The sequence below is a fragment of the Eleutherodactylus coqui genome, chromosome 13 (assembly GCF_035609145.1).
Source record: "Eleutherodactylus coqui strain aEleCoq1 chromosome 13, aEleCoq1.hap1, whole genome shotgun sequence".
In the NCBI taxonomy this organism is placed as follows: Eukaryota; Metazoa; Chordata; class Amphibia; order Anura; family Eleutherodactylidae; genus Eleutherodactylus; species Eleutherodactylus coqui.
Window position 1 is genome coordinate 73148839 of NC_089849.1, and position 132621 is coordinate 73281459.

At 46.6% G+C, this 132621-nt stretch overlaps 1 protein-coding gene across 1 annotated transcript; it reads right to left on the reverse strand.

Moving 5' to 3' along the window:
- Positions 1–37817: 37817 nt before the first annotated feature.
- On the reverse strand, positions 37818–96123 carry TIMP2 (TIMP metallopeptidase inhibitor 2). The gene is made up of 5 exons (XM_066587654.1): positions 95888–96123; positions 67232–67332; positions 59294–59402; positions 52371–52495; positions 37818–40945 (listed from the first exon to the last, which is right to left on the reverse strand). Exons 1-5 carry the CDS (start codon positions 96021–96023, stop codon positions 40748–40750), a joined length of 669 nt encoding a protein of 222 aa, XP_066443751.1. The 5' UTR covers positions 96024–96123; the 3' UTR covers positions 37818–40747.
- Between the last annotated feature and the right edge of the window lie 36498 nt (positions 96124–132621).

The window sequence follows — 132621 nt, forward strand, 5'->3', positions numbered from 1 at the left end:
TTAAATACTGGGGTGTCATCTGATCTCCCAGCCACTCACTGCAGGGGGTGGGATAGGGCTGGAACGTCACAGGAGGAAGTTGTAATGCCTTCCCTGTGTTTCTATTGGCCAGAAAAGCGCGCAAATTTGTCAGGGAAGGAAATGCTCATCTCGAGTAACGAGCATCTCGAACACCCTAATACTCGAACGAGCATCAAGCTCGGACGAGTACGCTCGCTCATCTCTATTATTAACCCTTTCCAATCTACTGTCTGACATCTTCCTACATTCTGATTGAAGCTTGTACAGCTTCAATGTCAGAAGACATCTAACAGGGTATTCTTACCGTCTATTGCCAGGCACTCTGCTGTCGGAGCCTCTCTGGCGCACACACACTGGCTTTAGCCAGCAGATGGCACTGTTGTATAACAGCAAAAAGAGAAGGCCTTTTAGGAAACCCTGAATCCAAAATTGGATTGGAAAGGGTTAATATTACATCCTCAGACTGGTACACAATCACCAGTGGGATACTACAGGAGTGAGTATTAGGCCTTTTTTTAAATATATATAATTCGGCATGCAGTTACATCTCAGACAGATATACAAATCATTAGAGTTGTGGTGTAATTAGATGAACAGTCTTGCCAGCTGGGGCCCTAAAAGTGGTTCCACCCTTGGCCTATAAAAAGGCTCTCAGAGGCTCCTTGTGTGTAGTGGAGCACTTTTTCCACTTGTAAAGAGTATGCGAGAAGCTGGATGGTTGTATCCACAAATTGCCCGCCACCTGCATCCTTTTGACCAGACTCTTAGGTGTTCCGACCACCGTAAGAGGCAGAAGTGACCTATTATTGAATAGCCATTTCACTGACTGGCCACCTAAGTTGTCCTGAGCTCGATTGCCCCATGTGTGTGCCTTCACATATCCACTGGTCGGAACACCTAAACGCCTAAAATAATGAATTTAGTTTGATGCAGACTAAAAAGATGGGAATAGTGGAGAAATTACCCATGCATGGACGAACAAACATATAAAGCAACCAAAAAAAAGACTGATGTTATGAACTGTGGTCCCTATTAGAGATGAGCGAGCGTACTCATCCGAGCTTGATGCTCGTTCGAGTATTAGGGTGTTCGAGATGCTCGTTACTCGAGACGAGCACCACGCGATGTTCGAGTTACTTTCACTTTCATCTCTGAGACATTTGCGCGCTTTTCTGGCCAATAGAAAAACATGGAAGGCATTACAACTTCCCCCTGCGACGTTCAAGCCCTATACCACCCCCCTGCAGTGAGTGGCTGGGGAGATCAGGTGACACCCGAGTATTAAAATCTGCCTCTCCCGCGGCTCGCCACAGATGCGTTCTGACATAGATCAGGGAAAGTGCTGCTGATGCTGCTGCTGCTACAGGGAGAGCGTTAGGAGTTATTTTAGTCTTCAAGAACCCCAACGCTCCTTCTTAGGGCCACATCTGACTGTGTGCAGTACTGTTGAGGCTGCTTTTAGCAGTGTTGCACAATTTATTTTTTTTGTATATCGGGCGTGCAGACCATTGCGTCCTCAGTCTGCAGTCATTGTACAGAGTATAGGGGCAGTACTGGTGAGGCAGGGACAGTGGGAAAGGTGAAAGAGATATACTGTCTATATAGGCAGTGGGCTTTTTCAAAAAAATTGGGGAAAAATACTATCTTTGGGCTGCCTGTGACCGTCTTCAGTGTACTGCGTGTCTGCTGGGGGTAGTAGTCCTAATTAATACGCAGCAAAGCGTTACAGCAGGCTTGCGCAAAATTGTTTCCTGGCTCTGCTGTGCCCGTTACATCACCGCCATCATAGCGCCAGAGGGAAACAGTATACATAATATACGCTGCATACAGTATCTGTCTGGTGTTTCAGCTCACCATTTAAACAAATTGAAGCAAAATACTTAAGGCCTACCACTGCCCTTTGGCCACTTGACTGCTTCTGCGCTGTGAATTCCACTAGCTCAGTCATACGCACCTACGTCTCACTACAGGCGTGCGCAAAATTGTTTCCTGGCTCTGCTGTGCCCGTTACATCACCGCCGTCATAGCTCCAGAGGGAAACAGTATACATAATATACGCTGCATACAGTATCTGTCTGGTGTTTCAGCTCACCATTTAAACAAATTGAAGCAAATTGTGGCCTGTCTTGACTGCTACTACTACTGAAATGGAACTAATACTGTGCTCCCCCTATAATGCTGCTAGTGATATGTTACTGGGGCCTGTCCCTAATGCTACCGCTGAAATGTTACTAATTCTGGGCTCTGCCTATACCGCTGCTAATGCTATGTCACTGGGGTGTGGAAACGGAGGCTTCCCAAAGACATGATGGTGGCGAGGCCATTTCCCACCAACGCGGTTACTGTTAAGGTGCATATAACCACGGACACGTGGAGAGGACACGTAGTGCCTCAAAAACATCCCCCTTCTCCTCCAACAATGAAAACATTCTTGCCAAATACCTTTGCATTGGTCCGTCTGGTGGCAGTCCAAGAATTTCACCTTTACCGACACTACAAGAGAGCCCCCCCACCATCCCCCGCCACGGCCCACTTAATCCTGGCCACATTCCGAAAACCAACTAAATAAAACTGCGCTACTAGGTCCGCAATCGCCACCACATTCCCACCAACGCGGTTACTGTTAAGGTACATATTACCACTCTGACTGGGGCATGCACTGTGGGCCGAAGCACACCTGTATTTAATCTGACGTTACATCAGCTGTGCTGGGCACTGCAATGGGATACGTTTATGTACCGCCGATGGGTTCCAGGGAGCCACCCATGCTGTGGGTCCACAGGGACTTCACATTCGGGATTTGTAGCTGCCAGTGTCTATGTATTAAAAACCTCGGTCAGACTGGGGCATGCAGTGTGGTCCGAAGCCCACCTGCATTTAATCGGACGTTACCTCAGCTGTGATGGGCACTGCAATGGGATATATTTATGTACAGCCGGTGGGTTACAGGGAGCCACCCATGCTGTGGGTGCACACGGAATTCCCATTGCAGAGTTGTACCTGCCTGTGACTATTTATAAAAAACCCCGGTCTGACTGGGGCATGCAGACCCCTTGACAGAATGAATAGTGTGTGGTACATGTATTCCCCATTGCTATGCCCACGTTTGCAGCTCCTGATGGAGGTGGCACAGGATTGGAGTTCTCATTGCTTCTGTACAGCATTGTGGGCTATCGCCCCGCCCCTTTTAAAGAGGGTCGCTGCCTGGCCCTGCCAACCCTCTGCAGTGTGTGCCTGCGGTTCCTCCTCATGGCAGACACACTTATAAATAGACATGAGGGTGGTGTGGATATGAGGCCAGCGTGTGGCATGAGTGCAGCTGAAGGCTGCGCAGGGACACTTTGGTGTGTGCTGTGGACACTGGGTCATGCAGGGGGGTTGGACAGCATGTAACCCAGGAGAAGTGGCAGCGGAGTGTCATGCAGGCAGTGATTGTGCTTTGTTGGAGGTAGTGTGGTGCTTAGCTAAGGTATGCCTTGCTAATGAGGGTTTTTTCAGAAGTAAAAATTGTTGGGGGGGGGCCCACTCTTGCCGCTATTGTGGCTTAATAGTGGGATCTGGGAACCTGAAATGCAGCCCAACATGTAGCCCCTCGCCTGCCCTATCCGTTTCTGTGTCGTTTCCAGCACTTTCTTGGGTTTTGCAGATTTTCACAAATGAAAACCTTAGCGAGCATCGGCGATATACAAAAATGCTCGGGTCGCCCATTTACTTCAATGGGGTTCGTTACTCGAAACGAACCCTCGAGCATCGCGGAAAGTTCGTCTCGAGTAACGAGCACCCGAGCATTTTGGTGCTCGCTCATCTCTAGTCCCTATGCATAATTCAGCAATAGAGCCAATATGCCTAAGAAAAAAGAGGAAATAGATTCTCTTTCAGTTAAAGCGGTTGTACCAGCCAACAATGTATTGGGCTACAGAATCCAGGCACTACGTTTTCCTGTACAAATTAGGTCCACTATTCATGCCCACTATATTTTGCGCTGAAGTGGTCCCAACAGTCCGTTAGTGTTAGTAGCCAAGTTGGGACCGCTTCAGCCTAAAATATAGTGGGCATAAATAGTGGACCTAATTTGTGCAGGATTACAGGAAAACTAAAGGCCCATCTAGACACAAAGATTATCGCTCAAAAGATGTCTTTTAAATGACTTTTGAGCGATAATCGTTGTGTCATTTACAGTGCAAGATAATGGCTCAAACGTTGAGCGATCACCTTGCGCTCCAAGCAGAGTTGTTCCCTGCTCGGAGCGCCCAGCTGTTATTAAGCTGAGCGGTCCGAGCGGAGGATGCAGAAGACAAGCAGGTTGGCCCCACTTATCTTGTGCATCCAGCTGTTCTCTGCTCGGAGCGCCCGACTGTTATACAGGTGAGCGCTCCGAGCAGGGTATGAAGAACGCAGCTGGACCACTCTGTTTTTAGGCACTTGGTTAAAGGACATTTGGTCTCACGGCGCCCATTATGTAAACGTCCATTGACAACCACCCACCCTCGCCTGCGTTCGCAGTGTGTCGTGAACAAGGAAACTGCATCGCTAATCTGATTGGCTTGTAGAGGGGTTTTTAACCACACTATGGTGGGATTCTGAGTGGCATGGTGTATAACTAAGTGAAATTATACTTAATTATGTATTACATTTCGGAAGTTTAGATAGAGGTTACATATGTGTCTTGCCGGTGTGAGCCTGAATGGCAGTATGCTAGGCATTAGCTATAGTATCTGTATGGATATCTGACTCTAATCTAGATATGGAGTGATATGTTTACATGCCTTAGGCCGAATGCCCATGGACAGATTATGGCTGCAGAATTTGAGGCCAGACGGCCGCCATGAATTCCGCAGCAATGTCCGTCCATAGATATGCAATGGTAAATGATTCTCCCTTGCCCAAAAGTGGAAATCAACTGCAATTTTCCGCTCGCAGGGGAGAATCGCTGCATGTTCTAATCTGTGCATAAAATCGCACAGACCGCTTCCACCGCAGTCAATGGAAGCCATCGTCCCGCGATACTTCCGCTGTAAGCACTGCAGAAGTATTGTGGGAAATCACGTCACAGCGCAGCGCCGGCACGTTCTAGGCTGTGCATGCACGCCAGTTTGCCGGCCGAGACGCTCGTGGCAGATCCAGAGAAGTGAGTACGGGGTCTTTGGGGGGGCGCCGGGTCTCATTCTGCTGTAAGAGTTCACAGTTGGAATCTGACCCGGCTGTGGGCAGGAGGCCTTAGACATATGTGTATCTTTCGAGCATCACCAAATATATATTTGCATGTATATATATATACGCTCTCAGTTATTTCCCACCTTTGTGTAATATTTTAATTGCTTTTATATTGCAGGTATGTTATTCGTTTTTTGTTATGATTGTAATTCTAAGGCCGGCTGCACACGTCCGGGTCGCAGGCCGCAGTAGAATCCAACCCTGTATGAGTACCTGTGATTTCCTTTTTTTTCCTATCCTGTGGATGGTCCGCAAGGCGAGCCGTTGGACATGTGCAGTACGCTTTTTTTTTCAAATCCCTGCTTTTCTCGCAACATCGCTAGGCGATGATGCGGAACCCGTGACCTTTCTGCAATGTGATTGTGGAAGGGTCGCAGGTCAGACGGCTTCCACTGACTTCAATGAAAGCCGTCTGTGCGGAATCCACCCAGAAATAAAGCATGCGCTGATTTTTTTTCCTCCGCAATCGGAAAATCTCAATTAGTTTCCGCTCATGTAGAAGAAAAAGTGTTTTTTCATAGCATGCTATGGGCGGTATTTCCTGTGGAATCCACAGGTAGACGCCCTCTCTGGATTCCACAATGCAAATCCGCCCGTGTGCAGCCGGCCTTAGTAAGTCCTGTACTCCATTCCTTTTTTGTTTTTGAAAGTATATATCTAAGGCTGCCCGTCCACGGGCGAGGATCTGCTTAGGATAAATCACCCACAGATCACGCTATAAAAAGCTTTCCATAGGCTAACTATGAAAAGTGCACCCCAACGTCCGCTTGCGGGATTGAAATCGTGGCATGCTGAGATTTGCTGCGATTCTGCATGGTGAGCCTATCTATCAGATAGGCTCGTTGCGGAGACCTGTCAGTGTTTCCCCCCCTCCTTTCCCCGCAGTGGAATATCACTAGTAATACTCTATCACGGCTGTGGACAGGGGGCCTAAGGAGGAACTGTTTGTGATTATTGGATGTAGGTTATAGGTAATAGATAATATCGACGGTAACATGGTTTATTAGGATGTCCTGTCATTTTATTGACTTGCATAGGAGACCGCGCACAGGACTATGAAAACAGTCAAATTTGCAGTGCCATCGCAGTGTTCAGATAGGGACACCACTAGATCCAATGAACAGGTGAGTACAAAAAAATATATCACCCGACTCCCTGTCACATTCATTGACAGGACCATATATTTGTTTATGGTGCTGTGGGGACGTGACAGGTTCCCTTTAACCCCTTAGCGCTATAGGACGTACAGTTACTTCCTGGGAGCTTCGGGGTATGTATGAAAAGAGATCATGCGGCGATCTCTCTTCATACAACGCGGCTGCCGGCTTCGGCACCCATGGCAACAGCTCCGATCAGCCATGCAGCTCATCGGATCGGTTAACCTTTTAAATACCACTGTCAGTTCTGACAGTCGCCCGTGGGGTGGCTTGATAGAACGCCTGCCCGAACGCAGTAAGATGCAATTATATCATATTGCAGGAGTAATCAAAGCTTTGTAAGTTGTTGTCTAACTTGCCTAAGAAAAAAAGTTAAAATTAGATTAATAAAGCTTTAATACCGTAATTATTTAAAAAAAAAAAAAGTTTCAAGAAAAACCCTTTTTCCATATTTATAATAAAAGAATCTAAATAACAAAAGAAAAATACATACTTGGTATTGCTGCGTCCATGAAAGTCCAATCTATCAAAGTAACGTTTTATTTACCCCACATGGTGAATGTTGTCCGAAAAAAATAAAGAAATAATAAAGAAAGGCCAGAAATGCACTTTTTTGGTCACCCAGTCTCCAAGAAAAAAAATGCAATAAAAAGCAATTTAAAAAGTCGCATGTATTCCAAAATGTTAAAAACGCAAACTACAGGATGTCCCGCAAAAGATGAGCCCTCGCACAACTATGTCGACGGAAAAATAAGCAAGTTATTGCGGTCAGAAGATGGCGGCAGGAAATAAAGGGAAATAAAGGGAAAAAAAGGAATATCTTTGAAAAAAAAAATAAAAGCAGTACAGCAAGAAAAAAACTATATGCGTTTGGTATCGTAGTAATCGTACTGACCCATAGAATAAAGTTATCTTGTCATTTTTTGTTGCAGTTTGTGCGCCGTAGAAACCCATAAATGGCGGAATTTCGTTTTGGTTTTTTTTTCATTTTACTCCACTTAGAATTCATTAAAGCTTTTCGGTACATTATATGGTACATTAAATAGTATCATTAAAAAATGCAACTCGTCCCACAAAAACAAGCCCTCAGACATCTATGTCGATGGATAAATAAAAGAGTTATGCAGAACTTCTGTACGGATGGTCTCTCTGCTCCATGTCCGGGCCAGAAGCTGGCTGACACACTGTATTCTCCTCTCCAGGCTCTGCCTTAAAGATCTGTAATGTATAATAACATAAGTGCCATAACGAGCACAAGTGTGAATGATGCAGAACTCTCCAGCAGTCACTCTCCTCCTCGCCCCCCCTGCCACCTCACTTTTCTTGTCCATGCTGGAAGTTGCTGGCACCTCCTCTGCCCTCATGTATGATTCAGTGTTTGTATGCCAGTCCCCTCCCTTACACTCCATATACGGAGAGCACATGGAAGTGTCAGGAAGACACCAGAACACACAGCAATGAGTATATAAGAAGCTGAGCTGGGACGGCCTGCAGAACTGAGCAGCAAGAAAGCAGACGCTGACACATTGTCTCCAACTCAACCAAGACAAGAAGCTTCAGCAACATCAACTCAAGATGTTTCCTGTGAGACTCCTGCAGCCATCATACAGCCCTCTGTGTGTCTGCAGGGAGGCCGCCCTCAGTCCCCGGTCAGGTACACGACTCATGGCTGACCTGCTGGAAGATGACATGATGCACATGATGAAGAGCATGGAGAGGAGAATGCAGTGTGTCAGCCAGCTTCTGGCCCGGGACATGGAGCAGAGAGACCATCTGAACAGGAGTTCTGTGGACTCTGACCGAAACACTTCCACCACAGACAAAGAGGGGAAGGAGAACTTTGATCTCACCCTGGACGCCAGAGGCTTTACTCCTGAGGAGCTGACAGTGAAGACAGAAGGCAGGAGACTCCTCCTAATGTTATGTGGACGATTATCCTGCTTAGTTAATTTTCATGGAAAATTAGAATGAATTCTTTTGCAATTAATTTTTTCTCATTTTTCCAATAAACAGTTAAACATTTTATTTTTGTTGTTATTGTGTTTATTGATAAAAAAAAATAATGGTATTAGTTTTGTAAGCATCAGAATTAAAAGATGTCATTAGAGGTTATTAGAGCTAACTTTTCAAATGTTTGGTTTGGCAACTTTATCAAATTTCAAAAAGGTTTGGTTCTGTTCAAATTAGTTCAAACTACAGCGGAACTTCACCAATATTTCTAAATAAAAGTGTCTAATACTACAGTGGTGGTGGTCCAAGGTGGCTCAGTGGTTAGCACTGTTGCCATGTAGTCCTGGGGTCCCAGGTCCAAATCTGCTAGAGTTTGTATTGCATGCACTATATAAGATGATTATTATTGTGAAGAAACCTACACAAACACAGGGAGAACATACAAACTCCATGCAGATGTTGTTCTTGGTCAGATTTGACCCTAGGACCTCAGCACTGCAAAGCAACAGTGCTAACCACTGAACAACTGTGATTCTTCTTTCTTCAGAGGAGGAGGAGAAGAAAAAACATAGGGAGAACATGCAAACTCCATGCACAATGGCATAGCATTAGGGGTCACAATTGCAACCAAGCCCCTAAGCTAGGGGAGCATAAAGGCCCCCCTTGCCACTAGCAGAGGTTTTTTAAAATCTCTTTTTACGATTTAAAGCTTGGAGTGAATGTAATAAATAATATTAATGACATGTATGCTTTCCATAGACTTCACGTCTCTATGTGGAATACTCACATGAACTTACAAGTGACAGACAACCTGTTGCCTTCTTCTTGTCACTGCAGCAAGGCCCTAAGCTGTCGTCTGTTGGAAATCCCTCAGTGGGCTCAGTGTGTAATACGTCCTTCTGGGATATGTTATATACCTTATACATGTGTCTCAGGTGTTGGGGTCCTACACAAGTTACAGGGTACAAGGTGGAAACAATATAAGAAACAGTTCAAGTACAAATAAGTAGTTTCAGCATCATAAATAATTCCTAACTAGTATTTAGCTAAGTCTAGCAACAGTAGTCATATGTATGTACAAACAATATCGATGTGCTGCATTTGGTATTACAGAATTATATAGTTAACCTACCCTTGTAGAACAGATCAATTTAACTTTATCAAAGTTTATGAATACAGAAAATTAGAGCATGCCACTCACAGTCCATAGAAAATAAAACATGCTCTTTAATGGGCAAAATCCACTATTTCATTAGCCTGATACTTAAAGGAGATGTCCCGAGGCAGCAAGTGGGTCTATACACTTCTGTATGGCCATAATAATGCACTTTGTAATGTACATTGTGCATTAATTATGAGCCATACAGAAGTTATAAAAAGTTTTATACTTACCTGCTCTGTTGCTGGCGTCCTCGTCTCCATGGTGCCGACTAATTTTCGCCCTCCGATGGCCAAATTAGCCGCGCTTGCGCAGTCCGGGTCTTCTCCTCTTCTCTATGGGGCTCCGTGTAGCTCCGTGTAGCTCCGCCCCGTCACGTGCCGATTCCAGCCAATCAGGAGGCTGGAATCGGCAATGGACCGCACAGAAGCCCTGCGGTCCATGAAGACAGAGGATCCCGGCGGCCATCTTCAGCAGGTGAGTATGAAGACGCCGGACCGCCGGGATTCAGGTAAGCGCTGTGCGGGTGGGTTTTTTAACCCCTGCATCGGGGTTGTCTCGCGCCGAACGGGGGGGGGGGGTTTAAAAAAAAAAAAACCCGTTTCGGCGCGGGACATCTCCTTTAAGGCTGATGAAATAGTGTTGGTTATGCATCCCTAACCTGCTAAGTCTATATAGATTTGATTTAAGTGTGCACACTATCTGGTATTTTATGAGGCTGCCCTCACTTATTGTCCTGATGCAAGAGTACTACTGGTCCCGACCAGACTGTCCTGCAACACAATCCAATGCTTTCTCAGTTCTCCTTCAGTCCTCAGGCTTTTTCTCTTGTCTCCAGCAGCAATTTCTCTCTCTTCCTGTAGTCTCTGAGCACCCTGCAGATCATTGCACCTAATGTCCACTCACTGTTCTTGCTGTTGTTAGTGATAGCTTAAAGATTGCTTTCCAAAGTATGTCTTTGGGTTTCAAATTAATTAGAAGCATGATTGGGCCCAGATATAAGTCATCAAACCACACACAATTGGATGTGATCAAAGGTTATCTATTTATTAATTGGCAGGCATCAGTTTTTATAGAGGCACATGCTTCAATTGCAATAATTCAACTAAAACACAAATATGAAAATGCAAGATAAATGCTAAACAAACACACGCCAGCGCAGTGGGATCATATATGATTAGCTTCTCGGAACATGCAAACAGGAATGTATAGCAATAAAATGTTTAGTATAAATATTTAGAAATAGCAAGGAACAAGTCATCTTTACACACCGTCAGTCAGGATGCTTCATACCTAACAGCTGCAACTCTAGCCTCGGCTGTTCACTCAAGGCTTTTTGAGCAACTATTTAATATCAGTAGTTAGTCTCATTTTAAAGGAAAAATAAATGTAAATGAGAGAGGCATATAAGATGGCGGTATTGTTGTATCTTATCTCCACCAGAATGATGGGTGGAGACATGAGCGTACACATGGGTTGTCCGCTATGAGGCAAAAGAAACGGCCGAAGTTTCTAATTGGCCGCTGGAGACTCACTCTTTACACACCCTCACTGATGTTCCAATAGCCACTGCTCTGACCACCAAGACCCAGAAGCACAGAAGGGAAGGTTGTGAGAGCGGGGACACCGGGAACTGTGACATCGAGGGCCAGGAACTGAGATCGGAGGCCCCCTGGAACCAAAGATAATGAAAGTGAAGCAGGCAGTGCACCACCGACCACACTTATAGCACCCACGGCAGCACAGCCAGTGCTGAGGACAAGGATAGGGGCCACAGCAACTCCGCAGTCAACGATAGTGAGAGTGCAGCAGTGAGTGCGGTGGCAGCCAGCGCTGAAAGCAGAGATAGCGGCCACACTGACTCTGTAGTCGGGAGTGCTGGCAGGGCATGTGGGAAGCACAACACTACCAGCAGCGGGGTCGCCAGGGCACAAGCAGCAGGTTCACCGGCGCATCAGCAGCAGCGCTGACAATCACTAGCTGTGGGCATTACCTAGCCATCCCCTCTATCTGACAGCGGACAACTCATGTCTCCACCCCTAGTTCCAGTGGAGACAAGATACAACAATACCTAAGATGGCTACCTGATACATGGCTATGCATAAGCTAGAACACGGAGTCATATGCATTTCACTAACACTGTCCTCTTCAGCAGGTTAAACACCCAAATCTCAGCTAGTTTGTGCAGCAGGATTATCTTCTCTTTACTGAATGCACGTTCATTCTGTGCCTTTTGCTGTCGCTGCACTGCCATTTCTCTCTTAGTTCTCTCTCTTTCACCGGCTGCAATTCCCTCACTCACTCTGTAGTCCCAGCTCCTTCTGTCTGCAGCGCAGCAACTAATTCCCTTTTATTGGCCGGGAAATAGCCAATCACTGGAAGTTTTTCTGAGCATGCCTGGTTTAAATTGTTGCACAATTGTTGCATTTCTGGCCGTCACCATGGCAACCCACTTTCCTTTCAGGGGAAGCCCCTTACACATGCTGCAGGACTACTGGAATGCTTACACTGAATAACCAACCCTTAAACTCCTCCCTGCATCATCTCTGTGTGAGGAGCATGCCACTTTTCCACAAGTGAAAGGGTTACAGCATGTAACTCGCATGAGCCCTTTTCCAGCTCTCAGAGGGAGCTGACTCATCTTACTGGCCCCATAACCTGAAAGGCAGTGCTGCTCTTTGCTGAATCAGGAGGGCTGTGTATTCTTACTGTTTCAGGTTACCTTTTCTTTGAAGGGAGAAGGTCTCAGTGGGGTCTCTATTATGCTGAAGGGGGTGCAGAGGGGTTTCTATTTCTTTAAATGGGTTGTTCAAGTTAAATTATAAAGTCTTTGCTTGTCATGTATAAAAATAAACAATCATATACTCCCTTCTTCTGGATCCACCATAGCTGCAGGGCAACATCCTCAGGTCCCTATGCTATGGCTGCTGCAGCCAATCACAGACCTCAGCAATCAAACGCTGACGTTTGTGATTGGTTGCAGCAGCCTGTGACATCCCATAAACAGGCTGCTGCAGCTTGTCAACACAGACCCTGCACAGAATAATGGAACAGTGGGGAGTCAGGAGAGATGATTACGTATGATTGTATACAAGACATTCCCTTTCCATAGAGTAACTGTCTGGATTATATATAAAACATGGGTATGAAGACAAGGCTCTTGAAAAATGGGGCTTGGATATACCAGACCTGGACTTGGATGATCGGAGAGGCCTTTTGGCAGGCTCTGGGCCTCCATTAGTAAGTACTAGAGACAGGCTAATACAAATCAAGTTCCTTCAAAGAGTCTTTTATACTCCTATCCGTCTAAAGACTATGGGCTTATTTCCTAGTTCAGACTGCCCAAGGTGCTTGATGGATACAGGCACAACTATACATATGTTCTGGGAGTGTCATGTTTTACAAGCTTATTGGAGGGATGTTCTTGAGTTCATGGAGACGCATCTGGGTGCACTGTGTATCCTACACCCTAAGGTCTGTCTCTTTGGCCTTGTTAAACAGTGTTGCTCCGCTATATAAATTGACATATATGGTTAGGTAATCCCCTGCCAAGTTCACCAAGATATGGAGTCGGTGGGTCGACTGCCCCAATACTGCGCTGGGCGTATCTGACTAACTCCTCTTTCCTGGGCAAACTGAAGGTGTTTTCTCTATTGGTTGTTGTGACTTGCATAGACTATAGCTATACACAATATTGGTACTGGAGCTGGGGGTTTAGTTTATAGTTGTTTTTCTATTTGCTACGATTCCCCAAGTTGAAAGTCTTGAACTATTTTGTTATAACAGCTAAAGTTGTTTAAAATTGAAAAAAAAGGGGGGGGGGGGGTTAGTATAAACTCTGAAGGGAGAAAACTGTAATGTTCTGATTTTGTGAAGTATTCTTGATGACTCTCCCTTGTTGTTTTGTATTGTGATGTATGACATGCCCAATAAATGTTCCTTTAAAAAAAAAACCATGGGTATGAAACCCATAACTTGCCCTAAACACAATATTGCACATCCAACCTAACAAGCTTTGGTTTTCTGTTACTAAGAAAGCACTTCCATTAGACATAAAGGATGGTAGATGTCATCACATGCCAGACATTGGGTTTCTTGGCATGAAAAATGTTGCTTGTGGACTTCAATGTTTTACACATTTTTTCACCTCTCTTGCAGGGTCAAGTCGCACCAACACAGTCGCCCCTTCAAATGCTCCGACTCCCTAGTCGAACAAAGCCCCTGCTATCTGCTGCAGCTGCAAGGGAACCATTTACAGATGCCCTGGTGGACAATCAAGCTCGAGACGCCATGAACCTGACAGGAGGGTGGACAGGTAAGTAGTAGAGATGAGCAAACGTGTTCTTCCGAGCTTGATATTCGTGCGAATATTAGGGTGTTCGGGATGTTCGTTATTCGTAACGAACACCATGCGGTGTTCTGGTTATTTTCACTTCCTTCCCTGAGACGTTAGCGCGCTTTTCTGGCCAATTGAAAGACAGGGAAGGCATTACAACTTCCCCCTGTGACGTTCAAGCCCTATACCACCCCCCTGCTGTGAGTGGCTGGGAAGATCAGGTGTCACCCGAACATAAAAGTCGGCCCCTCCCGCGGTTCGCCTCAGATGCCGTGTGAGTTAGATGAGGGACAGTGCTGTTTGTACCGGAGCTGCTGTAGGGAAAGAATTGGTAGTTAGTGTAGGCTTCAAGACCCCCCAAAGGTCCTTATTAGGGCCACTGATAGCTGTGTGTTGGCTGCTGTTAGCAGTGGCAAATTTTTTTTTCTCAAAATCGCCTCTGCAGACCGTTGCACCTGGCATTAGGGACAGAAGTGCTGCATAGGCAGGGAGAGTGTTAGGAGTGAGTGTAGCCTTCAAGAACCTCAACGGTCCTTTCTAGGGCCATATTTATCCGTGTGCAGTACTGTCCAGGCTGCTGTTAGCTGTGCTGCATTTTTTTTTGCTTCTCAAAATCGCCTCTGCAGACCATTGCACCCTCCATTGATACTGCAGGGAAAGAATTGTGTAGGCAGGGCCACAACACAGTTATTATTCATAGAATATACGCAGTGCTGCCTTTTGGTGCCAAAAAACTGAAAACAAATCTATTTGTCCAGCCTCTGTCCGTCCTAAGGGCGGTGGACACGTGTGAGCTGCGTGAACAACATTGCTAAATCAGACGCACCCAGCTACGCTTTACTGCTGGCTTCGCCATTTGCTTTCCTTAATTGGGAAAAAAATACCTGCTCTCCAAGAGTTATAATAACTCTGCTACCCTCACGTTCTGTGACACATAAGCAGGGACACAGCACAGTTATTAAACTTCTCATGTTCATTGAATATACTCAGTGCTGCCTTTTGGTGGAAAAAAACTGAAAACAAATCTATTTGTCCAGCCTCTGTCCGTCCTAAGGGCGGTGGACACGTGTGAGCTGCGTGAACAACATTGCTAAATCAGACGCACCCAGCTACGCTTTACTGCTGGCTTCGCCATTTGCTTTCCTTAATTGGGAAAAAAATACCTGCTCTCCAAGAGTTATAATAACTCTGCTACCCTCACGTTCTGTGACACATAAGCAGGGACACAGCACAGTTATTAAACTTCTCATGTTCATTGAATATACGCAGTGCTGCCTTTTGGTGGAAAAAAACTGAAAACAAATCTATTTGTCCAGCCTCTGTCCGTCCTAAGGGCGGTGGAGACGTGTGAGCTGCGTGAACAACATTGCTAAATCAGACGCACCCAGCTACGCTTTACTGCTGGCTTCGCCATTTGCTTTCCTTAATTGGGAAAAAAATACCTGCTCTCCAAGAGTTATAATAACTCTGCTACCCTCACGTTCTGTGACACATAAGCAGGGACACAGCACAGTTATTAAACTTCTCATGTTCATTGAATATACGCAGTGCTGCCTTTTGGTGGAAAAAAACTGAAAACAAATCTATTTGTCCAGCCTCTGTCCGTCCTAAGGGCGGTGGAGACGTGTGAGCTGCGTGAACAACATTGCTAAATCAGACGCACCCAGCTACGCTTTACTGCTGGCTTCGCCATTTGCTTTCCTTAATTGGGAAAAAAATACCTGCTCTCCAAGAGTTATAATAACTCTGCTACCCTCACGTTCTGTGACACATTAGCAGGGACACAGCACAGTTATTAAACTTAGATAATTCATTCACTAGAGGCAGTGGGGCCTTTCGTTTTCCAAAAAGGGCAAAAATTATATTTGGCCTGCAGTCTTGCGCCAATTTATTTCCTGCCTGTGAAATCAAATCACTGGTAATACAGCATGCTGAGGGGTAGGGGTAGGCCTAGAGGACGTGGACGCGGCCGAGGACGCGGAGGGCCAAGTCAGGGTGTGGGCACAGCCCGAGCTCCTGATCCTGGTGTGTCGCAGCCGACTGCTGCGCGATTAGGAGAGAGGCACGTTTCTGGCGTCCCCACATTCATCGCCCAATTAATGGGTCCACGCGGGAGACGGTTATTAGAAAATGAGCAGTGTGAGCAGGTCCTGTCCTGGATGGCAGAAAGTGCTTTGAGCAACCTATCGTCTACCCGCAGTTCTGCGCCGTCCACTGCTGCCAATCCGAATCCTCTGTCTGCTGCTCCTCCTTCCTCCCAGCCTCCTCACTCCACTACAATAACACCTGCTCAGGAGCGGGAACACTCCCAGGAACTGTTCTCGGGCCCCTGCTTAGATTGGGCAGCAGCGGTTCCTCTCCCACCAGAGGAGTTTATCGTCACTGATGCCCAACCATTCGAAAGTTCCCGGGGTCCGGGGGAAGAGGCTGGGGACTTCCGCCAACTGTCTCAACAACTTTCTGTGGGTGAGGAGGACGATGACGATCAGACACAGTTGTCTTGCAGTGAGGTAGTAGTAAGGGCAGTAAGTCCGAGGGAGCAGCGCACAGAGGATTCGGAGGAAGAGCAGCAGGACGATGAGGTGACTGACCCCACCTGGTGTGCAACACTTACTCAGGAGGACAGGTCTTCAGAGGGGGAGTCAAGGGCATCAGCAGGGCAGGTTGCAAGAGGCAGTGCGGTGGCCAGGGGTAGAGGCAGGGCCAGACCGAATAATCCACCAAGTGTTTCCCAAAGCGCCCCCTCGCGCCATGCCACCCTGCAGAGGCCGAGGTGCTCTAAGGTCTGGCAGTTTTTCACAGAGACGCCTGACGACCGACGAACAGTGGTGTGCAACCTTTGTTGCGCAAAGCTCAGCCGGGGAGCCAACACCAACAGCCTCACCACCACCACCATGCGCAGACATATGATGGCCAAGCACCCCACAAGGTGGGACGAAGGCCGTTCACCGCCTCCGGTTTGCACCCCTGCCTCTCCCCCTGTGCCCCAACCTGCCACTGAGATGCAACCCCCCTCTCAGGACACAGGCACTACCGCCTCATGGCCTGCACCCACACCCTCATCTCCGCTGTCCTCGGCCCCATCCAGCAGTGTAGTTCAGCGCACCGTTCAGCCGTCGCTTGCGCAAGTGTTCGAGCGCAAGCGCAAGTACGCCGCCACGCACCCGCACGCTCAAACGTTAACCGTCCGCATAGCAAAATTCATCAGCCTTGAGATGCTGCCGTATAGGGTTGTGGAAACTGAGTCCTTCAAAAGTATCATGGAGGCGGCGGCCCCGCGCTACTCAGTTCCCAGTCGCCACTACTTTTCCCGATGTGCCGTCCCAGCCCTGCACGACCACGTCTCCCGCAACATTGTGCGCGCCCTCACCAACGCGGTTACTGCCACGGTCCACTTAACTACGGACACGTGGACAAGCACAGGCGGGCAGGGCCACTACATCTCCCTGACGGCACATTGGGTGAATTTAGTGGAGGCTGGGACAGAGTCAGAGCCTGGGACCGCTCACGTCCTACCCACCCCCAGAATTGCGGGCCCCAGCTCGGTGCTGGTATCTGCGGAGGTGTATGCTTCCTCCACTAAAGCACCCTCCTCCTCCTCCTCCTCCTCTGTCTCGCAATCAAGATGTGTTAGCAGCAGCATGTCGCCAGCAGTCGGTGTCGCGCGGTGTGGCAGCACAGCGGTGGGCAAGCGTCAGCAGGCCGTGCTGAAACTACTCAGCTTAGGCGATAAGAGGCACACGGCCCACGAACTGCTGCAGGGTCTGACAGAGCAGACCGACCGCTGGCTTGCGCCGCTGAGCCTCCAACCGAGCATGGTCGTGTGTGACAACGGCCGTAACCTGGTGGCGGCTCTGCAGCTCGGCAGCCTCACGCACGTGCCATGCCTGGCCCACGTCTTTAATTTGGTGGTTCAGCGGTTTCTGAAAAGCTACCCACGCTTGTCAGACCTGCTCGTAAAGGCGCGCCGGCTCTGCGCACATTTCCGCAAGTCCCACACGGACGCTGCCACCCTGCGCACCCTGCAACATCACTTTAAGCTGCCAGTGCACCGACTGCTGTGCGACGTGCCCACACGGTGGAACTCTACGCTCCACATGTTGGCCAGGCTCTATGAACAACGTAGAGCTATAGTCAAATACCAACTCCAACATGGGCGGCGCAGTGGGAGTCAGCCTCCTCAATTCCTTTCAGAAGAGTGGGCCTGGTTGGCAGACATCTGCCATGTCCTTGGTAATTTTGAGGAGTCTACCCAGGTGGTGAGCGGCGATGCTACAATCATTAGCGTCACCATTCCTCTGATATGCATCTTGAGAAATTCCCTGCAAACCATAAAGGCAGCTGCTTTGCGCTCGGAAACGGGGGCGGGGGAAGACAGTATGCCGCTGGATAGTCAGGGCACCCTCCTGTCTATTTCTCAGCGCGTACAGGAGGAGGAGGAGGAGCATGAGGAGGATGAGGAGGAGGGGGAAGAGACAGCTTGGCCCGCTGCTGACGGTACACCGGCTGATTGCCTGTCATCCTTTCAGCGTGTATGGCCTGAGGAGGAGGAGGAGGATCCTGATAGTGATCTTCCTAGTGAAGACAGCCATGTGTTGCGTACAGGTACCCTGGCACACATGGCTGACTTCATGTTAGGATGCCTTTCTCGTGACCCTCGCGTTGCACGCATTCTGGCCACGACGGATTACTGGGTGTACACACTGCTCGATCCACGGTATAAGGAGAACCTGCCCACTCTGATTCCCGAAGAGGAAAGGGGTTCGAGAGTGTTGCTATACCACAGGACCCTTGCGGACAAGCTGATGGTAAAATTCCCAGCCGACAGCGCTAGTGGCAGAAGGCGCAGTACCGAGGGCAAGGTAGCAGGGGATGTGCGTAGATCGAGCAGCATGTACATCCCAGGCAGTGCAACAGTCTTTAAGGGCCTGGCCAGCTTTATGGCTCCCCACCAAGACTGTGTCACCGCTCCCCAGTCACGGCTGAGTCGGCGGGAGCACTGTAAAAGGATGGTGAGGGAGTACGTAGCGGATCGCACGACCATCCTTGGTGACGCCTCTGCCCCCTACAACTACTGGGTGTCGAAGCTGGACATGTGGCCTGAACTAGCGCTGTATGCCCTGGAGGTGCTTGCTTGTCCTGCGGCTAGCGTCTTGTCGGAGAGGGTGTTTAGTGCGGCTGGGGGAATCATCACAGATAAGCGTAGCCGCTTGTCAACCGACAGTGCCGACAGGCTAACACTCATCAAGATGAACAAAGGCTGGATTTCCCCAGACTTCTGTTCTCCACCAGCGGACAGCAGCGATACGTAAGCAATACGTAGGCTGCACCCGCGGATGGAAGCTACGTTCTCTCTCACCATCCAAAACGGGGACATTTCTGCTTCATCAATCTGTGTCTAATATTCCTCCTCCTCCTCCTCCTGCTCCTCCTCCTGAAACCTCACGTAATCACGCTGAACGGGCAATTTTTCTTAGGGCCACAAGGCTCACTCAAATAATTTTTCAGAACAATTTTTATAAGTTTCAATGCGCTTAAAAGCATTGGAACTTTAACTTGAACCAATTTTTCGTTACACTGGGCTGCCTCCAGGCCTAGTTACCACTTAAGCCACATTAACCAAAGCGATTAATGGGTTTCACCTGCCCTCTTGGCTGGCCATGGCCAATTTTTGGGATGTACATTAGTACTGTTGATACAGTAATTTTTGTGGGCCCTCGCCTACAGTGTAATCAAATTAATTTTTAGCCCACCTGCATTACAGCTGACGTTACCTCAGCTGTGTTGGGCAATGCAATGGGATATTTTTATGTACCGCCGGTGGGTTCCAGGGAGCCACCCATGCTGTAGGTGCACACTGAGTTTTTAATACATCTGTACACTTCTAAAGAACCCGTCTGACTGGGGCATGCAGTGTGGGCCGAAGCCCACCTGTATTACGCACGACATTACTACCTCAGCTGTGTTGGGCAATGCAATGGGATATTTCTATGTACCGCCGGTGGCTTCCTGGCACCCACCCAGGCAGTGGGTCCACAGGGAGTTTAACCTACATGTGTCCACTTGTAAAGAACCCCAGTCTGACTGGGGCATGCAGTGTGGGCCGAAGCCCACCTGCATTAAGCACGACATTACTACCTCAGCTGTGTTGGGCAATGCAATGGGATATTTTTATGTACCGCCGGTGGGTTCCAGGGAGCCACCCATGCTGTAGGTGCACACTGAGTTTTTAATACATCTGTACACTTCTAAAGAACCCGTCTGACTGGGCCATGCAGTGTGGGCCGAAGCCCACCTGTATTACGCACGACATTACTACCTCAGCTGTGTTGGGCAATGCAATGGGATATTTCTATGTACCGCCGGTGGCTTCCTGGCACCCACCCAGGCAGTGGGTCCACAGGGAGTTTAACCTACATGTGTCCACTTGTAAAGAACCCCAGTCTGACTGGGGCATGCAGTGTGGGCCGAAACCCACCTGCATTAACCCTTTCCAGTCCACTGTGTGACCTGTGAAGACATTAGGGTTTAAGGCTGTACAGCTCCGTTGTTGGTAGACGTCCGTCGGGGTTCTCTTACTGTATATTGCCAGCATCTCTGCTGTCGGAGCCTATCCTACGTGTCAGCTCATGCAGTACTGGCTTTAGCCAGCATATAGCGCCGTTGTATAACAGCAGAAAAAGAGTAAGCCCCCTAGGAAAACCATATACAAATTGGATTGGAAAGGGTTAAGCACAACATTACTACCTCAGCTGTGTTGGGCAATGCAATGGGATATTTCTATGTACCGCCGGTGGCTTCCTGGCACCCACCCATGCTGTAGGTGCACACGGAGTTTTTACTACATCTGTACACTTATAAAGAACCCCAGTCAGACTGGGGCATGCAGTGTGGGCCGAAGCCCACCTGCATTAAGCACGACATTACTACCTCAGCTGTGTTGGGCAATGCAATGGGATATTTCTGTGTACCGCCGGTGGGTTCCAGGGAGCCACCCATGCTGTGGGTCGACAGGGACTTCACAATAGGGAGTTGTACCTGCCTGTGTCTATGAATTAAAAAGCCCGGTCTGACTGGGGCATGCAGACACCTTGACAGAATGAATAGTGTGTGGCACATAGGTTCCCCATTGCTATGCCCACGTGTGCAGCTCCTGATGGCGGTGGCACAGGATTCTATTTCTCATTGCTTCTGTACAGCATTGTGGGCTATCGCTCCGCCACTTTTAAAGAGGGTCGCTGCCTAGCCGTGCCAACCTCTGCAGTGTGTGCCTGCGGTCCCTCGTCATGGCAGACGCAATTCTAAATAGACATGAGCGTGGTGTGGCATGAGGGCAGCTGAAGGCTGCCCAGGGACACTTTGGTGTGCGCTGTGGGGGGGAGGGGGGCGGTTGGGCAGCATGTAACCCAGGAGAAGTGTCAGTGGAGTGTCATGCAGGCAGTGATTGTGCTTTGTTGGAGGTAGTGTGGTGCTTAGCAAAGGTATGCCATGCTAATGAGGGCTTTTCAGAAGTAAAAGTTGTTGGGAGGGGGGGGGCCCACTCTTGCCGGTATTGTGGCTTAATAGTGGGACCTGTGAACTTGAGATGCAGCCCAACATGTAGCCCCTCGCCTGCCCTATCCGTTGCTGTGTCGTTCCCATCACTTTGTTGAATTGCCCAGATTTTCACACATGAAAACCTTAGCGAGCATCGGCGAAATACAAAAATGCTCTGGTCGCCCATTGACTTCAATGGGGTTCGTTGTTCGAAACGAACCCTTGAGCATCGCGGGAAGTTCGTTCCGAATAACGAACACCCGAACATTTTGGTGTTCGCTCATCTCTAGTAAGTAGCAAATATTGTAAAATGACAAATTCCTTGACAGCTGAAGTTCAGGAGGTCTACTGCCTCTGCTTGTGGAGGGCACCAAGTAGACGTAAAGAGGCTTATAGGCCATGCGATGTTCCTCTGGGAAATTTGCTATACAAATGGGAGCTGGTATAATGCCTCTGCAGCAGCACCCGCTACCATTGACCACTGTAGGTATGCGGAGAGTTGCAGACCACTGTGGTTGGAGATCTTTGATTTCTCAGGTGGATATTTGTCATTTATGAGGTGATGATGTGGGATGTTCGCAGGGCTGGAGTAGTGGCTGATGGAGGTACCCTCACTGTGTAAGTTCTGCTGTGCTGTCAAGGGTTTTGAACTGGAGCTTGACAAACGTAGTCAAGGATGTTGGACACTAGATGGAGCTGTTCTCCTGCAAATGGCTTTTCACATTCACTTATATCTGCTGAGGTATTTCCTCTACTGGGAAGGTGCCTTCATGAAAGATAACGGCAGAGGGGTGATTGTCCTGATGCCTACACAGGATAGTCTGACCCCATCCATTTCAGAATCTATGGTAGAATCTTATATTTGAAACTTCTTGTTCGTTTTCTGCATTTTAAGACTAATTGCACACAAGCAAGCGTGATATCGGCCTGATATTGCGCCCATGCACATGTGATGTTTCTGCGGATGCGAGGCATTTTTTGTCAAAAACACTTCCCATCACTTTGGTGAGGTTGCCATCCTGCGATGCAGCTGAAAGCCACGCCAGAGGATCGGCTAGTGTTTCCTGTTGTTCTCAATGGGACACCTCGCATTGCACTTGCGTGCACCTCACACTCCGTGCAATGTGTTTTCCAGTTCCATTGAAAACAATGGGCGAGGCACTCTGAGGGAACACCCAAAGATAGGACATGCCATGATAGGACAAAAGAATGGGGTTCATATTCATGCAAGATTTGTACGTCTCGCAACGCACAAATCTCAGGTAATTTTCTCGGATGCGTGAAAGTGGCCTAGGGCTTTATTCCCACGAGCGTATATCGTCCGGCACTTTCATGGCCAGCCTATATACGCTATCATCTGGGTGTAGAAGATCATGAACGGGCGCACAAATCTAACCTTCGTGCGCCCGTTCACACGGCATGGGCCCCAGCACATATGCGCCGAGGTCACCATGCTGTTGCCCCTTTCCCCTCTCTTCCCATTGCAGGCTCACCTCTCCTTTTCTCCCCGCTCGTTCTTTGCAATGGGAGGGATGGGGCGGGGCTAAGTGCCAGCCCGTTCCGCCTCCTCCCATTGATGGCCATGGACAAGGGGTGGGAGCTTGGCTCTGCCCCATCCAGCTCCTTCTCTGCAGCCACTAATGGGAGGAGGCAGGACGGGCCAGCACTTAGCTCTGCCCCGCCCCCTCACATTGCAAAGAACAAGCGGGAAGGAGAGCAGAGGTGAGCCTGCACGGGGGAGGAGAGCAGAGGGAGGGAAACTCTCTCCCACCTTCGGCCACTGCCATGGCCTCCCATAGGACTATCTTTTGGCCTCACTTAAAAACGCCCGGTGCTATATTGGCCGCCCAGGCACTTTAACGTCTCAGGAATACGGTCACGTGATCTGATGCATCGGAATCCAATGCATCAGATCACAGAGTATATCAGCCGGCCGTGAAAACAGCATCCGATATACACTCATGGGAAAGAGCCCCCAGAAGGAGATATAATCTACAGGCAGTATTAATTCTGTCGAGTTGCACAGTTCATTTTGGAGTTTATATCAGGCTGATGAAGTGTGTGTGTGTGCATTGGTAGACCCAACTTTCCATGTTTGTGTATCTGCCATTGAAGTGAATGGGAGCTACTGAAACAGCATTGCACAGCGAGCTACACAGTTTCCATAACTCGAGTCACTTCACTGCAAGTGACTCTGCTACTTATAGTGAATGTATCATCTTATAAGGAAAAGGGCTTATTGTAGTCATCATGGCATGTATCTAGTCAATATGGCACTGGTTATCTGTAGCTTCCCGTTCCTGTACATAGCAGATCCTTCATTCCATTGTAGAGGTGAAAGTCTGATAAGAGCGTATTAAGCAACAGATTGATATTTATTTAATACTAGGTGATATACCCGTGCGTTACACGGCGCTATAAGCGTAGGGATTGGTTATTGTAAATTGGGCTTTCAAAGTTATTTCCTCCTTCTACATAATAACTGATGTTACTACGCCATTTTGCAGTGGTCCAAAATCATTTGTTCGTCAAAAATGTAACGATGAGATGCGGCACGATTGGCACATCACCCTTGGGCCGCATGCACATGGCAGAGACGGATCCCGCATACAGAATCCTGCAGCGGAGTCCGGCCCTGACCGCAGCCGGCGACCCTGCGTACCTGTTGTTGTCTTCTTTTTCTGTCCTGCAGCTGGTCTGGATGGCTCGCCCTCGGAAATGCACAGTACAGAGTTTCCTGCGTTGGCGCTAGGCGATGATGGAGATGCCCGCAGCCAATCCAGAACTGACATTCCGGATAGGCTGCGAGTCGGACGGCTTTCATTGACTTCAATGGCAGCCGTCATGCAAAGCTGCACTAAAATGGAGCATGCTGCGGCTTTTCATCTTTTCATGGACAGTATTTGCTGTGGAATCTAGGGACAGACACCCGCCGAGGATTCCGCAATTCCAATCTGCCCGTGTGCGTGAGGCCTGCTGCGCAATCATCTTCAGTAATATGTCTTTTAGCTGAAATATTAATTAATGTCATTAGTTGCTACAGAAGTGCCGCCGGCGGACACTGTTGGCGAAGTCGCCGACCTGAGAAAGGTTTGTTTTGGTGGTATATGGTAGACGGCAGCCGGCGCCGCCAGACCTGATATACGATTTGTGAACGTTTTCATGTTGATGTTACAAAAATGCAAACCCAAAAAGAGGGCGCTCAATTGAGCAAGGTGTTTTATATATATGATTTTATGACTCGCAGTCCTGGAATACACAAAGGGGCCACAAAAATGAGCCCAGCGCCGCACTGTTATGAAAGCTGTCCACAAGAAAAGCTGTGTTGCCAGTAGCAAGCAATCACAGTGCAGCTTTTATTTTACCTCAGCTGTGTAATATATAGCAACCAATCACAGTGCAGCTTTTATTTTACCTCAGCTGTGTAATATATAGCAACCAATCACAGCACAGCTTTCATTTTACCTCAGCAGTGTAAGAAAAAGCAACCAATCACAGCACAGCTTTTATTTTGTCTCAGCAGTGTAAGAAAAAGCAACCAATCACAACGCAGCTTTCATTTTACCTCAGCAGCATAAGAAATAGCAACCAATCACAGCGCAGCTTTCATTTTACCTCAGCAGTATAAGAAATAGCAGCCAATCACAGCGCAGCTTTCATTTTACCTCAGCAGTATAAGAAATAGCAGCCAATCACAGTGCGGCTTTCATTTTACCTCAGCAGTATAAGAAATGAAAGCTGAGCTCTAGCAACCAATCACAGCGTAGCTTTTATTTTACCTCAGCGGTATAAGAAATATCAACCAATCCCAGCGCAGCTTTCATTTTACCTCAGCAGTAGAAGAAACGAAAGCTGCGCTGTGATTGGTTGCTATTGGCAACAAGAATTACAGGGGAAGTCGGTGAGTTTTTAATCTTTAATTCCTGCAGTATTCGTCGCCCGGTGTTGAGGAACGCTCATGCAACATTTCACTCAAATCGGAGAAGCAGTGTGGATGTGTACACGACACAAACAAACAGATTTCGCGTTTTCTATATAAGATTTTGCATCTTTCCCCTTCAGTTTTCGGTCGGAGGTCCATTAGGCTGCAGTCGCCCGGCCCGATACTTGCTAATATGCGATTTTCACATTGATGCAAACTGTTTTTGATTAAAAATGGCGTCGCTTCTGTGAAATTGTGATCCTCATGCGTGTTTTATGCGTGCGATAGGATCGCAAGTGTTTTCCACTGACTTCAATTGGAAACACCGTATGGCACGCACATCGCTCGCCATGCCATGTCTTTTAAGGTCTCATCCCGAGGGATCGGCCAAAGATAGACATGCCGAGCGAACCTATTCAAAACAAGGGATTCCACATTCATTAGCATCGCATCCAACAAAGCTCGCACGACAATATCTTCCGTGTGAATGAGGCCTAAGGGCTCCTGCACACTTGTGTTTTTCTTGCTCGTTTTTTTTCACGCGATATCGCTGCATTTTTTTAACGCAATTGTCAATGGGACTTTCTAATGTTAAAAACGCATCACAAGTTTGTGCTTTGCTATTTTTGTGTGATGCGTTTTAACATTAGAAAGTCCCATTGACAATCGCGTTTAAAAAAAACGCAGCAATATCGCGTGAAAAACACGTGCAAGAAAAACGCAAGTATGCCGGAGCCCTTAGGCAGTTCTGGTATCCTCACTTTCAGAAAATCTCCACTTTTTCATTTTCCCGGTGACATGTCTACATCAGGATTAGTTTTTTGCAGGACCGCCATCACATAATGTATTGGAAGACTTGAAATGGGGAAGAAACCCACAATTGAACCATTTGGGGTAATTTTTTTTATTTTTAGGCATCATGGTGCAGTAGATGTGACACATTGTCTTTATTCCGGGGGTCAGTATACAGTAATGCCAAATTTATATACCTTTTTGTATAATGCTTAAAAAATATATTACATTTTTTCTTAAATAATAGAATTGCTTTCTGCCTCTGTCTTTTGACCCCCGTAACATTTTTATTTTTCTGTCGGCAGGACTGTGCAAGGGTTTTGTTTTTTTTGGGCAGGACAATCTGTATTTTGTATTTATACAATTTTTGGGAACTTATTACTTTCTTCATAGCTTTTCATTAAATTTTTTTTTTGGGGGGGGGGGGGTGGAATGACCAAAAAAGTGTAATTCTGTCAATGCGTTTTGTTCTTTGACACAAGTATTCATGCCGGATAATGTGATATTTAAAAAAATGGACCTTTACAGATGCAGCAATACCAATTTTTAGATTTTTTTTTATTACTTAGATGTAATAATTAGTTTTTATTTAAACTTTTAATATTTTTCATTTTTATAATTAAACAATCTGTATTTTACCTTTATTTAACTTTTTTTTTCTTTTAGTCCTCCTAAGGGACTTGAACCTCTAATTGATTGTCAGTCTGTCATTGATGTTTTTCCTTGGCTTCTTTACTGCCCCTCTTGACACCAGGTCAGCCTTCAAAAGCCTTTGCCTCACTGTGAGTGCAGATGCACTGACACCTACCTGCCGCTATTCCCGAGCAAGCTCTGCACTAGTATTGAGCCAATCCCGTAGCTAAATCCTCTTTAAGGGATGGTCCTGACCAGGGGTGTGGCTAAAGGCTCATGGGCCCGGGTGCAAAAGTTTATCTTGGGGCCCCCCAACGTCTCTTAACCCCTTAATGCAGAGGCGTAACTTGAAGCTCCTGGACCCCAATGCAAAACCCATAACAGGACGCAATCTATAATGCTTTATTCATAGTGCTGGGCTCCCTATATGGAGAAGAGAGGCCTTATGGACCCCCTAAGGCTCCTGGGCCCGGGTGCAACCACATCCCCTATAGTTACGCCAGTGGACCTGACGTTGCTGGACTTTCTTAGGCACTTTTAAGCCTTCTTCACAGCAATTGAACCTCTCTCCTTGAAGTTCTTGATGACCTGATAAATGGTTAATTTAGCGGCAATCTGACATACAGCAATGTCTGATCACTCTTCATAACAATCTAGAGTAAAAAGGAGTTTTCCAGGAAATAAGTCATCCATAGTTGATTGATTGGGTCCGCCCCTCAAGACCCCAGATGATAGGGACGCCCGCTAATAGCACCGCAAATACGCAGAGGTTGGAGTGGCTCTAACCCATTGTAGAGGAAGCGCGGCTCCCATTGGTTTCAGTTACCCTGGTTGTAACCGTACGGGCTTTTATCTTCAAAATGATGAGAAAAAATTAAACAACCACGTATTTATTTAATAATGGCGCAATTGGAAGCAATCCGCCTGTGATTATGGTGGAGGCTTACACTGTGTACCGGCACCCTATTATCCATATGTACTACAAATAATTATCTGCATTATTAGGGTTCTGTGTTCGTAGGACTTTATTATCCTGATACATATCAGTGGGCTGCCTGTAATGTACCACATTTCAATTGCGCTCCTCTCAATTGATCACAAGAAGGAAAGAAAAACGCACCACGTGAATCTGGACTAAAGGCCCATTTACTCTAGCCGATGATCGCTAAAAAATCGCGATCATTTTAGCGATAATCGGTGCGTGTATATGTGCGCCCATCGTCTGCTTTTCGGACACTACTGGCTGATTGTTAAATTCAGTTCAACCTAAAAATCGTACCTCATTTTTATCAGCAGTTCTCCACAGGGAGTGCTGATAGCATTGTTTCCCATGGAGAACAAAGGATCTGAGCGCAGATAATAGCCTCAGGCTATTAGCTGCATTCAGGGAAGGCTTCATTTGCATACCTAATTGGTATTTAAGTAGCTGAGTAGCTACTTAATACTTTATGCAAAATGATCGCTCAAAGATGTCACTCAAACTGTCGTTTGAGCGATCTTTGTGCGATCATCGGCCCGAGTAAATCAGCCTTAAGTCTATCTAGACTCACTGGCTTAACATTTATTTAGTAAAGGTGTGATTTGGCCCCTTTAAAATGCTTGAAAAAGACCCGTGAGTGGGTTGAAACGCGTTGCAATAAAACCTACACCTTTCAAGGTGTAGAATAATATACTTCATCCCGTGAAGCGCTATTTTGGATACTTTTTTCTTTTAACTTCTGTGCACACTGGGCTCCCTGTTCCTGGGGACCCCAGACATCCAAGCGGCTCTCCGGACAGGATAGGGAAGGAAGTTTTACTACAGGCTATCCCGGATGTGGAGGCACTAGTGAGTTAACCCTTTACAGGGTTGCTCACACAGTGCCGGGTAAGTCCTTTGTTCTTTATATCTTCATACATTTATATGTTGATAAAGTCATTTGGTACTGTTGGAGCGCTTCCACTGATCCCGATACTATTGTCATTCTTCTCCCCTTTAAATTGTACCATACATGTCATGAAGTTCTAATTAGTGCAGAGCCCAAAGTGGGCGGGGTCTCAAGTAGGTGAAGTCATAAGTTGTAGTACTTGAAAAAGAAAGTGACAGCTGGACAGTCTGACTCCATTGTAAAGTGAGTAATGACCCAACTATATGATGATGATGACCGCCATCTACACAAAAAGTAAGTATACCTGTCTACATATGTGTAATCTGTGTAGTTGTGTGTTTGTATGTAAGTGTAATGTGTGTAGTAATGTGTATTGCTTGTATATATGTAACATACTGTCATGTGTATAAGGTTTTTATGTATGTAGGATGAAGCATGCTAAAATTGTATTTCATTTGTACAGTAAAGGTTAGTTAGCACTCTTTACGCCCCTTTTTGTAAGGGGGTTCCGCTCAAATTTAGTTTGGGATTCCTTTTATGCAGCAGAAATGGCCATTTTTGCAATGGACTTCCACTTGAATTCTATTTGGGCTTCCTGTCACAAGGCCGGACCAGCCCTATTTGCGACTAGCCTTCGCACAAAATTTTGTTTCCTGTTGCTCTTAAGCGACAGGAACAACCTTTTTTGTGACTGGCCTAAACTCAAACTCCAATCGCTCTTCCTCTTAAGTGGCAAAATTGACACTTTTTGCAATGGGCCTCCACTCAAATTCCATGTGCGCTTTGTCTTTAGCAGCAGGACTGGCCTTTTTGGAATGAACCTGCACTTGAATTCTGTTCACTTTTCCTCTTAACAGCCCTTTTTGTGACGGACCTCTGCTCAAATTCTGTATAAATTTCCTCTTACGCTGCAAGATTGGCCCATTTTGTGACTGGTCTCCACTCAAACTCTGTTCATCTATCCTCTTAAAAGAGCGGGACTGGCCCTTTTTGCTATGGGCTTCCGCTAGAATTCTGTTCACATTTCCTCTTATGTGGCAGCATCGGCTCTATTTGTGATGGGCCTTTGCTCAAATTCCGTTTCTGGTTCCTCTTATGCGGCGAGGCCAACCCTTTTTTCAACAGTTCTCTGCAAGAATTCTGTTCACATTTCCTCTTATGTGGCAGCACGGCCCTATTTGTGACGGGCATTCACTCAAATTACGTTTCCGGTTCCTCTTATGCGTCAGGACCAGCCCTTTTTGCAATTCCACTTGCGTTTCCTCTTATGTGGCAATGCCAAACCTTTGTGTGACAGGCCTCTGCTCGATTTCTGTTTGCATTTCCCCTTTCATGGCAGGGCTTCTCCTTTTTGCAACAGGTCTCCACTCAGATTCTGTTTGCACTTTCTCTTGCGCAGCAGGTCAGGCTCTATTTGTGACGGCCTGCACTCAAAATCCATGGATGCTACATAATAGCAAGAAGAGGATGCAGTCGGCTGGAAGTGAGGTGACCCGGGGGACTGGAGGAGCCAGGAGAAGATGCGGTAAGAAGAATGCCGGAAGAGGAATAGGTAAGTATTGATTTTTTTTTTTATGACAGAACCCCTTTAAGCAGTAGGACCGTCCCTTGTTGCTATGGGCATTTCATTTGCGCTTCCTGTTTTGCGACAGGACTGGCCCTTTTTGCTACAGACTTTGGTTCCGAGTCCTTTTCCCGTTCCCCTTAAGTGGCAGGACCGCCCCTTTTTGTGGAGGGCCTCCTCTCAAATTCTATTCACATTTCCTCTTATGTGGTAGAACCGTCCCTCTCTGCGACCAGGGGCAGGAAGTTATATGTTGGGGATGTGGGGTCACATGTTGATGCCTTGTGCCCTGTTTCTCTACTGTGTTTTTGTCTCTGCCTCCAGCCTCGTTTGCAGTGATACACTTTCACTTCTGTACCAATACATAGCAAGGAAGTTTTTTAACCCTCTCCAATCCACTGTCTGACGTCTGAAGACATTATGATTTAAAGCTGTACAGCTCCGATGTTGGAAGACGTCCGTCGGGGTTCTCTTACTGTATATTGCCAGCCTCTCTGCTGTCGGAGCCTATCCAACGTGTCACCTCATGCAGTACTGGCCTTAGCCAGCATATAGCGCTGTTGTATAACAGCAGAAAATGAGTAAGCCCCCTAGGAAAACCAGAATACAAATTGGATTGGAAAGGGTTAAGGACAATCAGGACAATTCATTTAATACTTTTTTTACTCCTCTAGGGTGTTTTTTTCTGTTCGCTTGGAAACTGCTGTTTTAAGAGGACCGTAAAGCCTCATAGCAACAACTTCACAAAATCTAGGATAATGAACAGATGGATAGTGAAATTTGGTTCCAAGAGCAGCACAGTGCAAAGCAGAAGAATGAGGAAAACAAATGTATTTTTAGTTCCATATTTTCATTAAAGTTTCATATTTTCTAAAGCATTTTGGAACAGTTAAACAATACCGTCTCCGAGGCACGCCAATCACAAAATATGCCAGGCATTTTGTTTTACAGAGCAAATAATGCTGGAATTAGGAAATTAATGTATCTCTAGAGCTAATTCAGATTGGAACAATATACGGTATTAAAACAATGCTCCAGTCAGAGGATTAGTTTTTATAAAATGTCATATGCTGAAGACAGATCCATCCGGATCAACCTCTTTTCTTGCAAAGTTGTTCCAAAAGAAGGCAAAACTCTGTGGTGGAAGCCAATTTTCCTCTCTTCAGGGAAAAACCTCTTCTGACTCCAAATCAGAATGAATTCCTGGATCAACAAGCAATCCCCTCCTAATCTAGTACATAGAATCTGTAAGAGTACTTTCAAGAATGACATCCAGACCCATTTTAAATGCTTTAAAGGAGATGTCCCGCGCCGAAACGGGTTTTTTTTTTTTTTAAACCCCCCCCCCGTTCGGCGCGAGACAACCCCGATGCAGGGGTTAAAAAAACCACCCGCACAGCGCTTACCTGAATCCCGGCGGTCCGGCGTCTTCATACTCACCTGCTGAAGATGGCCGCCGGGATCCTCTGTCTTCATGGACCGCAGGGCTTCTGTGCGGTCCATTGCCGATTCCAGCCTCCTGATTGGCTGGAATCAGCACGTGACGGGGCGGAGCTACACGGAGCTACACGGAGCCCCATAGAGAAGAGGAGAAGACCCGGACTGCGCAAGCGCGGCTAATTTGGCCATCGGAGGGCGAAAATTAGTCGGCACCATGGAGACGAGGACGCCAGCAACGGAGCAGGTAAGTATAAAACTTTTTATAACTTCTGTATGGCTCATAATTAATGCACAATGTACATTACAAAGTGCATTATTATGGCCATACAGAAGTGTATAGACCCACTTGCTGCCTCGGGACATCTCCTTTAAATGAGTTATTCATGACATCCTCCTCCGGCAGAGAGTCACATAGTCTTACTTCTCTCACAGATGTATCTGTGCCCTTTAGATCTCTGGATTGGAACTTTGATCAGTGTTGCATCTAAGCCTTTAGAGCTGCTGAGTGAAGTGGTTAAACATCTAGGAAATGTTCTTTCCAAGATGGCCGAGAACCTAACATAAGAACATTGGTACATGGGAGTGTGTCATGGCCGATGACGGACATCAGGAGTAACTCTCTTGCAGCTGACTGCAGTCAATGGTATTCTGTGTCGACTCTGTGGCAGATGCTACACTATCACTTCATCCATCAGTGCCACCCAAAAGGTACACTGTTGCAGCTTGTCCGCCTCTTATAGGGACAGGACACACTCAGTATTCCTGCTACCAGCCAATCTGAGTCTCTTCCAGCTTATTTAAGGCACCCTCCCCTACTGAGGGTTTCTGAACAATAGGTTCTGCAAAGGTGATGTGGTTTCGTGATTGACTTTTGGTTTTGGCCCATGCCTGTTCACCCAGCTTTGCCATCTTCTCCTGCTCTGACCTTGGCTAGTACCTTGAACAGTGTTTCTTGTCCCGTGGGTAACCATCACAATGTGAGGGGAGAAGCTGTCTGCAGCACAGAACGGCTTCTCCTTACAAAGTGCTAGGAAACACAGCAGAGGAGAGAGGAGAGGAATAAAAGCAGGGCTGGGAGAGAGATCAATGGGAGTACAGGCAAGTATGTTTGAAGATCACTAAAAAATACTGTAAAAAAACAGTCTTTATAAACTGTTATATGGAACAGATGTGCCTGCACTAGAAAGAACAGTGCAGCTGAGGCCCTAGTACTCCCGAGGTCTATCATTAACAATGGCGAGGCCCCCCCGCCCCCTTAAATGGACGACCACAAGCAGTAACCTGACCAAAATCTCCCTATTACACCTAGCTGGACACCTAATATTCAGGGAGAAGATCCAAAAGGCTTCTCTGCATAATATATGCTTCCTGAGGTCTCCACCTCAACTATATTTGTTAACCCTCTCAATGCCCACAAAGCAAAAGACTGAAAGATCCCCTTTATAGCGCTGAAAGAAAGGCTTGAACACTGCTTGGATTCTTTTTATACTTCCTTATCTGCCATATGCAAATCTTTTTGTGCTTATTCATTTCACTTTATGTATTTATGTTTTCATTATAAATATTTCATTCTATTGCGATTGGTCAGCCAATTAAAGGGGTTGTCCCTTTAAGAAGAAGACCCGGACTGTGCAAGCGCGGCTAATTTGGCCATTAGACGCCGAAAATTAGTCGGCTCCATGGAAACGAGGACGCTAGCAACGGAGCAGGTAAGTGAAAAACTTTCGATAACTTCTGTATGGCTCATAATTAATGCACAATGTACATTACAAAGTGCATTAATATGGCCATACAGAAGTGTATAGACCCACTTGCTGCCGCGGGACAACCCCTTTAACACAATAGGTATAGGAATATTCTCTGTTCGTCAGTGTTTTACTGCTATAATAAGAATGTTCCAAATGTGTAAGTGATTCTTAGTCCTGGTGATTTTTAATTCCTTGAATTAATAAAGCTGTGTTCCACATTGAGTCCTGGAATTTCCTCGTCTTCTATTTATGAATTCAGTGCCCTTTGGCTGTTGTGCACCTGACAAGGGTAAAAAAACTAAGCAATCGCAGTGAGCTGGTTGTACGTGTGCTATTTAGGCCCAATATCAACGGCCCGCACAGATTCTGAGTGCGTCATTCTGCATAGAATTTGTGCATATCCGCAGCCATGGACATAAAAAAGACAATTTCTCACCTCTCTGTGTGGGTCTCCTCCTTTGCGGCCAGATCTTCTTTCTTCAGCACAGCGGATGTGTCCAGGCGTTCCGGCAGACGCGACCGGCGCAAGTGCAGTGCTTTTTTTTAATAAAATATCCTGCTTTCCCGTGACTCCTCTGCAGTGACAGCTGTGGACAGGCCGCGGATCGGACAGCTTCCATTGACTTCAATGGAAGCTATCCGCAGGAAAATGGAGCATGCTGTTATTTCCTCCCGCTTGTGAAAAAAATTACGTCCGCATGCTTTTTACTGCTTTGCAGGTACCCATGCATCCCTATGGGCGGCTTGATTTACGGATATCCCAAGTGGGTTCCGCAAATCAAATCCGCCTACCTTAGGGTTTGTAATAATAGCTATGAAATTGGGATTAGCTATTAATGTCCTCCTTCCATATAATGATAGTGTATGTCATCTATATAACAGCCTGTTACAAGGCTTGTATAAAAAGGTCTGACTTTGGCTTGAAGGAATGCTGCCTTCCAATAGGTGGCACTGTAGAGGTTTTATTCCATCGCCCTTATTTGCATATTACCCAGAGGAGCGTGCATGGCCATTTGAGTCTCCTCACTCACCGTCTAGGTGCTCTCCCTAAGGAGAAAAGATAGCGTTTCTGACGTATATAACATCTACATGCTACTATCTGGGAGTTGTAAGGATTATTCCTCGAAAGCGCACTGCATTTTCAGTATGACAGTATCCCTTTAAATACGATTTGCTGGAATGACATGTTTTTGCAAATAATCATCTATATATTCTGCGAGTCAATAAATCAAATCCAGCTACTATAGGATGTCCTGGCAGGTTTTACTTCTCTTTCTGAATTTTAGGAAAGAAATATATGACTAGAGTCTTAGGAAACACTACGTTCAGATATCTACATTATTACTCATCCAAAATGCCCTTTTTCAAATATCCTCAAGTAGGAGACTTGAACCTGCAATCTCAAGATTGCTCAGCTAATACACTGCTATACTTCTTTACTACAGTGTATTACCATTATTCCTGTATATGACAAACCATGACAAAACCCGACACCATTGACTGGTGTCTGGTTGCCAAGGCATCTCATCAGTCTTCCATGATGACATCACAGAGGAAGTACCCTCCCTTTCTTAACCTCATACATGCTGCAATCAACACTGAGTGAACAACAGGGATCGGTGTTCTTACCGACCCCTGCTGTTGTAGTGGGAAGCTAGCTGTCATTCACAGTTGGCTCCTGCTATGGATGGTGCAGGCTCAGCTTCTGAGCTTGTGCCATCCATATGATGTAACTATATGTCATTTCACTGTAACCTCTTCCCAGGTCAGATAGATAGATAGATAGATAGATAGATTAGATAGATTAGATAGATTAGATAGATAGATAGATAGATAGATAGATAGATAGATAGATAGATAGATAGATAACCCCCTTTAGGAGCCTGAATGATGTACTTTGGTGTTTCTGTTTATTTTAATGGCTAGGAAGTAATACGTTTCCCTTTTGTTAAAGGGTATGTTTGGTAAAGGTCATAAGGCCTGATACGACCAAAATTATTTGCTGCTTGCGATCCCTTACGATCACCTGATTAAGGGGATCATGGCCCTTGTGTGAACACTGCAGCCTTTTCAATGTTTACATCTCGGCACAATCCGGTCAATGTACAGAGCACTGTATTATTTATAGTGGCTGGTCTGAGTATTACAGGCTTGTCCCATTCACTTCAATGAAACAGGCCCGTAGTATTAACGGCTGCTATAAATAATACCGCATTCTGAGTACATACAGGATTGTGCCCAGATATAAAGAGTGAACAAGCTGCAGAGCTCGCACAAGCGGTGTAGCCCCTTCAATCAGCTGATTGGCAGGGATGCCGAAACCAGCCTTATACGGGAGAAAAACCTGCTTCAGTATGTAGGGCTGCGACTTTGGATTTATTTTCTTAGATTAAGCCATTCCACAAATATCTTCTATCTATGGCTAGCTTATCTCCATGCATTAATAATAGTAATACTCATTAAATAGCTGTAAGGCAACTGTGCTTGGCACACCACTACTTCTGTTATCCAGAGTTCATATTCATTAGTACATAACGCTTATACTACATGACTCCTAGGAGAGATTCAAATTCTTTTTAAATAGGACAGAGGAAAAAAAGTTTACCGCTCTGTCAACACACTTGGAAGGAATCACATTATCGTGAGAAAAGTAAGAGCAGGATTACTTCTATGTACGCCTGGGGGGAGTCACTCGCTCATTTTAAATGAAGCTTACCTACTGCATGCACAGAGCTAAAATAGGCATGCTGTAGCTGTGAGAATAAAACATGCAGTGGGGTAAAACATTCACAAAAACAAAATAGTTTTGGTCTTAAAATACCAACACTGAATAGAATATGGCAATTCTGATATTTCACGTAGACCAATGATAGTGTCATTCATTCAATCATTGCACCATGTAAACAGGGCGGTGATAAGCCAGCAAATGAGCAATAACTTGTTTTCCGGATGATAGGATCTTTTGTGCTGCTGCAAAAATCCTCATTAGCGGCAGCAGATCTCTCCATGTAAATGCTGGCAGCCATATCATTTATGGGGTAAGAACAATCATCTGTCCAAACAGTCTGAATCAGCCTGCGTGAAGGCAATTTAAATTAGTATTCATTTAAATTCTAACACAACTAGTATGGCTGTGATTGGTCCACCGAGTGCTGGCTCCGATTGGCTAAGCGCTGTGGTGCTTAGCCAACCAGAGACAGCGCTTCTTGGAGGCGGGGATTTACAAATTCCTGACCAGGGAGAAATGCCTGAAGACAGCGCTCAGGGACCACGGAGAAGACGCGCCGGAGCTGACAGTGCTTCTTAGGGTGATGATGCAGCTAGGACTTATTTTTGGGGTGGGGCTTATATTTCAAGCCACCCCCCCTCTCCCGAAAATCCTTGCACGTGGTACTACGATGTGCGACTTTGTAGCGGCGCAAAGTCACGTTATTGCCGTGGCAAAATGCAGCAATATCGCACGTTCCACCGATGTGATATTGCTGTGATTTTCTCGCATCCATATCGTGTCGCCTGTATGGAAGTGGTCTAATGTATTGAATAACTTTTATTAACTTTTTTTGCTTGGAGGCAAGCATGGCATTCCAGGACCAGTGCATTGACCTTTTTATTGGTTCCATTTTGAGGTATGTTATGGGTAAAGGAGATGATTAAAAAATGGCTATTTTGGCTTTTTAAATTTTTTCTACAGAAATTTATTGTACTGGATAGATGTAATACTTTATAGTACATGTTGTTACAGTGGTGGCGATACCAATAGTTTGGAGGTTTTTTGTCCTTTTAATGTTTCTCGATAAAAGCCTTATGTAAGAGGAAAAAAAAGTTTACTTTTTTTTTTTGTATAAATGTTCAGATTGGGCCGTCAGCAATAACTGCAGCATCTGTGGGGTTAAACAGTGTACAGGAGTTATTAGATAGCAAGTTCTCATCATTTCACTCTTTTTCTAGGAAAGAAGACCCCATATGTGACAATCAAGGAGTAAATAACTGGTGGGGGTTGATAGCATTAAGGAAATTGTATGTTACCACTTCCCTGGGACATGGGAGACACAGGAGAATCACAAATCTCTGCTGCAGGTTCATTCCACCTCCCGCTCTGTACACACTGACTGAAAAGTGACAGCTGTAAATTCAGTACTACCAACCCCACTTCAAACGGCTATAGCTTCAGTTCTGTAGCAGCTAACCTCATGCTTCGGGTGTCATTTTACAACCAGAAATGACAGCTTTAAAACAGCAACAACATATCAGTAGCACTAAAAGAACTGGAGCCACAGCTGTTTAAAATAAAACGAATCCCTATTTGTGCAAAACTAATGTCCTTTTCCTGCAGAACAAACAGAGGTCCTCCCAAACTGTAGGCAAGTTAATCCAGCAGTGCAAGTCTTCTAGCTCCCATGAAAGTGTAATATCTAGGCTGAACAGAAAACAGTCTGACAGGTTGACACACAGTAATAATGGGCCAAAATCTCTCCAATTGTCAGATAATACTTTTTTAATGGCACCGATGAAACTTTCACATACAGAATTTGTCATCGAGCATCGGAATGAGTGCAAAGCACGGAACATGCAACTTTCCCCTTCTCTCTCCACAAGTCTCAGACTTTATTTTCAGCAATAAAATAATAATAAAAACACAAAAAGATAACAAAAGCTTTAAATTAATACTTGCAGCAGAAAAAAAAAATACACATTCCGTTTTTTTTATACTTACCAAGCAAGAACTCTACAAATAGCATTACTGTGATTTACAGTATACTTGTTTGTACAAAGGGGATTGGCTTGACACAAGGACCATAAAGCCATGTCAGGAATAAAAAGGGAAATACCAAATAGTATGATATAAATATGATAAAAAGTTTTCTAGTAATGAGGGATTAAATATTCCCAAAAAAGCTATACAGTACATCAGGCACGTTTAACATTCTCTCCTGTGCATCGTAAAAGGGTTTGGTGCTATGTCTGTGTATACGCAACGTATGCCCTGTTGGGCGCAAGAAGGTGTGCGAGTTAACCTGTGCACATTGGACCAAGGTAACTGTTGACGGTGTGTTAATAAAGAGGGTACAGTGTATAGAGAGTGGGGTGCGCTATGTGTCCTGTGTACTCTGAGATATGATATGGTGTGCGTAATGTACGTTCTTCTAGTTTACCGTTAAGCATGTCTGGTATCTACAGTTCTTCCACACGGTTTAGTCCTATATTATGATAACTAAGAATACTGCTGAGCTAGGATGCAGAGTGCACATGGCTTATATGGCTGCCGTCACAATGCGACACATTTACACCGCAATCGACTTAAAAGAATACTAATGCTAAATGTTCAGTCCGAACTGCTTACAGATAGCATGCTGTAGCATGCACAAATATATACGTAAAGGTGAAACGTAGAAGAATAGCTTTACTGGAGTTCAACAGGAAAACATTTCAATCCATTTTTAAAGGGCTTGGCTCATCGAAGGCTATTTGAGGCATAGCACTACCGTATGCCACCAATGCTTAACCGGCAGGGATCCTACTAACCACCTCTAAAATATAGTATCAGTGCTCCTAGGTATCATGGACACTGGTATCATCTCCGTGAGGACAGGGTGGGCGGCCATGGGCAATCATGGCTTCCCATTGAGTTGCCATGTGATGTGAGATAAAGTGACAAAAGTGCTTACCCAGTGTCACCGCCACTTTGGACATTGTTGCCCAAACATTGGTGGCCTATCCTAATGGCGTCAGTCATGTCTTTGATAAGTCAACCGCTTTAAGAAAGAAAAAGTGACATATTTAGGGTCCATGGAGGGAAGACATTAGGCATCAGTAAGAAAACTGCCTTACAGGATACTTAAATTCACACTTTTTACAATCCACTTAGATGATAATATGGTGTACGCTAGAAAAAGAGGGCAGTTTTCATTGGTTTTCTCGCAAGCTGATTACAAAAAGTTCTTAATGAAATCCACATGTTTATGTGAAACCTTTTTTTTCTCTCCAAAACATTATTTTATTTCAAGTGTAACTGCCCCTTTTAAAAACTTTTGACATGTTAAAAGTTTTGATCAAGTTTTGAGACTCCCTTTGATCGTGCAAATAAAGGGGCTGCAGTGCTCATTCAAACACGGTCAACCTTCGGCTGACTTCGCCGTTTATCGGCTCCTCTTGGCAGCTGAAGACGGACCCATAGATGTCCACAGTCCATCTTTTGCTGCCGAAAGGAGCCAACAAGCAGCAAATACAGCTGAAGGGGCAGTGTTCGAAAAAGCCCTTTCATTTGAGTTATCAGCAGGGGTCTCAGCACCTGGTCCCCCACTGATCCAAACTTTTGACATATCGCTCGCTCTAAGATGTCAAGTTTTTAAAAAGTGCAGTTACACTTTGAATCATATTTGATGATGTGTCTACTCTTCTGACATGTCTGTTTTTAGCAAACTATTGAATTCCTAACAAAACAAAATATCTGGAATTTTCTTCTCGCTGTTCCGCTGTTATTATAACTGGGAGTGTAAAAATAAATTGACAACTGGATGTCGCCATTCCCCTTGTCAAGGGGGTGTGTCCCTATGCAGTCTGACACTGTCAAATCAATGCTCACAGTGACAATACACCTTTTTGTTAAGCTAGATAACACCCAGTTGTCAATATATTTGGACATTTCCCGAAGTAATAGTAGAGGAACAGCACTACCCAAATTTGTAATAAAACCCAGCGTTGTTTATTCATGGAAATTACAAAAATTAACTAAAAAAAAGACATGTCAAGAGAGCAAATCTATGCAAACCCTTTCTTGTACTACTGAAGTCAGTGCAATATACAGCATCATTCTTGCAACCTTTAGTTTAGCATTAGCGTTCCTTTAAGAACACTCCCAGACAGTCTCTAAAAGAAAAATCACCAGGTACTGAAAACTTGAAGAAATTGGTGAAAATTTGTAAAATGAAAGAATTCTTAGAATTGCACAGTAAGCCGACCCTGCTTAGATTGCATGAGAACACTAATACTAGAGGGTAAGGATGGGCAAACAGAACTCAGAACTTGGACCTCGCTTTGCAGGTTATCCTTTTTGGAAAGGGAATCGGGCACTTGGGGAAAGTCAAGGAAAGGACTGTAGACCAGCTACACTGAATAAAGGGATTCTCTATGCGGCCTTGTGCGCTCCGACAAACTGTATGATAGGGAAAGTGGTGAAAGGAAGTCTAAGAACTAGGGTGGAAGCAGAATCCATCCTCATCCTGATCCATTTAATCCTTTCAGTGCTGCAATGTTCAGCAATGAAGGGGTTAAACCCCTGTCCCATGACAGCTTGCAGTCCAGCTTCTTCTGTTCAGCCATGTGACTTGCAGGAACTGATCTTTACCTGGACCAAAAAAAAAATTTTTTTTTTCAGAACTGGTGAGTGGGACTTGCACAAAATGAGATTTAGGGGTCCTCTATGTCGAGGAACTCCTGTTTTGGAGGGGCAGTTCCCCGGTACCAGGAACAGGATCCATCACTACGCTTAATGCAGGCATAATGTTTTGCCTGCCGTCCATTTATGCTCTTCTCTGTCATCCAATCTGTCCAGAGACACTCATCTTGGGAAGAGACATAACAGGGGATCGAAGGGCAGCGTGAGATCTGCGGAGACAAAGTAGACGGATCAGGATTACTATGTACAATTCTTACTACATAACCAGTCTTTGCAGCAAAAGCATGTGGTAAGGCTCTGCATTGCCATTTCTGTTCCTCGGTTCCATCATAAGAGCAAAAAAAAAAACGGAATTGACAAAGTACCTGTTCTGTCACATAACCGGAACCACAGACTTATAATGACGTCCACTGAGTTCTATGATGGTGTCCATTATTGTATCTGAAAAAACAGCTGCATATTGTGCTATTATTTCTGGCAACATATACAGGATGTAGTCATGAAGACCGATCGAGCATTATATCTCAGTACTGGTGGCCTTTATTGAAATAACAATAGTGTACTTGAATAAAAAGACATGGACGCCCTACACGATGGTATTGGCCACCGGAGCATGGATTTAGGTTTAGTGTTGTGGACCCTGCAAGAGAAAGAGAGTAAAACCCAACCACAAAGTTGAAGAGATAAAGAATAAAACCCAATTGCAGAGTTGAAGAGTAACACATGAGAAGCAGAAATTCACTTTCCACGTCTCTCTTAAGTCCCGTGGAACCAGTGCTAGGAAAGTGTATTTGAAGTGGCCTTATTCTTCTACGATAGAGGCACATCATCCAGGAAGGCCTCCACCGTCATCTGCAGGAGATTTGGATGCTGCTCTGCGTTGAGAGTTGCTGAAATGAACACAGGTCCAACAAGAAGATCGCGCCAAATTCCAACCCGCACCTTCACGCTGACGTTTGCACTGCCTTCGGATTAAGTTATAATTATACTAGTAATCTGCATAGCATCTGCACTGAATTGGTACTTTGCCGTTCACTGACACGGTCCTGCAATGACAGTGTCAGCCCTGGACTGCAATGTCGAATGACTCTAAGCATGTATCGTAGCAGAAGGAGGTCACTTTGAGTATGCTTTCCTTACTTCAGTAATAGCAGAGGTCCCAAGGGACTTGGAGAGACCTAGAATGCAGATTTCTGCTTCTCACATACTAGTTTTCAACTTTACAGTTGGGTTTTAGGCTCTATCTGTTGCGGCTTGTAGGTTGCAACTGTGTCGTGGCATGGTGGCCTCGACGCAGGCCAAGACCTGTTGCCTTGTTATGCAGGACAAGGATTAATGCACTATATGCAGAGACTGCTGGGGGCTGTCTCTTTTTGCTGCATGGATGCATGCTGGATTAGTCATGCCTGGGAGAAGGTTTGAGGCGCGGTTCTCTAATTGCTCTGCCAGTCCTCAGGTGTGGAGTAGCTTTATATTCTCACCCCTCCCTTTGCTCAATGCTGCTTATTCCGTTTCATAGAGGAGTAGTTGGAGTGTGGAGCTCCTCTGTGCTTGGTGTATTGCTAATTCAAGTAAAGTGCTGCAGTTTCCTTTTCCGTTGTATTTCTGTTTTCATTTCTGTATTGCTTTGCTGAGTCGGTTCACCTATCCAGGGGCTCTCATAGGGACAATCAGGACCCAGGAAGAAGATCGTCGGGCCGCCTTTATAGAGGCGATGACTCCGTTTCTAGGCAGGAACTCTTCACTCCCCTGCTTGGTTAGGGCCAGGCTTCCTTCTCCCAGGGGTGGTGTTACTGTTCAGCATAGCGTGGTATGCTTCTGTTTCCAGCAGTGGGTACGTTATCTTACGCCGTGCTGAGCGTAGTACTCTTGTGTCGCACGAGCTTTACATTTTGCTTTACGTACTCCTGTTGTGGTGCACACTGTTCTACATCAATCAATATTATTTTCAACTGCAGTAGTTGTGGGCGTCATCCTGCATCCATGCTAAGTGTGGTGCTCGTGTGCCGCACTGACTATCTCTAAGGGCCACAACACAAAATTAAAATCTGTGTTCGGGGGGGCCCCCATGCGCCATACTATTCAGTGCATCCATGCCTGCCTATTCGACTACACCATTGCTATTTCTGTATTGGACACCAGTACTGAGATATAGCGCTGGATCAGGCTTTTTGATTACACTGTATATTACTGCAAGAAAAAAAATCAATATGCTCAAGATAGACTGTTTTCCCCTGTGAGAGTTCCTTAGTGTCCCCATTTTTATGGCTATATTGTCATTAGAAAAACTAAGTAAAACTCTTTGAATTTTATAGTTTTACATACCAGAACAGAATTTTAAAAAGCTGGTCCTCGGACGGCCTTAAAATGAGGTAAATACAACCTCAGCTAAACAAAAACTAAGCCAAAATGCAGAAGCAGTGTGTGAAAAATAAAGTAACCCCATGAATCAATAGCTTGCAGAACTAGCATTAGCAGCAATAACTAAAAGTAATCATTTTCTATATAACTTTATTAGTTTCTTACATCATTCTGGAATTTTGTCCACCTCTTCTTTATAGAGTTGCTTCAGTTGATTGGGGTGTACAGGCAATTTACGCACAGCTCTCTTAAGGTCCCACCACAGCATTTCAATTAGGCTGAGATTTGGACTTTCTGGGAGATTGTAACACCTTAAAGGGGTTGTCCCGCGAAAGCAAGTTAATTTAAACACTTCTGTATGGCCATATAAATGCACTTTGTAATATACATCGTGCATTAAATATCGGCCATACAGAAGTTATATACTTACCCCTCCCCCCCCCCGGTGTTAGCGTCCCCGTCTCCATGGCGCCGACCGAAGCCTTCTTCTGCCTCGATTAGGCGCTTAGATTAGACAGCTGGTCTGCGCATGCGCAGAAGACCTGTGCGGCGCCATGGAGACGGGGACGCCAACACCGGGGGGTGGTAAGTATATAACTTCTGTATGGCCAATATTTAATGCACGATGTACATTACAAAGTGCATTTATATGGCCATACAGAAGTGTATAACCCCACTTGCTTTCGCGGGACAACAACTTTAATTCTTTTATTGTTTAGCCATTCTGTAGATGTGAATTTGCTGGTGTGCTTGCGATCACTGTCGTGTCCCAATTCTAGCAAAGCTTTAGGCTTTTGTTTACATGGCCTCACATTTGACTCTAGAATATTTTGCTATATAGAGGAATTCATGGTCAACTCCATGACTGCAAGGTGCCCAGGTGCTGTGGCTGCAAAGCGAACTCAAACCATCACCCCTCCACAACAGTGCTTGACAATTGGTATGTGGTGTTTGTGCCGATATGCTGTGTTAGGATTTTGCCAATGGCTGAACACTACAGACTAGCAAATTGGAAAACTATCTGCTTTTATATAGGTAGCCCCACTTGCTGATGATCAAGTATTAAGGGCATTTGATTAGTAGCACCTGGTACTTAAAGGAGATGTCCCGAGGCAGCAAGTGGGTCTATACACTTCTGTATGGCCATAATAATGCACTTTGTAATGTACATTGTGCATTAATTATGAGCCATACAGAAGTTATAAAAAGTTTTATACTTACCTGCTCCGTTGCTAGCGTCCTCGTCTCCATGGTGCCGACTAATTTTCGCCCTCCGATGGCCAAATTAGCCGCGCTTGCGCAGTCCGGGTCTTCTGCTTTCTTCTATGGAGCCGCTCGTGCCAGAGAGCGGCTCCGTGTAGCTCCGCCCCGTCACGTGCCGATTCCAGCCAATCAGGAGGCTGGAATCGGCAGTGGACCGCACAGAAGAGCTGCGGTCCACGAAGACAGAGGATCCCGGCGGCCATCTTCAGCGGTAAGTATTGAAGTCACCGGACCGCCGGGATTCAGGTAAGCGCTGTGCGGGTGGTTTTTTTAACCCCTGCATCGGGGTTGTCTCGCGCCGAACGGGGGGGGGGGGTTAAAAAAAAAAAAAAACCGTTTCGGCGCGGGACATCTCCTTTAATTTTTCACACACTGATCTGCATTTTGGCCTAGTTTTTGTTACATAAAAAATGACACAGTGTAATTTGTCATGTTTTGCTTTTCATCTGAGGTTGTATTTACCTAATTTTAGACATTCTAAGGATCTGATTTTTTTTAATGTCCTGATACATAAATCATAAAAATCAAAAAGGGTTTTTCTCATGACCCTGTCTATACAAATCAAATCCTAATTAAATCAGGACAGGACCTGCAAGAAGTCCTTTTTAATATAGCTAGACCCCTACTTATCAGGTAGTTATCCCCTATCCTGTAATTAGGGGATAACTTGTTTTCATGGGGCAACCCAAACTATTTTTTCAAATAGCCTACTAAAGAATTCTGAGCTCATAGAAAAGAAGTCCTCTATTCGGGACATCCATGAAATAGCCAGAGAGAAGATTGGCTACCAAGAGTCGTCTCCTCCTCTGGAAGACCCAGGACATCCATGCATTCCATACATTCACCCTGCAGGGAGAACTGAACACTTGCTGCTACATTCTGCCATTGATTACAGCTGATCATTTAGGGCTGCAGTAGGGGAACACCCTGAGATCACCATAAAAGTAGTATACGTATTTGGTCGTATCATATCTGTAGGTCGATTTACACGGAATGATGATTGCTCGAGATTCGCTCAAATGACAGTTTGATTGACAGTTTTGAGCGATCATCTTTGCATAACTCAAAGTCCCTAATTAGCTACTTAAGAGTTAAGTAGGCGGAGCGGAATGCCGCCGCGATAGCTCCGAGAACAAAGAAGCTGTTTTGAATATGCAAACAGCTGCATTGTTCTCGGAGCTTTCAGCTGGAGTCCCGCTGAGAACTGCCAGAGGGATACCAGCTGAAAGAACACTATCAGCATCGTCCGCTGAGAAAATCAGCGTGCGGCGCTGATAAGAGTCATCGGTGATTTCTAGCGTGCATGGACGGTGCACAATGACCACGCATTTAGACGCCATGATTATGGCTCAAAAGACGGCTTTTGAGTGAATTTTAAGCGATAATCGTTGTGTCTCAATGGGCCTTAAGACGACTTTTAGATAATGTCACACAGAATTCTTATCTCCTTGCATCATTTACGGCATATACCAGAGAAACAAGGATTTGATGTAGAATTTGTAGCACTTTGTTCTCATACAGTGTTGCAGAGATTTTGCCAGATGTAGCACTTTGAACTAAGAACAAAATGTTCCAATTTTGTTTCGCCCGACCACAAAACCTTTTGTCACATGCTTTTAATAACGGCTAAATGGCTTGTTGCAAACTTTGTGTGTAATGTGAGATTCTGCCCTCCCAGTAATGGCTTCCTTTTTGCGATGTGACATTATAAAGCAGCACTGTGAGTTTGTCGGCTAATGTTGACTCATCAACATAAAAATTCTACCCAAGAAATCGAAATTGAGAGGTTTAAAAGGGATTCCTAACCTATGTGCTCTTCCTAACACAACACAGGAAGACACACGTGGGCTCATCTATTAGACTGTGTAAAATTAACTTTTTCTGGACTCTGGCCACAACCGCAGTCTTAAAATATCAGCAAAGAGTGTTACGGTCAAAGGCATTCTGACTAATATCGCTACAAGAGGATGACGGCCTGCTCTGCCAAGGGCAACTAGTCTCCACCTTTCACCAACAGAATATTTTTCGAAGAACATCAAAGTGAAGTCTGAATGAATTTTGCCATCTTGGCCGGTACGCAGAACAGCTGCATTTCTTCTTGTTGCTTTTATAAGTTTTGTATGAAGTTAATCAAAAGCTTTTTAAGGCCGGCTGCACATGAGCGTGAATATTCCGCGGCGAAGCCCGTCACGACGCCCCCCAGAGACCCCATACTTACCAGCGGATCCGGCGTCTTCGCTCCCGCATGACGCTTCCCCGCCCACCGCCGCCGCGTCACATGACACGCCCACCGCGTCACATGACGCGGCCGGCCATGTCATGTGACGCGCCGGCCGCGTCATGTGACGCGGCGGCGGTAGGCGGGACAGCGTTTTCACGCTATCTTCCGCTGTGTTACAGCGGGAGATAGCGTGAACGGACGGCTTCCATTGACTGCAATGGAAGTCGTCAGCGCGTACACCTGCGGCAAATAGAGCATGCCGCGGGTGAGGACGGGAGACTTCATGGTGCGGAATTCCACGGTGGAATTCCGCACAGTGTGCCCTGAGCTATTAGGTTCAATAGAACCTAATAGCTGCGGGCAACGCAGCGGATTTTCGCCGCGAATTACGCGGCGGAAATACGTTCGTGGGAAGGAGGCCTAATGGAATGCAAATACTTTGACTCCTCAGTTACTGCGCGATTGTTCCAAAATAAGACAGAAGTACTAGAGATTTTTCAAAGTCTTCAGTTTCTCATGAATAAAGTTTAGAAGCTTCTAGAGTCAATCCATGTTTTTTTTCCATATGGACCCTACAAGTTGCAAATGAAGAGAGTCTTCTTGTTCTCTGGTGCCAAGTAAATAAACTTTATCTACCGGAGCAGACGATTTGCTCAAACTTTGCAAAAGTAGACCCATTCTAGGGTAGGGTGGTTAAGATAAGTATTTCCTATTTTGCAAACACCCCCCACCGTCTTCGAAGGAAAAAAGAAAAGTGACACCCTGACCTTTTCATGCTTTTACAAGAAGCCATCCCGTTCTTGTCTACACTCACTTGAGTGGCAGTACCAGACACTGGCCTTCAACAAGAGTGGCACGGTGTCGGAAAAAGTGGGCGGATTGGCTTACATCTTCCTGATTAGGGAGCTCCCCAATTATTAGACCCTCATTTAATCACACATCCTAGACATATGGCTCATAAAGTACCTTGAACACTTTGACTTCCAAGAACGTATATAATACGTCATGACTTCAAACATTTAGCACTTCTAAGGGCTAGAATCATACTAAAGCTCAAATGATGCCAGGCTCATTAATTTAGGTGCCATATTCAGGGCTCAGCAATTGTCTGAAGTCAGGAAGTAAATGGTAAGTTTTACTTCTTGGTGTGTGTAAATTAAGGTTGGAGAGTAGGGTAGGGGTGCAAGTGCCATCAGGAAAGAAGGGCACAGCCTGTAAAGGTGGCCATACACATAAGACAGAAGCAGGTGGGTGGTTGGACAACCGCTGAACGAATGATTGTCTGCTCCACGATCAACTTGCAGATGTAGCCACATACATTCTAGTACGTATCGGCTGATGCAGCTATTCAAACTGGCCATTCATATTCAAAGATACCGGGCAATGGGCAAATAGTGTTTCTAAGGATATTGTTTAACCCTTTCCAATCCACTGTCTGACATCTTGAGACATTCTGATTGAGGGCTGTACAGCTTCCGATGTTGAAAGACGTCCGGCAGGGAATTCTTACTGTATATTACTGGCCGCTCTGTTGTCGGGGACTTCTCCAGCATGTCCAATACCGCATGTGCTGACTCTAGCCAGTAGGTGGCGCCATTGTATAATGGCAGAAAGAGAAAAAACCCCTAGGAAACCCTGAATCCGAAATTGGATTGCAAAGGGTTAATGGGAAAATCATTCATGGATGGAAGATCTTTTATAAGCTCTTCTGTCTATTGGCTGAAATTTTCCACCACAGCCCAATTCTTTCCAGATGCTGACGGTGTCATTCGTCATCTAAAATGATTGTTTGTTGTTAAATTTCATGCGACGGGCATTCATTAAGGTTGAAATCGTCCATTTTCATCAACTCAACTGTAATGTGTATGGGGACCTTTACTTTCCGCTCTCCCATTGTACAGTATTTGGTGACCTGGGGGAGCAGGAAATATAGGAACCGTTTTTCATGTTACCCCTCTTATCAATCAGAGAGAATATCAGCCCTCTGGTCACTTTTAGGCTGGGCAGCCCTACGTACCTTACTTTCTCTGCATTGCAGATGACCGCGGCGGGTCGCCATTGATTATGCGCAGTACATTTTTTTTTTACTGTTTGTATTTCCCACACTGATGCGGGTATCGGTGGCCTATATGCAATAATAATAGTGTATAGGCTGCGGGTCGGGCGGCCTCCATTGACATCAATGGAGGCTGTCCGTGCGGAATCCACGGTAAATAAGAGTATGCTGTCATTTTTTTTCCCTCCGCTCACAAAATACGCAATTCGTATCCAAGAGTGTGAGCGAAAAGGCGATTTCACATACTTTGCATTTTGCAGTGGATCCTCCGTACAGACGCCGATTACGGATTCCGCAATAGGAATCCGCCCGTGTGAGCCCAGCCTTAGGGGTTCTTTATTTTTGCACTAAAGGAAGGAACAGATGAGCAATTTCATACCTAGGAGAACAAAGGCAAAAAGGCTGGCACTACTTCATAAGCAAAGTACTGGCTGCACATCAAGCACCATTACACAGAAAGACTAACAAACAAGAGATGTGCCATAGCTGCCAATATTAGGAATAACAATCATCTTTATTAGCACAACTACACGCAGGTTAAAAACATTTAAAAGGTCAGCAGACGAGTCCAATGCAAATATATCAGGGCATTCATGAGTGAGCAGACATATTAAATAGTGGTATAAGAGAATACAGAATAGTAAACAGCTTATAGGTAAGGAGAGCTATCAGGGCGACAGGCGTGGAGTATCTCACTCGCAGGCTCCGTATGGAGACATTGTCATTCCTTAGTTAATCCTAGGATTGACTGACGATAGAACTTTTTTGGAGAGATCCTTCATGTCCGTTTGATATTCCTCCTGTCTTATAAGCGGTTTATAAATGCATTTGCACTTCTTTGCTCCATGGGACAACTTTAATGGGATTTTCACCCCTCCATTTGTTCACTAGGAACTGTTTTGTAACTACCGTATATACTGGAGTATAAGCCGAGTTTTTCAGCACAAAAAAATGTGCTGAAAAAGCCCCCTCAGCTACCGAGCGAGGTAAAAGACAAACAAACAAAAAAAACCCTCAATAGTCACCTCTCAGCCGACATCTGTGTCCCCGGCGCGATGCTCTCCCCGGCGGTGTGGCAAGCTGCTTCAGTCTTCTCCCCGCTGTCATCTCCCTGGCTTGGTTTTGAAATCCCCGCCGTCAGCCCTGTGATTGGATTACTGAATGGCTGTGATGTCATTCTGAATGGCTGTGATTGGTTGATCGTGCACCTAATTGGCCGGCGCGCGATCCAATCACAGCGCTTACTCACACAGCGGGGATTTCAAAACCAAGCCGGGGAGATGACAGCGGGAAGACTGAAGCAGCTTGCCGCACCGCTGGGGACAGCATCTCGCCCGGGACACAGACGCCGGCTGAGAGGGGAGTATTGTTTTTTTTTTACCTAGTATATACCCGAGTATAGCTCGGCTTATACTCGAGTCAATAAGTTTTACCAGTTTTTTGGGGTAAAACTTATTGACTCGGCTTACACTCGGGTCGGCTAATACTCCAGTATATACAGTACATTATAGGGTGTGTGCTGAATGAAACTTGTTTCTTTGAGGGATCCTTCTTGCTCATCTGTTACCTATCCTCTGCCGATCATCAATTTATATGTATTTCTTTGCTCCATGGGATAACTCTGTCTAAACAGACATGTGGTTTTCTATTGATTGAGGGGGTTGGAGGGATGCTATCATGTCTTATGACTCGTTGATGAATGCTCTGATATATTTGAATGGGCCTCTTCTGTTGGCCTTTTAAATGTTTTTAACCTGTGTGTATATGTACTAACACAATTATTGTTATGGCGCACCGCTTGTTTATTAAGGCTCTTTTATACGGAACGCTTACAGTTCAAACGAGCGAAAATGAAGGATAATCGTCCAGCGTAAACGCAGCCAACGATCAAACGACAAATCGGTAGTTTTTCCTTCATCGTTCCTATTATGCAGCATAAGAATCATCACGGGCTCGTTCAGTTGTTCTCATTCACAAATACAGCAAATGTAAATGAATGAACGATTTCTCGTTTGAACGAACCAACAATGTATCTGCCTGCATAAACGGGCTGCCCAAGTGAACGATGACATCAGTCGCTCGTTCAAACAAGAAATCAGAAGCTCTAATCGGACCCATAAGGCCCATTTACCCGCAACGATTATCGCTCAAAATCAGTTCAAACAATGGCATATGAGCGATAATCGCTGTGTGTAAATGCTGCCATCGTTGATGATGATTTTAGGCCCAATGCCGACAGACGGATTTTCGCTGCGGAATTCGTGTCCACAGTAATGTCCGTTCATAGACATACTAGGTTAAAAGGTTGTCTCCTGCCCACAAATGGAAATTAACTGCGATTTTCTGCTTGCGGGGAAGAATCGCAGCATGTTCTATTCTGTTCAGAAAATCGTACGGATGGCTTCCATTGCAGTCAAGGGAAGCCATCTGTCCTGTGCTACTTCGGCAGTGAGCATTGCAGAAGTATCGCGGGGATCCGCATCATAGCTCAGCACCAGCGCGTCTTGCGCTGCACTGCACATGCGCGCCGGCTGAGACACTCGCGGTGGATCCGGACAGGTGAGTATAAGGTCTCTGGGGCACCGGGTCTGATTCCGCTGCAGTTGGAATCTGACCCGGCCGTGGGCATGAGGCCTTAAGGTGAGCTTAAAATCCATCCTTCAGATGGAGAGCGATAACAGGGACCACACGCTAGGTTCTGTATGTCACAGAGTATGGCCCCCCCTGCACACAGGCGGAAATTCCGCAGCGGGATTTCCCGCAGAAGTTCTGCCCGGGCCGGCTGGAATAGGATTGCATTACAAATGCAATCCTATGCAGACAACTGCGATTTGACCGCGTGAATACACACACACGGAAAACAAATCGTGGCATGTTTTATTTCTGTGCGGGTCTCGCAGAGGCCCGCACAGAAATGTCAGTAAAGACCCGCCGGCTGGGCGGCAGCCGACACATCACAGAGCTTTGGAGACGCCGGGAGCGGGTGAGCCGCAGGTCTCTGCAGGGGCACGGGTCGGCATCCCGCTTCGATCAGACCTGGCCGTCTGCAGGCAGCCTATATGGTATTCTGCCAACAGCCCGTGCGAGAACAATGGAGCTGTGTGCAGAGCTTAGACCACATGCTGGGCTCTGCAAACAGCTCCTGGAGGCCCTTTTACACGCAAATGAAGCTGATAAAGTGCTAATGAACATCAGTGTCCATTCACACTTTATGCAAAACGATTGCTAAAACGGTCAATCATTCAATCGTTTGAAAGATTGTCTTTGCATGTAAATGGGCCTTTACGCTTTCAGTTTTACACCTAATCACAAAATGCACCTAAATCAGCAATCTGTCAACTCTATTATGTAAATATATACAGGTCTCTGGATCCCAAAGAATTTTGGTCTAGTCAGCCCTGGTGAATATGTGAAGGTCTGTCCATGTGGCCATAGACAAACGGGACATGTATGAACTCCGCACGTTGTATTTTGACTTTTAGGAAGTGTTGTGGGTCTTAGGCTTTGCTTCTTTCAGACTTTTAGCTACAAGCTTGAATCTTTATGCACTTACAAAATGTTAGACTTTGATACAAGTTGCATGAAGGTGCCTATTATTCCTTATTGTATATCATTCAGATTTCTTTGCATTAGTCAAATGATGATAGTAGCTAAAGCTGTGAAGTTATACACCGGCCTCTCAGTCATCTGCAGAACGTCAGTAGACAGGACATCTATTCCACCGAGCACTTACCTTACACTCACAGCCCATCTCATATCTCTGATTAAGACTTTTCTTCTGGGTCTGAGTAAGTGAGTCCCATGGCACAATGAAGTCACACAATGTGATGTGCATTTTTCCATTGCCCTCTGCTTTACCTGGAAAACAGGAAATAGTCACAATGCTTAGAACAAATCTGGACTGGATACTGCAAACTGGATATATTATTATACATGGTATACTCATCATAATAGTAAGTCATGCAGGCATTCTCCGGATTATTCTTCTCTTATAAGAGTAAAACTAATATATTATCACTAAGTAAGATATTAGTAATTGCCTCCCAACAACCAAAAAAGCTAGCCGAAAAATTAACATTTATTAAATAAACTAAAAGCATAACTGACAAACAACATACAAATGTGGCGGGCCTGGAGAGATACCGGCCACCGAAGTAACCAAGATGTAGAGGAGGTCATATACCATGTATGATGCACAGAGCAACAATTCCTCAAAACATCATCAAGAATGATAACAAGCATTGCAGAGTATTTTTACACAGGCCGACAATCGCCCAAAAAGTAAAAAAAAAACAAGCAATTGTGACCGATAATTATCATCCAGTGTAACAGTGGAACCCAACAGGGTACAGAGTGAGACATCGCGCATTAGTTGCTGGTTGCCTTGTTTCAGCTCACTAATGAGCGACTTCTCACTCAGTGTAAACAGGCAGTTGCTCATCTTTGAAGGACTGCCTGTTCACGGTGAATGGAGCGAAAGGAACTACTCAAGAAAAACATAGCAGGCGGCTATATAGGGATATAAATACAAGGCCCTATTACTAATTTCCATTCTTATTTGATAAACACTTCCAGTAGCAAGCAGACCAGGCAAAATGCATATGAAGGAGCTTGACTGGGTGCAAAATACTGATGAATAGCCACTTGCGCCTACCACTGAAGAGGGGGGGGGGGGGGGGGGGGAGTATGCTTACCGTGTTTCCCCGAAAATAAGACAGTGTCTTATATTAATTTTTGTTCAAAAAGGTTTAACTTTTTTACATGTATAGCTGCCTGGACACTATTTAAATTGACTTTTTTAAAATTATCTGTTAGCAGGGCTTAAATTTGGAGTAGGGCTTTTATTTCAAGCATCCTCAAAAAGGCTGAAAAATCATTTTGCATCCTCAAAAATTCTGGAAAATCATGCTATGTCTTATTTTCAGGGTATGTCTTATTTTCAGGGAAACAGGGTAGTACTGTGTGTGCAGTGTTTTGCAAGCTCCTCCATATGCATTTTATCTGGTCTGCATGCTGCTGGGAAGTGCTGCTTTCACCTCCCTTGTATTTATACCATCCTATCAGTAAATATGGCCGCCTGTTATGTTTTTGTGTGAAAGAATAAAAGCAATAGTCAATGGGACAGCAGTTGGGTACTCGACAGCCATCCTGTGTATAAGTATCCTAAGCCTATAGAGAATAATCGTTCCGAAAACAGCTGCTCCATACTGGAACCTATCCCTAAAATGCCCTTCTATACCCTAGGCAATCGCCCAACGGCCGGTTGAAATATTGGGTGTCATCATTTCACGGCTTGCTTCAGTGCGATGTAGGGTTTATTATTAACCCCTCCCCATGATTTATCCTTTGATATCAGCAGTATTGTGCTTTATCGATCTTGGGCATAGGGCAATGCATCGGAGCTGGTGATGTGTGTGTGTATATCTTCTGTGATGTCATGATGCATTCGTTTATTCCTTGCTATGTATGTATTTTTCTTGTTCAGATCCATATGGACACTTTGTGGATTCTTCTACATCTAGGATCCCACAGGAGTTAGGGGATTGCTGCTGTGCTCTTGGCATAGTTGTCCACATCATTTCTCATTTACATATTGGGATTATATTTGGTATATGAATTCCTTTTTCCAGGGTCCCAATATATATGTTTGATTGCATTCAATGGGAGCTACACCTGCAGTACCAGCCACGATGGACAGCGTGATCACGGCCCATACTGACAGGGAATGAGCTGATCGGTGGGGATTCTGAGCAGTCGATCCCCATTGATCAACTATTGCCAGCTTATACTGAAAACAGGTCATCAAAAATCCCCAAAATCATGAACAACTACTCTAAAGTTGGCATTTTATAAGACTGCAGTTCATAAAGAGCTACTAGTATCATTCATGCTTACATGAAAACAAGTAGATAACCTGTCCCAGGACCGTGACAGTAGTAGAAAATGCATCCACTTAAGAAGCGGCCAACCACAAGTTAGTGAAGCAGAGCTGCTGAGCCAAAAACACAGGTTAGTGTAGCTCTATGCTATACTGCTGAGTGCAGGCCACAATGGAGTGAGTTTGGATGAGACTATTCCCCCCCCCCCAACACACACACACTTGGTACCGCCCATATCATACTGTACAGCACTTCCATATGGGTGCTGCTGACTGTGACTGTAGTAGGAGCCACCTTCCGCTAGACTGGTGAGTGGGTGGTGCGTGTCTGCACCAATGTCCTCTATAGTATAAGACCTAATAATTATTAGGAAATTATAGTACCAGTGTTTCTGGTGGTGCAATGCGCCACACAGCTCTGCTACATGCATTTCACACACACAGCTCTGCTACATGCAAGTCTCACACACACACAGCTCTGCTACATATAAGTCAGACACACAGCACTGCTACATACATTGTTCATCCCATACAACAGGGATCAGAAGCAGCACAGCACTGGAGATGAAGGACCTGTGATGATGTCACTGTCATGCTCTGCCCCTGATCACATGATGGTGACACCCATCCCGAGTGAATGACTTACATGCTCAACCCCTGATCACATGACTGTGACGCCATCAAAGGTCATGCATCCTTGTGCAGATTACGGGCGGACTACAAACCCCCAGCAGCCTCAGATGCTATGGAATACTTTCAAACACCTAGCCGGATAGCAGCTATGTGCATACAGGACCTGTGAAGAAGTCACTGTCATGTGATCAGGGGCGGAGCATGTAACTCCTTCACTGGGGATGAAGGACCTTTGATGACTTCACTGTCACGTGTTCAGGGGCGGAGCATGTAAGTCAATCACAAACCCACTCACTCACGCACGGACAGATAGACTGGTTGCTGTTAGTTTGATTAGGTGTCAAGTCCCCCTCTATTGGCCCACATATATACATAAATAAATACTATATATATATATACATACACACACACACACACACACACACATTTATATATAATTGTTTAAATATTTCTGAAGGCTCTCCAGAGTAACGACATGAGAGAGAAAGTACTGCTCATCAGAGCAGACATATTTCAGGTCTTCCTATAAGGCATTAGGAGATAGGGTAATTCTAATATCCATAACAGTGAAGGGTGTTATAAGGGGACCCGACTTATATTAATAATTTCCATGCTTTCGGCATGTGATGTGTCTACATACTTGTGGACATGTATTGTACAATACATGACTAATCTCCATAAACAGGCATATGCACTGCTTCTTCAATTTGAAAGGAAATGGAGCCATCAGCTAGATCTTAAGTAATATTCTGTACCCCCTTCATTGCCTTTCATCATGAGCTAATCGAGAACCGTCTGCTGATAAGTGTCTTAGAGGATCGTAAACAAAAATATTTTCGATGGATTTTTTTATACCATGGCAGCCTACGAAGAAGAAGGCGTAGGCGCCGGACCAAAGACAACAGAAGCCACCTGCTTTGCAGAAGATCATTTAGCAAAATGATTTAGAAAAATATGTATAAAACAACACAACTGCGTGACTCTTCCCATCACTTGTCCAGCTGCCGTCTCCGGGCATGCCAAGTTTGTCCATTTCAGATCGAAATACCACTGAGAATGGAATACAATGCTGCCTGGCTTGTAGGAAAACAAAATACAGCTGACGTGGGGTTAAAATGTTATTAAAATAACCCGTAGCATCATAAGCCCCTATTAGCAAGGAACTGCGCAAATGTTCTGGGAACAAAACTATCTAATCCAAATAATAGGAGATTAAAGGTTGAAACAATATTTGTCAGCTCTTGTGACTCGTCTGCTTCATTAAATGCCTGCATTCCCCAGGAAATTACAATTCTGGAGCATCATGCCTTAGGACTCTGGGTTGTGTCGTTCCTCTGTTATTCCTCCTCGATACATATGAGTAAATTGTCCACCTGGGTGTTGCCATGCTCCTTGTCCAATGGGTGTGTCCTTACAGAGTCTGATAGTGTCAGCACTGAATAGACTGGGTCAGAGTGTGCAGGGAGTGTGCAGTGTTGCCATGCTCCTTGTCCAATGGGTGTGTCCTTACAGAGTCTGATCGTGTCAGCACTGAATAGACTGGGTCAGTGTGTGCAGGGAGTGTGCAGTGTTGCCATGCTCCTTGTCCAATGGGTGTGTCCTTACAGAGTCTGATCGTGTCAGCACTGAATAGACTGGGTCAGAGTGTGCAGGGAGTGTGCAGTGTTGCCATGCTCCTTGTCCAATGGGTGTGTCCTTAGAGTCTGATCGTGTCAGCACTGAATAGACTGGGTCAGAGTGTGCAGGGAGTGTGCAGTGTTGCCATGCTCCTTTTCCAATGGGTGTGTCCTTACAGAGTCTGATCGTGTCAGCACTGAATAGACTGGGTCAGAGTGTGCAGGGAGTGTGCAGTGTTGCCATGCTCCTTGTCCAATGGGTGTGTCCTTAGAGTCTGATCGTGTCAGCACTGAATAGACTGGGTCAGAGTGTGCAGGGAGTGTGCAGTGTTGCCATGCTCCTTTTCCAATGGGTGTGTCCTTACAGAGTCTGATCGTGTCAGCACTGAATAGACTGGGTCAGAGTGTGCAGGGAGTGTGCAGTGTTGCCATGCTCCTTGTCCAATGGGTGTGTCCTTACAGAGTCTGATCGTGTCAGCACTGAATAGACTGAGTCAGAGTGTGCAGGGAGTGTGCAGTGTTGCCATGCTCCTTGTCCAATGGGTGTGTCCTTAGAGTCTGATCGTGTCAGCACTGAATAGACTGGGTCAGAGTGTGCAGGGAGTGTGCAGTGTTGCCATGCTCCTTTTCCAATGGGTGTGTCCTTACAGAGTCTGATCGTGTCAGCACTGAATAGACTGGGTCAGAGTGTGCAGGGAGTGTGCAGTGTTGCCATGCTCCTTGTCCAATGGGTGTGTCCTTACAGAGTCTGATCGTGTCAGCACTGAATAGACTGGGTCAGAGTGTGCAGGGAGTGTGCAGTGTTGCCATGCTCCTTGTCCAATGGGTGTGTCCTTACAGAGTCTGATCGTGTCAGCACTGAATAGACTGGGTCAGAGTGTGCAGGGATACAACACCTACTAGTAACACTCTATTGTCAATTTATTCATACAGTCCTAGTAGGAATAATTGAGGAAAAGCACAGTTCTTACAGTAGATGCTCCACAATTGTTAATTAAAAGTTTTTACTAAAACAGGCATATCCAGAAAAAAAAGGAAATGCTTACACACAGGGTACTCGGAAGCCAGAGTTCGAAACCTAGAAGTTTGTTAGTGGTCCCTAACTTTTTGGCTGATTTTCCTATTGAGATCAACAAAAATAAGATTATCACATGTAACTCCTTCTAAATCCACCAACTCTACAATGCCAGCAATCCTATCGTTTTCCATCAATGTAGTGACTATAGTGGTCACATGGCAGTGCAGCACATCATTGCTGCAAAGATGCAAACAGAAACCAGTAGAGCATCATGGGAAGCAGCCCAGATCCTCATTGGATGATGCTTTGCTGTTGTTTGCACACAGTTTTAAATCTATCAATTCAGTTTTCCATGTAGATTGTACTTTTCTGCTGTCCTGCTTTTTGCAATCCACTTACAGGTGGGCGCAGGTCCTAAACCTGTCATTCTGCCAGTACTGTATTGGCTGGGACTTCCTCACTTACTCTTCCCATGCTGCCTTGCACAGCCCTGCTGCAATGTGAATGGTCGTGCCTCTGCTGTATGTAGCAACTAGCAGTGCCCCGTGTCCCGGTTACTAGAAAAGGCAAATGCCTATCAACAGGCAGTGCAATGCAAAGGTGCTGGAAGGGAGACCCCTAGTGGCAGGCACATTAAACTTCATTTTCAGAGGTAAAACAAAAGTTTCAATGCAAGTCTGTTCCATAACTGATGATGAACTCATAGGCCTAATGCCCCCGGACGGAATTCCGCGGCATTTCACTGCGGCTATTACGTTCTACTGAACCTCATAACTCAATGTACATGCTGAGGAATTCCATCGTGGAATTCCGCAGCATGAAATTACAGGAGCGGTATACAAGAAGAAAAGGCCCCCGGCGCTCCAGTGGTCTGGATATACATAGGAAAGGACTTACTTTGTAGGGGTGCCTGGTCCACGGCACCCCTCAATCCCAGAAGGCGCATAGTGTAATACGTTAACAGAGATGTTATCCAAGGTTGCAAGGATAGACGTTTATTTCAAATGAGCGCAGCGCGTTTCGGCTTCTAAATAAGCCTTTGTCAAGCAGCATGAAATTACCGGCGGGCATACGCGGGGACGGCTTCCATTGTAGTCAATGGAAGCCGCCCGTCACGCTATACTTCCGCTGTAGCACAGCGGAAGTATAGCGCAAATGCGCGCCCCGCCCACCACCGGCCGCGTCATATGACACAGCCGGCGCGTCATGCGGGACTTCGCTCAGCAGATCCGGAGGTAAGTATGGGGTCTCTGGGGGTGGCACCGTGACGGACTCGGCTGCAGTATTCTGCTTGCGGAGTCCGTCACGGCCGTAGGCTGATAGATGAGCATAAGTTATGTGACAAGTCAGTGACCACTTAACAGTTGAGTAAGGGCTTATTTGTCATGATGTGTCATAAATAGTATAGAAATGTAAAAACATCTGTCAGCTATTAGAAACGTTATAAAAGAAACAAACCATACAATGTTATCAAAATCAGACCCAACACAGCCGCATATAAAAGAACGAACCTGCAATCAAATATTCCTTCTTTCCTCCAGTCTCCAGCGTCACTCCGCATACAGCTGAAGAAGGAGCTGTGAAGATGTACTGTATGTCCTCGGTAGGTCCCTTGAACATCTACAAGACATGTGAAAGATACAGACACGGTATGAATGGCTACATCTATGTTTAGGAATATGCATAAGCAATATGTTCCTGAAGGCAATCAGCTGATACTACTGGAACAAGGAAGGGTTCCGATTCCACATTCCTTCCAAGCATGTTGTTACTTAACCTTTTCACTGGCAAGGATATATGTATTGTGTCACAACTATATACACTTGCCACTAGAATAGTAGGTCTAGAACTTAGATCTTGATATTGTATTAACGGAGTATTCTGGCAAACCACAGTGAAAGCTATATGCTTCATACGGTGATCACATAGAATTCTGCAATGTAATATTGTAACTTTTTTTACAAGGCCGCAGAGATACGGCTTCACCTGTGGTCTCCCATCCTTTTTAGGTCTGGCTATAGGTTCTACCGTAGGGATGGCTGCATTTCAATGGGGAGGTTGCAGCTCTGCTGGGGGAGAAGATGGCTAGAAGGCCGGAGGAGTGTTTAAACTTGGGACTGGGGGGATGGCAATCAGAGAGATAGAGAGGAAGACAGTGATCCGGAACTAAGTAATGAAAATCGGGGTGGAGCGGCAGGAGGGGTTAGTACAGTTAGAAATGGCAGAATAAAACTTTTAAACTGTATAGTGACTAATGCTAGAAGTCTGACCAATAAGGTTGATGAACTCCGAGTAATAATGTCTGAGGAAAACTATGACATAGTGGGGCTAACTGAGACCTGGTTGGACAAAAGCTGTGACTGGGAGGTTAACATACAGGGTTATAGTTTGACCAGAAGGAATTGTAAGAAAATGGAAAGGGGGGGGGTTGTTTTTCTGTATGTAATTTCCTGTTTAAAGCCCACAATACGTGAAGATATATGTGAGGGAAATGAACAAGTGGAGTCTCTATGGGTAGAAATACATGGAGGAAAAATGAATAAAATCCTCATGGGGGTTTGCTATAGGCCACCAATAGAGATGAGCGAGTATACTCGCTAAGGCTAACTACTCCAGCGAGTAGTGCCTTAGTCGAGTATCTGCCAGCTCGTCTCTAAAGATTCGGCTGCCGGCGGGGGGCGGGGAGCGGTGGGGGAGAGCGGGGAGGAACGGAGGGGAGATCCCTCTCCCCCCCTCCTGCTCACCGCTGCAACTCACCTCTCACCCCCGCCGGCAGCCAAATCTTTACAGATGAGCAAGCAGATACTCGACTAAGGCACTACTCGCTGGAGTAGTTAGCCCTAGCGAGTATACTCGCTCATCTCCAGCCACCAAATGTAACAGAAGCCACTAAATTTCTATTACTAAGGCAAATGGATGAAGCGGCAAATCACAATGAGGTCGTTATAATGGGGAAATTTAACTATCTGGATATAGACTGGGAAACTGAAATTATGGATTTCATAAAGCAAATGAGTTTTTATCAATAACTAAACATACTTACCTTTCCCAACTTGGGCAGAACCCAACTAGAGGGACGGACATTTTGGACGTAATATTAACCAACAGGCCTGACAGAATAAGAGGGGTGCAGGTGGGGGCACCTGGGAAACAGTGACCATAATATAATAAATGGCAAACTTTTATTTCAATAGGGTGTTTTGTCGGGGGCCACAAAAATACCAAACTTCAGGAGGCTAAGTTCTTAGAGATGTCCTTAACCTTATTAATTGGGACAATGTCCTCAGGATAAAAGGAATAGAGGAATAGGAGAAAACTAACCCTGAACTGATCTTCAACTATATAAACAGTAAAAAGTTTAAAGCAGAAAGTGTTAGCCCTTTAAAAAGTAAGGAGGGAAGAATTGTACAGGGTTAAGAGGAGAAAGCAAATATACTAAATACTTTTTTGCCAGTGTGTTCACTCAGGAAAATGAAGTGTCAGGTGAAATGCAAAGTGATAAACTAAACTCCCCATTAAAAGGGCTGTCCAGTTGTAAACTACTGATAAGCCATCAATAACAGATTGTCAGGAGTTTGCCACCTGAGCCCCCTGCTAAGCTGTTTGCAGGGTCAGAGTATTCATACAATGGAGCTGTTTCTGCGGGAAGCAAATAGCTCCGTTCCCATTACAATGGTCAGGCTTTGTATTGCAGGCCAAATTCCCCTTCACTTAAATGCAAGCTGGGCCTGCAATATCAAGCCTGGCCACTGCAATGGGAACAGAGCTGTCTGCTTCCTGCAGAAATCAGCTCAGTACCCAAGCAGTTAGGCCCAGTGAGCAGCTGATTGATAGAAGTCCCCGGAAATGGAACCCAATTGATTTACTACTGATGTCCTATCATGCTGATAGGCCATCAATGATTTACAACTGAAGAACATACTTAAATTTCACCAGTCTAACTTAGGAAGAACCGCCTTAAAAAGATTAAAATACACAAATCGCTGAGTTTTAATAGTATACACCGCCAGGTTCTAAAGGAATTAAGTAAGGTGATAGACAGACCATTCTTATATTTAGGAACTCTATAGCGACAGGGTCTGTTCCACTGGATTGGTGCATAGCAAATGTTGCGCCAATAGTCAAAAGGGAATTCACAGAGGTGAGAAAAAAACCTGTACAAAGACATAACTCACAGAAAAAAGCCAAAAATGCACCATCTGATAAACTGCAGGGCAGACTTAATCACCATTAGACCCTGGTAGAATCCAGAGAGCCAAATTGCAATATGTTCAATGCCGGCTAGCATACAACAACCTGATCAGCTTGTACAGGGAGGTAAGTTCTAGACGGGATCGGGGAGTCATTGGATCTTGTGCATCTCGAATTCACCAAACATTTAAAACTGTGCCGCATAAAAGGTTGGTATATAATGAGAATGTGTGTAAGTGGGTAAGTAACTGGTCAGTGATAGAAAACAGAGGGGGGTTATTAATGGTACTTACTCTGATTGGGTCACTGCTACTACTGGGGTACCATAGGGGGCACCGTTATTAGTGCGGTACCACAGGGGGCGGTTTTGGGTCCTGTTCTTTTTAACATATTTATTAATGGCACGGTAGAAGGATTGTGCAGTAAAATAGCAATATTTGCGGATGATATATATCTATGTAAAGTAATAAACACAAGAGGACAGTAGACGGCTGTACGAGGATCTGGGTAAGTTGGGGGCAGAAAAGTGGCAAAATGAGATTTAACACTGATAAATGTAAGGTTAAACAGATGGGCAGAGGAAATCCATGTCACCATTACACACCAAATAGGAAACCACTGGGGAACACTGACAAAAAGGACTTGGGGTTCTTGATAACTGTAAGCTTAACTGGAGCAACCAGTGTCAGGCAGCTGCTGCCAAGGCAAATAGGATGATAGGGTGCATCAAAGGAGGTCTAGGGGCGCAGGATGAGAACATTGTCCTTCCTCTTTAAAAGTCACCGGTCAGACCACACATGGGATATTGTGGACAATTTTGGGCATCAGTACTGAAGAAAAGACATATCAGAGCTTGAGCGGGTACAAAGGCGGCAACTAAAGTAATAAACGGAATGGGCGACTACAATCATAGAGAGGTTAGCAAAATTTGAGTTATTTATTTTAGAAAAAAAAGACGGCTGAGGGCGACCTAACTATGTATAAATATATCAGAGACAATACAAGGATCTCTCCCATCATCTATTATACTCAGGACTGTGATGTACCAAAGGAGGCGCTGTCTACATCCAGAGGAAAGAAGGTTCCTACACCGACATAGAAGGGGGTTCTTTACTGTAAGAGCAGTGAGACTATGGAACTCTCTGCCTGAGGATGCAGTGATGGTGAACTCACTAAAACTACAAGAGGGACCTGGATGCCTTTCTTGTGTTTTACAATATATGTCATAATCGCTAGATACCTTCAGAAGGGTCGGTTATCCAGGGATTATTCTGATTGCTAGACTGCAGTCAGGATATAATTTTTGCCCTAAAATAAGGGAAAATTGGCTTCTACCAGGCTGAACTAGATGGACATTATCTCCCTTCAGCCTAACATACTATGTTACCTCACGTGCTTTTTGGTCTTATTCTGGATCAACATTGCAGGGTACAAGGCTGAACCGGATGGACATATGTAGTTTTTCCACCTTATACACCATGTTGTTATATATTTTCACTAAAAAGTGAGCAGATGAACAGTTACACATCTAATCACCCCCGGCACTTAATCAGGACGTTTGCCATCTCGGTAACTCAAGCGGTTACTGACATCTCTACAGTTCTGGTGAATATATGCTGCACCTCAAGAACATCGCAAGAATCCGCTCATTTCTCACCGTGGACACGCTAAAAACGCTTACTGTTGCCCTCATCCACTCTCGGCTCGATTATTGCAACTCGTTGCTGATCAGCCTCCCCTGCACCAGAGTCTACCCTCTACAATCCATCCTGAGTTTGGCAATCAGGATCATCTTCCTGTCCAGCCGCTACTCGGACGCCTCTGTCCTGTGCCAGTCACTGCACTGGCTGCCCGTTAAATACAGAATTCAATTTAAACTCGCTACCTTCATCCACAAAGCCCTCCACAGTGCAGCGCCCCCTATATTGCCTCCCTCATCTCAATCCACCACCCAGCCCGGGCTCTCCGCTCTAACGAAACCAGACTGAGCGCCCCTTTAATTCGAACTTCACACTCCCGCCTCCAAGACTTCTCCAGAGCAGCACCGGTCCTCTGGAACGCACTACCAAAGGCTACCCGAGCAATCCAGGACTCGCAGAACTTCAGGCGTGCTCTAAAAACGCACCTCTTCAGGGAGGCATATCGCATTCCCTAAACAAACCCCTCTACGCCACCTAATAACATGCTCCCTGACCTACTGACTGCAATCCCTGCTAGCCATCATAAACTGCTCCTGCAGTCATACCGATTCTGCCGTCACACGGCTGAACGTCTGACCATTGTCTATGTATATCAACCCTCACTCTCCACCACGCGATACTGTGCACATCTCCAGCCCTTTACCTTCTGTATCACCCCATTATCTGTAGTATGTAAGCTTGTTGGAGCAGGACCCTCATCCCTATTGTTTCCATCAACTGATTACTATGTAACCGTGGTTCTGTAATGTTTGTACTTTTGTCTTTCTGTATTCCCCCTGTCTATGTAAGCGCTGCGGAATATGTTGGCGCTATACAAATAAAGATTATTATTATTATATCTGATTGCAGACTTAACCATTTATTAACCTTACATATCTCACAATTTTAGTGCTAATTTACTATTAGCAGGTTTTGCGCATCTATGGTTTTGCTAGGGCCAGACTTTTAACCATAAGGGCTTATTCAGACATCCACATATTGGCCGGGTTTTCACACCCGGTCGATATACGGTGTCCCTCTCTGCAGGGGGAGGAACCGGGCCGGGAGCAGTGCACTGAGCTCCCGCCCCCTCTCCGCCCCTCGTCACTATTTGCAACGGGAGGGGTGGGACGGAGCTAAGCTTCGGAACATAGCCCCGCCCCTCCCGTTGCAAATAGTGGTGAGGGGTGGAGAGGGGGCGGGAGCTCAGTGCACTACTCCCGACTCTTTCAGCCTCCTCCGTATATCGGTCGGCGTGAATACTCGGCCGATATACAGTCGTCTGAAGCCGCCCTAAACATGTTGTTTTTTCTAATAACAAAATTTAGGCTTTGATACAAAATTGCATGCCGGGGCCCACGGGTATTAAGTGCTCCGTGGCATTTTCACAATGTGCCATGTGTCTGTGTTAAGAAAATACATGGGGATGGGGGAATAACAGGATTTCTTATTTCATCATTCAGGTTTGTGTTTCTTAAAATTGTAAAAATGTTCTTGTCCGTGAATGGGTTAAACAGGTTTTGGGGAAGCTCACTTTTTTATTAGATAGGTCTCTAAAACATGAGCTCATCACAGAGTGTTTTGCTGCTGAATTCACGAATGCACTAATTGTTGAGCCTTTCCTGTGTTTTCAGCCTCGCTGACTGCGGCGGCATACAACACATCACTGATAACCACATGAGAAGCGCTCATCATCTTTCTTCTGTGCGGTACCATGCTTGTGGTTTCTGCATTGATGTACTTTTCGGAACATTTCTTTATAATGTTTCTTTAACTGAAAATGCAATTACATTCGCCAAAAATAGCACTTTTTATCCTGAGATGTGGCGGTGTAGCATTTTTCTGCTTTCCTTTTCAGACTGTGGCTTTGTTGCGACCCTAAACGCTAGTTTGTTCCCAGCCTGACTTAGATCCCAAAACAGAAAATAAATTGTAATTTCAGTGTATATTTACAAATATCTTCTTGGGAAAGGCATATTCCGCTTGGAGCAAGATATCCCCGATCCGCGAGATAGGAGAGAACTAGCTGATCAGTTGTGGTCTGACCGCTGGGACCTCCACTGAACCCGAGAATGTGGGTCTGGTCAGTCCCTAAATGAATGGAGCGAGTGTACTGCACATGCCCGTGAATCACACACAAGCGGTCATGCGCTATATGACTGTTTTTTGTTGTTTTTTAATTCCTCTGTTTCATAGCGGTGTTGCGTATGAAAACGCAGCCCACACGAACGTATTCCGTAAGGAAAGCATTGCATGAGCCGCCTATACAAATGTATAAGGCTGACGCTTCGTGGTACGCGGAGAAACAGAGCATGCTGGGATTTATTACTTATGCGTATCTACATGCACATGTGCATGGATCAATGAAAGTCCATTGACTTTCATTGGCTCAATTCATTGCGTACAAGAAACCGACACCTCGGTGGAAACTGACAGACCCCATTATATGTCACATGCCCCTTCTGGAAATCAGACTGGATCAACATTTAACCAAAAACTCTTATTTATTTATGTTACTTTGCTTCAGGAGACTTCGACGCCTCTCTTGAAGTGATAAGCGGTGTCTGCTATAAACAAAACGTGTCCTAAAAAACACTTTTTTTTTCTGTGGTTTTTTTGAAAATTGCAGCAAAAGCATAATGAAACTTACAGTAAACATGCTTTTTTTGCATCTAGAGCCCGAAGCTCCTCCACCAGGGACTTCTCCGGTTTGACCCCTCCAATGACGTACAGATTATTAGCACCCAGATGCGTGACTTTACATCTATCTACATGAAATCCACTTGCAAAGAGAATGCTCAGGCACTTAGGAGAGGAATCTTATTAATACCAGATTCATGGTGCTTTCCACACGTTGATAAATATGTTGGTACAGGCACGCTTGTTGGGAAAAGTGTAGTAGGGGTTAAATAAATATGATATTTGGGCTCTTCACTAGAGATGAGCGAGCGTACTCGGTTCGAGCGTTTTTGCACTCGAGCACCGCTTTTTTTGAGTAACTGACGACTCGGACGAAAAGATTCGGGGGGCGCCAGGGGTTGCAGAGGGGAGGGGGGAGAGAGAGAGCTCCCCCCTGTTCCCCACTGCTACCCACCGCTCCACCACGCCACCCCCCGGCGCCCCCTGAATCTTTTCGTCCGAGTAGTCAGTTACTCGGAAAAAGCGGTGCTCGAGTGCAAAAACACCCAAACCGAGTACGCTCGCTAATCTCTACTCTTCATCATGTTTTCAATGTACTTAAACCTGGAAATACATTGATAAATCTGCCTCCGGGCATTTATGACAGCTTGGTACTTAAAAAGGATGACTGCCGAATAAAATATATCACTTACCCACAGGACAGTCGATGAATGTATGATTGCTAGTGGTCCTACCTGGATGTAAATACTGCAAGAATCTTCAGGGATTTGGGGCATGGTGAGGAAAGAATCTACAGGGATTTGGGGCATGGTGAGGATGTTACACACATTAGACTATACACAGACACGGCAGGTGGGTTCAGACCATCAACTAGATGGTAAAAATGCCCATTCACCACGTCCCCAGAAGTATGTAAGCAGCTCAAATTTGCCTCCTTACCTTAATTTGCTTGATTTCATACTGGATTCTTTTGATGGGATTTCCATAGACGTCATTCCCACTGTCAACCTCCTTCCCCACAATGGCCTTCGCTCTGATCACTGCATATAAAGACAAGAACATATTCAAATCATGATGGCAAACATGCCCATAGCCAAGCTTTTCATGAATACTACATAAACATCAATTGTGTTTCTAAGAAGGAAATTAAAGCGACCCTCCGGGTCTGGGCAAGCAGGGATGGCCGCAATGCTACTCTGACTACCTGATGCACATTGTGCATTAGTATGCATTGGTCGTCTAAGGGTGCTTTTACGCGGGACGTTCTGCCGGGTGCAGATGCCTGAACGTCGCCCCAGTGATAATCATTCCAAGCATCACTAGTGTATGGAGGTGGAGCAGGTTGTGGATCGTTCTGGCCCACCCCATTCACAGAATGTAGGCAGTCAGCGTACACGGGCGGATCGTCGCGTGCAGAAACAAAGCGGCGAATGAGAAGTGAATAAATTCTCCTTCGTCGCTCAGTCGGGGCATGTATTTACACTGAACGAGAATCACTCATAGATTCTAAAATCCGAAAATTATCGTCCCGTACAAAACGGCCGTAAAGGCACTACATGCTGCTCCTACGGGCATCAGGTAGGCAGAGAAGCGGGTGCAGCCATCGTCATCCAGGACGGGAGGGTCGCTAGAACATGCATATACTCTCGGAAAGTACGGCTTAGCTCATACCCAAAACTTTCTGCAAACTTAGATGAATGTTTTCCTGGTGAGGCAGACACTTGAAATGACTATTTCAGGTAAGTCATGTGACGGCGGCTAAGTACATTACCACACATCTCACACGTAACATGATCTCGCTTTTAAATTTTGCGCAGATTTTTTTTTTTTAAATTGGAATAAAAGTAAAAGATGACATTTAGAAACACGGGGTTAGTCGAGGTGTGTAGGAAGACATTAATAAAGTGAAGAAACAGGGTCTAATCATGGGCAGTAGTGGGTGGTAGAGGAAAATGATGGCTGTGGGTAACAGTAAGATCCAGCTCCTTTCCTCTCATGTGCTGCTGAATCATTAGACAAAAATGCATCCAAACTCTGAGAGGATTTGTTGGAAACAGAGAAGCTTTGTGGAGGGAACTGCTACTCTGCACTTTCCAAGCCAAAACCAAAGCGTCGGAGCCAGGAGCTAGTGCAAACTGCGTGATGGAAGGGAGCAGCACAGAGGAGGGGGGAAGCAGCGGCGGAGGCAGAAGACACAATCCGTGTAATACATCACATACTGTAATCAGACTTGCTCTACACGGCGGAAGCTTTATTACACTTCTACAGAGTTCTCCTTCCTGGATTATGTCCTCGTTTCACACTTACAACTCATATATATAGAATATAGTCCATGCTAACTGTTGGATGTGCTTGGAGTCGGTGCGCTGGTTGTCTGTAGCACAATGTCCAGATGGTTTCCGATCTCGGATCACGGAAAGGCAAACATATGTAAAAATAAGAATGTCCAAACTTGAAACCATTTTGTCCTTTTATCTAAATTGGTCCAAAACTCTGATGCATTTCCCTATAGGGGTCAAAGCTCCATCACAGCTATAAATACCCCCAGGGTAATAATAGTTCAAGGTGCAGTAAGCTCATACCTGTCCCAGGTGCATGCTGCCTGCCCGTGGTTTAGGCATCATGAACCTGGTGACAAGTTCCCTTTAAAGAAAAATTCATCATAGCTGAGATGAGAATACCCCTCGGCCATGGTAGCTAGGATTATAGAAACTGCCAAGTGGGCTGTGCTACACTGTTTCTGCAGCTCACACAGAAATGAGACAGCTCGGATTGGGTGAAAACGTGTGTATTTGGGTAAAAAACTGGCTCAGAGATAGGAAGCAGAGGGTGGTAATAAATGGTTCATACTCTGATTGGGCCACCGTTGCTAGTGGGGTGCCACAAGGTTCAATATTAGGCCCCATTCTGTTCAATATATTTATGAACGACCTGGTAGAGGGGCTGCACAGTAATATATCAATATTTGCAGATGACACAAAATTATACAATATAATTAATGCAACAGAGGACAATGTGCGGCTACAAACGGACCTAGATAAGCTGGAGGCAGAAAAATGGTAAATGAAGTTCAATGTGGATAAATGTAAGGTTCTGCACATGGGCAGGAGAAACGGATGTCACCAATATACACTACATGGGTACTGCTAGGGAAAAGTGATATGGAAAAAGACATGGGGGTACTAGTGGATTGTAGACTAAACTGGAGCAACCAATGCCAGTCAGCTGCTGCAAAAGCTAATAGAGTCTTGGGGGGCATTAAAAGAGGTATAGGGGCAAGGGGCGCGAACATTATCCTCCCACTATATAAGGCACTTGTCAGGCCTCACATGGAATACTGCGTACAGTTCTGGACACCGGTGCTCAGGAAAGATGTCACAGTGCTGGAGGGGGTTCAAAGAAGGGCAACTAAACTAATACATGGAATGAGAGGACTGGAATCCCCTTAAAATTGGGATTCTTCACCCTGGAAAAAAAGACAGTTAAGGGGCGACCATTATAGATATAATATAAGGCTAACTGTTATACGTACCCCTCACCCTAACCCTCCATCCCTGCCACAAATTGCCGGACTGTGTTTTGCCTATGACTCACAGCTGACAGCCCCCCCTCCCTCCCCAGAACAGTATAGTCCTGCTGCCGCTCCTCCTCCGGCCGAAGCAGCAGGGAGCACTGTGAGTGGTGTCCTCGCTGCTATGCCCTACTCCAGCTCACGCAGCAAGGCCACAGTAGTCTTCAGCTGCCGCTCCCCCTGGCAGCTACTTTGAAGCGGCCGTGGAACGCGCTGTGCCGCCGGCGCTTCCTAATTGTCAGTCGGCAATGCAGAGTACAGGGAGGGCGGCGGGGAAGGTGCTCTGTCGCCGCCACTCCCTCAATGTCTGCTGCAACAGCCCAGTACAGGCAGGTCGGCGGGGAAAGGTGGGTGCCGCCGCTGCTCCGTCACTGTCCCAGCCCGGCAGGGAAGGCACTGTGCGACCGACGTTCCCTCGCTTGGTAAGCAAACTTTACTGAATTACAAGACTAGAGAGGGGGGAGAGGCCAAACTGTCAACCTGGGTGTATCTTGTCACCACCCACACTTCTGGTGGTGACAAAATACACTAATACCTATAGGCATTAGGTGACCAGCAGGATTGTTGATCTCAAACGTTGATCTAGGGTTTACTCTGGCTGCCATTATGGAGTCAGGAAGGAATTTGTTTCCTCCAAATGAGCTAAATTGGCTGGTTGTTTTTTTCTGCCTTCCTCTGAACCAACAAGGGGGGAAGTTGAAACAGGCTAAACTAGATGGACATTGTCTTCATTCGGCCTAACATACTTTGTTACTATGTTAGAAGTGAATCAGAATTACGGATACCGCCTAACATACCAAGCAGGACTGTTTCTGTAACTAGACTGACCCGATGTTTGCTATGCGAACATAAAATGTTTGGAAAGATGGTTGTAAATGTTTTAAGAACTGTCCAGCAGATTCGGCTTCAACTGTTCGCCGTCCGCGGCTCGTCTTCCACGTCTTGGGGACATGGCAACATTAAGCTGGTAATGCTCGACTCTCCATAGTGGCTCAACAGCGCTGCTAGACATAACATAGGAGCTTTGACCTGGCCTGACCGGTCACTCAATGTATCAAATCAAATTTTATGATTTCACGGCGGTGGTGAAGATGTCACAAACCTAATGACACCAAAATCATCCACCAAAGGTCACGTAAAGGGGTCAAAGTGTGGTGCAAGAAAAAGCATGTAAACTTTTTTATATTAGATACATGACTGCGGAAACAATGTAACTCGCTGTGTTAAGCTGTTTCCGATTACTCCCATTCACTTGGCTGTTTCCGTACTCCTGACCACCCCCTGTCGATGGATACAGCCAAGCCAGAAAGCCTAGTTCTTGAGGCGGTCCCAGAGACCGCACCCATGTCTATCCTAAGGATATGCCATAAAAGTCTGAGATGGAGATGTCCCTTTAAATTCTCTTTCCCCCTATGTAGGGGATTGGAGCTCTGCGACACAAAGACAAAGCTCTCTCTGCTATAAGGATATATTAGGAAATGAAGCAACACATACTGGTTCTGCTCTGTTACAACAGAGTAAAAGGTAATTGCCTCGTTCACAGTAAAAATGAACTAGTCCAGGGGCCTGACTAAACAGGAAATATTACAGTTACATGTCTCTGTGGACATGTTCTCGGTTTACCAATACAGCCAACGGCTCTACTATGCTGTAACTTCCTTTTTGGTCAACTATCAATCCCCCCCATAGCCTACACACCAACCACCCACTACCATTCTTCCAAGCTACTGCAGATCAATCAGTAGCTGGACTGATCGTGTCCCAATCAGGTGAAGCACTCTGCTAACGAACGCTTCAGTCGTAATTGGCAAACACACAAGGATTAAACTCTTAAAGGGGTTGTCCCACGAAACAAAGTGGGTCTATACACTTCTGTATGGCCATATTAATGCACTTTGTAATGTACATTGTGCATTAATTATGAGCCATACAGAAGTTATTCACTTACCTGTTCCGTTGCTAGCGTCCTCGTCTCCATGGTGCCGTCTAATCTTCAGCGTCTAATCGCCCGATTAGACGCGCTTGCGCAGTCCGGTCTTCTCCCTTCTGAATGGGGCCGCTCGTGCCGGAGAGCGGCTCCTCGTAGCTCCGCCCCGTCACGTGTGCCGATTCCAGCCAATCAGGAGGCTGGAATCGGCAATGGACCGCACAGAAGACCTGCGGTCCACCGAGGGTGAAGATCCCGGCGGCCATCTTCACAAGGTAAGTCAGAAGTCGCCGGAGCGCGGGGATTCGGGTAAGTACTGGACGGTTTGTTTTTTTTATGCCTGCATCGGGTTTGTCTCGCGCCGAACGGGGTGGCTATTGAAGAAAAAAAAAACCCGTTTCGGCGCGGGACAACCCCTTTAACACAGTTTTCACAAGCCTATTCTCAGTGATTCCAATGTCTACGAGGAATGCGTATTGAATATGTTGGAGTTTTTAGTCATTCCTCAGGACCTCTGGCAATTCTTAGGCTTGCTGGTTAAGCACAATTCAACCCCTTCCGGCAAAACCCTCTACATGTATGGCACTGGGCAATGACACACACTTGATACCCACTTGTAATGGCCAGGATAGGAGATAACTCCATTTCCGCTGTTTAACTACTTAGATGTTGTGGTCAATAATGACTGTGACATCTAAATGGTTAGAAAAAGGAAGGGGGCTCCCTCTTTACTCCGTTGGCCTTCCTGCAACTTTACTGCAGGGTGTTGATGGGTCATCATGGCAGCCAAGGGTCTAACGGAAGGACCCCAGGGGCGTCATCTTAGTAATCCTATGAGGCCAGCCAGAAGCAGGCCCTAACTGGATGCTTGTCAGTGTTATGCTGACAGGCCTAATACACTGTAATACAGAAGTAATGCAGTGTGTTAGATGAGCGAATAAGATCATATATTCTAGTATCCAAGTGAGACTTCTAAAAAAAAACAAAAAAAAAAAAAAACAAAAACAGGACATTAAAGTTTAAAAATATTAATAAAAAAAGAGAAATGACATAAAACACAGTGAATGGTGTAAAATGTAAAAATAAAACAATGGCAGAATAGTTTCTTACATTCTCCCCAGAAAGGATTAATAAGAGTTAATCAATAAATTATACACTATTTACCCAAAAATTGTAGCAGTAAAAATTATAATTCTTCTCTCTACTCTGCTCCCCCGTTGTGAGCCTGTACTCACTGCCTTTCTGTGAGATATCACAGAGGGCTGTACAAGAATGCCAGGGGATGCTGGAGGAGATTAGGAGGACAGAGGGAAGTAAAAGCTACTATAACAAAGGGCTTTAAGTCACTAATGGTGAATTTTCGGTTCTCATCAGCAGTGAGGGGAAACAACCAGCAGCTACTTAGAGAGAGGATAACATAGAAGGATAGATAGCTGTGTAGTACTGAGTGGGTGTGGTTATGCTACACATCCTCTAAAAGGAGGAGAGGAGAGGGGGGCTGAGCTTGTGTGCATTCATGAGAGAGACCAGGGATCAGTGCTGGGACCCTAGTCAGAAACTTGAATGTAGGAGAGTCTGCAAACCAAATATGAGGATTTCTGAAAGCATCAGAAGGAAAATTCAATACAAAAAAACAAATAAGTGCATCATCTTTTTCTACACTGACTCAGTAAGATGTGTGTTTTGATTTTTCATACACAAGCGTTCCCATGGCTTTTAAGATTCAAAAAAGCTGCATCCTTAAAAGGGATTTTCTAATTAAAGCAAGTAGGGCTAAAATAATGCATGAAAAACTACATGTTATTTTGGGAATTGCACGGTTTCCTCCACGTGTCTCCTATGTTTGGAAATTTGTTAGCTGCTGGCAACTTCCAACAGCGGCAAATCAGTTTGGTTGTCACACATGCACAGTAGAGGCTCAGTCTCCTTTCTATTCTTGAACCTTCAAGCAACTACCCCTGCTTCTGTGCATCCACAAGCAGTGCTATTAGGTTTCCTACACCGTTTATGAACAGTATTTGTGATACAAATACTCATTAAAAGAGATTTGTCCTATTTGGACAACTTCACTGAAGGTGGTGTTACTGCCAAAGGAAGATGCTAGCATCACAGCAAAAGAAATTAAGAAATACATGGCACCGTTTAGAATAATAGTTTTTTGTAATCCCCCGTCTATAGGAGCCCAAAACAATGCCATGTCCATCTATCAATAATAGAGATGTGGGGATCCGTTGCTCAGGACCCCCACTGATCAGCTGTTTGCAAGGGCAGTGCACTGAGCTGATTTCTGCAGGAAGCAGATAACTCCATTCTTACTGCAGTGGCAAGGCTTGGTATTGCAGGTCAAGTACCAATTGAAATTAATGGGAACTAGGCCATCAGTACAAAGCCTGGCCATTACAGTAAGAACAAAGCTGTCTGCTTCCTGCGGAAATCAGATCAGTGCATGAGCTTTGGCGAACAGCATATTGGTAGGAATGCTGGGTAACCAACCCCATCAATCTAGTATTGATGATTTATCCTAAGGAAGGGCCATCAATAGTTTACAATTGGACAACTCCTTTAGGCCTCATGTCCACGGGGAAAATCAGGCCCGCTCCGGATTCTCCATGGAGAATCTGCAGCGGGTCCCTCCTGCCCCGCGGACATGAGCGCTGAAAATCAGAATAAATGAGAATAAACTCACCTCCCATCCGCTCTGTTTCTTCTCTTTGCGGCGGCGCCATCTTCTCTGCGTCGCGGCCGGATCTTCTTTCTTCGGCTCGGCGGATGTGCAGGATGACGTCGGTGACGTGCCCCGCGCATGCGCCGGCCCGAAGCAAAATGATCCGGCCGCGACTGAGAGAAGATGGCGCCGCGGAGAAGATAAGAACCGGAGCGTGTGAGTAAACTCTGATTTTTGTCTCCCGCGGGAGACCCGCATGAAAATGGAGCATGGTCCGGATTTTTTCATGCTCCATTTTTTTTTTAATTCCTTTTATTGACGATCCGCGGGTATTTATCTACCCGCGGGTGGTCAATGCATCCCTATGGGGTGCGGATCCGCGGGCGGGAGAAGAGTTAAAATCCGCTGCGGATTTTAATTCTTATTTTGCCCGTGGACATGAGGCTTTAATGTTCATCATACAATGACTATGAAAACAACAATGTTTTTGAAACTTCTGTCTACAGTTTTGAGAAGATCCATTTAAAGTCCAAAATATTACAAAGCTCAATTAAAAATGGTTTGTGAGTTAGGGGTGGAAGAATATGACTGGCTGCATGGAAGTCTTAAAAAATACTTTATGGGATATTAAAAAAAGCCTGTTTGACTGGATGAAGGATCAGTAAGTTGGGGTGGATCGCTACTATAGCCACATTTCAAGAGTAGTATTCCAGACTGAGTAAGTGAATGGGACTCAGCCTGCAGTACCATACTAGGCCACTACACGATGTATGGAGCTGTGTGTTTCCAGCAGCACAGCAGCTCTGGCCCTAGCGAGCAACTGATTTTCATGGGTCCAGCCAATTTACTATTGATGACCTGTCCTGAGGGTAGGTCACTAATAGTTAGAAGTGGGCAAACCCGTTTAATCAAACAATTAAACAGGGATTCAGCCGAGTAGACAAGCTCATGTGGTGGTAGGTTATCCCTCAAACTTCCTTAGGGGGTGTTAATATCCTGGAGACATGACACACATCTGGTGGGTCTGCCCTCATGCAAGGAGTCTCTGGATTCATCTACTCAGTAATAGACTATCGAAATGACCCATGGAAGACTTTAATGAAAGGATGGACAACATTCCTCCAAACTCTCGGAAATTATATTTCCTCCTTTTTTGTTCTGTCAAAAGAACAATTGCTTGCATGTGGAAAAAAAGGAACCGTAGACTTCTCTGAGATCATCAGTGAAACACTGACGTCAACTTTGGCAAACTATCAAGGCCAATTTCTCAAAGTCTGGACCCCATGGATACATTATGTCTTCCCTTCGCAACACTTCAGTAATTCAAGGCCTCTTTCAGACGACTGTATTTAAAATCCGCTTTTGATTCACGTTTTCCAGACTGAAATATGGAGCGAAGGAAAACGTACGAATCGATATACATTGTCATATAAAATATGCATGAAGGACTGAAAGTGCAAATGTTAAGAACTTTTACCTATACCAGTCAACACAGTTTGTAAAGTTTTACTACCAGGGGAAGCAATACAAATATAAAAGGGACAAAAGAAAGAAAACCTCTAGAAACAATAAAACAGAGAAGAGAGGTCTGTGTGAACTAATGCAGCTACAGTCAAGGTTGATTTACACGCAACGATTATCGCTCATAATTCGTCCAAACGATGGACGAATCTTTGCGTGTAAATGCACGCCCATCGTGTAATTACCGTGCGCTCTTCGTTCAGTGCTGACTTCAAACCAGCATAAAATGCGTCATCCCTGAAAGCAGGGACCGCATGCTGTGTTCTGCACGGGAGCGCTGATAACATTGTTTCACCTGCTGTCCTGCTGGACAACAATGGAGCTGTACGCAGATAACAGACCTCCAGCTGTTATCTGCTTACAGCAAAGGGAGCTCATTTGCACGCAAATGAAGCTAATGAACTACTAAATAGCTACTTAATAGTTTATGAAAAATGATCGCTCAAAGCTGTCACTCATCCCATCTTTTGAACGAATTTTGAGCAATCATCTTTGCGTGTAAATGGGGCTTCAGTTTTTCTATTCTTATGGATTCTTTTTATATATATCATATATTATTAGAGCAAGCCAGCACTAATCATATGGTGCATTACACATAGACAGGCAACATCTTAGGTTCCAATCTGATCAGCGTTATGTAGCAGTTTTTAAAATTTGTTATAAAATTAAACCAAACTGATGAGAAATGCATTCAGAACAGAAAAATGTCCATTTTTAGCAGAAAAGTTTGACAAATCCATACACCCCCAGCTAAGTTCCACCCTTTCCCATTGCGAATAGTGGCGAGGGGCGGAGAGGGGGCGGGAGCTCAGTGCACTGCTCCCGGCTCTTCCAGGCTCCTCCCCCTGCAGAGAGGGACGCCGTATATCGGTCGGGCGTGAATACCCAGCCAATATACAGACGTCTGAATAAACCCTGAAGTGAATGGAAGATATTTTTTTCCACGCTGAGATCAATGGGACCATCAACAGCTTTGATAATTCCCCTTCGTCTGGCCCGAGAACATAACGACGTAACGCTGATGGTAATTGGGCCTTAGCTGCTATGTATTACTTCATTCCAAAACTCTCTTGTGCGGAGATGAAGCAGCACAATCATTAGTGGATTCAACAGGCATGAAAGTGGAAAGGTCTACCATCTCACGCTATTGTTGGACCCGACCTACGGACGGGGATGACACAAGTGCTGAGAAAGGAAGCAGCAGGTTGCCTTTCATTCAAACGTGTTTTCCGTGAAACCCCATCAAAATAGCAGGCTGCTGAGCCGCTGGACAATGCGGCCACTGATGCTGCTGCTGTGGGGGTACGTGACACGTTAGGCTGGTTTATAGCTTTGTTTCCGTTTTACTGTTCCATCATAAGAGCATGAAAACTGAAAACCAGACCCATCCTATGACAGCAGCTGGTGGTGTATGCTGGGGTCTGACGTTCGGCATGCCCCTGGCATTTGCCCAGACACACTAGTGCAGCATGCTGTGGTATTCAGTCTGGTGTTCGGATCTACCCCAGAGGTGCGACGCAGGTCTGAACAGAGCCTAAAGTTCACAGTCTGCAGTATGGATTTGTATTGTCATGCACAAGTCCAGTTAGCATTAGGGCGGCTTCACACAAACGGATGTGAATTGCGGAATCTGTGATCGTCACCCACACAGACGATATGCGGTGATACGCATCTATTGAAAAGAATGAAGTTTCACAGTTCCGCTCAGATGAACGGACAGGAACTGCGATTTCCATGAGCAGATTTAAAATCGCAGCATGTTCTATTAGTGAGTGTAATCCATGCGGAAGGAAGGGTTCCATTGTGGTCTAATAGTGGAGGAGATGAAAAATGAGGAGGGAGGGAGAGGAGAGAAGAAGAGCTCGAGAGAGAGGAGAGAAGAAAAGAGAGAGAAGGAGAAAGAGAGAGGAGAAGAAAGAGAGAGAGAGAGAGAGGAGAAGAAAGAGAGAGAGAGAGAGAGAGAGAGGAGAAGAAAGAGAGAGAGAGAGAGAGAGAGAGGAGAAGAAAGAGAGAGAGAGAGAGAGGAGAAGAAGAGAGAGAGAGAGAGGAGAAGAAGAGAGAGAGAGAGAGAGGAGAAGAAGAGAGAGAGAGAGAGAGGAGAAGGAGAGAGAGAGAGAGGAGAAGGAGAGAGAGAGAGAGGAGAAGGAGAGAGAGAGAGAGGAGAAGGAGAGAGAGAGAGAGGAGAAGGAGAGAGAGAGAGAGGAGAAGGAGAGAGAGAGAAAGGAGAAGGAGAGAGAGAGAGAGAGGAGAAGGAGAGAGAGAGAGAGAGGAGAAGGAGAGAGAGAGAGAGAGGAGAAGGAGAGAGAGAGAGAGAGGAGAAGGAGAGAGAGAGAGAGAGGAGAAGGAGAGAGAGAGAGAGAGAGAGGAGAAGGAGAGAGAGAGAGAGAGGAGAAGGAGAGAGAGAGAGAGGAGAAGGAGAGAGAGAGAGAGGAGAAGGAGAGAGAGAGAGGAGAAGAAAGAGAGAGGAGAAGAAAGAGAGAGAGAGAGAGAGAGGAGAAGAAGAGAGAGAGAGAGAGGAGAAGAAAGAGAGAGAGAGAGAGAGAGGAGAAGAAGAGAGAGAGAGAGAGGAGAAGAAGAGAGAGAGAGAGAGGAGAAGGAGAGAGAGAGAGAGAGAGAGGAGAAGGAGAGAGAGAGAGAGAGGAGAAGGAGAGAGAGAGAGAGGAGAAGGAGAGAGAGAGAAAGGAGAGAGAGAGAGAGGAGAAGGAGAGAGAGAGGAGAAGGAGAGGAGAAGAAGAGAGAGAGAGGAGAAGGAGAGAGAGAGGAGGAGAGAGAGAGGAGAAGGAGAGAGAGAGAGGAGAAGGAGAGAGAGAGAGGAGAAGAAGAGAGAGAGAGGAGAAGGAGAGAGAGAGGAGGAGAGAGAGAGGAGAAGGAGAGAGAGAGAGGAGAAGGAGAGAGAGAGAGGAGAAGGAGAGAGAGAGAGGAGAAGGAGAGAGAGAGAGGAGAAGGAGAGAGAGAGAGGAGAAGGAGAGAGAGAGAGGAGAAGGAGAGAGAGAGAGGAGAAGGAGAGAGAGAGGAGAAGGAGAGAGAGGAGAAGGAGAGAGAGAGGAGAAGGAGAGAGAGAGGAGAAGAAGAGAGAGAGGAGAAGGAGAGAGAGAGGAGAGAAGAAGAGAGAGAGGAGAAGGAGAGAGAGAGGAGAAGGAGAGAGAGAGGAGAAGGAGAGAGAGAGGAGAAGGAGAGAGAGGAGAAGGAGAGAGAGAGAGAGAGGAGAAGGAGAGAGAGAGAGAGAGGAGAAGGAGAGAGAGAGAGGAGAAGGAGAGAGAGAGAGAGAGGAGAAGGAGAGAGAGAGGAGAAGAAGAGAGAGGAGAAGAAGAGAGAGAGAGGAGAAGGAGAGAGAGAGGAGAAGGAGAGGAGAAGAAGAGGAGAAGAAGAGAGAGAGAGGAGAAGGAGAGAGAGAGGAGAAGGAGAGAGAGAGGAGAAGGAGAGAGAGAGGAGAAGGAGAGAGAGAGAGGAGAAGGAGAGAGAGAGAGGAGAAGGAGAGAGAGAGAGGAGAAGGAGAGAGAGAGAGGAGAAGGAGAGAGAGAGAGGAGAAGGAGAGAGAGAGAGGAGAAGGAGAGAGAGAGAGGAGAAGGAGAGAGAGAGAGGAGAAGGAGAGAGAGAGAGGAGAAGGAGAGAGAGAGAGGAGAAGGAGAGAGAGAGAGGAGAAGGAGAGAGAGAGAGGAGAAGGAGAGAGAGGAGAAGGAGAGAGAGGAGAAGGAGAGAGAGAGGAGAAGGAGAGAGAGAGGAGAAGGAGAGAGAGAGGAGAAGGAGAGAGAGAGGAGAAGGAGAGAGAGAGGAGAAGGAGAGAGAGAGGAGAGAAGAAGAGAGAGAGGAGAGAAGAAGAGAGAGAGGAGAAGGAGAGAGAGAGGAGAGAAGAAGAGAGAGAGGAGAAGGAGAGAGAGAGGAGAAGGAGAGAGAGAGGAGAAGGAGAGAGAGGAGAAGGAGAGAGAGAGGAGAAGGAGAGAGAGAGGAGAAGGAGAGAGAGAGGAGAAGGAGAGAGAGGAGAAGGAGAGAGAGAGGAGAAGGAGAGAGAGAGGAGAAGGAGAGAGAGAGGAGAGAAGAAGAGAGAGAGGAGAGAAGAAGAGAGAGAGGAGAGAAGAAGAGAGAGAGGAGAGAAGAAGAGAGAAAGGAGAGAAGAAGAGAGAGAGGAGAGAAGAAGAGAGAGAGGAGAGAAGAAGAGAGAGAGGAGAGAAGAAGAGAGAGAGAAGAAGAGAGAGAGAAGAAGAGAGAGAGAGGAGAGAAGAAGAGAGAGAGGAGAGAAGAAGAGAGAGAGAGAGAGAAAGGAGAGGGAGAAGAAGACAAAAGAGAAAGGAGAAGAGAGAGGGGGAGAGGAGAAGAGAGAGGGGGAGAGGAGAAGAGAGAGGGGGAGAGGAGAAGAGAGAGGGGGAGAGGAGAAGAGAGAGGGGGAGAGGAGAAGAGAGAGGGGGAGAGGAGAAGAGAGAGGGGGAGAGGAGAAGAGAGAGGGGGAGAGGAGAAGAGAGAGGGGGAGAGGAGAAGAGAGAGGGGGAGAGAAGAGGGAGGGGAACATGGTGTTGTTTTCCCTGTCTGTGATTTATTTTCCGCCGATACGCTGTACATTGCGCACGTCCGTGTGGAAAAATGACGGCATCCAGATCTCCCACAACCATTTGCAATGACTTTCCGCGATGTATCGCAGGTCTTTCCCTATGGAAATCCACTTGTGGAATCAGATTCATTCGTGTGCAGCCGGCCTTACAGCGCTGTCAGTTTTTTCAAGGAAATCAAGTACGGTTATCACAACATTGTCTTTTTAATGTTACGAGTGCATAGCAAAATATTTATTTAAGGACTATATTCAGATGTCAACTTAAAATGAGTACATTAGTCAGTACCTATAGGCAATAGTTAAGGTTATTTATTTTCCTCAGATTTTGCTCCTCGGCAACTTTCTGTTAGGGCAGAGTTGTGATCTTTTCTGCATTGTGATCTGTGACCACAGTTTATCTACAGTGTGGTAGTCTCAGACACACCTCCTGTCCCATCATTGGCTCAGGGTGCTGCTCTGCCTCCACTGATTGGCTACTGTATATAACACAAGTCTATCATTGGCTCACCAGGAAGTTATTGCATGGAGGGATGATTTCAATTACAGCAATGACAGAAGAAATAAATATAGACTACTTTACCACCAGTGAGAAAAATATGATCAGCTAACTGCAGCACATATATACTATAGGGAATGACCTTTGCTAAGAAGGGCCTTGAGAGTCATTTTATAAATAACTGTATAACTAAGGCAGATCCGGACATTCAGGTCTAGGAACCAGCTACAAAACGTAGGCCTCCTGCACACAGGCGGATTTGCATTGCGAGATTCGGAGTGGGGATTCTGCCTCTGGATTCTGCAGCACATCCAGCCCATAGCATGCTATGAAAAATGCGATTTCATGCCCACAGGCGGAAATTGATTGCGATTTTTCGCTTGCAGGGATGAAATCGGAGCATGCTGCGATTTTGTGCGGGCTACCCTTGGCCGGTTTCCATTGGAGTCAATGGAAGTCGTCTGTCCCGTGGCTATTCTGCAATCATCAATGCAGAATGGTCGCAGGAGCCGCATCATCGCCATAGCGGCGGCACGGCGTCCTGCATACTGTGCATGTGCCGGCCAGTGCTCTGGCCGGCACATTCACAGCAGAGGTGAAGACGGCGGACCGGTAAGCTGGGGTTACCGGTCGGGCGCCGGGTCGAACTCTGCTGCAGGAATCGCACATGTAGGGTGCAACCCACCTGTGTGCAGGAGGCCTTAGGAGGCAGAAACAATGCACTGAAGCACTAGGTCCAACGCAACTCCTGGTTCACATCAGTCCCTAATGGGGCTCACAAACTAATTTCTTTAACACACAAAGTTTCCAATTACTTTTTGTTTCTCTTTTCTACATGACTGCCGTCACGAAGAGGAGGAATTCGAATTGAATGACGGTCAAGCATGCTGCTCCATTCAATGAGGAGCAGATCAGGGAGTAGTGCAGTGGCAGAGACAGGAGTATATATGCTTTTTGTTAACCCTTTCCAATCCAGTGTCAGACCTCGTCTGATATTGAGATTTGCCCATTTGCTCCCATTGTGGGGCGAGGTCCGACACGTTTCCAACCCTATGCAGAACAGAGGTCCGTCATCGTAGCTCTCTTCTGCATTGTGTAACATGCATATATACTATATATTTATTAATATTATACATACATATGTAGAATACAAGTTTGCAAAACTTGCTACAAAATCATGACAGTCCATTTTTATGTGTTTTTGTTGAGTAATTCCACAGAATCCACCCAAAATAAATAAGAGCTGCGAGTGGCAGGGAAATAGGATTAGGAAGGTTTAATCTACATTAAGTTCCCCAACTGCCCCCAATGAATTTTATATTGGAAAACCCCTTTAAGAGCACTTAGAAAAGAGGTTAATGGTCCAAAAAATACATTGATTTCCTAATACTCATCTATTGTGTCTTCATTGTGTCTTGGAGATGGCCTCTGGGGTACGATCACTGACCGCAGTAGTCAAGACAAAAATTGGTATGAAAAAGGCTTAAAGGCTTATTTTTTTAATAAAGAAGTCTTCCGACAAAGACTGGTAAGATGAGCGGTAAGCGACTTACTTGTGTGTTTTTGCAGGGGGGGTTGGACATTTTGGCAGGCTATGGGTTGGAGCCAGTGCTGACGGATAGCATGAGCTGGTATCCCTCCTGGCCACAATGTGGTCTGTATACTTCCTGAGAAATATATTTACGTTTCAGAGAGGAAAACAAGGGATCATTGAAAAGGCTGGATGTCCTGCACGGCACCGGGAGGCCGTTGCTCCATAGGAAAATGACATGGTCACATAGTAGTCATGTAGTCAGAGCCGTTACAAAGTAAAACCACCTCCATCCGTTCAAAGAGGGGAAGGAAAAGAACTGGCCCCAAGGAAAGGAAGGGGTAATGAACACAACTATGTTCCCCGTACTGACTCAGAGGAAGGCAAAATACCCCGTGAGCCAACCCACCCTTAGGGGGCCTGAAGGAAATACTTAGGTTCTTCATTAAATAACAATTGGACAGCTTCTTTTCTTAGAGCTCTGCATTGTGCTGTTCCTCCTAGACATTAATGAGCCGGGCCTGGTTGACACTTGTGTCGGGCTCCATTCTGTCACCGTACTGCATGCCATGCTCTGTTTGGTATTCGACACGCGCTCCTGCCCCTTTCTCCCCCTCCAATCACCAGCCACCCCCAGCTATGTTAGACATACTCTCAGCATAGAGGATGCCTAAGCAATCGGTCTCCTGTAGGCATTGTGACGAAGTCCCTCTTTATGTATTCCGGTTCTGACCTTTGCCTGCATTCCTGACCATTCCGTCCTCCTTGACCTTGGCTTTGTATTCTGGACTTCGTTATTGCTCTTCTGCCACCAAACCTGACCAAGCCAGTCGTCTGGATATTACCCTGTTCAGGTGCCACACCTTACTCCAGTGTAGCACCAACAGTTTCACTACCATCTTTACAAGTAATGGCTTGGGGACCCCGCAGCAATGACTAAATCCTGCTTGGAGGAGTCAAGTTTGAAAACCGGAGATCCCCGAATGCTGTCTCCCCAGATAGCCCAAAGTCAAACCGGTATGTGACAAGGTGGATCCGTATATGCCTGTCTGACTACTTGGCTGTTTATTTCTGTTGTTCGGCTCCATCATAGAAGCTAAACAAAGAAAGTAACAGAACTGCCAGGTTCTAACACGAATGGGGCCGATGGACTCCACTGATTATTAGAGAATCGGTTGGGCTTCCATCACGCCTTAAGGTATTATCCCAGACAAAATAGAATAGCACCTGAAATCCCGAAGCATCTGATGCCGATGTGAAGTGAGCCTAAATGAACAAGTGGGAGTTACAGTGTAGGAGGGTCTCTATACACTTTTACACCGAGCGATCAGTGTTGACTATGGCAGACCGCAGGGACCCCTTTAGCCAAATACTATGTCAACCCTTTAAATGACCGGCATTTATCGGGCTTTCCTTGTAGGTTTTTCATCCCTGCGTTTCAAGAGCAAGAGCTTTTTTATCTTTCTATCAACAGAGCCGTATGAGAGCTTCTGTTTGTGGGACAATGATCCAATTTAATGTACCAGATAATGTACTGAAAAACGTCTAATGACTTTTAAGTAGAGAGAAATGTAAAAAAAAAAAAAAAAAATTACACCCGCCAATTTTTGAGGGGGCAAGGGGTGCTGCTTTTTCGGTGTTCAGGGTGCTGTAAAAAGGACATGTTACCTTTATTCCATGTGCCAGTACCATTATGAGGAAACCGTGTTTATAGTTCTTTTTTTATGTTTCAGTACTTAGAAAAAATATTAAACACTTTTTTATTAAAAAGAAAAATAGTTTTTTGTAATCATATTCTGAGCCCCATTACTTTTTAATTTTTCCATCAATGGCATTGTGGGTCATTTTATGAAGAGTAGGCGGTAGTTGTAGAAGTATTGGGTACACATAGCTTTTGACCACTTTGTATTCAAATTTTATTCGGAGATGGGGTGCCCAAAAAAAAAAACACTCTTCTGACATTAGGGTTTTTTTTTTTACAGCGCTCCCCATGTGAGATAAGTAATGTCATATTTAGATAATTCAGGCAATGGTGATACCAACGTTTATTTATTTTTTGTCTTAATCGCTTTGAGGGAAAAATGGGGGTTTGAATGTTTTCACTTTTAAAAATGTTATTCAATTTACCTATTAAATTTTTTTTTTAATCCATTAGGGGCGTGAACTTGTGATAGTTTGATGGCTTCTACAATATACTGCGATACCTTAGTATTGCAGTACATTGTATTATTTACCATCACAATAATAATAATAATCTTTATTTGTATAGCGCCAACTTAATTCGCAGCGCTTACAAATTACATGTATAAAAAAGGGAAAGAATGGCTAGGCAAAACCGGATTTTGACGCAGTTTTTAATGCAGAAATGCTTTTATTTGTAAAATTTTTTTCCAATACATAGAATCCTAGAATGGTAGTGTTGGAAGGGACCTCCAGGGTCATCGGGTCCAACCCCCTGCTCAGTGCAAGATCACTAAATCATCCCAGACAGATGTCTGCCCAGCCTCTGAAGACTTCCATTGAAGGAGAACTCACCACCCCCCATACTTTATATGGTACAATTACAATACAACTTGTACCACAAATCCCAATATGGCGACTGAATAGTAAAAATCTTAAAGCTCTTAGAAGGTTGGAATAAAAAACAATAAAAAAAAAGAAAAAAAATTGCCTGCAACTGGTAATCGAACCCTTTTTTTGTGCTACATCTTTCACAATCGTGGCTTTAACCCATAGCACTTCTTTATAGGAAAGTCAACGTATTGCTAAAGACGGAGCGTTGAGGCAGTCTGTGTCTGAGGTGGAGCTCTTCTGATTTAGTCAAATTCTTCATTAGGTCACAGAGCAAAGTGGATCTGAACATCAACTTCCAAACTCCTTGACCCTTTCTACTTGAAGAACCCTAATAGAACAAGCATCCTCTCTGCCATCTGCATCTAATTAGTATCCCTTTCAGAGAACTTCTCTTACATAAGGGGGGGGGGGGGGAGTGACACGGGTGAAAGTTTCCCATGCTGCTGTAATCACATGGCACTTCAGTTTGCTTTAGGAAATGTAAGTGAAGTGTTCCAACTAGGAGGGAACATCCAAAAGGTTAGGTGGTTCTGGATGAGGGTTAATGGCACAATCTATTCAATCATGGAAGTAAACCTCAGGGTGCATTCAGACGACCGTATTTTGGCTCGGTTTTCATGCCGGCCGATATACGTTGTCTCTGTCTGCAGGGGGAAGCCTGGATGAGCCGAGTTCTCGCCTCCTCTCCACACTATTTGCAATGGGGAGAGGCGGGGCGGGGGTGGGGCTAATTCTTGGAACTTAGATCGATCCCCCCCACCTTTCATTGCAAATAGTGCAGAGGGGCGGAGAGGGGGTGGAGAGGAGGCAGGGAGGGGGCGGGAGCTCAGTTCCTGCTCCTGGCTCTTCCATTCCCCCCCCCCCCTGCAGATGAGGACGACGTATATCGGCTCGGCGTGAAAACCGAGCCAATATACGGTCGTCTGAATGCACCCTTAGGCCGGGTTCACACGGACCTAAATACACGGATTTGCGCTGCGTATTTGCACAGTGGGCATTGCGTTTGTGTGCACATGTATCTGTGCTTGTAAAGAAAACACACAAGCACGCTCGCATTGATTGCAATGGCCAATTAAATTTATTATGTGCTATTTTCGTGCGCAATATGACATGCGGCAGTTTTTTTGCGCAACCTTAATAGTTTCAGCCTGCCCGCCTCCATTCACAGTAAACAGGCCATTGTCCGTAGATGTAAGACTGCCTGTTTAAACTAAACGATGCAGCGGTAGACCAATGATGATTTTATGGTATGAAAGACCCAATCAGCGATTTATGGCTGATCAGCCTGTCACTGAATGCGTTCACACCGCACACTTATCGTGCAAACCGCATGGTCTAACGAGTAATGTACACAGTAACTGTCCCATGTGACGGGGGCTTAAGATATTAAGCAAGTCATCAATATCAGATTGGTGGGGCTCTACCGCTCGAGACCCTGCCAATTAAAGAGGCCACAGCGCATAGGTGAGCACAGTCATGTGATGTTACGTTCAACCGTCACATGGCAAAAACACGCCGGCATGCTCCCATTCACTTCAATGGGCAATTAAATTTAATTAGTTTCATATGTTTTATTTGAATGCGCAAAATACGCTCATATGAACGAACCCATGGAAATCAACTGGTTCTATTCACTGCGTATCACGAGCGCAAAATTTGTGCCCGCACAATGCAGCGCAAATACGCCCATGTGAATACGCCCATTTTCATTGGTCCCAGAAGTACTAACATTTGTTCTGCTACATGTCTAATAAAATGCCAAGTCTTTATAGAGGATGTTTCATCAAGACAACAACTTTTTGAAATTGAGTTAGCCCAATGGCCAACAGATCACCACACATCCAATTTCCAAATGCCCCGGCAATCAGCGGTTATTTGTGGGCAGCCATGACCCGGCCAGATGAATGGATGCCTTTGTACTACAGGGATGGGCCAGGTCTCCCGATGCAGGTTCTGCTTTACGGCCACCTGCACAGCTGGGTCGGATTCTGCATGCGGGATCCCGCAGTGAAATCTGACCCTGTGCCCGGCCGGTGACCCCCACGTATCTCAATGGAAGCCGTCTGCCCAGAATCCGGCTCAAAATAGAGAATACTGCGATTTTTCCACCGCAAGCAGAAAATTGCAATTGATTTCCGTTCGTCGGAAAACCGCTTTTACATAGCATACTATGGGCGGTATTTGCTGCGGAATCTGGAGGCGGACGCCCGCTCGGGATTCGGCAACGCAAGTCCGCCCGTGTGCAGCCAACCTATGGCTCATAGAGGGGACTTGAGTTACCCCTTGTATATAACAAACCCCTCTGAACACTAATTTAGACCTCTGCATCTGTGACCCTTCTTACATTCCAAATGTTTTTGTTTGCAAAGACGAACTTGGAAAAGTCCCTTTAGTTTTCATCAAGTTGTGCCGTGAATTCTAGAAGTAAGCGAGAACAGATGAACCTTGTGTTTATCAGCCCCCTGGAATGTACAATGACCCGTACAATCACACTGCGTCAGCGAGGACACGCCATCCTAGACCCCACAGACTGCACATTCCTCACAAAGTTTCCTATCCTCGTCTCGCTGGGATACAACGGGTTCTGATTTGTGTAAACAGAATCTCATTAGAGATCCATCTAACGCTCCGCACAATGTTCCTTGCTTGCTCCGGCCGTATGTACCTACGTAGGTCCGGCCACACGTACGGGAACTCCAACACCTTAGCTTGGTTTATCTTCAGGTCTAACCGAAAATGCCGCAATAGAGGGGACCTTATAGGTTTGGTTTAAAGGGGCTTTGCCAAGATAGAAAGTTATCTCTGGTCCAAAGACAATGGGAACTGAAGGTGTCCGAAAGAATAGAGAGGTAGCTGAGAAGGTGCGCGGCTCCACTCATTTGGGTGGGACTGAAGTGAGCTGATGACTGGATGTAGTGGTCACATGACTCTGGTGTCGGTGATGTCACCGGTGGCCCCCTGCACCAGGAAAGGGAGATGAATGAGGGAGTGGGCACCGGTGGAACAGAGGCAGTGGGGAAAGAGTTTATGCATGGCTTCCTTTAGATGGGTACGGCAGGTTTTGAAAAAAAATGTCATACCTTATCTCAGGTATGCTTCTGCTAATGGGTGTTTGACATGCATCGGATATGCTTTTCCATATAGTTAAAAGTGAAAAAAATACAACGTATCCTTGTCCAATGTATGCCAAAAATACAAAAATTTGACAAACGACTCCCCTATAGAAGTACAATATACATTTGGACCCTTCTTTCACATGCAGACTTTTTTTCCAATATCCTAACATAGTGAGGAAAAGATGAAGTATCGTGTTTCCCTGAAAATAAGCCACTTTCTTATAATAATTCTTGCCACAAAAGAGGCACAGTGTCTTATCAGAGGGAGGGGGGTGTTATACTCCCCTAGTCTGCAGCATCATGGTACCTCGCGCTGCTGGTCTCCGGCAGCAATCTACTGTGTCCTCCGCGCTGAGGTATCTTCTTCTTTCTGTTGATGGGGCTTTGAATCCCCCGCCTCCAGCAAAGCGGGCGCTGTGATTGGATCAAGCGCCAGCCAATCACAGCCGGCGCTCGATGAGCCAATCACAGCCATTCAGTGATGTCATTCACTGAAAGGCTGTGAATAATCGAGCTCCGACTCTAATCGGCTGGCGCTCGATCCATTCACAGTGCTCGCTTTGCTGGATTCAGGGTATGCAAAGCCCCGTCACCAGAAAGAAGAGCATTTCTCAGTGCAGAGGACACGGCAGCCTGCTGCGGTGCAGGGGACCATCGCAAGGGACTCAGACGCCGCAGGCCATGTGAGTATTGATGTGTTTTTTTCTTTTTAGCTAGAGCTTATTTTCGGGGGGGGGGGGTTAATTTCGAGAAAACACGGTACTTCGTTTTCTGGCAGGTGCCTTCCACTTTGTGTGTCCCCCCAATTCAATTGAGAACTTGTAGGCTCTGGTCTGCCTTTCATGCTAGGAGTATCTTAGGGAATAAACATATTTGGCGTTGCACTTCGGACAGGATAAACAAGGTGATGTCACCGTGTCCTCATTGCAGCGTCATTTATGGTCTCATACAGTACATGAAAAAAACATCAAAGTTTCAGTTTATAATTAGCCTTTTTCCAGCATTAAATATTGATCCCAAACAATCTGATATATACAAGTGGCATATCTATCGTATGAATATACCAATCAAATCCCATATACAATCACCGCCAATACTAGGGACTGACTGAGCGACGGCCCCGCTGCGGCGCCTGTGATAGAAGGTGACGGCACTGGAGATTTATATAGTCGGTCTTCAGAGACTCAAAGGATCGGTTATATAGTGCAATGCTTACACATCCAATCTGATTGCAGTCAGAATCATTTAGACCCGCCCACTTGTATATAGAAGATCGTTTGGGATCCATATCTGTTGCTTGAAAAAGACTTTTCATAAGCGGAAATGTTGCACATTTTTTGGTGTACTGCATGCGATCATAAATAAAGCTGGAATGAGGACACGCTGACATCACCTTGTGCATCCTATAGTCAGGATGGACGGAACTGGCTGGATGACCACTGCGTCTACGGTCCTCAACATTGCCTATTTCTTCTTCAAAAGAGCTTGAACAGCACATCTACAAACCCCCGTGTACAAGACCTCGCTGATGCAGTATAACCACATTGTGTCTTGTTGCTGTGCTCAGTCTTGCCATGGTGTATGATCTGTGACATGAAACTGTCTTCCACAACCTCACCTTTGTAACAGAGTTTTGCTGTCCCTCACCCAGTTTTAAAGGGCCACTTCAGTGAATAAAACATTTTTCTAGGACTGCCCTCCTCACTTGATTGCCTGTCGTGTATTGAATGTCTCCTCTGTATATTGCAGCCACTTTCATGTCTGATACTTATTAGGCATCATCTTAAGGCCTCATGTCCGCTGGCGGGTCGATTTTCGCATGCGGTAGCCCGCAGCGGAATCCAACCCTGCCGGTAGCGGCATCCAAATGTACCTCACATCTTCTTTCATTTTCTGTACTGCGGATAGTCTGCACAGTACAGATTTTTTCTTTTAAATCTCCTGCTCTTCCTGAGGACGGGCCGCAAGTCAACGGCTTCCATTAAATTCAATGGAAGAGGTCCGTGCAGGAACTGCGGTAAAATGCAGCATGCTGCGATTTTTCATCCAAGAGCGGAAACTGCAACTGGTCAGGGACAGGGCGGAGATTGGCAACTAACATCGCCGCTACTCCGCCTATTGCAAACAGCCAGCAAGGGGCGGAGAAGAGAAGGAGTTTAGCAGTCACGCTGCTAAACTCCCTCCCACCCCCCTTCTCCATCCGCTGTCATTGGCTCCCATAGGAGTCTATGGCAGCGGCCATATTCCGCCCGGGAAAGATACGGTAGTTCCAGGACCATCTTTCCTGCCTGGCGTAAAAGTACTAAGCCCTATATTGGCCCAGCCGGGTGCTTTTACGCCGTGGGAATATGCCCATGTGATCTGATGCATTGGAATCCAATGCAACAGACGGTAATGTATAACGGCTGGCCATGAAAACAGCAGCCGATATACGCTTGTGTGACTAAGCCTTTACATCAGCACAGCAATAGCTAAGGCTATACTATTCTGCCTACTTTAATTATCATTACATTCTACATTCACCTAAATAAGCTACAGACCATAAGTATGCAATCAGAAGCATGAGCAGTCATCTCCTCTATTATAACTGTTAGATAATCATCAGCAACTGTGATAGGAGTTCCTGTGTCCCCTTAACACAGTTCCTGGGGTAGATCCATGTTATAGTATCACACAAACTGAGAGTTGGACTACAAAATGAATCCATAACCCCAAGTAGATCTGAGCCGGTTAGAATTGAAATCACATGACCGTGTGAGGGAAAAGAGGGTAGAAGTTTCAGACAAAATGGAATAACTAACCAAGGTAACACTAATTAGCTTATACATAAGTAGGGGGCTAGTTACATAATGAACGAAGGAAAAGGAAATCTTTGAAGTGGCCCGTCAAGCCTCCTACACAGCTGTGTCTGTTTCAGTTAATGACTGTATTTCAACCTGCATATGAAGAAAATGATCACTATCTGGTATAACTGGTTAATCATACACCTGACTATAATCGTACAAAATCTCTGACTATGTACAAGCGTGCCTAGAAGAATTAATGCTGACATTAATATTGATTAGATTTAGATTTTTTTGTTCATTCACTTTGCATTTTGTTACATAAACTATTAACAATTCTGAAAGCACTCTTACTTCGCAGGTCTGTTCCCAGCCTGCCTGAAGCGTTTGCCCAGGACTGTACAAGTGGTTCATATGGGGTCAGTCTAGAGGTAGTCATTAATCAAACTCACCCTGTTGTCTCATTCCTAAAACAAGGAGATTAATGACAGAATCCCTAAATCCTGTCCTATCCAGCGCCCTGCTACAATACCCTGTGCTAGGGGTGTTACATGAGGCAACCTGAAGAACTCGAAAGAAACATAGTTTACTCCTACAATGTAACCAAACGGCTTTCCAGACAGAATTCTGGGTACCGTTTCCTCTTTTCTTCATCAGCAAAAAAAAAATCAGCAAAGTTCTCATTATTGTTTGTTGCAATGTTTTTGCAGATTGTCTTACCGTCTGGATGAATTCCAACTCTAGAAACGGCCACATATGTAAAAATACGAATACGCTGACCAGGCATCTTGTCGGCGCACAATAAACTGTGCCCATATGTTTGCCCATTTAAGGAAGCGTGACTACCACTTATAAACATGGAATGTTTCCTTTAAGTCAGCATCTCTCCTCCCCGTTTCCCTTCATCTGGATATGGTTAATGCGCTCTACTGAAAAGCACTCAAACATACGAAATGTGCACATATACTGCGAGGTACAAGCAGCCCGAAAAGTACAGCAATGCCCACCGCCATCACATCCCTGGCATAAAGGGACAGGAACCCAGAAAGTGTCTGCACAGATCAGCTACCATTCACATGTAGGAGTGCAAGACTTTCTGCATTCTTTCCATTTCATAGCTGGTATAGATATGACTTTGTGGGCCACAGACACCCAAAATATGCGCCAAATTTATAAGGAGACATGTGCGTTGTAATAAAGCAGAGCACGTCAGGTTAAAACGAGTATAGGAGATGCCGCCTTAAATATTGATAACCGATCCAAATCGGTGAAAGTTCAACCCCCCACTAAACAGCTAGTTGAATGGGCTGCAGTACTCCGGCATGCTCTTCATCGTGTGACATCACGTTCATTGGTCACATGCCCTTTTACATGAATGAGATGGAGCTGCAATATCAGAGACCACCACTCTGCAATGTACAGCGCTGTGCCAAGGGAGCCACAACGCTCACCCAAGTGGATGGGGTGCCAGAAGTCAGACCCCCCCCAATCTGATACTGATGACCTATCCAAAACACACATCACCAATATATAAGTCCCAGAAACCCCTTTAAGGGACCCAGATTGTTCTGCATCAAAAGGCTGCCATTCACTAATACGATGGCCTCCTGGGCTATTAGTAAGTAGGGATTTTAATTATACTGGATCTTTTACCACAACACTACATTTTCGTCTATTCGGCTCCTCCCCTTCTATAACATGCTGCCCACGGATTGGCTGCATGCTCCACATGACACATTCCCTAGATAAAGGGTCTATCATCAAACCTTAAGGTTTATCATCAATTTAGTAAACATTGGAATTGCATTAGCCGGTTTATAGGGTACTCCCTGCTAGGAGTATCGGCAAAGTCTTCCCCAGAAGTTTACCAATGGCACCAGGAGGTGCAGCCAATGAGAATGATGGATGGGGCTACATAGACAACTATGAGACCTGAAGCCTTGAGGCTTCATCGCACCTTCATGCTTCTGACATTGCACACCTGCCCAAACACCTGGACTAATTTCTTTCTCGGTTGTGTCTCCTGCTTCCACTTCCAAACTTCTGCAGGAAAAGTGCCATGAACTACCCTTGCAATAAAATGAGAAGTACTATATAAGCCATGGCTGGACATAAATGTCCGACGGCTGTCCACTAACAGTTATTTCTCCTGAGCCCCAGGTCAGGAACACTACCTTTTCTCCTTAAGGAGAGCACCTAGAAGGTGAGTGAGGAGATGTATAAGGCCATCCATGCTCCTCTGGGTAATATCCAAATAAGGGAGATGTAACAATACCTCTGCAGCGCCACCTATTGGAAGGCAGCATTCCTGCAAGTCAATGTTAGACTCTCTGTACAAGCCTTGTAACAATGACTGGGAATTAAAAGCCAAGCCAGAATCCATACATAGACAGCTGCTTTGGAGTGTTTGGCATCATGGCACCCAGGATGTGAGCGCTGATGTCAGGAGCTTGGAAGGTGATGCTACAGCCTTTGATTGGCAGCAGCGGTCACCTGACTTCCTGCGTCCATCTGCAGCAGGGGACAGGGATGGAGCAGTGGGATGCTGTCAACGGGATCCTGGGGGGTGAAGACAGTGAGGATGCGGTCTTTTGTTGTTTTATCACATGGCGGGCTGTTAAGATACTTTTTTTTTTTACACAACTCCTTTAAAGGGGTTGTATCAAAATCACAGGATAGGTGATAAAAATGTGATTGGAGGGGGTCTCAATGGTGAGATCACCCATGGATCCCGAGAATGGGGGGCTGCCAACTCCACCTCTCTGCTTCCCTTGCAGTGTTGCGGGTTGCACCTGTGCCATGCTGTTCCACTTATTTTCGATGGGATTGGCGGAGATAGTCGAGTGCTCGTACTGGACTATTTCCATCAGCCCCAATGAAGATGAATGGAGTGGCACCGGACATAGTCGTCCTGCTGCTCCACTCAATCTCCTCCTAACTGAAGGGGGCGCAGTGAGCCAGCAATAACTAGAAGAGGGAGACACGGGACACTTGTTCTCAGGATTAGTGGGGTTCTCAGCAGTGAAACCCCCAATGATCAGACATTTATCCCCTATTCTGTGGAACCCAGGCCAGGTATGCCCATCGCCCCCGTGTACGCGTCATCCTGAAATGCTGCCAAGTTTCAGAATAAACACACTTTCAAGTTTGACTCGAAGCAGAGCTCCGGGTCAAAGAGGCGGGCCGTGCAGACTGCTCCCCGCCCACAGCATGCTCACTGACAGCTGTCTCTTTGCTTATGTATAGGAAAAGAGCTGTCAGTGAGCATGCTGCGGGCGGGGAGCAGTCTGCACGGCCCGCCCCTGACTCGGAGCTCCGTTTCGAATCAAACTTCAAAGTGAGTTCATTCTGAAACTTGGCAGCATTTCAGGATAACGCGTACACGGGGTGATGGGCATACCTGGCCTGGGTTCCCTTTAAGGCAGGTATGAACAGAACACTCCAGGCGTTAGGAACCCCAATTCTGGAACCAACTACTCTTCTTTCTTTAGCAGTCAGGCAATAAGAACTGTCTGAGAGCAACAAAAAACTGTCCAAAAATGTGGGCACTGGCGACAGATCTAGAGGCGCAGCGGCTACCGAGGATCCTGTAAGTTACTTGTCCTTAAGGGTATATTAACAGACTTTTGTGATTGCCATCTGTATGTGGGTGAAAGTTGTGTGCAATTTTCAAGTGATTTTTATGCGTTTTGGCATTTTTCTGCACAATGTTCATCTATTCTGCAGCAGATTTTTCACAAGCATTAAAAGAAAATTGCGTAACTGTCCGCGGTCACCACATTATGAGGCATTATTAAACAAGTGCAATCTATTTTTTTCTTTTTAAATGGGTGATTTTCATCTGAAAATCTCAAAAAAATAGGACATGGTGATTAAAAATAATAATAATATGCAAATATAACCAATTAATACTCTGCTGTATTTCCGTCCAAATTCCATCAGATTTGTTCGGACAAGAATAAAAAAAAAAAAAGAAAAGAGAAGCAGGGTTCAGGACCATCAGTGTTCAGGTCCACCGGGGTTCAGGTCCACCGGGGTTCAGGTCCACCGGGGTTCAGGACCATCGGGGTTCAGGACCATCGGGGTTCAGGTCCATCGGGGTTCAGGACCATCGGGGTTCAGGTCCACCGGGGTTCCGGACCATCGGGGTTCAGGACCACCAGGGTTCAGGACCACCACCGCTCGCCGGACCTGCACCCCCATTTCTTACACGACTGTAGCACTCAGTGCGAATCTTTCTACTTCTATTATCAACACAGTCGATTCGAAAATCTCCCAATCTGCCTTTCCCCGTAAGCGACCCTCGTTCCTAAACCCACCGGAGGATTTACAAGCATTCCTCAGTCTAGAAGCTGAGCCGGAGCGAAGAGCAGAGGAAACGCAGACGAGCGGTCCAAGAGCTGCGAGCAAAGCTCGGGGAGCGCAGCCGAGGACTGCTGTGTGTGCGAGGGGGCTGGACGAGCCCCAGTCCACGCACCTAGAGGTTTCTACTGGCGCCAAACTTTCTGTAGAAGGAGTTCTACTTGTCTGATGTAACTTTGGCTCCAGTACCCCGTCCAGCCCTGAGAATATAATAGACGGACCGGATCCCTGCGGCGGGCAGCGGAAAGGAAGCTCACAAATATATATATATATGCTACAAATGAGCCAATACAGAAAACAGAATACAAAAAACAGTCCCAATAAACTAAGTTCCCCCATTACTGGACCCCCAGATGACAGCTCTCCCATAACTTTGTATCAATGCCCGGCTGTTGGCACCGAGCTGCCACCACTACCCTCCTCAATGAGGCATTCTCTGCCCAGCACCCACAAGTGCCAGCTGTAGCCATCAGCCCATGCCCGCTGCACCCTCCCGCCGGCCTCACCTATGTCGGCGTTACAGAAGGCCTGCTGAGGATGGACGGGCGAGCAGCTGCAGGCGTCAGTCACTCGGTCTGAGGGCCACAGGAGAAGCAGAAGGGCCACGGGGGCCAGGAGGCCGGAAACCGGGGCCGTCCGCATTCTCAAAGCCGCATGTAGGACCAGGTTGGAGGAGAGCAGATCGCTGATGTCTGCGCCTCGCCTGTAGTCAGAGGGGCTGTAGGGCGCAGACTCCTCCCCCTCCTGGGCAGCCGGCCAGCAGGCAGAGAGGGCGGCGGAGGAGGGAGATGACCGGAGATGCTTCACAGCGCTCACCCCAAAATGTCTGCCGAGGGCTCGCCGTGTGGGAAAAGCGGCCCCGGGGGACAGTCATTCCTGTCATGAGGGGCGGCTGTCAGGCGGCTCCTCTCACCCCAATCACTCCTGTCATGAGGCTTATCGTCTGAGGGCTTATGTCACGACATGCTGACGGGCGGGGCGGTTTCTAGGGACTTTGGCCATAGGGCGAATGGCAGAAAAAAAAAACGCCTCAGTATAAATATATATATAAAAAATTCACATTTGTGGGACTCAATAAATATCAGAAAAAATGGGAATAAAACTATGAAAAAAATGTAACTTTTTTTTGTGCTATTTTGCGGAAGTGAAATAAAACGGCGCACGGAATCGCTGCGATCATCACGGGCCGTATAATGACCTACACATATCGCAGGACCACAGCCGCTATATATACCAAGACCAGAGTTACCAATATTGACTTATAAGGGCCAAATTATACCGCCACCATGATCACATATTACCGCCACATGGCGACGGACTAATACCACCGTACTGTTACTGAATGAACACCACTATGAAGAGCGATGTCACCAATAATAACACTGTATGAAGGTCAGGACCACATAAGACCACCATAGTGTTACTGAAAAAAAGAACACTGTACACAGATCAATGTAAGGCTGGATTCAGACGAACGTATATCGGCCAGGTTTTCACGCCGCGTCTCTCTCTGCAGGGGGGGAGGCTGGAAGAGCCAGGAGCAGTGCACTGAGCTCCTGCCCCCTCTCTGCCTCCTCTCCACCCCTCTGCACTATTTGCAATGGGGAGAGGCGGAATGGGGCGGAGCTAATTTGCAGAACTTAGCCCCACCCCCATCCCGCCTCCTTCATTGCAAATAGTGCATAGTGGCGGAGAGGGGGCGGAAGCTCAGTTCCTGCTCCTGGCTCTTCCATCCTCCCCCCTACAGATGAGGACACCGTATATCGGCTCGGCGTGAAAACCGAGCCGATATACGGTCATCTGAATCCAGCCTTACCCCGATACAGTGATCGCATTGCAGTATATACTAGTTTTATACAGATTGTATAAGTGATTACAGTGCAGTTACCTCCAGTGATCACAGGTAATGTATCCTCTCACTGGGGTCGTTCACTTTCCACTTTCTTCTCCATCCGGCGCAGACCGCCACAGTGACTTCTCCTGGTCACAACGTGACTCTGGAATCTGACATAGCGATATCTTTGACTCCTAATGCCATGTGCACCACATAGTGATAGTGTCTCCTTTTTGTACGCACCACATATCAAGTGTCACTTTTAGTGCCTCCAAACAGTAATGTTTTATGTCACTACTCAGTAATAAATCCCCTCATGGCCTCCCTTTAGTAATAGTGTCTCTCCTAATGACCCCCTTTTTGGTGAATATGCACCTCGTGGCTTCCATTTAGTAATAATAATTGCCCCTACATAGCCTCGGTTTACTAATATTGTCCCTCATGGCTCTATTCTAATAATAATGATACCCCTAATGACCCCTTTTATAGTAATAATAATGCCCCTTATGGCCCCATTTTAGTCATATTGAAGCTCTTCATCGCCCCTTCATAGTCATAATAATGTCCCTCATGGCTCACTTTTAGTAACCTCCTCAGTCCCTCCTATCGCACCTCTAGGAACCTCCAGACCGTTCGTACCCATCACTTTGCTGAGACCATCCAGCCCTCCCTATCCCCTATCTCTATCCTCTTCTGCCCTAATCTGGCTGCCGAACACTACCACACCACCCTCAGACTGCTTTCCGCTGCTCTCCCCACCACCTGCGCTAGCGACCTTCTTCCCTCACACCTCCTCCAGTCCCTCTCCCCGGTGGTTATCTCCCATTTCACCACCGTCTTCAACCTTTTCCTGGCTTCTGGTATTTTCCCCTCCTCATTCAAATACTCCATCATATCCCCTCTGCTAAAGAAACCAACCCTTTACCCAACAGACTCTGCCAACTGCCGGCCAACCTCAAAGCTCCCCTTCATCTCCAAATTATTAGAACGCTTAATCTATTCCTGCTTCACATGCTTTCTCTCTGACAACTTACTCCTCGACCCCCTCCAGTACAGTTTTCACCCCTACTTTCCACTGAAACCGCCCTCACAAAAGTATCAAATGACCTAATGACGGCAAAGTCGAGGGGTGACTACTCCCTACTCCCTACTAATCCTCCTTGACCTCTCCACTGCGTTAGACATGGTTGACCATAACCTCCTCCTCAGTATGCTTTCTCTCCATCAGCCCTAAAGGACACTGCTCTCTCCTGGTTCTCCTCCTACCTCTCTTTCAGCGTCTCCTTTGCTGGCTCTATCTCCTCTCCACTTCCTCTTGCTGTCGGGGTCCCCCAGGGCTCGGTCCTCAGTCCCCTCATCTTCTCTATCTACACAGCAAATTTGGCCTCTAATAACATCTCTATGCTGATGACACCCAGCTATACACCTCTTCCCGTGACATTTCTGCACCCTTCCTCCAAAACATCACCGATTACCTGTCTCTAACACCATGTCCTCCCTCTTTCTCAAACTTAACCCCTCAAAAACTGACCTCCTTGTCTTTCCGCCCTTAACCAGCAGACCTCCCTCCAACATCTCCATATCAGTATCTGGCAACACTATAACCCCCAGATGGCATGCCCGCTGCCTTGGGGTCCCACTGGTCTCTGACCTCTCCTTTACTCCCCATATCCAATCTCTGGCCCAAACATGCCACATGCACCTCAGAAATATTGCTAAAATCCAGCTGTTCCTAACCATGGACACGCTAAAGACACTCGTGGTCCTCATCCACTCCCGACTCGACTACTGCAAGTAGCGGTTCATTGGCCTCCCCCGCACCAAACTCTTCCCTCTTCAATCCATACTAAATGCGACAGCTAGGCTCATTTTTCTATCCAGCCATTTCTCAGATGCCTCTGCACTATGCCAGTCATTGCATTGGCTGCCCATCTACTGCAGAACTAAATTTAAACTCCTCACCCACAAAGCTCTCCATGGCGCTGCGCCACCGTACATAGCTTCCCTCCTGTCCGTACACCACCCAACACGCTCACTCCGATCCACTAAGACACTCAGACTAAACACTCCTCTAATACGAACCTCACACTCTCGCCTCCAGGACTTCACCAGAGCAGCACCCGTCCTCTGGAATTCTCTACTCCAAGACATCCGGATAACCCACGATGCATTAAATTTCAGACGCACCCTAAAAACGCACCTCTTCAGGGAGACATACCAAATCTCCTGACCTAGTCCCCCTGCCCCACCCTATGGCTCCCCACACATTCCACCCTGCCTATCGCATATGACCTTTAGCACTGCACTTCCTTACTGCCCCACCCCGTTTGCTTCCTAATAACTGATTTCTACATGTAATTCCCGTACTGCCTGTGTTCGCCCATGCCTTATCTCCCCCCCTTTACCTTCTGTATCACCCCCACCTGTTTGTTTCAAACTGCTTGTATACCACATGTAATTGTTGTATTTGTCTGTGTTCTCCTATGCTTGAAAGCGCTGCGGAATAAGTTGTCGCTATGCAAATAAAGATTATTAGTAGTAGTAGTCGTAGTAGTAATATTAATGCTCCTCATTTCTCATTCATAGTCATACTGATGCCCCACGGCCCCCTTATAGTAATAATGATGCCCTCATGGCCCCCTTATAGTAATAATGATGCCCTCATGGCCCCCTTATAGTAATAATGATGCCCTCATGGCTCCCTTATAGTAATAATGATGCCCCACGGCCCCCTTATAGTAATAATGATGCCCCCCTTATAGTAATAATGATGCCCTCATGGCCCCCTTATAGTAATAATGATGCCCTCATGGCCCCCTTATAGTAATAATGATGCCCCACGGCCCCCTTATAGTAATAATGATGCCCCACGGCCCCCTTATAGTAATAATGATGCCCCACGGCCCCCTTATAGTAATAATGATGCCCTCATGGCCCCCTTATAGTAATAATGATGCCCCACGGCCCCCTTATAGTAATAATGATGCCCTCATGGCCCCCTTATAGTAATAATGATGCCCCCCTTATAGTAATAATGATGCCCTCATGGCCCCCTTATAGTAATAATGATGCCCTCATGGCCCCCTTATAGTAATAATGATGCCCTCATGGCTCCCTTATAGGCACATTTGAATAGAAAAACACACATACTCACCTCTCCCCTCCTGCTCCCGGTCTCAGTAGTTCATGCCACACTGTTCCCATGCTAACTTGTGCTCAGCCACGTTCGGGGTCGAAGACTGGCTGCAGCGGTCACGTGTATTTATTACATGATCACTCTATATACCAGTGAACATAGCAGTGCAGATTGCAGAGACCGAGACCCGAGAGGTGAGTATATGTGTTTGTTTGTTTTTTATTAACTGTACTTGCGGTCCGCCCTTTCTTTGTATCCCAGGTGGTTGTAACCTCCACCCGCCTAGAATCCAATCATGTTCCCCTGCTACCTATTTAAGCCAGCACCTCCCTAGAAAAGGTACTAGTTATAGTCTTACAACATGCCTGGCTCTTCCCCCAGCCCTGTTCATTGGTCGATGACTCACCCAACGACACATCGTCCAAAGCCCATTGATTTCTATTGGACCACTCGCACTTGTGTTTTTTCACGCACGTAAAAAAAAGTACAGCATGTCTTATTTTGGTGTGTAATATGCACCAATGTAGGCTATGGGGATTTAGCATACAAGGCAAATACGCATGTTAAGGCCCATTTAGACACAACGATATTCGCTCAAAAATCGCTCAGAGACATCTTTTGAGCAATAATCGTTGGGTCTAATCGCATTGTGCAGTTTTCGTTAAGCCGCCGCTGATCTTTCACCGTGCTGAAAGATTAGCGATCAGTTATCAGGGATTCACAGTGGGATACAGCTGATACTATTGTTTCAGCTGTATCCCCTTCCCTAATGACAGGCTGGGTATGAAGAACAGAGCGGTCCAGCTGTCTTCTCCATTCCCTGGTCGGAGTGCTCAGCTGTATAGCAGTCGGGCGCTCCAAGCAGAGAACGGAGAACGATATCTTGACGAAGTACCCCTTGCACAGTTCTGTAGGACATCCTTTCAGTACGACGGTGCCTCAGTGCGCCACTCGCAACTCATTAGACACTAATACTTTTATGTGCCATGTCATTGCACGGCCCCAGGCTAAAACGGCCTGGCTCGCTTGATATTCATGTTTGGGAAAGCTGAAGTAGTTTATGTTTTACCTGTGAGTGACATCATCACCTGCATTAGAGAATATGTGCGCAATTGCGCAACTGACGCCAGACAAATTAATTGCTGTTGAATACCAATGCAACCTGCACATAAATCATGCAATTCCTAATAATGCTTACCCTAAACACAATTACCATAACCCCATAAGGGAGCAAGCAACCATCCTCCCCAAAAGGGCTCCTTAGCATGGGCGCTGCAATTTATGCGGCTGAAAATCGCATTAATGAGAGGCAGACGCGACCAGGTCACGCTGAATCTCTCATTTTCTCGCCCATTCAGATGGCCAGGCTGCGGCGTGTATATGTCACAGCCCAGAATACCATCGGCCAGGGGAGAGAGTTCAGCTCTGCTAAACTCTTTCCCCCTTCTCTCCTCCTCTCCGCCCCTTGCCAGCTGCTGGCAAGGAGAGGGGGTGGGAGCTGTCGGCAAGAGGAGGGGGAGGGACTTTAGTAACGCGAGATGCTGCTAAACACCCTCCCCCTTCCCTTTTCTCATAGACTCCCATAGGAGTCTATGGGAGTGGCTGGCGTATTCCGGCAAAAGATAGGACAAGTCCTATCTTTTACGGGCCTGCATAAAATTGGCCAACCGAAATTCGCATGGCCTGACAATTTCACGCAGAAAGATACATCAGGATCTATTTTTTTTTCTACGTGCGCAAAACACGCACATGAGGACGAATCCATTGACATCAATGGGTTCTATTCTCTGCACATATACAATTGTGTGAAGAAGCCCTAAAGACGGCCATAGTGCCCCAATAAAGAGCTCAGGCTTCACAGCAAATTTGGTCATGTGACAGAAGCTTTTTTAGGGTACCTTCACACAGTGCAGATTTTGGTGACTCTGCACCGGAAAAACGTCAAGATCCGCACTAGTTGGTTCTTTTTACCCATAATGCATGGATACTAAAAAAAGAAGAGAAACATTAGTCCTTTACACTTTTCATACCTTTAGGAATTATTCCTGGCTTTGGATGAAAAGTGAATGAACAACTGCCCCAACCTGCACTATGTGAGGCCTCTATGCCTTCCATTAGGTCTATAAGGAGAGATTGGACTTTGAAATGCGAGGTGCTTAGTAAATAAAGCTGCAGATAGGTTCCAAAAACGGAATACGCAGAAGTACTGGCATTAAGACCACAATTTAATATGTTGATCCAGGGAATTGTCAAGTTGCCAGTGTAGGATCAGGATGGAACTTCTCTCCACTTAGAGCCGGCTCTAAAAACTTTTTCAGATCTTTTAAAGTTTTGATGGGATTATATGTTATCAGTTCAAATACAGGTACACGTGTAATAAACAGAAGGCACGTGCCAAACTATTATCACATGCGGCTTAGATCTAATTAGGGGTTATATGTTCTGTCATTTCCTTTCTCTGTACTTCCTATAAGAATCCCAACCCGAATCCATAATACATTAATGTAGAATCACAAATAAATGGCATTAATTTGACCTTTTTTTGTGGAACTAGTTGAAAACAACCTTTCATGGTGAAAAACATTGCGTGCAAATGAAATCTGTTTCATTGGTCAGACATCTAGTAGACCTTCTTCTCTAGCACAAATCATTATTGCTGTGACTGTAGCGTGTGACGGGTATAGATTGAAAGCCGTCCAAAGAGTGTATGCTAAAGATATGTATGAGCAGGATGACAATTGTGTGTAATGTGTAAACGTTATTATATATCTTTGTCCGTGTGATTGTTTGGCGCACATTACTTGACACTACAATATTGTTGCTGGCAAACAGCCATAAAAAGGAATGTCAGTATAAAATTGGTTATACCCCAAACTGATTACTTATAGTACATCAATCTACATACAACTTTGTGACAAATAGGAATTTTTAAAAAATGCATTACTGGGCATGTCCCTTACACTGTTTTCGCAACTCCCATTGAAGTGAATGGGCGTACTCTATGGTATTTCCGTAACATAGAAGTCCATAATATTCACAGAGTCGGCCTTGACTTCCCCCTTTCCTATCTAGCCGGACTTTATCGAGATCCTGAGAGTCTGGTTTAGAAGACAGGGAGCAGCACTTGAAGGGGTTATGGCATGAAAAAGAAAACATTTTATACTTACCTATTTCTCCCTGACAGTCTACTTACCAGATCTTTTGCTCGCTGATCTTCCCCTGTCTCCTGCAGTCCGGGGGGAGGTAGATCACCTCACCTCCAGCTGGCTAATTCCTCTGCTTCCTGTGTGGCTTCCTATATTCACAGGCAGCCTTCTTCTTGCCAGCCAATGTACATTACGTCACAGTTCACAGTCCAACAGGGGGGGTGCCGAGCTATTGCAGAGACTACTCGTGCGTGTTGTCTCGACAATAGATCAGCATTCCTTCCGAGCCACTGAAGGCTATGTCACAGGGACGTGGCCTTTACTGAAGAATGTGAGGAATGCCAGCTTCATAACAAGACAGCCATTCTAGAGGATACTTGACCCGGGTGACTGCAGAAGCCCAGGGAGGAGAAGATGCCATAAGTTGAAGTCGCCTGTGAAGGAATAAGTGAGTATAGAATTTATTTTTTTTAATGACAAACCCCTTTAAGTCTTGCCAAGACTATTGCTTGGCAAAGGTCAACCAGAAAACTGGACTATAGAGCCTCAGACAGCTCACCCTGAAAGGAAAGACATTGGTACTATACAAGATCCTGCCCGTATTGGCAACTGTGGTTGCCACGCTACCAGTTGTGAATAAGTCAGCCAGGACTGGAGGCATTTGTCTTGGGCTGTGTGTAAGCTTTAAAGGAACCTGTCAGGACATTTTACGTCTACATGGCGACTTTGACCTTGACGCACATCATATAGTTGGAGATCACAGTTTTGTGCTCTCTTTTTCACATGTCGATACATTTGCATTACAGCAAAGAAATTGCTGCAACCGTAACAGGACCGTCACAAGAAACCCAGCAATTGCATTAGATTGCATACTTACATTACACGCAAGGAAGTCCGCATGACACTAAGCTCTTTGACTATGCGACATATCACGGCCAAATTGCCATATAGTCCTAACCTTAACCGTCACCACCGTGTTATACTGAAGGCGATTAGGTACCAGGAGCTTTTCTTTGTTGCTATAGCATCTAAAAAGAGAAGTATGAACACAGAACCCGTAGGGGAAGGATAGGCCTGGCTTGCTGATGCTGCTACTACTACCAGGCACATGGCTGCTACTACTAGTACTAGGTACCAATAAAAACTACAGCTTGCTCTGCAAGAAACAAGCCAACACACAACTCGTACATTGTAGCCGCTAGCAAACTACTAGCCGACAAACTATATGAATATATATATATTTTTTTTTTATAAACTGAATAACCCCAAGGGTTAATCTGTCTTGGTTCTGCAATGCATCCTCTTAATTATATTGGTTGCCCTCCTCTGTACCTGCTCTAGGTCAGCTATGCAGAACAGCCATAACACAACCATGGCCCAACACTCCCACAAAGAACTCTTGACCAACTAGTAAAAAGTTGATAACTTTTATTGTGTAAAACATGAGCAAAGAAATGTGTTTTGAGGCTAAGGCCTCTACTCCATTCAAGCTGGGATACAGACGAAGAACATAAGCAAAGTTAAAGAGACTCTGTCACCATATTTTTGCACCCCAATCTGAGAGCAGTACAAGGTAGTGACAGTCACACTGATTACAGTGGTATGCAGAGGCGAAACTTGAAGCTGCTGGGCTCCAATGCAAAACCTGTAACGGGCCCCCCAACTATAATGCTTTATTCATAGTACTGGGTTCCCTATATGCAGGAGAGAGGCCTTATGGGCCCCCTAAGGCTCCTGGGGCCGGGTGCAACCGCATCCCCTGCACCCTCTATAGTTACACCCCTGGTGGTATGCCTGCTGTGTGGATCTGAGCTGCAGGCAGGGAAGACATTAGAGAACTACTGAGAAGTGCAGATGTAATGGGAGTAGTTGTAACACAGTAAATTACTCATCATTAGCTCCAGCAGCCATGTTTGAGTCTCTCTAGCTCTATCATCACAGCTATCTCCTCCTTCTATGGACTTTGATGGGTACCATGGGTCAACTTCCTTCACTTCTTCTTATCCATCTTATCTTTTTTACTAAGGATGAACTTCACTTGACAGTGACAGCAAATCAGAAGGAAAAGAGACCCCAAGTGGCCAGGACCTCAGAAGCATTTTTAGGCACAAAAGTAAAGTGATTTGCCCCCCTGCTAGTTATTACATTAGTTGTCACAGAGGCAGAAAACATCTATTTATTAATGTAAGCTCTTCACAGACTAGTCATAAATCTAAAACAACAGGTTTTATTTCATTAGTTAAAAAACCAGGGCACAAAGAAAGAACAGATTGTGTCCCATCATAGGTAGAAAGAACAGATTGCGTCCCATCATAGGTAGAAACAGGGCGCAAGCGGTGAAAAAACAAACACATACAGTACACTCAGACAGATAGTGTAAGCTAGAATTCTCCTTTAGTGCGTCTTTTCCTTCCGATAAAGAAAAGAGGGAGACAAAGATAGCCAGCACTAGAAGGCCATTAGAAAGTATCTGGTCACATGATCAGCACTGGACAATCAGAGAGAAGTTCAAAGTGTGCATTAGGTAGTTAGAAAGTTCTTGCAACCACCTTTCAACCAGGGCCCCAAACCCACGGATCGGAGGAGCAGCAAAGAAGAACAACTGCAAGTGATATACCCACCTCCTCCTCCTTTGTCCCGGGACAGAATCTTTTCCAAAAACCAGAGGGTCACTTTAACTACTTCACTCCCACTACCCAGTGAACCAAGTGCCAAGAGTCTAGCAATGCCCCTAGTGTAGAGTCACCAAGTGTTAATTCAATAGACCAGCCATTAGTGGCGAGATTGGATGTTCCAAAAGGAATCTGCAACAGACAAATTCACAAAAACTACATAATGCTACCATGTCGCTGCTTTCCAACCAGGTTCCCAGAAATCCTAGGGCTTCATGAGCCTGATCAGGGGGTCCCAGAACACAACAAGACCTGTCACTTTTACAACAGATAAAGCAAACCGACTGCAACATGTTCAAATATACAACATAAAGCAGCAAGTATATCTGAGCTAAAGAATGGCACTGGACAAGAAATATGGGATGCTTTACCGGCTCCAAGACATTGTCAGAGAAGATTGGCATAAGGAGTTCCCCTAGAGTGGAAGTATTTTCAGGGGTTCCCTTGTAGCAATAAGGTTGGAAACCACTACTGTCAGGCACCTTGTTAAAGCCATGCCAAAAAGAACTCAGGCTGTTGGGAGTTTAAGTAAGGACAGTGCTCGAAACTTGTACCTAAGGCCACTTTCACACGGCTCTGAAAATCGCGCAAGATTTGTGCATTGCGAGACGCACAAATCTTGCACGAATATGAACCCTATTCCTTCGAATGTGGTCAAACACATGAGCGATTTTTTTCCCGCAGTGTGGGAAAAAAAATCTTGTCATGCCTAAACTTTGGGCGTTCCCTCGGAATGCCTCGCATCACCCACGGTGTGCGAGGTGCCATGCGAGGTTAAGCCGTTGAAGACAATGGGAAACACTGCGTGATCCTGAAGTGATGCAAGCGGTTTTAACACAAAAACGCCTCGCATCTGCAGGGACATAGCATGTTGGTTAGCGCAATATCGAGCCGAATTTCACGGTCTGATATCGCACACCCCCCATGTGAAATTTGCTTACTAAAGAGGCCACTGGGTGTATATAAAGACTATAAGCAAAAAGGGGAAACAATGAATGTTGTGGGGAGGATGGCTTGTATAGGGTTTATTGGCCCAAAAAGTTTCAATGTGTATCAAACACAAGTTACAATTGTTTTGTACAAGGGTGCCATCTAGTGGCGAAAACTCAATGGCTTTAGATATTTTTATCTAATCTGGGATTCTCAATTAACATAGTAACATAGTAACATAGTATGTAAGGCCGAATGAAGACATTGTCCATCTAGTCCAGCCTGTCTATCCTACTGTGTTGATCCAGAGGAAGGCAAAAAACCCCAGGGCCAGAAGCCAATTAGCCCTTTTGGGGGAAAAATTCCTTCCCGACTCCCTAATGGCAATCAGACTGTTCCCTGGATCAACCCCTAATAGTTCCTACCTGCCTGTATACCAGGATTGACCCTTAACCTAATATTTATATCCTGTAATATACTTCTTCTCCAGAAAGACATCAAGTCCCCTTTTAAACTCCTCTATCGATTTTGCCATCACCACTTCCTCCGGTAGAGAGTTCCACAGTCTAACTGCTCTTACAGTAAAGAACCCCTTTCTATGTTGGTGATGAAACCTACTTTCCTCTAATCGTAGCGGATGTCCTCTTGTTACCGTCGTGGTCCTGGGTGTAAACAGATCGCGGGAGAGATCCATGTGTTGTCCCCTCATGTACTTATACATGGTTATTTGGTCGCCTCTTAACCTTCTTTTTTCTAGAGTAAATAGTCCCAATTTGGATAGCCTCTGTGGGTATTCCAGTCCCGTCATTCCATGTATTAGTTTAGTCGCTCTTCTTTGAACCCCTTCAAGCACTGTGACATCTTTCCTGAGCACCGGTGTCCAGAATTGTACGCAGTATTCCATGTGAGGCCTGACAAGTGCCTTATATAATGGAAGGATAATGTTCTCGTCCTTCGCCCCTATACCTCTTTTAATGCACCCCAAGACTTTATTTGCCTTTGCAGCAGCTGACTGGCATTGGTTACTCCAGTTTAGTCTATTATCCACTAATACCCCTAGATCCTTTTCCATATCACTTTTCCCCAGCGGTACCCCATTAAGTGAATATTTGTGACATCCGTTCCTCCTGCCCATGTGCATAGTCTTACATTTTTCAACATTGAACTTCATTTGCCATTTTTCTGCCCAAGCCCCCATCTTATCCAGGTCCGTTTGTAGCCGCACATTGTCCTCCGTTGCATTAATTATATTGTATAATTTTGTGTCATCTGCAAATATTGATATTTTGCTGTGCAGCCCCTCTATCAGGTCATTAATAAATATGTTGAACAGAGTGGGGCCTAATACTGAACCCTGTGGCACCCCGCTAGCGACTGTGGTCCAATCAGAGTACGAACCATTTATTACCACCCTCTGCTTTCTATCGTTGAGCCAATTTTTTACCCACTTACACACGTTTTCGCCCAGTCCGAGCTGCCTCATTTTGTATATTAGCCTATTATGTGGCACGGTGTCAAAGGCTTTAGAGAAGTCCAGATATACAAGATCAATAGATTCTCCCTGGTCCAGCTTAGAGCTTACTTCATCGTAGAAACTGATCAGATTTGTCTGACATGAGCGACCCTTCATGAATCCATGCTGGTGAGGAGTTATTCCCTTAATCTCCTTGAGGTACTCATCGATGGCGTCTCTCAGAATCCCCTCGAAAATTTTTCCCGTTACTGAAGTGAGACTTACTGGCCTGTAGTTACCAGGCTCACTTTTGCTCCCTTTTTTGTAAATTGGAACCACGTTGGCAATGCGCCAGTCCAATGGTACTACTCCGGTCTTGATAGTGTCTAGAAATATTAGGTATAGCGGCCTAGCTATCTCGTCACTTAGTTCCTTTAGTATCCTTGGGTGTAATCCATCTGGGCCCGGTGATTTATCAATTTTAGTTTTCTTTAGACGCTTCCGCACCTCCTCCTGCGTTAGGTATGAGATATTTTGTAAGGGGTTCGTTTTATTCCCCTGCATCTCGTGTGGCATTTCCTTTTCTTTGGTGAACACACTTGAGAAGAAGCTGTTTAGTAGATTTGCTTTCCCTTCGTCATCATCAATGATTTCTCCTGCATTGTTTTTTAAAGGGCCAGCGCTCTCCCTGCAAATCCTTTTGCTGTTTATGTAGTTGAAAAATAGCTTCGGGTTGTTTCTGCTCTCTTTTGCGATCCGTCTTTCTGCTTCCTCCTTGGCAGTTTTGATCGTATCTTTGCATATTTTGTTTTTTTCCCTGTATGATTTTAGCGCTTCTTCGCTGCCTTCTTGCTTTAGTAGTTTGAACGCTTTCTTCTTTTCGTTTATTGCCCCTCGTACAGTCTTGTCGAGCCACATTGGTTTCCTTTTAGTTGAGTTTCTTTTATTTTTAAAGGGAATGAACTGCTCACATGAGGTGATTAGGATCCTTTTGAACTTTTCCCATTTTTCCTCCGTACTAATATTTTTGAGGATGTTGTCCCAATTAATGTTACCGATAGCAGTTCTAAGCTCATCAAATTTTGCTTTACTAAAATTTAGTTTCTTTGTCTCTCCCTGATAAGGCTTCCTATTGATTGACAGTTGGAAGTTGATTATATTGTGGTCGCTGTTCCCCAAGTGCCCCTCAACCTGTACCCCCTTTATTCGGTCCGGTTTGTTAGTTAGCACTAGGTCCAGAATGGCCCTCCCTCTTGTTGGTTCCTGCACAAGTTGGTTCAGGTAATTGTCTTTAATTACTCTCAAGAACTTATCACCCCTGTGAGATTTGCAGGTTTCGTTCTCCCATGTTATATCTGGGTAATTAAAGTCCCCCATGATAATTACTTCGTTTCGTTTTGACACCTCTTCTATCTGCCTTAGTAGTAGGTCTTCAGTTTCTTCTGTTGCTTTTGGTGGTCGATAGAAGACCCCTATCAGGATTTTGTTATTTTTTCCTCCCTGTATTTCTACCCACAGAGATTCCACCTGTTTGTCTCCTACCCCTATATCCTCCCGTAGCCTCGGCTTCAAGTTCGATTTAACGTACAGACATACCCCTCCCCCTTTCTGGTTCCTTCGGTCTCTTCTGAAGAGATTGTACCCCTGCAAATTCACCGCCCAATCGCACTTATCATCAAGCCATGTTTCAGTAATTCCGACTATGTCATAACTTTCATCAGTCATTCTTGCTTCAAGCTCGCCCACTTTACCAATCAGACTTCGTGCATTCGTGATCATACAATTTATATCATTTTTTAAATTTGTTTTGTTGCTATTCGTACTTATGGCTGATCTATCAGTTCTAACTGTACTAACCCCACCCCCTGCTCGTCCCCCATTCCCTTTGCTTGGACCCAGATCGCTAATTACACTGGCTACCCCACTATTTCTCATTTTGCCCTCCCCCCCAGTCCCTAGTTTAAACACTCCTCCAGCCTTCTAGCCATCTTTTCCCCCAGCACAGCTGCACCCTCCCCATTTAGATGCAGCCCGTCCCTACGGTAGAGCCTGTAGCCGACCGCAAAGTCAGCCCAGTTCTCCAGGAACCCAAATCCCTCCTTCTTACACCAACTCCGGAGCCACTTGTTTACCTCCCTAAGGTCCTGCTGCCTTTCTAGTGTGGCTATAGGTACAGGTAGTATTTCCGAGAAAACTACCCTGGAGGTCCTTGCCCTGAGCTTGGACCCTAAGTCCCTGAAATCATTTTTGAGGGCCCTCCATTGACCTCTAACTTGTTCATTGGTGCCAACGTGCACCATGACTGCTGGATCCGATTCAACTCATTTCTACTCACTACTGACATGGAGAAATATGGGCTTCAAATATAAGATTCTAGCAGTTTCTGACCTGCTTATATATCATCCCATTAACGTTCCTCTGCTCCCATACATGCCTATGCTGGAATTCCAACCACTATACCAAATTTAGAGAATTAGTAGATTTAGCCACAGTAAATCTATGCATGGAAATATGGGGGCAAGACGTCACAATGTTTCTAAGGGTCTTTCACACAGCTTTTTTTCGCTCTGTTGTATGTTTCTGTTTCAAATGCCAGCATTCATATAGAACCATAGACTTTAAAGGGAACCTGTCACTTGCCCAAGGCCGGCTGCCCACGACCGGATCGTATTCCACATGCAGGAGCCCGCAGCGGTATCTGCGCATACCTGACTTTTCTTTCTTCTCTCTGTACTGCGAATGGTCCGCACAGTGAGCCGTCGGATATGCGAAGTAGTATTTGTTTTATTTTTAAATCCCAGCTTTTCCCACTTCGTCGCTAAGCGATGACATGGAATCATGGAACCGTGGGTCAGGCAGCTTCCATTGACTTCAATGGAAGCCTTCTGTGCAGAATCCATATAGATATAGAGCATGCTGCGATTCTACCTTCGCGGGCAGAAAATTACAATCGATTTCCACTAGTGTAGAGGAGAACCACTTTTCCATGGCATGCTATGGGCGGTATTTGCTGCTGAATCTAGATGCGGAGCCCGCTCCGGATTCCACAATGCAAATCTGGCCATGTGCAGCCAGCCTAAAGCACCATAATCTACACTCACTGTCCAAAACAATCAAGCATCTAGAAGGAGTTGTCAGAATTAAATTAAGCTTTCTCTGTGTGATTGTAACATTGATAGTAAGTGATTACAATATCAGAGCAGAAGGAGAATTTATTGCAGAAAACTGAACACGTGAAGGAAGGCTCTAGTACCCTGTTGTCCCGCCTCTAGCTTGGATACAAGATGTGATACAGGCAGGCATGGAGGCTCTAGTACCCTGTTATACCGCCTCAAGCTTGGATACAAGATGTGATACGGGCAGGCATGGAGGCTCTAGTACCCTGTTGTACCGCCTCTAGCTTAGATACAAGATGTGATACAGGAGGCTCTAGTACCCTGTTGTACCCCCTCTAACTTGGATACAAGATGTGATACAGGCGGGCATGGAGGCTCTAGTACCCTGTGTACCACCCCAAGCTTGGATACAAGATGTGATACAGGAGGCTCTAGTACCCTGTTGTACCCCCTCTAACTTGGATACAAGATGTGATACAGGCGGGCATGGAGGCTCAAGTACCCTGTTGTACCACCTCTAGCTTGGATACAAGATGTGATACAGGTGGGCATGAAGGCTCAAGTACCCTGTTGTACCACCTCTAGCTTGGATACAAGATGTGATACTGGCGGGCATGGAGGCTCTAGTACCCTGTTGTACCGCCTCAAGCTTGGATACAAGATGTGATACAGGCGGGCATGGAGGCTCTAGTACCCTGTTGTACCGCCTCTAGCTTGGATACAAGATGTGATACAGGCAGGCATGGAGGCTCTAGTACCCTGTTGTCCCGCCTCTAGCTTGGATACAAGATGTGATACAGGCGGGCATGGAGGCTCTAGTACCCTGTTATACCGCCTCAAGCTTGGATACAAGATGTGATACGGGCAGGCATGGAGGCTCTAGTACCCTGTTGTACCGCCTCTAGCTTAGATACAAGATGTGATACAGGAGGCTCTAGTACCCTGTTGTACCCCCTCTAACTTGGATACAAGATGTGATACAGGCGGGCATGGAGGCTCTAGTACCCTGTGTACCGCCCCAAGCTTGGATACAAGATGTGATACAGGAGGCTCTAGTACCCTGTTGTACCCCCTCTAACTTGGATACAAGATGTGATACAGGCGGGCATGGAGGCTCAAGTACCCTGTTGTACCACCTCTAGCTTGGATACAAGATGTGATACAGGTGGGCATGAAGGCTCAAGTACCCTGTTGTACCACCTCTAGCTTGGATACAAGATGTGATACTGGCGGGCATGGAGGCTCTAGTACCCTGTTGTACCGGCTCAAGCTTGGATACAAGATGTGATACAGGCGGGCATGGAGGCTCTAGTACCCTGTTGTACCGCCTCTCGCTTGGATACAAGATGTGATACGGACAGGCATGGAGGCTCTAGTACCCTGTTGTACTGCTTCTAGCTTGGATGCAATATGTGATCTAAGAATGCATGGCGGCTCTAATACCCTGTTGGGTCACCTATAGCTTGGATACATGATGTGAAACAAGTGGTCATAGAGGCATAAAGGTTCTGTATAGTATCCTGTGACATATCAGTCCACATTTGCAGTAACTGAGCCTCTAAATTGTGCAAACCCATAGACAAAGTTAGCATCCCACATGGTCACATAGATGCTCTATTGGTGATAATTTTGGTGACCGGGCAAGCCATGGAAATGTGGCAATGTTGTGGAGGCATTCTTGTTACACCTTTGTGTGTGCTGTTAAGCATTATCCTGCTGGAAAATGTCTCTTGGAAGCCACCATGAGAGGAACACGTGTGGCTGCAGGATGTCCTGAACATATCGCTGAGCGGTCATTGTCCCTCGTACCACCACTTGGGGGGACCAACTGTCGTATGCGATGACACGATTATCGCTAGAGATGAGCGAGCGTACTCGGTTCGAGTGTTTTTGCACTCAAGCACCGCTTTTTCCGAGTAACTGACTACTCGGACGAAAAGATTCGGAGGGTGAGCGGGGGGTTGCAGAGAGGAGTGGGGGGGGGGGGGGGGGGGGGAGAGCTCCCGCCGGTTCCCCGCCGCCCCCCGAATCTTTTCGGCCGAGTAGTCAGTTACTCGGAAAAATCGGTGCTCGAGTGCAAAAACATCCGAACCGAGTATGCTTGCTCATCTCTAATTATCACTCAAAAGATGTCTTTCGAGCGATCATTGTCGTGTCATTTACAGTGCAAGATGATTGCTCAAGATAAGCGATCACCTTGCGCTGTGAGCGGAGGATGCAGAAGACAAGCGGGGTGTCCCCGCTTGTCTTCTGCATCCAGCTGTTCCCCGCTCTGAGCGCCCGGCTGTTATACAGCCGAGCGGGGTATGGAGAACACAGCTGGACCGCTCTGTTCTTCATACCCCACCTGTCATCAGGGAGCGGGATACAGCTGAAACACTAGGATCAGGTGTATCCCACTGTGAATCCCTGATAAGGCTCATCATTGTCTATCAGCACGCTGAAAGACAACGATGAGCGACGGGATAACGAAAACTGCACGATGTCAGTGCAGTTAGACCCAACGATTATTGCTCAAAAGACGGATTTTGAGCAAATTTTGAGCGATAATCATTGGGTCTAAATGGGCCTTAACAGCTGCAGGTTGCTACAACCTTGATATTCATAATGTTCTTTAGGGCATCATTTTCATACATAAGAATAGAAAAAAATTGCTAAAATCGATCCTCCTTAGGGCCCCTGCATACTAGCGCTTTTTTAACGCTGCGATATCGCTGTGTTTTTTTTACGCAAATGTCCATAAGACTTTCTAATGTTAAAAACGCATCACAAAAATTGCAAATTGGTGCTTTGCGATTTTTGGCCAATGTGTTTCTAACATTAGAAAGTCCTATTGACATTCGCATTAAAAAAGCATGCAAGAAAAACACAAATGTGCAAGGGCCCTTAGGATAAAAAAAATCCAAGACTATATTTGTTATCTGTGGGTGAAAGCAGAAAAAGATAGAATGAAACCCCTATAGAAAGTTGGGTCCCGCTGGGCACAAAGGGCCGTATTCTAGGAGGTATAATATATATAGATGAATGCTCCAGATTGTGGCCACATTCTTATGGGGTTGACACCAGATGTCATCCCAAAGACAGCAATTTCCTGCAGTTGTCCACCGGGGTAAAAAGATACGGCTACAAGGCATCCTCCTGCTTCCATAGAATCATCCCAAACTTTATATGCCATAGTGGAAACTTTAGTCATCACAATGGAACTGTTAGAAAGTAAATCTATGGAAACAAGCTTCCTGAAGAGAGCTTTACCCTGAAGCACACTGGATCGCATATCCTATCCATGGCAAATGCCGGACTCAACACAAATGATTCCCTGTTCTTTATCAGCACTGCCAAAACTGAATGGCTTGATGAAAAGCACTTTGTGTTTAGCGAAGTTGTTGAAGGCTATAAGGTTGTAAAGAAAATTTAGAATTGTGGTCACAACAGCAAGAAGGCCGCCACTGCCAACCATGGCTGCATTTCAGGAACTCTTCTTCACTTGTCTTAGAAGGATTTCCATACTGTGCTATTCTATCCAGTGCAAGCTGTCCTGGATTTCTGACCTCTCTGCAGAAAACTACATAGGGATGGAAAGCAGGACAGAACTTCAACATGTGGGACGAAGATCTTTTTGGGCTCCGTTTCATACCGTTTCCATCCCTCTCAGTCCTTAAACTGGATAGAAAAGCACCATTGTCACTTACCAAATATACCTGATAACGCCAACCACTCCGGCAGTAAAACCTGTTGATACAGGCAGATACATCGTTGGCTCATTCAAACAAGAAATCATTCAGATTTGGTATATAAACCGGACGATTAGTGAACGAGCCAAAGATGACATAGGAAACTGTGTCAGGGATCCACCAACTGACACACAGATGAGACATAAGACGTTTGGAGGCCGAACCTGCTTGACAAAGACCATAGACAGTTGGTCGAAACGTCGCGCTGTGTTCTAATACTTGGACTACAATAAAGATTTGGCTTTTTCCATGAAAATCGTTTGGTAAGAAGTTGGATTCCCTTGTGCTGCTTTACCTTTTTATTCAGTTGCACTTTTTATCCAAACCATCTTTAGAGAAGCAGAGAGACACAACAGACCTACATGCAAACACAGATCTGAGTGGGAACAAAACAGATACATCCAAACAGTACAAGACCAGCCTCAACTACTGACAGAAGCTGGGTTTATATGTGCTGCAGGCTAAAGGGGATTGGCTGCTGGAGAATACCACACCCAACAGCTCAATTAACCCTCACCTGTGAAGCTGTGCTGCTAGGAACCGTAACACTATAGATCCCAGCAGCACACCCTAACAAATATATAATAGTTCAGCGAGAGTAGAGGGGAGAAGGCGTCCGGGAGCACACACTGATGTTACAGTACGCACCTGGGATCAGCACCAGCAGCAGCGCTGAGCAGAGGAGCAGCGGTGCTTCGACGAGGAGGAGGGAGTAAGCATATGGGTCTCAGGGGGGCACTATCACTACTGGGGCTGATATAGGGGATACTATTAGTAATAGTGTCTCCTCTATTGACCCCAGTAGTACTAGCATTACTACTGGGGCCACTGCGGGATGTCACTATTACAGCTGAGGCCACTGTGGGATGTAACTATTGCTACTGGGCTGTTGTGGAATGTCACTATTACTGCTGGATCCACTGTGGGGTGTCACTGTTACCGCTGGGGCTGCTGTGGGGTGTCACTGTTACCGCTGGGGCTGCTGTGGGGTGTCAGTATTACCGCTGGGGCCACTCTTGGGGGTGGGGGGGGGTGTCTATTACCGCTGGGGCTGCTCTTAGGGTTTCACTATTACCACTGGGGCTGCTCTGAGGGGTCATTATTACCAATGGGGCCACTCTGGGGGTCACTATTATTCCTGTGGTATGTTTACACGTGGCAGAAATGCTGCAGAATGTCCTCAACAGAAATTTCTATGGCAAAGTCCGCAGCATTTTCACATTCAAAAAGCAGCCAAAATCTGCTCCCTGTTTATTTTGAAACAGCCCTTTCCTTTTTATAACAAAGGATGTAAAATCATACCTTGTGATAAGCCCCGCCCCCTGACATGTTGGCACTTTGTGATAAATAAGTGGGTTTTGGGTTGAAGTTTGGGCACTCGGTCTCCAAAAGGTTCGCCGACACTGATATAGGGCATTATAACTGAGTGAGAGATAATATGGTGCATGGTGAGGCCTGATATGTGGCATTATTACTGGGTGAGAGCTTGTGATAAGGATTATTACTGACTGGGGGCCTATATGGGGCATTATTACCGAGTGTATCTTTGAGGAGAATTATTACTGAGCGGAGACCTTACAGGGCATTAGTACTGAGGGGAAGCCTATGTGGAGCCATATTACTTAGGGAGTGCGAGCCTATATGAAGCATTATTTTTGCCTTCCTCTGGACCAACAATGGAGAAGTTGAAACAGGCTGAACTAGATGGACATTGTCTTCATTCAGCCTAACATACTATGTTACTATGTAGTATGGGCCCATAAGTGGCATTATTACTCCCATGAGTGGGAGGTCTATATGGGGCAATATTACTACATATGGGCCTAAATGGGGCATTATTACTAAATGGGGGTTATATGGGGTATTATTACTGAGTGGGAGCATATACGGGGCAATATGACTGAGTGGGAGACCATATGGGGCATTATTACTGAGTGGGGGCTTATGTGGTGCAATATTACTGCATATCGGCCTAAATAGAGCATTATTAAGTGGGGGCCTGCATGGGGCATTATTGCCGAGTGAAGGTCTATATGGGGCATTAGGGGCCTACACTGGGCAATACTACGGAGGATGAGCCTATATTGGGCATTATTACTGAGTGTGGTCTTATATCGATTATTACTGAGTGGGAATCACTTCTGATCACTGGATATAACGCTACTGTAATCATTCATAGGGCTTGTAAAGTGTCCATGTAGATCTCGTATATACTGCTATAAGGTCACTGTAAGGGGGGTGTAATATTGGTTTTGTGCAGTAACACTATGGTGGTATTATTTGGCCCTTATATAGTGTTATTATTGGTAGGATTCATCTTTGTAGTGGTCTTTATTCAGTGACAGTATGTTATTAATCACTGCGTGGTGGTGATACGTTATCACGATGTGGTGGGATTATTTGCGGTGCGATGTGGGAAAGCATCGCTCATATATATAACCCCATTCAAAAGAAGGGGGGGGGTTCATATTGGAATGAGATTTGTGAATCTCACAATGCACAAATCTTGTGCCATTTTCTTGCCCATGTGAAGCCAGCCTTCTGGTACATTCACACAGCGGATTTTGGTGTGATTCCACACCAAACACTGCATCAAATTCTGATCCATGTCAAAATCAGCACCAAATCTGCTCCATATTAAACATACAGGTCATATTGGGACTACTAGGGCTCCTTTACATTGGCCTACTTGCATGCATGCATTTTTGCACATACAAAATTTGTGTGTGCAATCCGCAGAGAATAGAACCCACTGATTTCAATGAGCTCATTCTTTATCTCTTCTTTGTGCACGCATTTCATGCATCGGCAAGAAAATAGAACATGCTTCCTTTCTGTGCGCATGGTGCACCCAAGGTTGCTACTTTCATCTTCATGACTGCAGCTGGCAACTTGCTAACCGCTGCCCACTTGAGTTCAGCCCAGTTGCTGCTGGGGCCAGGTTGTAGTCTTTTTCCAGGACCACTTTGATTTAGCTGAGAATAGAACCCATTGTTTGCGCACGCACCCCCCCCCCCCCATGACATGCTCTATTTTTGTGCGCATTTGCCCACCCTAGTAAACATTGAATTCACAGCCGTATAACGGGACTAAAATCACATTTGTCTTTTTAAGCCCTAAGGCGGGATTCATAGGAGTGTATGCATATTTGTGCGCACATCTGCCCTGCGTTTTTGCGCATCAGGCATTGCATATTTGCGTATGCTACAGCATTTTTTACTGTACTTTGTGCACACCAAAATAAACAAGCACCAATGTTCTCAGCCATTGTAATGGCCAATTAGTTCAATGAGTTCCAGATGTGTTCTTTTCCTGCGCAAATACTCAGGAAAATTGAGCATGCTGCAGTATTTTTGCGCGATCGAATTGCACATGTAAAATACACGCAAGGGAATTCATACAAGAGTACATACACTGGTTGTGAACCTAGGTAAACCCATTAAGGACCAGGCACTGTAAATATACGGCACCTGGTCCTGGGCTTAAAGCCCTGTTGATAGTAAAATAACGGCAGCGCTTTAAGCCTCCTGCTCTGCAATCAATCAGTTAGTAACAGCTGATAACCCGGAGGAGAAGGCAGGAGGGGTTTTTAACCCTTTCTGCCTTTTCCTTCCCGAGTACACAGTGCTCAAAGAGCACTGTGTACTCCAAAAGTGAAAGTAGAAGTGTAACTTTCACTATGGGAGATGGAGAGTCACATGGCCGCCTGGATTTCCTGCTACAGCAGAGCTGCAGGGTCATACTGGACACTGACCAGCTCTGCCAGTGACTAATGTCACTACAGGGGTTGTTTTCTCCTGTAACTGGGGCTCCTGTTGAATGTCCCCCAGAGGTCTTATATGACGTCATGGGCGACATAGATAGTAACAAACATGATTACATACATCAGTAAAAAAATAAAAGAATAAAACAACAATATATACATCAGAAAGAAAATAACCCAAAACTGGCATCAACCAAAACTGTTGCTATAAGCGCCCTGTAATCCAAAACCATACATATTATATATCAAAATGTCCGAAACAAAATAAGGGAACCTGTTCCCGTGCTTTAATTTAGCGTAAATATACTAATTTAAAAAAAACAAAAAAAAAACTAGAAATGTTTAAAAAAAATAAAATCTATTTTTAGCATTTTACCCTTAATAAAATAAAATTTTAAAAAAACTGAAAAAAAAGGCAGTGAAAAAGATTTAAAGAGTCAGGAGCAGCAGTGTGACGGGTCACCGGGCTGCACAGCTATCTGTACTATCCAGTGCCCACTTCAGCCTGCTTTTTCCTGGCTTCACCACCTTGAAATCCCTGTACAAGATCAAAGATGGAGCACTCTCCGAAACGCCCTCCTACTTCCCTTCTCCGCCCATAGGAGCCCATGCAACAGGCCGATGTATTCTGGCCAGAAAGATAGTTCCAGGTCTATCTTTTCGGGTCGGCGTGAAAGCACTCGGCGCTATATTGGTCGGCCGGGCACTTTTACGCTGTGGGAATACAGCCATGTGATCTAATGCATTGGAATCCAATGCATCAGATTGTAGCATATATTGGCCGGCAATGAAAACAGCGGCCGATACACACTCATGTGAAAGAGCCCTATAGTCATCCTTTCCAAGAGGTCAACAGAAAGCAATGAGACGCAAGTAACATCTCCAGGAAGAATGTAAAAGGAAGGGAACCTGTCACTAGGTTCATGCTGCCCAAACCGGAGGCCCTCCACATCCAGGCTCTCAGAACTGGCTGCATTTTACATAAACAGATGAGCTACTTCTTTTTTTTGTCATTTCCATAGACGTGAATGAGCGTTACGTAGAACAGTAACAAGTAAGCTATGCTTTTTGTTCTACATCTCACAAGTTACAGAAAAAACCGCATAGCAGTTGATTGGTGCTGGCCTGCCGCTTGAAATGCCAGGTACTACAGACATAGCTCAGAGCTGTGGCTGCAGTACCAAAACAGGCCACTGCAATTGAGATAGCACTATCTGCTTCAGTGCTGTCCATACTGACCGCAGGCCCAGTGATCAGCAGGGATCCTGCATGGAAAACCCCCAACCAGCTATTAGTGACCTAGCTACAGGTTAGAACATCAATAATAAGAGTTCAGGAGAGCCCCCTCAACTGTAGGCAGAGACTATATATACACACATAAATTTTTTTATTTTTTTTTTACAAAAACTACAGCTGCGGTAAAGGGTTAAAACAATAATTTATTCTCTAGATTGCAGCGATATATCTTCCTTGTTCCGCCGCAGGGACAGGAATAACTGCTCCTATATTAATCAAATTAAATACGCCCTCCTCCAATTTTGCTTGGAGGTTGGGGGGCTGCAGTGGTGTTATGCAGAAATTATCGGGGGGATTCGAGTTCAGCCTGATTTTATAGCCTGTAGAGACTATCTTCAGAACCCAGGGGCTTTTTGAGATCTGCAGCCAGTTTTCTGAGTACTGGAGAAGTCTCCCCCCCACCGTGACTTTTAACTTGGGTCAAAACTAGAGGGAAACCCCGAAGTTCTCCCTCTACCCCCTTTCGGGTAGGACTACCTACCCGTCTTCCCCTTGCTTTTTCCCCTTGGGATATATTCTTTCCAAAAGGGAATGGTTTTCTTGGGTAGGTAGTTCATTGGGAAGCCTAGTTTTTTATCTGCTTTCTCCAAGCTTTTGTCCAGTGTTGGTCCAAAAAGATATTCGCCCATCAAAGGGATCGTGCATAGCCTGGACTTGGACGTCTGGTCTCCTGCCCATGATCTGAGCCATAAGGCCCGTCTGGTCGCATTTCCTAGGGCTGCATTTCTTGCCGTGAACCTCACGGACTCCCCTGATGCGTCCACTAAAAAAGCTGTCGCTTTTTTGATTAGGGGTAGGCATTTGACAAGCTCTTCCCTAGGGGTTTTTAAAAGTAGGTGGGAATCCAACTGATCCAGCCACAGGTGCAGGGATCTTGCCACTGATGAGGCCGCTATGTTGGTCTCTATGACCATAGAGGCTGATTCCCATACGCCTTTCAGGAACCCCTCCATTTTACGCTTCATCGGATCTTTCAACTGGGAGCAGTCTTCAAAGGGGAGCGCCGTCTTTTTTGTCAGTTTTGCAACTGGAACATCAACTTTGGGGATTATACGCCAAAGAGAGGAATCCTCCGCCGTAAAAGAGAGTCTCTCTCAAATCTTTTTGGATGATGGACCCACGTGTGGGTTTGCGCCATTCATCCAAGATCATATTTCGCAGGTTTTTGTTAACTGGGAAGCACTTCTTGTAGCGAGTTCTGAGGCCCCCAAACATCTCGCCTTGCACTGATCTGACCTGCGGTGTATCAGTGAGTTCCATGGTGTTACGGACTGCGGAGATTAGTTCCTCCAGGTCTATGTTTGAGAAAAAGAACTTTTTATCCCCCTTCTAGTATGGGGGTTGACACTTCCGAGGAGTTGTCTGAAAACTCTCCCTCGGAATGTTCAAGTGAATAGATCCCATAAGTTTCGGTGCGGGCCCTTTTCCGGGAGGGTCCCGATTGGGCGTCGAGGGTTTGCTCTTTTAATGCCTGTACCTCTTCCGGCACCATTTCACGAATACCCTGTAATAGGTTGTGTTGCTCGTCTTTAACTATTTTTGAAGCACAGTCCGAGCATATGGGTCTCTTGGCATTATCGTCCACTTTTTTTTGCGCATAACGCACACCTCTTGATGCCTTTTCTCCTGCTTAGTTTTTAATGCTTCCTCCTATAAGGAGAAGCCATTACTAATACCAGGTGTGAAAAACAGATATTTTTGGTATAACTTACCGTAAAATTTCTTTCTCGTCACGTTCATTGGGGGCCACAGCCTAGACCATGGGATATAGCCACTGCCCTAGGAGGCGACACTAAGCAAAAAAAGTGTTAGCTCCTCCCCGCTGGCTATATCCCCCCTGCAGGCACTCAGCTAATTAGTCTGTCTGCAAGCAGTAGGTAGCCAGTGGGAGTACATTTATACATATTGTGTTATATACATACCAAACATAAATCTGGCGTAATTCTTTGCCACCAAAAAAATGACCGAAGAACAGAGAGTTCCGGCAACCGCCTAAATAATAAGGGGTGGGTGCTGTGGCCCCCAATGAACGTGACGAGAAAGAAATTTTACGGTAAGTTATACCAAAAATATCTGTTTCTCGTCCGTATCATTGGGGGCCACAGCCTAGACCACATGTGTCAAACACAAGGCCCGCGGGCCGAATCCGGCCCGCTGCCTCGTTTCATGTGGCCCGCGGCGTGCCGACGCTGCTCACCACTAAGCTATTACCAGCTGGAGTGCTGCAGCTCCCCGCTGGCATATTAACATTTTTCACAACACTTCTGCCCTATTCAGCAATTCCAGCAACCTGATTGGTTGCTTGGTGAATCAGCCAACCCAAACAACCAATCAGGCTGCTGGAACTGCTGAATAAGCAGAAGTGATGTGGAAAATGTTAATATGTGAGCGGAGGGGAAGCAGAGCAGACAGCAAGGAGGAGGTAAGTATGTGGTTTAGGGGGGCTAATGGTGGCTGCTGGGGGGGATTTAGTGGTTGCTGCCGAGGGGGGTGTTAATGGTATTAATGGTTGCTGCTGGGGGGGGTTAATGGTGGCTGCTGAGAGGGGGGGGGTTAATGGTGGCTGCTGAGAGGGGGGGGTTAATGGTGGCTGCTGAGAGGGGGGGGGGTTAATGGTGGCTGCTGAGAGGGGGGGGGGGTTAATGGTGGCTGCTGAGAGGGGGGGGGGGTTAATGGTGGCTGCTGAGAGGGGGGGGGGTTAATGGTGGCTGCTGAGAGGGGGGGGGTTAATGGTGGCTGCTGAGAGGGGGGGGGTTAATGGTGGCTGCTGAGAGGGGGGGGGTTAATGGTGGCTGCTGAGAGGGGGGGGGGTTAATGGTGGCTGCTGAGAGGGGGGGGGTTAATGGTGGCTGCTGAGAGGGGGGGGGGTTAATGGTGGCTGCTGAGAGGGGGGGGGGGGTTAATGGTGGCTGCTGAGAGGGGGGGGTTAATGGTGGCTGCTGAGAGGGGGGGGGTTAATGGTGGCTGCTGAGAGGGGGGGGGTTAATGGTGGCTGCTGCGAGGGGGGGGGTTAATGGTGGCTGCTGAGAGGGGGGGGGTTAATGGTGGCTGCTGAGAGGGGGGGGTTAATGGTGGCTGCTGAGAGGGGGGGGGGTTAATGGTGGCTGCTGAGAGGGGGGGGGGGTTAATGGTGGCTGCTGAGAGGGGGGGGGTTAATGGTGGCTGCTGAGAGGGGGGGGTTAATGGTGGCTGCTGAGAGGGGGGGGTTAATGGTGGCTGCTGAGAGGGGGGGGGTTAATGGTGGCTGCTGAGAGGGGGGGGGTTAATGGTGGCTGCTGAGAGGGGGGGTTAATGGTGGCTGCTGAGAGGGGGGGGTTAATGGTGGCTGCTGAGAGGGGGGGGGGTTAATGGTGGCTGCTGAGAGGGGGGGGGTTAATGGTGGCTGCTGAGGGGGGGGGTTAATGGTGGCTGCTGAGGGGGGGGGTTAATGGTGGCTGCTGAGGGGGGGGGTTAATGGTGGCTGCTGAGAGGGGGGGTTAATGGTGGCTGCTGAGAGGGGGGGTTAATGGTGGCTGCTGAGAGGGGGGGTTAATGGTGGCTGCTGAGAGGGGGGGTTAATGGTGGCTGCTGAGAGGGGGGGTTAATGGTGGCTGCTGAGAGGGGGGGTTAATGGTGGCTGCTGAGAGGGGGGGTTAATGGTGGCTGCTGAGAGGGGGGTTAATGGTGGCTGCTGAGAGGGGGGGTTAATGGTGGCTGCTGAGAGGGGGGGTTAATGGTGGCTGCTGAGAGGGGGGGTTAATGGTGGCTGCTGAGAGGGGGGGTTAATGGTGGCTGCTGAGAGGGGGGGTTAATGGTGGCTGCTGAGAGGGGGGGTTAATGGTGGCTGCTGAGAGGGGGGGTTAATGGTGGCTGCTGAGAGGGGGGGTTAATGGTGGCTGCTGAGAGGGGGGGTTAATGGTGGCTGCTGAGAGGGGGGGTTAATGGTGGCTGCTGGAGGAGGGGGGGTTAATGGTGGCTGCTGGAGGAGGGGGGGTTAATGGTGGCTGCTGGAGGAGGGGGGGTTAATGGTGGCTGCTGGAGGAGGGGGGTTAATGGTGGCTGCTGGAGGAGGGGGGTTAATGGTGGCTGCTGGAGGAGGGGGGTTAATGGTGGCTGCTGAGGGGGGGGGTTAATGGTGGCTGCTGGAGGAGGGGGGTTAATGGTGGCTGCTGGAGGAGGGGGGTAAATGGTGGCTGAGGGGGGGTTAATGGTGGCTGCTGAGAGGGGGGGGGTTAATGGTGGCTGCTGAGAGGGGGGGGGTTAATGGTGGCTGCTGAGAGGGGGGGTTAATGGTGGCTGCTGAGAGGGGGGTTAATGGTGGCTTCTGAGGGGGGGGGGATAATGGTGGCTGCTGGGGGGGTCACTATTAGGGCTTGTTCACATGGGTATTTCGGTAGCACAAATACGCTGTGTATTTGCGCAATCAAAAATTGCTAATGCCTGCATATTTAGGCACGGAAAAAAGAACGCAGATGGGCCCACTGAGATGGTGCCCAAATATGCAGTGAATACATAGGTTTCCTGCGCATTCACCACATATTTGCACGGCCCATTCACTTCAACGGCCTATTGGGGTGCCTAGTACGCAACAAAATAGGTCATGCTGTGTGAAAATGTACATCATGTGACTGAACTCACTGAAAATCAATGGCTTCTATTCACTGCATATTATGTACGCAAATACGCTTGTGTGAACGAGCCCTCACTATACTGTCTTACAATCGGCCCTTTGAAGGTCACCATAAGCCCGATGTGGCCCTCAGTGAAAATGAGTTTGACACCCCTGGCCTAGACCATGGGACGTTCACAAGCAGTCCCGAAAAAAACATATACTGGGTGGGCACTGCACGTGCGGTCAAACGACTGCCGCCTGCAGGATTTTCCGTCCAAGAGCGGCATCGGATGATGCGGCTATATGGACTCTATAAAATTTCGAAAATGTATGCACGGACGTCCAGGTGGCTGCCTTGCACACCTGGAGGGCTGAGGCTCCATGACGGACTGCCCAGGAGGCCCCCACCGCCCGTGTGGAGTGGGCCGTAACCCGAAATGGTGGCGAGCGTCCCGAGGCTCGATATGCTTCCGTTATCAGGGACCTTATCCATTTTGATAGGGTGACTTTTGAGGCTGCTAGGCCCCTTCGAGTCCCCTCCGGAATAACGAAGAGGGAGTTGGTCTTGCGGAAATCCCTTGTTCTCTTCACATAGGTTCTCAGCGCCCTTACTACGTCCAGGTGGTGTAGCAGTTTTTCCTTTTTGTGTACTGGATTTGGACAAAAGGAGGGCAAAACGATTTCCTCATTAATATGAAACTGAGAGACTACTTTTGGTAAAAACTCGGGTGATGGTCTTAGTACCACTTTGTCCTGGTGAAAGGCCATATATGGTGTTTGTATAGACAGTGCCGCTAGTTCCGAGACCCTTCGGATCGATGTGATGGCGACGAGGAATGCCACCTTCCAGGTTAGTAACCGCATCGGGATTTCCTTGAGCGGCTCAAACAGCTGGACCGTAATAGTGTCTAACACGAGATTGAGCTCCCAAGTTTGGACCGGAGGCTTAAACGGGGGTGTTGTATGGGCAACTCCTTGCAGGAAAGTCCGTACTGCCATCCTGTTTGCAATTGGTCTTTGGAACAGTACCGTTAGTGCTGATACCTGGCCCCTCAGCGACCCTACCCTTAATCCTACTTCAAGGCCTGATTGTAGGAATGCAAGAATCCTGGACACCGAAAATTGCATTGGTTGTAAACGCCTCTCCTCGCACCAGATGAAGAAGCGCTTCCAGACTCTATAGTAGATTGCTGATGAGGCTGCTTTCCTGGCTCGTATCATTGTCTGGATGACATTCTCCGCATAACCCTTCCTTCTCAATACCTCGGTCTCAACGGCCAGGCCGTCAAATGTAGAGACCTGGAATCCGGGTGAACAAAAGGCCCCTGGGATAGCAGGTCTCTTCGCTCCGGAAGGTGCCACGGTGTGTCGTACAGCATCTCCATGATGGCCGCGTACCAGCTCCTTCTTGGCCAATTTGGTGCTACCAATATCGCCGGTCGCCCTTCCTGCTTGATTTTTCCCAGGGTCCTCGGTATGAGCGGGATTGGCGGGAATACGTATAGGAGTTTGTACTCCCTCCACGGAATTGTCAGGGCATCGGTTGCCGCTGCCTGTGGGTCCCGGGCTCGGGACACAAATGGGTGTATCTTGCAGTTCAACCATGACGCCATGAGGTCCACATCTGGTGTGCCCCATTTCCGGCATATCGTCTGAAAAATTTCTGGATGCAGGCCCCATTCGCCGGGATCTATCCTTTCCCGGCTTAGGTAATCCGCCATCCAGTTTTCTACTCCGGGGATGTACACCGCGGATATTGAGCTTAGATGCCTCTCTGCCCATGTCAGTATGGCTGCCACCTCGCTCATTACCGACGAGCTCCGTGTCCCACCTTGCCGGTTGATATAGGCCACCGCTGTGGTGTTGTCCGTCTGAATGCGTACGCTTTTTCTCTTGAGACTGGGCCCGAAGTGTTGGAGCGTCCGGTAGATAGCTCGCAGTTCTAGAATGTTTATGTGAAGCCTTGCCTCTCTTTGTGACCACTCTCCCTGAACCGATTGGTCCCTCAGTGTTCCGCCCCAACCCGAAAGGCTGGCGTCCGTCGTCACTACTGTCCATTGCCTGGGGCCCAACGGTCGCCCTGCCTGCAGTCTGCCAGGTTTCAGCCACCATTTCAGTGACCCTCGGACCTGAGGGGTTATCTGGATCTGCCGTTCCAGGGTCAGCCGGGACCCATCCCAGCGTGACAGTATCAGGTGTTGTAACATCCTTGATCGGAACTGAGCGAAGGGGATTGCCTCGAATGCTGCCACCATCTGGCCCAGGATAGCCATGCAGTATCTGATGGTCAGTGGTTTCCCCTGCCTTAGGGACCGGACGCCCTGCCGGAGCTTGTGTGCCTTTGCTTGAGGTAGCCGGATCCGGTGGAGGCTGGTGTCGAATATCATGCCCAGAAATTGCAAACGTTGTGTTGGTTTTAGGCATGACTTTTCGTGGTTCACTATCCAGCCGAATTCTTGTAGGGTTTTTATCGTGACGTTCAGGCTCCTGACGTTGTCGTCCAACGATGGTGCTTTTATTAGTATGTCGTCTAGGTATGGAATAGCTTCTATACCTTCCGCATGAACTAGCGCCATCACTGCTGCTAGTACCTTCGTGAAAACTCTTGGTGACGTAGACAGGCCGAATGGCAGCGCCGTAAACTGAAAGTGCCTTCCCTGTGTTTCGAAGCGGAGGAATTTCTGATGTGTTTCCCAGATTGGGATATGAAGGTAGGCGTCCTTGATATCTATCGAGGACAGAAATTCCCCCGGCTGCATGGATGTTATCACGGACTTGACTGACTCCATCCGGAAATGTTTTGTCCTGACGAATCGATTCAATCTCCTTAAGTCCAGGACCGGTCTCACTCTGCCATCCTTTTTGGGTACTAGGAAAAGGTTCGAGTAGAACCCCTGCCTCTCCTGGGCTCCTGGCACTGGTTTCACAACCCCTTGTGCTAGTAGGTTCTGTACTGCTTGTTCTAAGTTGGCTACCCCTTCCGGAGAGGACGGCACTCTGGACTTGCAGAAAAAATTCCGTGGGAGGGTTGTGAATTCGATTGAGTACCCGGATGTCACAATCTCCTGTACCCACTTGTCGTTCACGCGCCTCCCCCATGTCTCCCAAAATTGGGAGAGTCTGCCCCCCACCCTGGTGACACTGGGTGGGGGCAGTGCCTCATGCCACGTTTTTTGGTCCCGCCATTTTCGATGTTCCGGGTCGTGGTCGCCACGTCTGTTTTGTTTTAAATGAGGGGCCCCTCTTTGACTCTGCAGGGGTTCTCGTAGAGTGGGACCACTGCCCCGCCCCTGGGCGGGATGGAAAGCGCCGAAAGGGCCTAAAGAACGGCTTCTTTCTTAATGGGGCCTTCTCCTTCCTTGCCGCCATTTGCGGTAGTGACGTGCTCTTGCCGCCTGTGGCATCCTTTATCATGACATCCAGTTTGGGGCCGAATAGCCTGTCTCCTTCAAACGGCAATTTCGTTAGCGCTATTTTGGACGCTGTATCCGCTGACCAGCTCTTCAGCCAGAGTGTTCTCCTTGTCGCTACCGATGCGGCGGACGCCCGGGCCACAAATTTGGCTGCGTCAAGCTGAGCTGTGCATACAAACTTATTTGCCTGTATGATATTATCTGTCAGCTCGAGCAACTCGCTTGGTGGAGCGCCTGCTATGATGTCTTTCCGTAATTGTTTGGCCCAGGCTGTGGACGCCTTACTGACCCATGCAGCCGCAAATATCGGTTGCAAGGCTGTGCCTGTGGCTTGAAACACTGTTTTTGCCAAGGTGTCCAGCTTCCTGTCTTGCGGGTTCGCTAGCGTCGCTACTTCGGCTGTTGGCAATGCTGTGCTCCTAGCTAGTCGTGACACGGGTGGGTCGACTACTGGAGGTACCGCCCAACTCTTTTTCAAGCCCCCTGGGAACGGGTAAGTAATTTCCCAAGTCTTCCCGGGTTGCCTGAATTTTTTATCCGGGTTCTGCCACTCCCTGTTAAAGGAGATGTCCCGCGCCGAAACGGGTTTTTTTTTTTTTAAACCCCCCCCCCGTTCGGCGCGAGACAACCCCGATGCAGGGGTTAAAAAAACCACCCGCACAGCGCTTACCTGAATCCCGGCGGTCCGGTGACTTCAATACTTACCGCTGAAGATGGCCGCCGGGATCTTCTACCTTCGTGGACCGCAGCTCTTCTGTGCGGTCCACTGCCGATTCCAGCCTCCTGATTGGCTGGAATCGGCACGTGACGGGGCGGAGCTACACGGAGCCGCTCTCTGGCACGAGCTGCTCCATAGAAGAAAGCTGAAGACCCGGACTGCGCAAGCGCGGCTAATTTGGCCATCGGAGGCCAAAAATTAGTCGGCTCCATGGAGACGAGGACGCTAGCAACGGAGCAGGTAAGTATAAAACTTTTTATAACTTCTGTATGGCTCATAATTAATGCACAATGTATATTACAAAGTGCATTATTATGGCCATACAGAAGTGTATAGACCCACTTGCTGCCTCGGGACATCTCCTTTAAGGGCTTCCGAGAAATCCGGGTGGTCCGGAAAGACCTGTCGTGATTTCCTCCGTCGTCTAAACGACACCGTGGACGGGGCCGTTTCTACTGTTTCTTCCGTAACCTGGAGGGTTTCCCTTACGGATATCACCAGGCTGTCCATTAGGCTGGCTAGGCGTGACACTTGCTCTTCGTCTAGTTCAGACATTGACGAGGCATCAGAGCGGTCGTAGTCTTCCGACCCACTGCCCTCACCTGCCGTTTGTGCCGTGTCATGGGATGCCCGAGAGCACGACGCTCGTGGGGACTCATGGTGAGCCCGGGCCTGTCTTGTAGAATATCGGGATCGCGACGAGTGCCGTGATCTATGATACGTATGCACAGATTCTCTGGAGCCGTGGGAGCCGCGAGAGTCCCCGGACCGCCTGGACCTGGGGGACCTACCTGACCTCCTGGTGCGCCGTGACCTCCGGGGGGAGTCCTCGCTACTGCGGGACCTCCTCCTCTTGCGTGTCCTCCCTTGTGCGTATTCCGAAGAGGACGCGTCGGAGCTAAGCTCTAACCGGCGTAAAATTGCCGCAGAGGATGAGGCCAGGCCGGAAACGGCAGCAGCCAGGGACCTTGCCCATTGGGGCTCGGGCCCTGGCTCCACAGGGGCGGCGGGGGGCACCGGAGTCCCTGGGGGAGCGCGTGCCGTGGTGCATCCCGCGCAGCGGGGGTCGGTTTGACCGTACGCAAATTTAACGCTGCATGTAGAGCAAGCGTAGTGCTTCACCCTCCCCTTGGCCGGGCTGGAACCCTCTGATCTGGGGGTCAGACATGGTAACACAACACAATTTGCAACTGGTGGGTACCGTTTACAGGAATGCCTGCAGGGGGGGGGGGGGGGGGAGGGCGAGGGGAGAACACCGCAAAGTGCCGCCTTGGGCAAGGCTTACCCGGTCTGGCAGCTGTTTGTGCGGTTCCCCCGGTCCAGCTGGAGCCTCTGGTCCTGACGTTTGAATGTTGTCGGGAGTCGACGCGGGTACACACACACGACCTCGTAGCGTTGGTGACCCGGCAGGCGTTGTGGCAGGGACTTGCTGCGGCGTTGTCACTGCTGCTGGTGCCCGAGACAGGAGGTGCTGCTGCTGTCCGGATGCTTCTCCACAGCAGAGGGACACTGCAGAGCCGGATGGCTGGATGGCTGCCGCTCAGAAGCGCTGCTGCCCCTCAGGCGGGCTGCTGCCTCAGGCGGGCTGCTGCCTCAGGAGGGCTGCTGCCTCAGGAGGGCTGCTGCCTCAGGAGGGCTGCTGCCTCAGGAGGGCTGCTGCCTCAGGAGGGCTGCTGCCTCAGGAGGGCTGCTGCCTCAGGAGGGCTCGGGGAGCTGCACAGTGCCAGGCTCCGGCGTGCGTGTAGGCAAGCTGACACGCTGTGCTGCAGAGAGCGGCCATTCTTTTTTCTGGCTGCCCTTTTTAAGCTTGCCGCGCTCGGAGGGGGCGTGGCCTGGCCGGGAAGCGTCCCCGTGACCCGGAAGTGACGTCTTCCGGCCGTGACGACGGCGCTCCGCCCCCCGGAGCGCCGCGCCCGGAAGTGGCTTGCCGGCCGGCGCCCCGGCGTCCTGCCCTGCCCTGCCCTGCCGCGCTCCGCTTCTATCCCTGCCAAGGGAGAAACTGCCGCCGCTGCTGCTTCTCTGCCGTCCGAGAGTTGTGATGCCGCGTATCCCAGGTAACCTGCGTCTTGTTCCGCTGCCGCCGCTGCGAGGAGGGAGTCCCGAGTGATTATTTTCTGGTGCTCTCATGTGAGGTCCCAGGTGGAATGCTGCCCTCGCTTAGTCCCAAACAGGGTATTGTTCTGGGGGCCACAGCCTGTCCACACGTCGACAGCTCCAGCAGTGCTGCCCCCTACGCGTCACCGTCAGACAGTGCGCTACTCCAGGGAGGGGGAGCCCTATGGCTGGCGGGTAACCGACTCAGATGCGCATTGCATGGTCGGGCCCCTTTTTCTTCTCTGGGTGAGACGCCGCAGTAGTGGTGGAGACACCCCCTGCCTGCGTCTCCCCCGGGAGGCCAGTAAAGCCAGGGAAAAGCCCCGACTCCCCGGATTCCCGCGAATAGCTTTTCCTACGTCTGCCTCCTAGCAGACACTAAGCTAAAGACTAATTAGCTGAGTGCCTGCAGGGGGGATATAGCCAGCGGGGAGGAGCTAACACTTTTTTTGCTTAGTGTCGCCTCCTAGGGCAGTGGCTATATCCCATGGTCTAGGCTGTGGCCCCCAATGATACGGACGAGAAACTTCATTACTCACAAAAAAAAATGTCCCCCATGTTTGTCCAAGTGGGCTACTTACAGTTGGCACAATCTTATCCCCTTCAGCGCTATCCATATTCTTAGCCTGGAAGGAAAAAGCCACCTAGGACATGAAGAGGGATCATTGTATTTGAATTTGGCGCCTTTAAGCGCCCGCGCTACGTCTGACGTCATCGCGCACGATGCGGCGCCGCCCCATACCCGGAAGCCGGCAGCCGCTAGACGCCGGGGAGTAGGAGTGCAGAGCAGTCGCACCTGCACCTGCCACTCCTTCCCCACTAAAGATGCTGATCCTCCGGATGGAGCGAGGAAGCTGCCTCCCCTGGCCAGATACCCGCGCCCCGCTGAGTAGCACTCGCAGCTCCCCCTGCCTCCATCCTCAGCACGGAGAACTCCTCCTATGTCCGTTTGGGACAGGAAGACACTGGAGTCAAGCGGTGGGAGGTGGCTTTCAAAGAACTCCTTCTTCCTGTCCCAAGGATCACAGGCGGAGCAACCTCCATGTGTGCTGTCATGATGGACGCTATGGAAAAAAAGTCATGTCCTTAAGGAGTTAAAGATTCAGACACTGACTTTAGAGACCAGACACCTATGGTTGGTGTTAGAAAGACAGTCTGAAGCCTTTTGGTTGGGAGCCACTTTGGCTTTACTGAGGCTTTTTCAAATTACTGCATATACAAGAACGAGGTTTTCCAGGAGAAAACCTACTAGTGTCCTCAGGATAGGTCACCAATAGCAGATCGGGAGTCCACTGTCTGGGAACCCCACCGATCAACTGATTAGCGTGAGCTGTGGATGGCCCGAAC

Coding starts and splice junctions, on each gene's coding strand:
- TIMP2 (XM_066587654.1), bottom strand. CDS start 96,023: ATGCGGACGGCCCCGGTTTCCGGCCTCCTGGCCCCCGTGGCCCTTCTG. Junction 59,403..67,231: donor ATGAAATCAAGCAAATTAAG/GTAAGGAGGCAA, acceptor CATGTCTTGTAG/ATGTTCAAGGGACCTACCGA. Junction 52,496..59,293: donor GAAGGAATATTTGATTGCAG/GTTCGTTCTTTT, acceptor CCTGTTTTCCAG/GTAAAGCAGAGGGCAATGGA.